A 121,896-nucleotide genomic window follows, 5' to 3' on the forward strand; every position below is an offset into this window, starting at 1 on the left:
CAGAATATCTCACACACTCATTGAGGCAAGTCTGCAGAGCTCATATCTGGGTAGGCAATGAGCTATTTTGACAACGTGTTCCAAAAAGGATGTACTCAGAATAATGGATTTTGCCACAGCATTTAGCCCTTAGACACTAACATTGGCATATAAAAGATATGAAGAGCATTTAAATACTTCAGAAAGGAGTTTCCTTTCACCCATCACTGACACCTACTGGAACACTATTGTGGACTTCCAGAATGAGCCCGAAGAAAAGGAAACCCAGTGTAGCGTTCAGCTGGCATAAGTCATTTGCCATCCTTGCCCCATGGAGGAAAGGTAAGCCTCTGAATACCTACTTTGCCAGTCTGTTTACCTGGGATCATATGATCTCCCATTGTCAGCTGTGTACAACACCTGGATTTGTGAGTGTAGGTACTAATTTGTCTGGCTGAGGCATTTGAGTGTGTTTTAGAGGCACACTGCACCTTGGCACCTCATTAAAACACTAATCTTTTCTGAAACCATGACTTTGTAACACTTTAAATAAGGACCATGTTTTATGGTAAAGTTAATAAGGTCACAAGACATTTTAAAGACATTTTTAAAAACTTGCAGAGGCTTCTATGTTATAATTCAAATTATGAATACATTGATTGCTACATATAGCTATAACTGTCATTCTTTGTTTGTAATATAGATTAAAAATCTCATTACATTTTGTATGATTGTGTTTATAGTGATTCATTAAATACGGAAATGGGATTCTTTGGATAAAACATGCAGTTTGCTTTAAATTAGCAAGAAATGTAATTTTCTATGCCATCCATTTCAAATCCAAAGGACAACGTGTTTAGACTTTGTGGCATGTAGAAGCATCACCATCATAATTTGTGACAAAGTAATGAATGTATATGGCTTGTGGTTATGTGTTAATTGAAGTTCATCAAATGTATTCATTTGTCCTCTTCATTTTTTCCTGGCACAGAAATATGCTGGCAATCTTGGCAATCATATTATTCGAAAAAGTGTGGCTTTAAAATATCTACTTTTTCCACTGATGTGAGAGACTCACTGGTTGATCTAGCCCAATTTATACAAAGAATGACTTTTTTGCAGTTGTGAGTTGTTTGCATATTTCTTCTTAAGAGAGCTCTTGTCAAAGAGCCAGGAGGTCTTATGTACAATTCCACTTAAGCCACAGTGAGTTCTTAAGTTTGCTTACTTTTGTAAGAGGATGCCATTCATTGTTTCAGGAATCACATTGTTCTTGGATGAGGCCAAATTTGAGAAAGATCATTATACAAAGTATTGTGTACTACACAATGTAAATATGTCTTGATAACCATTGTGTATCTTCTTTGTGTTATATAATCATGTTTCTGCAATAGGCTTTATCATCAATGAATTAAGACAAAGTGTTTTCATAGTTTTATTGGTTGAATACATTGTATGAGGGATATTCATTACTGAGGTATGACCAGCAGTTTCAGCTCTAGGCAAAACCAAAAATAGAAAATTAAATGACATCAGATGTGAATATTTGGGAGATGACAGCACCAACACCATGAACACTATTCTGTTCCAGTAAATATCTGACTCATAACTAGCACCAGGCAAAGCAGCACTCAGTAGAATTCGTAATATAAGGGTACAGGTTGACTCGTGTAACAGGTGCTCATGAATTTAAACACAGAGTCCAGCATTAAGGAGCATAAAGAGTGCAGTTGTCACCATTTTGTGCTGACATTAACACTCAAAGTCTAGCACTATCAACTAATTTTCCCAGTTTGTGAACATCTTCAGGATCATTGATCACCCACCAGGTTAGTCTAATTTTCAGCAATGTTGTTGAAGCTTTTCAAGACAAGTCAATGCATAGAATGAGAATGAAAGAAAGATTTCTTTTTTCACCAACAGCTCAGATAGATAGATAGATAGATAGATAGATAGATAGATAGATAGATAGAGAGAGAGAGAGAGAGAGAGAGAGAGAGAGAGAGAGAGAGAGAGAGAGAGAGAGAGAGAGAGAGAGAGAGAGAGAGAGAGAGAGAGAAGTGTTTGTCAGGATAGAGCTGTTGGTGAAAATGCCCCAAAAGAAATCTGTACTAGAGTTACTGCTCCTGCACATTCTTCTCTTATCCTAACTGCGTCAGATAATGTGTCTCTGGAAAGGCTCCATATAATTCTCCTCCCAGTCTTGGAGCAGGCAGCGAGAGTGGAGGGGAAAGGCAGTGTTATCGCAATGAGAGACAGACAGGCAAGAGGTGCTGATCATCTGGTGGGTTTGGAAGCTGGTGGGGAAAGCAGGAAGGTGTGCAGCTGTATTTCACACCTCATCAGATGTGACATCTGGTCTTTGTCACCTAAAGTGAGCAAAGCTCTGCCCTACAATCAAAACCATTTATCATCCACCACCAAAACTGGATCATCATTCTCATTTGATGTGATGAATCACTTTGACATTTTCACTCTGACAGTGTTAATTTGGAAGTGCAGTGTTATTTTTAATGTAGATAAGATTAATTTTGTTGCCGAGCTTAATAATGGAAACAGCAATGTTTTTGCCATTTACTTTATGAAAAAGATAAAAACATTTTATTCTTATTTAACACTATTCAGCTATTTGCACAATCAATGATGAAATGATGAATCAATAAATGAAAACTATAATGCTGAAATAAAACACAACTAGCATACACAACAGCACATGAATCTATGGTCCTTCACTCTGACCACTCATACTGTTAGCAGACCTCTGACATTCTCCTTAACCAAAAAAAGGCAGGCTTGTCTTGGCCTGCATCTGACCTCTCCATCTAAAATGTAAGCATCTGAGCCAGGGGACAGCCCAGCCTGAGGCTTACAAACATCTTCAGTTATGGGTCTGAAACCATGAGGTCTTACTAAAAGATACATTACCTCAAACATCTCATACCTGAGTCAAAATGTCACTCATAATTATTGTCAGTGCAGCTTGGAAAGGTTTTGATTGGATCTTGAACAGTGTTTTCTATTATAAAAGCAGAAGTACTCTTTCCAGTTTACATGATCCATCTCTGTGCAGCATCATGGGCTGCCCATCAGTGTGCAACCTCAGAGATTGACCTACACTATGACTCCCTCTAATCTCTTCCTTTATCATTTGCACTACTGGGCCACTCAACCATAAGAGTCTAAGATCTGCAGCCCATGAGTTCTTTTACTGCCCAAGAGAATACATTTACAGCATTTAGCTGATACTTTTATCCAAAGCAACTTACAATTATGATAAGTACAACTCAAACAATTGCAGATTAAGGGCCTTGCTAAGGGGCCCCAACAGTGGCAGGGCTTGAACCAGCAACACTCCAATTACAAATCCAGTACCTTACCACTGAGCTACCAATCCCCTAATGGGATAAACTTTATTTTCATTGACTTTTCAGTGGGGACTTTCTGATGGCTGCAAGTCTACTTCCCTAACGTTAGAAAGAAAACTGCTGAAACCTTATGTTAAATGTCTGAAACATGACGTTATTAAATCCAGTTACAGACTTTCGACATAATGGTGTGTAATGACATATATAGTACTTTCCACAGAGGAGTTGACTCAGGTATATTGTTGGAAAACAAAGTTTTATATTTACTGTTTCTTGTGGCAACACCTGTTTCAGTACAAAAGGAAAACAGATGAAAATATTGTAGTCAGACAGCTCAAGTACATCATCAGGTCTGTCATCTTTACTTAAGTGCCATCCCACCCAAACACCAGTAATTACAGGAGTACTCAGAAGAACTAAATATAAGTAGGTGAAAACTGATATGATAAATATGTCAACATCTTAACCAGAGAGTTCTTCTCATTTTTAATGTTTTTAAAATGTTTTTAACCTGCATTTATAGTCAAAACCATGGGCAAAACAGATAATTGACCAAGCTAATTCTGGATCTTAACATATCATGGAATGTTCTCAGATCGCATAAGGAAGCGAGAGATTGCATTCAAATATGAGTAATAATATTTTTCTTGTGCATATCAGTGTCCTCACATTCCTAATCAATGCTGAGGATGAAAACCCAAATTAGAAGTCTCCATAGCTTCATAACTCTTTGCTGAGGACTGACTGTTTTATCACCTTAAAAATGTAAGACATTTTCCAGCAGTACACAGTGAAAAATCAGGGCCCCTGAAGCAATACTACTGCTCCAGGTGGGGCATAACTAAAAACACCACTTCACATCTGGATGAAAAAAAGATGGACAGAAAAAGCTGCATATGAGGTGGATATGTATTTATTGTGGCTGATAGAGGATGTAAACACACTTATCTCAAAATGTTTGCATGGGTTTTATGGAGGTTGGTGCTTTTGAAGTAATTCACTTGCAGACATTAAAACTCCAGGGTGATAAGAACTGGAAAAAAAATGTGGGTCTCATTCCTAGCCAACAATGGTATTACCCTGGTTTTTGCTTGTTTGTATTTTAATGCATTCATACTCCACTGCCCATGTGAACTCAGCATTGCTCACATTCTTGCCTGCCAGGGGCTGGGCCGGGGCCTGTTTGATCTCTCTGTATCGGCAGCCAGGTCTCAGGGACGTTAATTGAAAACCCAGGGGGATTGAGATGCAGATTGCTTTCTCCTAGAGAGTGGCACCAAAAATGCTCTACCATCAGCATTTCTGTATTTTGTGCTGGCAGGCACTGCCACATAAGGACCTGGCTAAGCAGACCTTTCAAATTGACCATTTAAAGTGAATTAGCTACCTAGACTCTGAGGCTTCCAAGAATCTCAAAGAAACCAATTACAGCATGTTTGACCATATCTATTCTGCACATATATAGTGATAACCAGCATTTCAAATAGCTGTGTAATACTGTTTTTGTAGGATCCCCCTTAGTGGGCTTTGTGCCTTTCAATTAGTTTATCTTGCTCCACAGTGAGAGATTCCACAGTAGCCATTATCCCAGGACTGATAACACCAAATTTAGCTGAGCCTGACATGATAAGGTCAACTATGGGATTATCAGAGCTGATCCAATACTAAATTTTCATAAGCAGTATTCTTTGCAGGTATTACTACCCGAGTCATGGGAATGTGTAATTTGGTCTATTTTTATTGTTGGCCAGTGTACATATCCTACACCATTCAGCAAGATACTGGGCTCTTGTTATTCTCTGCAGTTTAAATCTTATAAAATGAACTCATTCTACTACAACATCATGACTAAAAGCAGTGGTGAACAGAGTGATTAAGCAAAGGTGTTATAGTATTATATTCAGAGTTCAAGATGCATAAATGTAAGTAAAGGTTTGTTTATACTATGAAGCAGGACTAAAGGAAGAGCTGTTATACAGAGCTGTATACTGCAATATAAATTATTTTGTTGTGTTTTGAATCAATTACAAATCAGAAAATCTAGTATTCAGATGTAATACAATCTAATATATTCTTCCAATCTAGCATAGTCTTCATGACAAGAGAGAAACATTTTCCATATGTGACAGCAAAGTGGTAAGCATGCCAAAGAAATAGTGAAGTCATATTAATGTAATTATCAAAACATACTAGAATAGGTCCAGTTTCTTAAAGTGTCTTGTCACTGTCTTAAAGTTTTAGGAAAGGAGAAACTCTGTCACAGAATATTGACACAGAAATTACAGCTGTATTTTTAAATCACTGGATAAAAAAAGTACACATAAAAAGAGAAACAGAATTATAATTGTAATAATTTGAATATTAATTAATTAATTAATTAATTAATTAATTAATTAATTAATATTCATTATACTTTTAAAATCTATTTATAAATAGTTACATCCAGTAATAGGCTGTGATCCATGAAGCATTACTAAAGATGATCAGCACTTTTTTTCTCATGAAAGAAATTACTTTGGTAGTCAGGAACACATGCTATTCAGGTTTTTGCTTGTATTTATAGCCTGGGGGTTTCTGTCAGAGTCCATGAGAAAAAGCTAGGAAAACAGTCATTGTTTTGGATGGAAAAAAACCTGGGCCAGAAGCAAAGTTTTTATAACCTCACATGATTGAACTGCTATCATTGTTTTCACAGAGCCACTATCCAATCTGAAAACAACTTTATCACAACAGATTCCTTTCTCAGGGAAAATATGGGTGGACTTCAATTGATTTTTTTTTTTTTTAAAGTAAAGCAATAGACTCTGATTTATTGAAAGCTGGTGAATTGAAATAGTTATGATTATTTTCAAAAACTCAAAGTATGATATTTTGTTTTTCACAATCACAATGTATTAAATGAACTCCTAGTTATATGTTTATTGTAAGACAGGGTGCAGAAGAACATACTCTGACAATCACATACTAGTGCAGGAATTTGGCTATGAATCAGCACTACTTGTGCAGGCATTTAGCTGTGAATCAACACTACTAGTGTAGGCATTTAACTGTGAATCAGCACTACTAGTGTAGGTATATAGGCCTACCTGTGAATCATCACTACTAGTGCAGGGATGTAGGTGTGAATCAGCATTAAGAGCCTTCCCATGATCCTACAACTTCTCTCTGACTAATAAATGCAGCATTTGCAAATATAGAGCTTACATATAACCACAATTTAAAAAATAAAGGAACACAAGGAGATCTTATGCACAGTAAAATCATCTGAAAATTTGTTTTACATACTGAATAGTGAAGTCTGTATCAAATGCTCAAATGATCCTAAAATTCTAACAAAAATAAATGTTTGATTGACATCTAAAAAGTATGAGATTGCTGATGGTAGAAAAGATGAGCTGTCACATATGGTTGGACCTTATAATAGCATTAACCAGCTGAAAGGATCAAAGCACAACAGACCATTGCAGAGCACAGGTATGGTTCTTGTGGAACACTGATGCTAAAGAATGCTTTATAGTAAGAGATAAGCTTTCAGCACCATGACAGCATTTCTGAGTACATGTCTTCCTATAATTTGAATGCTGAAAGCTGTGAGATTCTGTGAGATTCTCATTGAGACATAGAGTATATCTGGGAGTCTTCCAAAAAAAAAAATAAAATAAAATAAAAAATTAAAAAAAACCTGTACTGCCATCTTCTTGACAAGAGGGCATTTTTCAATTGCCTGTGCTACTCCTGTCATTATTACATATTACACAAATATACTCTTTACATGTTCAGATGAATCCTATTTCAGTGAGCTGGATGTTATTTATAGACCTTTTGTTTAATAATTTACTCAGGTTTTAAATGGTCACAAATTCCTAATTTTTCGTCCATCCTCATCTATGTAAAACTGGAAAATAGCCATCTCATCATATGATTTTTGATCAAATCCTTCTAAGTTTTTATAATGGTATTCCCTTTTAGTTTAACTTTACATTTTAATTTGGAAACACGTTTTTCTTCTTTTTTGCAGGCAAAGGAGACATGGTCGTAGAAAGTGAAGTTGTGCTAACCAAGATGAAAGTCTTCAACACTTTCCATGAAAAATGGTTAAATGCTGAGGATTCTGTGTCAACTGTGTCTATATCAGTGTCTGAGCAGAATATATCTCCAACACTGCTGGAGGAAGTGATCTCTGTCCACAGTGATGCACCTGAACCAACCATGGCAGAATCAAAGCAAGACTATTTATCTGCCATTTTCTCTGACTCCCAACTACCGAGATTGTACAAATTTGAATCAGAGGACTCTGGGGTAGAGATGCCCAGTGGAGCAAACTCCCCATCCACTCCAACTGGTTCAGAGCAGAGCTTTGTTGTTCATAGCAGAGGGTCGTCATGTGACTTAGGCACTCTGAACTCTTCCATACCAGCCAACAGTCCTCTTCTCCTACTAGAACAGAGTACAGGCTCCTTAGAGACTGAGCAAACATCATGTATATACACTCAAGATGATGATCTCACACTATTACAAGACAGCCTGGAGGATGAAATGGATAATATTCTACTTGGGATTGCAGGAGATTCAGAAATACCTCAGGATGGAACCTTGGGGAATGTCTCAGAGAGCTCTAAGGTGAGCTTGGTTTGTGCAGACACAGCAGAGGCAAGGGCAGAGGAGTTGGCTGGAGAAGACATGGGGTCAAGAAGCCATGACATTGAAGCTTATGATGGCAACACAGGGGCGGAACTGCAGCAGCAACCACTGCGGAAGAGTACAACAAGTGACAGTCTGGATGAGTACATGGAGGAGTGTTGCAGGCTTAGTGAGGTAATTCTAACAGTTTACACATTTTTAACAATATTTACTTGAAGACCTGGCATGATATACAGTTTTTATAAGTAGACCTTGTTATAGCTTCACACTGGTTGTTAAAATGGGATGTACAAGAACATGGCTTTCAAAGGCTAAATACATTTATTTGTGCAGTAAAAAGAACATACTATTTTTTGTAAGCAGTTGTAGTTGTTGCAGTTTTTATACTTTCAAGCAATATTTGGATATTTTCAGGAAAATTTGAGCAAAATATAATATTTTACAAGATAATCTTAAGTGTAAACTATGCTACTACCATTATGGTGAGGCAAGATAGTTTGCTTACATGAAGGAAATATTAACTTCACCAACCAGCCAGTAATAAGTATCTGTGCAAGTACATGTCATTTGTTGATTACAGAGTTAACTTGGCAAGTAAATAGGAAATTCACACCCGCCTTGGGAAAATATCAGGTGACAGAAGCAGTCAGTAATCATAACATCATCCCCCAAAAGGCTGAAATTATTATGAATAAATTTTTTAAAGCTATCAAATCAATGAAAGAATTGAGCACTCAAAATATTTATTAAGACCTGTCAAGAATAGTGTGATTTAAAAAGTCACATTGCCCATTAATAAAGACCTGTAGAAGTGTATTCATGATACTCTGAACAGTGTTCTCATTCATGGACTTAAAAAAAAACAAACTGATTTTTTTTCTGGTAATGAACCCCACCTATGCTGCACCTGACAGCTGTGCTACAACCTGTTTGAAGTGCTGAGCATCGCTTCCTTTCATGTTGAAGTAATTATTTATATGAAGGCATGGTCTTAAGACAGTTGCTTTATTTAATGATGATTAGCTTTATATTTCAGTTTCAAAAAGCATTTATAAGGTATAAAGGATTGACAGGTAGTATGTTTATTTTAAAAATCAATTTAGTGGTTGTTATGTTGATGTCAATAATTAAATGCCTGAAAATATCAGCAGCAGGCCTATCACAACTCAGCTCAATTCAAACTTAACTCCCCTCCCTAGAGCAAACCACAGAACTTGTAATAGTATTTGCTTTTTTCTGTTTTTTTTTTTTAACCTCATGCTTTCAGAGATTAGGAAGAGTCCAGTGTTTCATCCCATCAGGCATTGATGTGGGACATGTATGTTGTTTGTATGTTCCCCTCTATGCTTCATTATAGTGCTGCAGGTCTGAACTGGGTACACTGTTTTCTTTTTTTCATGGAACCGCATATCACCCAGCACCTGTTCATCTGTGCTGAGCAGCAGTGCAGATGGCTGTGGCGATTATAGCCAATCCAGCCAAATCCCTCTCTCATCTGGGCCATCTCCGTCTTGGCTACTCATAGCCCAGCCTACCTGCATGAACATGCAGGTGTCAAAAATATCAAATTACTCACATATTTACCCACATAAAGCCCCTTTGATAGCTTATGGATCATTTAGGGACAGATGAGTGGGCGATCCCTCCACAGATGCCCACGTCCCCTGGATGGCCCAGTTCAGGGGAGCTGTGCCGACAGGCAGACTGGGAGGTAAACTCCATCTTCATCATCACCTGTCAGCACACCTAATAAGGTAATTCCTTTGCCCACTAAATGAAGCTCTATGGACTGAGGAAAGGGATTTTGGAAAAGGGACTGTGAGGTTCCCCCCCCCCCCCCTCCATTTTATACATGGCAACTTCAAAGGGCCTCTCTCTTCCCTGCTCCTAATCTGATATGTTTCCTGATTATAAGAGAGGAAAACAGAGCTACAGTGAAGCTTCTGCATCAGAAGCAGGCAGCCTAAATTAAGGGAAGAGAAACACAGTTCTTGCTTCACTCAAACATTGCAGCACTGGGAAACTAGTTCCTTGAAGCAATCAGGATCTACAGAATGGGATAATGTGAAAATTACAAATGGAATTAGTTATCACAAAAAATACAGCATGGATGCCCTATATCTTAGAGATGGTGGGTTAATTATGGAGGGTGCATGCAGTAAAAAAAATGGAGGTTGCATACAGTATGTTCCAGTAGGGTTCATGCATGTGATGCTCCACATATAAGTAACCATGGCACTTTCAAAACCTTTTTGCTCTTGCAATGAGGTATGACCAGAGTGAAATATGGCATTAAAGAGAAATGAAGATAAAGTTATTACCATGCATCTTTCTCCATCTGAGATCACGGCATGGTAGAATTCCACAGCTGGAGCACATAAACCTAGAGGCAGAGGCGATACTTCCCAAAGTAGCAGGAAGAGACTTCCATCTCATGATTGATGAGGTATGGAGATTTGTGAATGTCACATCCAGTTTCTAATCTCTGACTGATACCCCACCCCAAATTTGAACATTCCATAACAACATTAAAATATAAGCTACACTGTGTAATTTGTTTAAAAATCTGAAATAAAGTTTGGACTGAAAAACAAATATACAGATTTAATTCAAAGAGTAATAAGAGTTCAACCGAGTGGCCTAAGAGTCAGTGGATTGAAATACTGCATTAATAGTGAGTCTGCATACCTCACAATCACAGTGAGTTTTGTTGATCACACATATAATTTAATTGCTTCAGTGCTTCACAGGTTCAGTGATAGAGAGCATAGAGGCTTATGGTTTACAATAAATTAGCTTGGAAAAAGAATGCAGACCACAGACTCAGACACATTTTTGTGTGTGGTTTATGGCTACATTGCACATATGAAGTCTGTTTTAAAGTTTTACAGTGTAGTTTAACAATGTAGTTAGGTTTTTATAACAAGTATGTAAGCCCTTTGCAATAGGCACATATATTGAAAGTTTTAGAAAATAATCACACTTGAGTGATTCTCTCCATCTTAAGTTAAGGCTCTGTCTACCTCATCTTATGGTCTCTCAGAAATATGCAATCAGTAATAGGCAGTCAACAAGCTGTAAATAATATTTACATAGACAAAACCTTGTTTAACTGTCAAAACATTACATAACTTTCAAAGCATGATAAAATGTGCAACCAATTGTTTTCAGTGTAGTGTTCTATAAAAAACTATAAACTATACCATATTTCTGCACATTCCCTACATCTGACATATTTATTTGTGTTATATTTAGAAACGTATTTCTGTGCAAGAGATGTACTAGAAATTCACAGATTTTTTTTTCTCTTAAGTGAATAGATTATTACCATCTTTACTCGAATTTGTGCAAACCAAGATATGGTCTTGATGTTACAAAAATATGACATTCAAAACACATAAGATTTGTATGTGTATCTCTCAAACACAGCTAAAAAGGTCTAATTCTGACAACTGAAAGAAAATATGTTAGAAACCAAGCATTAACGAAAGAGTTACATTTTGTTCAGTTTTGGGTCATGTGAAACACTTCCCATTCTAATTTGAGGTGGGAAGGAAGGAGGAAGTGAAGAGGGAAGGAGTGGGGTTTTCCTGACCCCTCTCCCCCTTCCCCTCTCCCTGATCACTGAGGGTCATGAGCACAGAAAGAGTGATAAGATCTGGTAAGCCTTCACAACCATCAGGATGCAGGAAGCAGTAGTGTCAGGCTGCTAATGTCTGACTTTCTCATGTCCTTTTTACTCCATGTATGTGTATGACTGTACGTATTTCAGGTGCATTTACACATTGTAAATTCCCCTTCTTTGGTTTAATGATCTTAATACAGGACGACTTCAGAAAGGAACATCTGATAATGTTTCACCTCTTTGGCAGGGAACCAGAGTCAAGAAAGCCTGAGACATTATCATAACCTGTGTAAATGTATGAGCTGAAAAGAATGCATAAATGAATGAATGGATGAATGAATGAGTGGATGGAAGATAGATGAATGAATGGATAGATGAATGAACTCTTTCCTACTTTTTTAGAACATAAAATTTAAACAACAAATATTACATCCATGTTCATGAAACTGGTATGAGCTACATGGGTTTAGAGCTGTATTTTAGAAATGTTGGTATCTTTGTTTGAGAGGCAAAAATCATGGTATACATAACTAAAGTTCATCGACTTAAGAATGAAAGCATGACCTCCTAAGGATCTCACACACCGTCAAAGGAAATGGGTGATGTCAACATCCAGCATTACTGCTCCGTGTTATGACTTTGTCTTCTATTGTTCAGCCACTGTGTGAGTACGCGACTGAACTGACATAAGTGGCACGGAAAAGCTTTCTGGGGGAGAAAGAACCCTCAGCCTGAGCTCACATCCTTCTTTTGTTGGGAATCTTTTTGGAATGTGGATGATTGTATAAATATTTGTTCAAAATTTCCTTTTCATATTTAAAAAAAACCTAAAACAAATCATGAACATCTGCAGCTTTCAAGCCAAAGGTGGTAAAATGATTCAACAAACAATTGCACTCTTTGTGCTTCAGCTAGGGTGGCCGTGATCATTCTAGCCCCTCCCACTCTCACACAGAAACAAATGCAGCTGTTTAAAGGCTAGAAAGGTACACATCCCTCCTTTTAAATACAGCAGGTGAAACAAGTATTGAACACGTCAGCAATTTTCACCAAGTAAATATATTTCTAAATGTGCTATTGACATGAAATTCTCACCAGATGTCGGTAACAACCCATCCAATCCACACATGCAAAGAAATCAAACCATAGATGTCCATAAATTAAGTTATGTGTAATAATGAGAAATGACACAGGGAAAAGGTATTGAACACATGAAGAAAGAGAGATGCAAAAAGCCATGCAAAGCCATGACACCAGCTGAAATCTATCAGTAATTAGAAAGCAGTCCTGCCACTCAGTGTAAATTAATATCAGCTGGTTCAACTGATGGCCTATAAAAAGGTGTCTCATTAGCAAGGTGCCACACAAGAAACATCTCATAATGGGTAAAACCTGTGCTCTCTCAAGACCTTCGCAACCTTATTGTTGCAAAACATACTGATGGCATTGGTTACTGAAGAATTTCTAAAATACTGGAGGTTCCAGTGAGCACTGTTGGGGCCATAATCCAGAAGTGGAAAGAACATCGTTTCACCATAAACCAGCCATGACCAGGTGCTCCCTGCAAGATTTCAGACAGAGGAGTGAAATTAATTATCAGAAGAGTTGTCCAAGAGCCAAGGACCACCTGTGGAGAGCTACAGAAAGACCTGGAATCAGCAGGTACAATTGTTTCAAAGAAAACAATAAGTAATGTACTCAACCTCCATGACCTGTATGCACGCTCACCACACAAGACTCCATTGCTGAAGAAAAGCATGTTGAAGAGTGTTTAAAGTTTGCTCAACAACATTTAGACAAGCCTGTGAAATACTGGGAGAATATAGTCTGGTCAGATGAGACCAAAATTGAACTGTTTGGATGCCATATTACACACCATGTTTGGAGGTCAAAAGGCACTGCATATCACCCCAAAAACACCATACCAACAGTGAAGTTTGGAGGTGGGAACATCATGGTGTGGGGATGTTTTTCAGCATACTGCACTGGCATGCTTCATATAATTGAAGGATGAATGAATGGACAAATATACAAAGACATTCTTGATAAAAATCTGCTGCCATCTTCCAGGATGATGAAGATGAAATGAGGGTGGACATTTCAGCAAGACAATGATCCCAAACACACAGCCAAGGTAACTCTCAATTGGTTTCAGAGATAGAAAATAAAGCTGCTAGAATGGCCCCAACAATCACCTGACCTGAATCCAATTGAAAATCTAGGAATGAACTAAAACTCAGAGTTCATAGAAGTCCATGGAACCTTCGGGATTTGAAGAGTTTTTTTGTGTGGAAGAATGGACCAAAATCACACCTGAACAATGCATGTGACTAATTTCTCCATACAGGAGGCATTTTGAAGCTGCCATCCCCAACAAAGGCTTTTGTATAAAGTATTAAATAAATTTCAGTAAGCGTGTTCATTACTTTTTCCCTGTGTCATTTCTCATTATTACACATAATTTATGGACATCTATGGTTTGACTTCTTTGCACGTGTGGACTGGATGGGTTGTTACCAACATCTGGTGAGAATTTGATGTCAATAGCACCCTTAGAAATATATATTTTCACCTGCTGTATGCGCTTCTATTTTCTTGTACTTTACAAACATGCAGTACACACCATCACCACCATCAGAAGTCAAATATCTGGTGCTCCTGTAGGGTGTGATGGAGGGATAGGCAGGTTTGTTCAGAATGTTCTCTAGTTTTGTCCCCATCCTCCTCTATATCACTGTCTCTAGTGAGTTCACCATCAGAATTCCCCAGCACTCACACTGCTTCCCCAATAGACCACTGCACAGAAGAAACACAAGTCACTATCGACAAAAAAAAAATGTTAAAAAGGTTCCAACATCTTACTGCACTCTTTGAAAGACCTTAGTCTTTTTAGGAAGATGACTCTGGCTTTTCCTATACAGTACCACAGTATTGTCCGTCCTGTCTAGTTTGTCATTCATGTGGAAGTCCAGGTATCAATAGGAATGCACCACCTCAACTTCCTCCCTTTGAATGGTCTCTGGCCTACCACGTCTGAAATTCACCACCATCTCCTTTGTATTACAAATGTTCAGCTCTAGATGATTCTCTGTGCACCACAAAAGAAAGTTCTCCACCAGCATCCTGTACTCCAACTCATCTCCTGTGTGGATCCATCCCACAGTAGAGGAGTCATCAGATAACTTTTGCAGGTGGCATGAGCTTCTACTGTATTGGAAATTCACTGTGTAGAGGGTGAAGAGGAAAGGGGACAGTACAGTCCCTTGTGTGCCCCAGTGCTGTTCACCACAATCTCTGAAATACAGTTATGGAACTACACAAATTATGGCCTATTACTTATGTTGTCCATGATCCAGAAGACTGGATGATAACTTTGGACAACCAGTTATCATTCTCAACTCATATTTCACATCTGACTGAGTCTTGCAGATTTCTCCTTTGAAACATATGAAGGATTTGACCCTTTCTGCAGGAAGATGCCTAGGTACTTGTGCAGTCTCTTGTAATCTCAAAGCTAGACTATTGCAATTTGTTACTTGCTGGTCTTCCTCTAAGAGCCATCAGGCCTCTACAACTTGTCCAGAATGCAGCAGCATGACTGGTCTTTAATCACACGTCACTCCGCTGCTGCACTCCCTTCACTGGCTTCCAGTAGCAGCCCACATCAGATTTGAAACCTTAATGCTTGCCTACAAAGCCAAAAATGGACCAGCCCATCCATACTTGATGTCAGTGGTCAAAGCCCGAACTGTACCTCGAGTACTTCGAACCTGAAGTATGGCTCAGCTTGAAATACCATGCTTCAAGTCTCATGGAAGAAAAGCACTGAGACTATTCTCTGCTGTGGCTCCCAGATAGTGGAACAAATTTCCACTGGCTGTCCAGACAACAGAGTTCCTTGCAGTCTTTAAACATAAACTGAAGACCCCTCTATTTATGGAATATTTAAATGATCACTGAACCTGCTCCTTTGTTGACTGACTGAAACTCTAGTACTTATTGTAGGGTATTGTGTATTGCACTGATTGTTGTCCGAAATAGAGCTTATATGTGTTTTGCACTTCTAGGTATCAGCATTTATCCCTGTATTTCAGCAGCATTCTAGTTCAATGGTATCTTGGACTCTAACCTGTAACCATGAGGAGGCAGAGCAGGATGCAGGGATGAGTTGAGTAAAACAGAGACATACGTTTATTAGTGCATACACACACGCACACACACAACAAAGAAGACGTAGCTCGCATGCTATCGAGGTTAAACATCAACAACATCCTTGACTAGACAAGAGACGTATATACGCACACGATAATGACACAGAACAAGGATCAGGTGAGAAACACGAGAGGACATGGCCATGCAAACACACACACACGAAGACTTTGAGCAGGAGGAGCCATATCGTGACATAACATACTGTACTGGATGCATTCTATGAGCAAATGACAAAGCACTTTTACAAGTTGCTCTGGATAAGAGAGTCTGCCAAATTCCATAAATGTAAATGTAAATGGATGAGACAATATGCATTGCCCTCAGATTGATTGCCAGTCATAAAGGATAAAAGGTGTTGAAAGCACTTGAACAATCAAAAACAGAGCACGAATCTGGTTTGTCCCAATAAAAGTATATTAAAATTTATCCAAGGGATACTATTTTATCAAACCTCATTATAATGTTCTCATTAGACCCATGAACATGTTTTTCTTCCTTTAAGTGAAAAGTGTAAATATTGAAAAATCAGAAAACATGCAAACATAATGCCCTTTGCCGAATGATTATATATTATTACAGCCACTGCTTAAGCTGCAGGTCCACTGTCATGGCATGTGATGCAACATGTTGCCCATTTATTTTTTCCAGGTGAACCAGGCACAGTCCAATCCATTGGGCTCTGGACTGGGCTACTTAGAGCACATCTGCCAGCTGATTGAGAAGATTGGCCAGCTACAGGAGCACAATCTAAAATTGCAGAAAGAGATTTATAGCCTGCAGAAAGACAGCAAGATGACAAAAACTAAGGAGGTAGGTCCAAAGTCATGAGCGTTGATTTTCTTTCTCCAGATATTAATAAATACTTAATTTAGCTGTCACTATTGGCCTTCATACATTTCTTTGTTTTGGGTCTCAACTCCAGCTGGTATATCTCTAAATCTTGAGGGTTGTTTAACCATACTGACTCCAGCTGTTTTGAATGGCCTTCAGGAGCATGTTATGCCAGATGAAAGTGTTTTTAAGAAATAGAGCAACTGGATTCAAATCCTCCTAATAACACAAACACACACACACACACACACACACACACACACACACACACACACATGAATACATGGGCAAATTGGGCAAAAGAATAAAAACATGCTTCTATTGCATGAATTACAGCGGTTTCTGTTTTCAAAGTTGTTTTCATTGCTGTGTTTTGCTTGATTTTAATTTCACCCATTGTTCATTCCTATGAGTCAGGCAGCAATAGCACACTGGCTAGGCCACTAAACAAACTTCACCAGTTACCGACTATCTTGATACTAAAGTGATTTCTTCATATTAAAATGCTAATGTTTTTACCACATAGTCATGGAATGCACTATTCCTCCTTGCTCATGTTTCACCCACCTTTGTCCTACTTTAACTTGTTGCCATATTACTAAAGGCCCATGCCAGCATATTGTGGGGATGTCTCCTTGACCTTTAAAGACTGTGGCCACTTGTGAGGGCAGTTTTGTTCCTGGTTTTTCAGAAAGCCTGTATTTAACTGAGTCTGTCAGGTCAGGCCCCGGGTCCGGAAAAGCTTTCCACAACACAGTGAGCAAGCTCAGCAGGAACCCACACTTCAAAGTCATCAAAGAAAGAGAGAGAGAGAGTAAGCCAGAGGGAAGGACCACACTTCTAAAACAAAGAATTCAAAGTCCTAAAACTATGTTCATTTTGCTGCAGGTCATATTTTAATATTTGTACCTTGCTGCTGTGTTATACTCTTTTTATGAGGGTGTTCTACTGGTTTGAGATCTGATCAGTCTTATGTTATTTTATGAGCATTGTTTTTGATACTTGGGAGCCCACCAATATTATCATATTCTTAATTAAACAGAACAGTGCTTTCAAAGGTGGGCACAAGTTGTGGACCACACTGCTTGGTCTCTCTGGGACACCAGTTCCCCCTGCTGTGTGTGTGTGTTGGATGAAAAGCCAGCAGGATGCAACATGCCATCACACACATCAAAAGGCAGGGGAGCTCTGCTGAAACATGTCCCAGTCTATGCAATAATGGGCTCTGCTAACTCCTCCCTGTCACTCCTGGCCACCCTCCCCTGCATCCTCACAACAGGCTTTCATTTGTACTCATCAGAGTCTTTCACGACTCAGACAATAAGCAGTTACCACCTGCATGCCTTCATCTTTCTTGGTTTGCCTATTCCACTACCTTTCCCACTCCTGCTGTCACACATGATCCATATCATGAGTAGAGAAAAGCCATCCCATTAAAGGTGGGCTGGGAACTTTTTATGTTATAATAGGCTGCAGAAGTTTTGGCACTCTCCATTTATGGGGATGCAAAGATATAATTAATGGTTTTAATAGATTTACATCTACACCAACATTAAGCGCATGTAAATTTAATTCAGAGTTTGTTTGTTTTTTCTCACAAATCATGAGTGCCATTTCTGCTTATTGTCAAATTTCTAGTCACTGGATACTGTTTGATTTTGATCTTTTTACATTTTTCACACTATAACCCTGACAAAGTGTCAAAAAACCTAAATCAATTCAGGTAATTTAAAATAAAATCACATAGCAATACATAAACAAATCCCTATTTTTGGCCTCTTTTGTTATCGGATTATGTAAGTGCATGATGGCTTATACCATTTTTCCTCACATATGAAGCCGATGAGTCTTTTTGGAGCCAAATAAATGCTTTTCTTGATCCATGGGAGTGACCAACAACAAATCTACATATGATAGGATGAAGGATACTATCTACACTTTTTTCATATATCAGAATCAAGGAATCCATGCTGAAGACTGCCTAAACTGTATTTGAATGATCTGAACTCTGTTCAGTTGCTCTACTTAACAGTGTTCTGTTTCTGAATGTTTCAGGACTTCTTCATACAGCACTGTTATTGTGGAGCTGCAAATTTAGCCTTTCAGGAGCTGAAGAGACATTCCCGCAGTGATTACCCCAGCCTAACAGCTTCCAGCAGCACACTGTCTGACCTCACCACCATCCCAGAGGGCACACGTATCCCCCTCCACCCAGCTGTCAGAGGTCAGCATACCATTAAAGTGATAGAAGGAATCCCATTGAACTGGAATCCTCTTTACAGAAAGAAGATATATTTGGATCTGCAAATAAAGGAACAAATAATAAAATTGCAAAGCCTATCCATATCATTTTGGGATACTTGTTTTGACCTAAATGCATTTACTTAGGGGCATTAGAAAATTGGGAAATTCTGACCTGCAATTCGAAGAATGCCAGGATTGCTAACAGTCTTTGTTTTTAGTTCTGAAGTCAAATGGACCCTAAATGATGGAGAAATAAGTCTGGATGTGAGTGGATGTCTAATCCCAAGTGTCTACTTCAATTTGAATTCTCAATGATCATGGTGCTATGTGTACAATTTCAGATATCTGGTGTTAAAGTGAACAAGTACAAATCGTTCAAAAATGAGCTCAAAATGGCTGGTCTGCAAAGGGGTTAAACGTTCATATAAGCACTCATGCCAGCTTACAATATAGACCTCATTAAAACAGCTAACTACATAAAACCAATTTAATTGAATGTGTATAAAATGATGCGATAATTGAGTAATATTATTCTTGTGTTACAAACAACTTCACTGGATTCCAGGTGTAGTCAGAGTGCCTAAAAGTAATACTACCTAAACCACTCTGAAGTAATTTCCCCAATGTTTTTGCCTGCTGTTGTTTCAAGCCCTTTATATTCCCTCAGGTGGATAGGTGATAGAACAGTGTTTCTAGAGGAGAACAGGAAATTATTAATTCACTGATAAAATAATTAGCTGCATTTAGCTCATATAGAGATGGAACTCTGTATAACTATATAAAATTCCATGGATTTTGGAATTCTGTGCTCCTTCTCTGAGCAGGAAGCGATAATATGCGCACGTGTGTTTGTCTGGGTGTGCCCCACTCTCTTAAGTGAACCCCAGAGTCCCTTAGGACTGCTGATTCACTTTACCATCTGTCATAATAGTGCTTTTCTTTTACAATAACTAACTGTTTATTTCTGTGTAAGTGTATCCCGTAATAAAGATGCATATCTTGTGTGATTTCTGAGTAGATGTTGCCGGAGGCCACCAGCTGACTGCGCCCCTGCGGAGAAGGGGCTTGAACAGGAGGAGTTACACAGAGGGCGAGGCCAGATACCTGAGTGACAGTGCAGAGGGTCTTTCTGCCACCCACAGACGAGTGCGTCATACCGACCAACTGGTGACCAAAGTAGATTCTTTGACTTACCCTAATGGTCCAACACTTATGTGTAATGGAAATAGTGCTATTTCCTCACATAAAGTAAACTAAGCAAGCTGGTGTTTAGGGAAGTTGTTGGGTTCACCAAATACATTGTGAAATCACCAAGTTAACAAAATCACTATCCAAAAGGCCTAATTATTTTCTCTAATATGTTGTGGTGATCAACAACTTCTGTCAGTAGGTTACTTTTTATTGATGTGTGGAATTATTCCTTTGTTGCTCTTTATGGAGTCTCTGTGGAAAGGTTCTAGTTTTTAAGATAACATTGGCAGATTCCTGTGAGTACAGCTACATCAACATGTTTTAATGGGACTTCAGGCTTTATGTAAGGTTTGTTGTTCCCTTTGTACATGTGTAGTTAGAGAACTACACATGGGGCAGAATGAAAGAGCTGGTGAAGAAGACTAGATTGAGGAACCAAAGCAGGCTGGGACTGTCCTCTGGCTCCCTAAAGAGATCGTGTCCACAGCTATACCGGTAGGCCACTCCAACAACACCAGCTTCAACTTTTCTAAAAAAATAATAATAATAATAATTAAAGTAACAGTTTTAGTAGTTTTACATAATCAGATAACAGACTAAACTGTGCTTCTGAGACTAATATGATGGAAAAAATAAAACACAATATCTTTCAGCACAAAACAACAAGATGTTTAATAGATGTAAGTCATGTCTAAATAACATTTTATTACAGTGTAGAAGTTTTAGTCCATTAGCAATGTCTTTAATAACCTTATCTTACTACAAGAAGGTTATTAAAGATATTGCTAATGGGCTAAAATAGCTTATTTGTTCAAAAATTGTAAAATTGGGTAATTACTGTATCATTTTTAACACAATGAATAGAACATGGTGATTAGTGCTATATCTTAAAAGCCAAAGATAACACAGCAAAGTGAGGGAGTCAGTGCAGATTTAAAGTAACTCTTACAAATGAGCTAAGGCCTCATCTAAATTGAAAAATAGTTAATGTCATTTAACATTAACATTATTAAAGTTGTGTGTAATTATATTTTGTTTCCTATGCCAATGACATAAGCAGAATGACCGGAACATCTAACGCTTCACAAACGGTTTGGGGTGCACATCAAATTGTTGTGACAATATGATTTCTAAAGACAATGGCACTCTTGTTAAAGTCTGACAATCTCTGTAAACTTCCTTTTACCCTGCTTCCCCACTCATTCAGCTCATACAACAAGCAGTAGGGTGTAAACACAACAACTACCATGGTGTCTAATGTGTCGGCTCTTTGATGATGTGAATTGAAGTTGATGTTAGGGTCTTGCATGATAACAGTTTAATCTCTGTGAGCTCAGGCTTCCGGTTCCTTCTAATCTCTACTATAAACTGATATTTTTAAAATACTTTGGTGGTGTGCTCATGCGGTAGTTGGTGACTAGTACTGGGTTCTGTGAGTAGATTAGTGGGCATGACACTTAATGACTCTTCTAAGAGATATGAACCATAAATACTGATATATATTTTACTCAGTATGTTCCTTGAGTCTTCGTCTTAGGTTAAAAATATTACTTTTTTCTTCATATTATTCTTAGCTGAGTTAGTTTCTATGGCAGCAGTTGACATTGAGTTGAAAACTGGTCTGCTTTTGTTTAACGGGCTGTAGAAGAAGGAATTTAGTGGGAGTAACACAGCTCATGGAAAGAACAACTATTTCTCTACCCCCTCAAGCCAGTCCACAAGTGAGCTGCAATCCTCCTCACACATGGTTTGGCACAGTCTCAGACGAATAGTTAGGAGGTTGCAATGTCAGGTTCAAGCTATGCTCCGAGGAGTAAGAGATTTCTGCATATATTTCACACAAACGAAATATGGGTGTGCCAGACACATGTCCATCCCAAGAAAGGACTTTTTATCCTGTAGAATATAATTAGAAATGCCACACCCTTACATCTTAATAATTTACATACATGTATTCATTTATAAACAGAAGGAGCAATATGCAAAGCATTAAAAATGTTATTAAGAGGTTAATAATGAATGTCTCATTTTTCCCACAGGCCTGAACTGGGACCGTTAGAACTGTGTAGAAGAGACAGGAACTCTATGATCGTCCTTGGCCATCAGAAACTGGACTACCATTGGTCTCACTAGTATTAATCAGGTAGATCATTCTGGAAAATATTGGTTCATATCCTTTACTCTAATTTGATGAATGTTTCTGAATTGTTTTGAAAGCAGTGGCCAGTAGCTGTTTCTAAACATTGAAGCTCTATCTCTTATGATGTTACAGTAGAGGTGATATGGTTCAGTCAGGGAGTTCACAGCTCTCTTCTATTGTTTTACAGTTGGACACGGAACAGATAGCATACGATGGGGTAACATTTCCCTGAAGGGGAGGACATGCTGAAGTTGTACAGACCCGGGTAAAGAAACCCAGAATGGAGAGGGAGGACAAGAAGATGCGTATGAGAATGTGATCTCTGATTAATGAGTGGAAAGTGCAGAAATAAGTGGAAAGTTGAAAAAAGGCATGACTCTCATACTTGACACACACAAAGCTCAACAGAAATGTTCATATGCTTTATGGGTGTTTACAAAAGTATGGGTGTGCAATGAACTTAGCAATGTGGTTGCTTTCTTTGTCATTACATATTAAATGCCATATACAATACTAACTCTAGTCAGTAAAGTTTTGGATAAAGCAGTGTCATGCAAATGAGATGTTACCAGAAGGTCACAAAATGAAATATAAGATACAAAAATGTAATATAGTTTTTGACTTTAAAAATAAAATGTATTGGTTGAAGTATATTTTCATATGTACAAATAAAATCACTTTATTCAACAAACTATGTAAAAATAACTGCATGTGTATTACACACTGCTTCACTATATATATATATATATATATATATATATATATATATATATATATATATATATATATATATATATATATATAAAATATGAGGGCCTTGAAATTGCTTTTCTTCTGCAAGCATCCTTATGCATGTGCACCGGAATCATTTGTACAACCAAGTGTGTATGATGAGGGGCGGGGCATTGACGTATCTTTATAATAATGGAAGCTTATGATAACACTACAAATGACCTATGGTAGTTCTCTGGTCTGGCTGACTGTCAGTTATTATGTACTGTTTGTGACATTTTCTTTTTCTAAAGGTGTAGCAATGTCCAGTGCCTGAACATATAATCCTTTACTACAACTCTTAAAGTGTTTCTTCTGTGTCTCCCAGGAATATGTCTAAGGACACAACTCATTTTATGTTAATGTATCTTATGTACTCTTGTTGCAAAACAGGACTGTGTGTAGTAATTTGACCAAGGCAGGCTGGCTGAAGAGCTTTGCTTGACTGGCTAAAATCCACTGCTTAATGCAAGGACAGTTCAGTGCAGAGCAGTAACATTCTGGTAGCTTTCTCAAAGACCTCAAATTGTGGCATAGCTGACCTACAGTAACATCAAACTGGCCCCTGGATAACATGTTCATGCCAAAGAAAAATGCACTGCTGCACCACTAGCAGGCTGGATACATCAAGAAGCTATGAAAGGATATAGTAGTAATACATAATCATAATCTACTCTGTCAAATGTTGGTTTAACAAAGGCAACACATATTTAAATTTGTGCATAAAGTTTAGCTCTATGTACTTTTAATGAAAGTGCCTTAAAACATGGTTTGCTGTATGTTGAATACTACTGGTATCACTTCATACTTAGTTACATGTTTATATACTGATTTGGTCAGATGGATTCTATGGAAATATTGTGTTGATGTATTAAACGTATTTTATGTGTTAGGGTATGGACAAAAGATGAGGGAGCTGTCCTTATATTGTGTATAGTATTATGTCAAAATGGACAGAATATTTTAATATGCATATTGCATTCGAATTCAGTTATTTTTAATAAATAAAGATGTGATATTTCTATACAGTTCAAACACCTCAAAATGGATTCCTCTTTATATACTGGAGCAGTAATGTCCAGTAACTTGAAGACATTCAGAAGTGCATGGCACAAGGAACCAGAGGCAAAGGGCAGCTTTATCAGTCATCAGTCAGAATTGTTTCTTGATTAATGTTTTTTTCCATGTAGCACTGTAAATGCCATGCAGTCTGTGCCATGAACACTGCGAGCTATCCAGGGGAGTCATAACAGCTTCTCTGCAGACCAAGGATAGCCAATAGCTGATTCTAGGGGAAAATTAGTGTTAATATCAAACATCTGGATTCATGACTTTTCATAATGAGACAACAGGCACCTGGAACTTGAAAAAAATGTTTACGTTAAAATTCTAACTTAATTTGACAGCCAGCAAAGATTCTGTTTTTTTTTTTACTGCTTTATAATGATTCAGCACAAATGGTTTTCACAATAGTGAGGCTAACATTAGCATCTCTAGTTACATTGAATAGGGGTAATCTAAGATGAACATCACAGTCAATGACTGTTGAACATTCAGCTTTGTGAAGCAGACATAATTACTGGAAAGTGCAATAAAAAAGCATAATCAGATTACATCCATGAAATTACATTATTACATTACATAGTGCTTCTATTAGGTCCACAGACAGCTAGGACCTCGCTCTCTAATTACTTGATGAACCTCACTGGTCTCCCAGTCACATCTTCAACAATTAAAGATGTTGGAGTGATTATGGATTCCAGTCTCTCGTTCAAAGTTCATGTAAATAATATTTCTAGGACCATCTTTCTCCACCTCAGGAACATTGCAAAGATTAGGAACATACTCTCTTCACATGATGCAGAAAAGCTAGTCCATGCATTTATCACTTCAAGAATGGACTACTGTAATGCCTTATTATCTGTTTGCACCACTAAGTGCCTAAGCTCCAGCTTGCTCAAAATGCAGCAGCCAGAGTTCTTACTAGAACTAGAAAGTTTGATCACATTATTCCTATCTTGGAAAAATTACATTGGCTCCCAGTAAAATTTTGTATTGATTATAAAATACTTCTAATAACCTACAAAGCAATGAATGGTCTTGCCCCACAGTACCTTAGTGAACTCCTAGTGCATTCCAACTCACCATGCCTGCTTAGATCAAAAGGTGCAGGCTCTTTACTCGTACTAACAATAAGAAAATCTACCGCGGGGGGCAGAGCTTTTTCCTATAAACCTCCTATAATGTTGAATAAACTCCCTGTAAATGTTTTAGACACAGAAAGAGTCTCAATATTTTAGGCTAGGTTGAAAACTGTATAGTCAGGCAGTTTATTAACTACTTCCCATCTTGGGTAAAGGTGTATATCTGGGGGTCCATGGGCATTGAGAGTTATGGTAAACTGGGATGTTATGATGTCACTTTACCCTTCTTTTGTCACAAGTTTGATGTCTGATGTTATGTTGTTACTGAGCATCAACCCATCTCAGCTGACTCCTGTATGTTCTCCTGTAAGATGGTTTTCGGACACGCACGACATTGGAACCAGGCTAGGACTTCTAGAAAACTGGAATAAACATGCATTGCTTATTTCTTGATTTCTATTTTTTTTTCTCTCTCACTAATTATTCTGCTCTTTATTCTTTACATTGTTATTATTGTAGTGTCGGACAGAGGAGGATGGGCCCCCTTTTTAGTCTTGGGAGTTTTTCCTTGCCACTGTTGCCCTTGGCTCTGGGGGCGTGGACTCGGACATGTGTAAATCTGCTTTGTGACAATGGCTGTTGTAAAAATAATTAAAAAAAAAAAAATTGACCTTGACATCCCTTTTTTGACTTGGAAAATGGATACTGTGTGTGCATGAGGGCAGTGATGAACGCCACTTTGGGAAACAATGAGAGGGATTAGGTCCAGGATTGCACTTGAGCATATTAAATCTTGAGCATATTAAACAACAAAGAAGAAGTTATAGTATGTTTACATTTAGCTGGTTTAAATATTACTTTATATTTATTTAAAGTAATCCACATTTTTGATAATAAGAACTCCAGGCCATCATGTGACTGAAAGTCAACAGAATCACAAAAGGACAAGAGCATTATCCTGAAGAGGAAGTAGTACACTTGGGTCTCCCTCTGAAGCCCAAAAACAGCCCACATGAGCTAAGGATGGATATAATCAGCACCTCATACACATGGATATAGTACAGCCAAAGATCTCTCTAGCAGCAGGAGAAGGTTGCTAATTACAAAATACTTATGCCTTTTTTGGTGTCTATGGTTTCAGTGAAAACCACTTTAATTTAAAAAAGGCTGTTTTCCCACACTCATATTAAGTGTAATCCTACACTAAAAAATCTTGTAATAATTCAGCATAACTCAGTTGACACCAATCTAGGCACAGCACTCCTGAATATCTTTCACCTTTTCCTGGATAGGCTACAACTATATATAAGTATAGACTAAATCCATTATTTGAATCCATATAGCTCAACATTACTAAAAAGTTTGGTGACACTGCAGAAGAAGACATCTTACAGTTGAAATAATCTTGAAATTGTGCTCTTGCTTGGCAAAGAGTGGTAATTCATCTGTTTTACAATATGCGTAAATTATATTTTAGGTGTCAATCAGTAACTAGTATATTTTTATCTATTTGGTGGGCATTATCAGGAGATCAGTACCACACAGGTACAGTCACTATCCAAACATGGGAAGGATAGATAATCTCACAGTTTTCTTCATGGCCAGTGAAAGTGTGCAGAGGGGGCTGCAGAACAGCTGGAACACGCTCCCCACATTCCAGCAGCTTCAACACAATAGACTCATAAAATATGTCATAAAACCATGGCCTCTGCATCTGGAGATACCAAAAGCACAAAGCAGAGGAACAGGTCAGTAAAATATAGTGGAATGTTCTAGAGTTTAATGATTTATAGCTAGGCATTCTTGTGCTTCAGTGAGATATAAGTATATGCTTTTTTATGCCCCCCCCCTCGAGACTTCTGTGAACCTGTTAATACAGGTCAGGCATCCAAGAAAACACACAGAATCTACAGGAATGACAGATGTATTTGGATGACGATACCATTATCATCATCTCAGACATAAATATACAAATATACCCTGAATGACTAATAGGAAGCAATTTTTTCTAAACACAGTTTGCTTGAGAATCCTTTTTCAGAAAGAGCAATCTCTGATCATTAATATCGATTGGTTCATTGAACAGAAGTACGATGGCAGAGAAGCGATATATTTAATGGATGACAACAGAAGCAGCTCACCCCTGCTTCTTGGCACTCCTCTGTAATGGCTGTCCTGTTGGATGGGTTTTCCAGAAATGTGATAAGATTATCCCACATCAGTCTAAAACACACACTACGTACGCGCACACACATGCACATACACACACACACACACAAACACACACACACACACACACACACACACATACACATCCTAGCTGATGTCCAGCTATAGACTGCCTTTGGTATTTCAAAGAGGGAGAAAACAAGGTCCTATCACCTCCTCCACAAGAATTCTGAGAATATGCCTGCTGATTAATATCTAGCCACAACATGGGCATGCTGCCCCAAAGGACACACTCATTCTGTTCATTTACAGCTCCATAGCAACAGCAGTGGGCACTCAGAACAAAAAGGAAACCCAAAGGAATGTGCACACTTACCTTTAATAACCCTATTATTCATATTCTACTGCAGGTAATGAGGTACCATGGTCACCTTCCCAGAAGTCCACCAAGCAGACAGAAGTCCACCAAGCAGATTAAAGCAAGTCTCCTTCAAAAACTGCCTAGACCCTGGATCTGCAATGATGATTTGGAAGAGGTAAAACCTAGTGTTTGAATAGTGGATTGAGCTGAGCCAAATCAAACCAAATATGTGCTATGTCCAAACTAAGAGTCAAGCTCTGTCTTATAGTTAAACAAGCCTTACCTCAAATATCTGACATACGGCATTGAGATTGAGGCTAATGAATTCTTACTCTCAGGCAAACAGGTTGTATATAACACACACAGAATAAAGTGTAACACTGATCTGTGTAACCGTAAAATCACTTCCTAATTCAGTCTTCCAGGGCCCCACTCTGTGCACCTCTGTCCTGGTCATGCTTCAAACATACTTGAGATATTAACTAAATAGCTTTAGAAAACCCTTACTCACCAAGTGAATTAAGTGGTATTTTTTTTAAAGCTGAAATAGTGTAAATATGTGGACGGCATGTGGACTAGGTCAAAATTCTGGTGGCGACAACAAGGTCACATATACAACATTTACTTCAACCAATATGAACGTCTGTATATACAAATCTTACCTTACAAACCTTGTAAATAGACAGCATTTTTTTTTAGATCTTTGTCTCCCTCTAGTGACTGCTTCTCCCAGCCAAGCTCTATTACTTTCTGAAAGACAAGGTAAGCAAGTTATCATGTCAAATACATATGCACATGCTGTTAAATTGTCTCGATGGACAGCCACTGCATGTTTCTCTACACATGTAGTTTGTACATTCTTGTGCTGGCTTAATCTAAGATGACATTGTTTCTCAATGCATATGAGCTTGGGACATCCCTACCATTTGAAACCTGGGCAGTTTGACCTTCTCATCACTCATCACCCAGATCAGGGGCTAAAGGGTTTTAGCTAGACATTGCTTACCCCCAAGCAAGTGAAATATGACTCCTCCACTCCTGTTGAACCTTCCAGATTTCTGGCTATTTCACTCCCATGTCTTCCCATATCTAAATTCAGTTTAAAGTGGAAGACGGTATATAAAAAACAATATATCTAGTACAAATATTACCAATATATAGGAAATAACAGTTATATCAGAATGTCAGTTTCAGTGAATTGTAGGTTTAGGTAGATAATACATTGCATGTTAAGGCCCAACAGAGCTCTATAGATGCACTCTGCTCCACAAAAAACCATATTCCACAGCACCAAACATAAAATTACACATGAATGAAATCACGTTCTCAAAACAATTTAGAGGTACACCACGAGTCATGCAAACTTTAGTTTTTTTCTTTTCGCACTATTTCAACAGTCTGGCACTAAAACATACTGGTATCCATGGATCAGCTCTTTGGCTTAGGCTTTGCACTGATTGTGACTCCTGCATTTGATCAGTAGAGGGCATTGTTGGTTCATTAAAGTATGAAATGTTAAGCAACTTGCAGTGTCAAGACTGTCCCTCAGATTCAAATAGAACATATTCAAGTAAAGAGAGGGCAATGGCAGAAACAAGAGTACAAAAGCCAAAATAGATACAGGGGAGAAGTTACATATTAATGCATATCATTGCACAGCCACATATTGAACCTTGTTTAGATGATCAGAATAATTACTGAGTAAAATTAAATTAGAGAGATACAACATACAATGTGACACAAAGCAGGCATTGGAATGTTTATTATTTTTATTATTAATAAACAATTCTGTTGCTATGGCTATGCATTTTAGCACAGCAAAACATATAAACAGTGATCAATATATTTTTGATTCAGTATAAAGCACTATTCATAAGTTATGAGACACTACATTTTTAAAGAACATATCCTTTATATTAATCTTGTAATAAACTACTCATTTCCTGTATAGCCTATTTTACAAATAAAATACATTTATCATCTTAATAATTATTTTTCTTAAAGACCCATATACCTTCAGGAGTTTGTTTTTAACCATTACAAGATACACACAAATTCTAGGAAGATAAAATCAATAGTCAGTTGAAGATGGTTACATAATGAAAATAACACTATAACTGACAGACTATCCAGACACACTGATTTGGCTTCCAAGTTTAAAAAATCATTATAAAAATGACTACTGAAAAAATAAGACCCATCTCATAACTAAACTGAGGCAATGGTTTAGTACTTGTAATTCTCTTTTACAACCCCAAACAATAATCGGACATGATTTTCACCTTATTCAAATAAAGTACAATTCAATAAAGTACTTTATGCACTTGTTAAAGCAGTAGTCCATTTTTATCATTTTTTACCAAGATTTGGTTCATCTGAGCCTTTATTTTGTCAGCAATATGTGTCTGCCATTGGAGCTATTCCTGACACTTTCTGGCACTGTTGGATGTGTGTATACCACACCACAAGCATTTCTGCTTCATCTATCATAGCATTTTTTCATCATCCATGCAGTGACAATATGAAAACTCTTTAAGGTAGCAAAGTCATCTCTGATGCACATGCCCCTTTTATTTTCAGTTTTATTTTACTCTTCACCATGGTCTCTCCTTTGTTTTTTTGTTCAATATCATTTGCCAGCTGCACAAATTCATTAAACCAGGTTGAAGAGGGGTTTGTGGTTATGTGTGAAGAACAGCAGACATTTAGAAGTCTTTATCCCAACCAGAAAGTTCATCTGGAGGTTCCTCAATCTCAGGGGGAAACATGTCAAAATGACTGTGATCCAGAGGCCCCTTCAGCTAAGCGGAATAAAGCAACAGATTCATATTCAGCGAAGGCAAGATTGCACAGACCCTTTCCACTTTTGAGAACACTTAAAACAGGGAATTCTGAAGATCAAGCCAGGACGGAAAATCCAGTAGATTTGGACATTAATGGACTGAAATGCTTCACCTCTCTCTTCAGTGGAGACAACAGTTTCCACTGTCTCAGTCCCTCCCAGTTGAAACCCTGAAACCACCTGACAATGAAGGAGATATAAAATATTCACACTGTAGTGCACACACCACTCAAGTTATTAACAGGCCAATGACTGAAAAATTATTGTTTGTATTAAAACACATGAGTGCCATAAAGTTCATTCAAAGAAATTTATAGAAATCGTATAGAACATTCTGATGATAAATGGCATCCATACAGCATGGAATAAGTGATTATGCATAGATCCTAACCCACACATGCACATGATAGGTACAACACTAAAATATGGCCCTCAGGCAGTGTACAACACTTAACATCACTCATCAAAGTATACATTCTCCACTGAGCTGAACATACATATTCATGAGAGGTAATCAGCAGTCCACATCAAGAGAATGTGTTCTAATCACCGTAATATTCAATGCATAATTTTGTTTGATACCAAGGATACTGGGCCAGTGTACCTTTTTTTTCACCATTATCATTTAACATTACTACATGAACCACTAACACTCATAGCACCATTTTAACACAAATGTGCAGCACATAACCAAATGACATGGATTTGCCCATAGAGCATAAACACAGTGTATGTATTTCAGGCTCCTTCACTCGGATGGTCACCTGAAGACCAGCCAAGTGCATCACATGTCATCGTGCTGTGTGTAGCTCTGCTGCTCTGCTGAAGATGGCAACAGCTGCAAGTCTCATTCTGCCCACTAATTGTTCCCCTTGTGAATGTGCTCTTGGTCTGATTTTGCAAATTCTGCCTCAGAGAGGCTAATTTAGAGAATGGTTCTGTCTGTGGCCCATTGTGTTAGGACAAACAGCAGGAAGGAGAGCTGGAGCTGAGTCAGAATAGGCTGAACAGCACACTATCTGGGAATCAGGACACACTCTTTAATTGGGTTCTGACTGAGTGCTATAATATGCTTTGGTTACATCAAAAAGACACTTAAAGCAAAGTGTTCCAATGAAAATATGTGAGCTGGAAAATAAAGTTTTAGGGCCCAATAATCACACCAAATACTATGACATCTTCTTAATAATCTCGTCAATAAGTCATGGTTTTGCTAGGTAGGAAATGACCTACTTGTGTTTTTTGATGTCAGTGATGCCATTCTTCTTATTGCCAAGTCTTTCTGCTGGACTGAGCCTAGAGACAAAAAGGGACAGAGTGGAAGCTTGATTATGGTGAAGCAGAGCAAAGGGATAACACAATAATAACAATGACAAACACAATACCTTAGTTTGGCTAGAGTGAGTTTAAACTATTATTTAAATTTAAATAATTTCTTTGATAACTATGCTATTCAAGTGCAGCACATAATATTATTGTTCATTTTAATTAATATTTAAGCCACACTGTAAGGCTGACCAGTGCAGCGAGTGTCTAGCATTTCTGTCTATCTCTCCCCAGCTGATATTCAGCCACCAATCACACAGCACCAATCATTTGTTGGCATCTAAAGCACTCATCGTGAATGATATTATTAAAGACAATAACTATAATGCATTGTGCCTAACCAAAAAGTGAGTCAAACTGAAGGGTTTTATAGCCCTTAATGAATCTGTTACTATCATAATCCATGGCTGTGGCAGAGATGTGGTTATACTATACAATCGTAACTTAAACATTACTAAAAGGCCATAAACATGATCCTTTTAAATACTTAATCTAAGAGTGGTATACGCACCTACCTCCAAAAAAGTAAATACTTTCTTTTTTATTACAATATTTGGTCCCTGGTCCCTATTTATTTTCGTTAAAGAATTTGCAGATTTTCTTTCCAGACTAGTATTTGCTAGTTTGTTGACTGAGAGTGGCGGAGTGTTGATGTTCCAGGGTGCCCTCATGCCTGTGTTTCCTTCTGGCTCTATCCTTTTAGCTGTGCTGCCATATCTAGATCTGCTGGAGTTCCTTAATTATAGTTCCCTAATTTACACACCCTCATAGCTGGACATGCCTAATAATCTAGTCTCTCTTTCTGCCGAGGTACACCTACCCCTGCTCTCATGATGTTACTGACCCTCAACCCGTCCCAGCTTCCATGGCTACTCCTACCACCCCCCCATGTCTGCTCCTGTAGCCTACCACCCTAGCCAACTACTTCTCCGTTGCCCTTAATAGACGTTCTCTTATGGGATGGGTTTCAGACACATGCACACCTTTGGGACATGACTAGGACCTCCAGAAAGTTGGACTAGACATTAATTGCTTGTTTTTTTCCATTTTTTATTTATTTGTCTCTTAAAATTGTTATTATTTTGGTGATTGTTTTCAGCCAAAGACGGATGGGCACTCTCTTTGAGTCTTGGTTCCTATCAAGGTTTCTTCCTCATGCTACTGTCACCCTTGGCTTGTTCACTGCCTCTGAAAAGATTAGCCCCTCAGCATCTTAAAGAACTTACTGAACCAAATAACCCTGCACATACCCCTTACTCACAGGGTCCTGGCTTGCTGACTGTTCCTTGAATAAAAAAAGTCATAGCAGGTAGCTGAGTTTTCTCATATAAGACAACCCAATTATGGAATACGCTTCCTATCTCAGTACAGGATTTAGACACACTCAATATTTAAGACTCGCTTGAACACTTACCTGTTGGCACAAGCCTTTGGCTAGCATACGGTGCTCATGCAATGATATTGTCAAGTCATTCTGACCTGTACACCTCTTTTTAAGTATTATGCTGCCACATTCTTTGCCATAGTGACTATTTACTCTGTATTGTTTACCCTCTTCTCTCCATTTTCCCATCTTATTCTCTGGTTCTATCCTTTCTCAAAGCTGTTCCTTCCTCCACACCCCAATTTCGGATTAAGTACCCTTCCTCAGAATTGGACTCTGATATGCCTCCATTCCTTAAAGTGAATTTGATCATAACTATATTGCTTAATCTTCTAGCCAATGATCAATGATATGTACTGTCTACATATGCATTGCTTTGTATATCTACTAATATACATCCATATACTACCCACCTCTCTTTTCTTTCTGAGATATCACTGCTGTTTAAGGTGGAATTCAACCGAAATTGAGCCTCCCTACCCTGTCCCTGGACCAATCCCTATAACCACGAGGTTGTTCACTACTGCGTGCCTAACGAAAAAAAGCCTTGACCTTTCCGAGCTGACCTTCCTCTAGACCTAGCCCTGGACATTGACACACTATTGCCATGTCACACTTCAGAATTGGAGACTATAATGTCAGTATAATCCCCCCTCTTGCTGTGACCATTATTCCTAGTTGTTGTCATTTTTGTTCACTTCATCCATGTCATCATGCTGCAGGTTTCAACCAGAGTAGGATTGGATTCCCCCTTTGGAGAGTTTTTTTCCTCTCAGCTTTTGGCTTGCTCTATAGGGGCTAAGACCCAGGCATATATAAAGCTGCTTTGTGACAACAGATGTTGTAAAAAGCACTATATAAACTTTTTCTTTGCTACTCACATGTCAATAACAAAACTCAACCACTCTGCCAATATCAATCACTTGTTTATTAGATCATCTCTTGCACCTATTGCTTGTTTATTTCACTTCCTATTTAATTCCCACAGGTGCCCAAGTTCAATGCTTTGCACTGAATGTCCCTAGAAGCTTAGAGCCTAGAGAAAGCTAATTGTCATGCCTTTATTAAAAAGTACTTTTTTTCTCTTGTATATTTTGAATAAACATTTTTGTGTTCCCACATCCACATCTCAATCTTGCTTTAAAAAATGTCACACTGTCATTTTCAAGTGCCACTGTACGTATGTTATGTTATTCAACTCAAACATATACTGACATCTTTATACATTTTATATATAAAGGGATACACAGGATTGCCAATTGGTGTAGCCCAGTTCTACTGCATTCTAATAAGTTGGGGTTTTTTATATTTATAATAGCTTTGATGGGTACATAATTAATTAGTCCAAAATATTATCATAAGCACCTGTTCTGATGTCACAAAGCAATTTCTAGATAGATGAACTGAATGCTCCAAGTGTGCTCTGCCTAGTGTGATTCTTCCATAAGGTCCAAATTTTCTTAGTAAAGGCTACAATGCTGGACAAGCCTGTATCAGTTATCCTTAGTTATGTGCTATATGGCTCAGCTATTTCAGCATTAAAATAAGCCTGAAATATCCTTGTATGGGTCAGATGATGAAGAGGTTGATCTGTATAGCTTTTATCTGAACCCTCCTGCAAAAGGACCAACAGATTTTCCAAGCATAAAATAATCTGTGTCTTTACTAGTGTTGAAGTGATGTGGTATGATGATGTATTTTGTGGTACACCAGATGGCACACTAAATCCACACTGAGGTGTTAGATAGAGACATACTTGCAGAGCCTCCTGATAAGGTCCTCTGGGCGCTTGCTGATCCTCTTAGGCATGTCCACCTTCTCTATGCCATGAAGCACCATAGTGTAGATCTTGATAGGATCGGACCCTGAGAAAGGAGGGCTGGGAGGAAAGGTGGATTTACATGACATTAAGACAACTTTATGTTTTCTATCATGGATAAAGATGCCCTATGCTGCCTTAGCATATATGCCACAGGGGACATATATCATGGTTATTAAAGCTGACACATTCAGTATAAGAGTGCTTCAAATTAATAATAGGTGCAAAAGCACCAATGGCAGCACATATGTGGATTACAACAGGAAAAGAAGAAACCATTGAGCTTGATTGCTACATTTTAAATTCTCTATACCCAACACACTCACTTTTATGTAAATACAGGCATAAGGCATTATATCACAAAACCTTTGTCCAGGTAATCACTCACAATCCCATCAGCCTGATTACATGACTCTTTGAGAGGTCATGGCTCAGAACATGCTCTAAAAGACAGTTTAATGTTTGGCGTGGCACCAAAAGACCATAATTGTTCAGCCAAATATGCTCATTGAGCTGGAGCAGAGAGTGTAGTAAGCACAGTATATAAGTGTGCACTATACTCCATAGGACAGGAATATACATACTCAGCTATCAGTTTAGATATCTCAATGGAAGACTGGCTGCATAGTCTTGAAGGATGTTCTGGGACAATTCCCAGTACCATACTTACCTGCCAGTGAGCAGCTCAAAAATCAGGATGCCTAGGGACCAGCAGTCAGCGCCAAAGTCATGGCCCTTATTCATAATGACCTCAGGTGCCACATACTCTGGAGTTCCACAGAATGTCCAGGTTTTCTTCCCCAAGCCAATTCTCTTAGCAAAACCAAAATCAGTCTGTAATGCCACAAAGGAAGACAAGTGGAATGTGTTTGGCACATATGACTACATTCCAATGCAAGATCACCTTAACAATTAGTTTATGATATTTGGTGGAAGATATGGTGAAAGAGCATAAGGTATTTATTAAATGGAGTAATAATATTAAAAGGACCATTTTGACATAGCCCTCTGCATCCAAGAGTAGATTTTCTGGTTTTAGGTCTCGATAAACAATTCCCATTCCATGTAGGTAATCAAAGGCCTCCAATACACAACCAGTACAAAATCGTGCAGTGGCCTCCTCAAAGAAGCTCCTAAATCACATTAGATATGAAAACATTAGAATTAATTAAATTTCATTAGTATCCCACAAAATATTTCAGACATCAATTAATTAGAAATATTAAATAACTGAACAGTTACTCCAAGTAACTGTTATTATAACCAGTTCTGCTATTTCTGCCATAAAATGTTGGCTATAATGAGGCAAAAATGACCTACACTCACATGTCCCTAAGTATGCTCCATAACTCTCCACCAAGACACACCTCAAGCAGCATATACACATATCTGTGATTTCGAAATGTCCGGAATAATCTGGAAAATCGAAACTAGTTTCAGTCAAAACACATTCTTGTGTTTGAAAATGAGCAAAGTTAATTATTGTTTTGAAGCAGAATATAGAAGTGCACAGAAAAGTCCAATTCAGTTGCAGACAGTAATTTGTCTATTTCGTGCCTTTTGTCTTGAAATGTCAGCAAGCTGGTACCAAATATCCAGCTAAAGTACACTCTAGTACAAGAGTAAATGGAGCATGGGATTTTTCAGAGTGTTTCTTAGCAACTCTGCAAAGCCTCTTCCACCCCCGTCTGCCACCCTTTACACTTAAATGTACACTGGGGCTATTTTAGCCTTTTAAAATAACAATACATAGTGTGTTGTAAGGTTAATGGTGTCTTATACTATTTTGTGACCTTCAAAAAAAGTCCCCTATATTTGTATCAGCTAAGGGAAATCAACATTCAGTATTAATGGTGTAATTCATGTATACTATAACTGACTTAATCATGACTAAAGAAAAGGGCTATCATTATTAGCATCTTTTAAAATAATTTAGGAATGATTAATAGCCTTATAATTGAATTGCTTATAAACAAAAGCTTATTAACAAAATGAGAGTTTAGCTAAAAGCTACTTGATCATGAATATTAGTTCAGTGTTCTTTTTCTGCTAATACATTAACAACTGAGAGCAGTAGCAGGCATAAGCAATTTGACTGACCTCACAATGAAGTTGCAGTTGGCCTGTAACAGAATGTTCTTCTCTGAGTAGATATGCTCTTGCTGCCTAGTGTCCACAATGTGCTTCTTCTTAATACACTTTAAAGCAAAAGTGGTATCTTCATTTTTAAGTTTCACCTGAGATGTAATACAAACACAGACTCAACTGTAACACATTTTACAAAACCAACCAACCTGTCCTGAAGCACAATAACCCATAGAAGTGAATTAACACTTACATCCCTTGTTTACATCAGAGTTTGGGACTTTCAGAGGTGGATGAGCACAAAAAAAGTTGCAACCTGTCTTTGCCACTGGTGCTAGTCCAGTGTGAGGTGCTACTGGAGGACTCACCAGCTCCACTCGGCCGAAACCCCCCATGCCCAGTGTGACCACGACTTGCAGCTCCTTTAGGAAGGAGGTGCTGCACAACTGTGCTGCCTTCTCATGCAGGCAGTGCAGCTCAGCTGCTTTGGGGCCTTGCACGCAGAGAGGAGACTGGGTCCTGCAGGGCCACAACCCCTAGTGAGCCTCAGGCATAATTAGGACCAGCTGAGGAGAATACTATACTGACCTGTGTTTAAGCACATGTTCGTTTTGGGCCTTGGTGAAAAATTTAAAGTTAAAACAATGTTCCCTAGCAACAGTACTTTTATTACTTGAAGGGCATTGTATGACAATGACAATGTAAAATGCTTTAAGGTTACACAAAGGCTATTTAAATGCAGCTAGCATGTTCAATGTTTGATGAAAATAAGTATGTAAAAGCACTATTTTGGGCCAGAGGATGATTCTAGTGCCTAGCGAACACACTAAAAGCAGGCATGCGTTCACAGCTTCTGCTAAACCTGGCATTACTGTCATCTTTGTTTGAATATAATCTGGTGCATGTTCGAATGTGTGTAAATATTGTGCTTACACTGCATTCCTCCTCTCATCACTTATTGATAGCTGCTCCACATACTCTTGCAGATACGCCTGCAGCTCCTCATATGTCCCCACCATCTGGTTGAAATTACTGTGAGAGGACAGAGGACACTGATAAGGGACTGTGCTCAATAAAAAGTGGATGTATAGGAATGAAGTGTGATCATTTTGATCACTTACTCTCGGTCCACTACCAAACATTGTGTGTCATTCTCCATTGCAACTATGTTAGCTGAACGAACATCCTCACTGGAAGATGAATTAAAAAGAAAAGCACTGAAGTCAAAACTTCTCATACAATATATATCCCTTTCAAGTTGGCAAAGAACTGCAGAAATCTGAAAACTTTGTTTGGAATTTCCCTAGTTTTCCTCAGCTCAGATGGTATAACTGTGGTCCTAGACAATGGCTCAGTATGAGAAAATGAATTCTCAGATGACCAGCGTTCCACCACACACCCACAGCTGTGCTCCAAAAACAACTCTCCACAATGGAACATGCAAATAAATGGAAAACTAAGCAGGTCTCAGAAGAGTGTATTAAACCAATCTTAAAAACAAGGAAATAAAGAATGGTCCAAACCTTATAAGAGCTTTTTCTCCAAAGTAATCTCCCACTCCCAAAATCTTAATCTCCTGAGGCTCAGAATAGCCCTCTGTGCTCTGTGTTACTAAAACCTGTCCCAACAATAAACAGACTTCATAAATAAAACTGTACATCAAATTTGCTCAATGTACAATGTGTGTGTGTACCATATGTACTGCACATGTAAATAAGCTATGTATCATTACGGTCAATGTTCAGATGGTTTTTGAGGCTATGAAGACAGGCACTTCAACAGAATATGCCAGGAGCATTTTATATACAAAAATAGATGTCTAGAATTTTTTTGAAATATTCTTTATTTTTATAAATAAAGTGCTCTTTTTTTAATAAATAAAGTATTCTTTATTTTTTATTCTTTATAGAAACTTTTACCTCTCCTTTAGCAATAATGAAGAAAGTGTTTCCTTCCTCACCCTCACGAATAATGTATTCCCCTTTATTAAAGTAATCCTATAATTGAGATGAAACAGCCAAGTTAAAGCTTACAAGCCCATATGGAGAGCACATTATACCATTGACACACAGAAAAGGCCAAAATATAAGGCTCTCAAACACTTACAATTTCTAGACAGTCAACAATTTTAGCAAGTTTCTCCTCTGGCAGGTCCTTCAATAAAGACACACTAAAGAAAAAGGTCATTACTACTCTGAAAAGCAAAATACTGTACACTCTGCACTTTCTATGACTAAGAAATGCTGAAATAATTTTTGTTGATCATACTATTCTCTACATCAGAGTCCACATAAGCAGGTGCTTGTGTGTGTGCATGGGAGTGTTCACTCTTGGCAGTAGTTGCCAACATACACAAGTCTGTATGTATGTATGTCACGTAAGTGCACCTGCGCAGGAAGCTGAAATACTCCTCATGTCTGGCCTGAGTGGATCTCATCATGATACTCTGAAATGTCTGCCGGTCCAAAGCCCAGATGTAGGACTGAGTCACAGCTAAAATAACAGAACAAACAAGAAGTCATCTCCCAGTAAATACTTCTTTTTAAGTGCACTGCATAGTGAACACTGTGCTGAGCCTAATTTCACATGACCCAGACTTGCATTTCTCTGAAATGATGCAATCATTACAATGCTACTCTTTTGGCACAAGCATATTAACAATTTTAGCTTTTTAAACAAACAAAAACAAAATACTGTAACAAATTAAGAACATTAGTCTTATTACAAAGCTCAAGTAATTTGTATCACTAAAAACACTCCACTAAATTATCATGAGAATTTTATGATCTCTGGATTTGGTAGCGCAAAAAAAGTCACGGAATGCACTGTTCACGTGGTATGGCCCACCGCGTGCAGTGGAAATTCACTGTCTTATTTGTAACCACGTCCTCCTTGTTAGCACACACCTGTACGTGGTTTATTGTTATGTTTGTCTGTATTTAAGCCAATGTGAGAGTGTGTCTCTTTGTCGGTCTTTGCTCGATCATGTTGCACATTATGTTTGTAAGTTGTGTTTGACCATGTGCCACTGTGTTTGTTATTCGTGTTCATGTAATAAACGTCTATCTCCGTGGAGGGAGTCTGTGTGTCCTGCTCCTCACCCTGCAGCACTCGGGCTGTTACAGAAAGTCTGACCGCCACAGGACGCTTACTCTCTTGGCGTCAAACAGACTTCTCACAGGGATGTGCACAAGAGGCTTCTATTGCTGACATCACAAGCCGTTGCCTGGATCACTGGATGTTTGAAGGAGGACCATGACCAGAGCTCGTGGCCAGACTAGAGGAGACTGGAGGCTCCAGCCAAGGAGGGGAATGCTCCCTGGAATTTCTTGGGGGGGCCTAGGGCTACCAAGCTGGGACCACAGAGGCCAAGGGCTCCACTGGAACCGTTATGTATATGGTCCGGTGGAGCTGGCTAGGTCCCTGGCTAGCGATGTAGTAGCCTGTGTTCTCCCGCTCCTGAGAACAGGCCATGATCACTGGAAGGCTCAGCCCAAAGCCCTGGAGGAGGACTGCCTCAGGGGCTCTCCCTGGGCACCTGGCGACAGGTGGGCTGTAGTCCGTGGTAGCACGTCCAGATCAAACTCCAGATCTCAGTCTAATCAAGAATCTGGTACTATTTGAAAATTGTCATCCATTAATATCGTTCAAGCAACCTGAACAACCAGGAGCAATTCTGTCAATAAGAATGTGCATAACTCACTCCAAAACAATATGCAAAGGTGGTAGAATAGTGCCACAACAGCTGTTAATGCAGCAAAAGGTGTTCCTACCAAATACTATTCTGAAGGTATTGAATATTAGCAAAAGGCATTTTTCAGTTTTAACTGATTTTGTAAAAAATATCTGCTGACAAATAGTGAATTTAACTATAAATAAAGATGCATCAAATATAGAAACATTGGATCTATATTATTTATATATATTAATTTTGACCATTTTTATCTTAAACTCTGTCCTATAGGTAACATTCTCAACTGATTATAAATTTAGTCTGCCAATATCTTGTCTGATGCAAAATCCCTCAACTCTTCACCAAATAAAGAGCCGTAACACAAGAACAAATGATACAAGCCAATAATGAGTTCATTGGAGATGCATTCCCTGAGCCAGGCATTCACCTTTAACAGTGGCAGTCCTCTTGCAGTTGTAGAGAATAGCCAACTCTCCAAAGGCTGTTCCAGGTCGCATTTGACCGAGGAGTTTCCCATTCTGCATCACCTCCAACAAGCCCTCTGTACATACATACACCCAAAAGTCCAGGATTATAATGGTTAGGGGCATTTTGAAAGTAATGTATAATGAAAGGTGCCTGGTGTAGAAAAAACAGGGAAGACCTGCAAGCACATAGAGGTAGTTTCCAGGTTCTCCTTCTTGGATGACCAGTTGATTGGCGATGTAGATCTTTTCATACATGCAATCCACCATCTCTCGCATGTGTTGAGGCTCGAGCTTCATCAGAAAGTCATTGTTCATGATGGCTTCATTGATCAGTTTCTTGGTGCTGGAAGACAGAACATGTGCAATGGAAAACATATTAGTATTGGTTAGCATAAATAGACAGTACATCTGCCCATTTTAGAGTTCCTAAAAACCAGGGACAACAAAATATGTAATAATGTATGTTCTCTGGCAGGATACTCAATCAATCCTTTATCTATTAATAAGACATCCTGGTTGTTAAGGTCATAATGTTGTGTTTATAAAAATGTTATATTTTAGCAGCAGTTTTTCAGTACAACTATAGTGTCACCAAAGTATATGTCATGTTTCATGGAAGGTTGGAAACATTTGGTTGTGATGTGCTTACACTATCAGCACCAACTACTGATATATTAATAGTTATATCAATTATTTTTAATAGGGAAAACATTGGTGCTCATTCTTGTCTTCATATCCAGAACAGGTTATTTTTCAAGATTAGGATCAAGTTAATCATGTTTCAAATACTAAACACTGTGACATGCACAGTGCCTAAATTAAAAAAAATATAAAAAGAACTTGTGCTTTAAAAAGGCATCCACAATTTTACAGATGAGGCCCCAGAGTATCACACATGGGTGCTTACACTGGACTGATTTCTCTTTTCTGCACTAGTGTGGTCTCTCATTACCACATCTGAAAGAACAAGGTCTCTCCATTAGCCTAAAATGGAACTTATGAATGAATTAGAGGGATTTGTACAGCCTGTTTAATTAAAACAGTAATGATCCAACCCATGCATACAGATGCCCCATGCTTTGTATTCTCCAGTGTCTCTCCATCCCCTTCACAGTGTGTTATGGTAATCTGTCCTTTGAAAGCCTGCTCTTGGAGGAAGACACTACAAAGTCTTGAGAGAAGCATTCTACTCTTTCCCCTCTCCAAGAGAGTCACTGTATTGTACAGTGACTTGAATAAAGAAACAAAGCCACATAGCTCAAACATGATAGAACAACTGCTTGTGCAGTGTCTGTCTTGCGCGCACTCACCCCGAGTCTTTGCGGATGTGTGCTCTCTCTACAGACATGGGATGGGCCTTGCGACTGTCACAGAAATGCCCTGATGTGGGCTCAGCTGACACGCCCTCCTTGGCCTTGAGGCGGCGGTGCACTTCCACAGCCACCCGGTGGAAGCGCGTAGAGCCCTGGTTGATAACGCTGAGCAGCCGGCGACTGTGCCTGGCCAGGGTAGGTGGTGAGCGGCCCAGGCTGTTGTAGCCAATTGCGTCCTGGAGCTTGTCGATCTGGGACACCTTTTTGGCCACTTCCCTCTGAAGTCTCTGCAACTGCTGCTCCTGGGCACGGATCTCCTGGTCTCGACGGGTAAGCTCCTCCTCCAGGTGCATGATCCTCAGTTTGAGGTGCTCTGCTGACTCCCACGATGATACCTCTTTGATACTGGAGGGCAAGCATGTTTCCTCCAATCGAGGGGTTTTGATTGAACCATTCCCCATGACCATAAAGTGACTTGACACCATAGAGAGGCCTTTTGTCTGTCAAATTACCTAAGAGTATGGCCACGGACTTGGATCCAGCCAGATGGCAGATACAGTATCTTCCACAGCAACAGCTTTAACAGGCCTATATATATATATATATATATATATATATATATATATATATATATATATATATATATATTCCTAAAAAATAAATAAATAATTTTTAAAAAAGGTTATGTGGAATTTTTGTCACGAAACACTTCTTCTTCTATGCACATTTTTGGTGAACAACATAAAGCTGTTCACATTTAAAAGCTTGTGCAAATTAGGGTTTCATTATTTTGAAACAAAACTGATAAAGAATGGATGAGTACTGTATGAATAATATGAGACCGTTTATTTAAATATTCACTAACTACGGGTGATGGAAATTTGACATTTTTGATATGAAATATTTTGAATATTTTTGAATCGCATTTGTGAGCACAAGACATGACTCTAGTAAACAAACTGGCAGTAAGGCAGTCAGCTTAAGCAGTCAATAATGTTGGTACCGAAGTACCGAAAAAGGCTTATTTAAATGTTCAAGTGCTTGCCGAACAATAGACATAGACAAATTACTTACCGTGTTTTGGCGTGCCCTGTTAACTCCCACTTTCTCTTGAAATATTTAAGTGATTTCGTTCATTCTTCTACAGCTATGGAAGAACACAGTCGGTTCATCCACGGGTAAGATGTAACAGGAACTACTACACTGCTCTCAGAATGTCTGGCAACCAGTTGAAGCTTCACACTTGAAATAACGTGGAATAATTGCAGACGATCGCTGCACAGAGCCCTCTATTGTCATTAAATTGATATTGCAAGTTCATATAGAGAAGACAAGATGACGCATAATCCTTATCTGAACGAGACTCCAGTGTTGGACTCGGTACACGGTATGAGGTCGTTTCGAGACGTAGTAATAACTCAATAAAACGAGAAGAAACATGTACAGCCACGATGAATTTTAATAAGAAAAAGCCATATTTAATGCTCAGAAAAAAATACACCCATTCCAAATTTTTCCTTAACTATTTATTGAATGACATTGTCATCATTGTATTATAGAACAGGGTAAATTACTGAATAACTTAATGGGGAAAATTAGCTACATGTCAAAAATATATAAATGTTGAAAATACATTAGAGTTTACATTTTGAGCATAAAATCAGACAAGTTAACTTTTGGGTTTGGGTGAGTTTTGGTAACCCACAATGGAAAAAAAAAAAGAAAAAAAAAAGAATATGCACTAATACAGCTTAACATCTCAATTTTTGAACTACAAAAGAAAATGAAATTAAAACCAGGAAGCTTTCCATGTCCAACAAAATACAGATTAGTGAGATTTTTAGGTGAGCTGGTTAGTGCATTAAAAACATATCAACATGCAAGTGATTGTTCCTGACATTATATAATATTAAAATATATTGTAATATATAAATGCCCTTGTATCCATTTTCAGCTAGTTTCAGTTAGTCAGTTTGATATTAAAGTAAATGTATGATAAACTGTAGTTTAATGCCTCCCTCTGTGCATCTTGCATGCTTTCCATAAACCCCTTATGATGTCTTGAATAATGATGAATAATGATGTGTTGTGAAATATGGATACAAATAAATCAGAATGAATCGAACAATGACTGGCATCCAAGTCTACAACTGTCAAGTCTAGTTCATGTTGCCCACAAAAGACTTGGCAGCGGTTGCAACGGAAAACCTCTTTAAGAGTGTACCCCTCATACAATTTCAGCCACAGAGGGTGAATTCAGATAAAAAGTGGCACTTTTTTCACAAAAGAAATACAATACAATACACTGTACAAAAAGGAAAACAAATATACACAAATAAATCGGCCCCTTTAAACAGTGTGTGAGCCAAAGCTCTCTTTATACATAAATTAGGACAGCTTGCTTTGTGAAGGAAGACACATGCAATTTAATTGGGCATTTTCTATATAAATAAAAAATGCAACTGCATGTTATAATGCAATGTTTTTTTTCCCCTATATCATATGCTACAAAGCATTTTGGAAACTCTTAGACATAGTGATCTATACTCTCCCACAAAAGACCTCAAATTCTCATCCAATGTTTTCTGTTACCTGGATTCACCCTATCATATGTTCAACACAGCTGTGATTAAAACACTACAAAGAACCTACAAAATATTTAAAAATATCACTGACCAGACCTTTCTAGTTTTTAATATATGCTTAGTGTTAAACTACACTGATAGGTAGCCTACTGTACACATTTTCTAAAGAGTACACTGTACAAAGGACAAGATCAAGACACTGTACAGGTTGAGTCATTAGGGAAATGTTCTGTTTTAAAAATGACATACAGTACAAACATTGCAATCAGATCTGAGACATAGCAAAATATCACACCCCATTCAATGTGCAAAATCAACAGTCAAAAAATATTGAAATACACTGGCGTGCATAAAATAATATGATCACTTCATAACGTGCTTAAGTGGATTATGACCATCTTAAATGGTAAAAATTGGAGGGGGGGGTGGACAGGAAAATTGTGCATTGTATTTTACAGGAAGATACTTCTTTTATATTTTACAGGAAGAGTTGTTGCATCAAATGAGAAAACCAGTACATTAAACATTTGCACATAAAACTGAATAATCTTGCATGAAGATTAGTTTTAGGGCAGAAATATATAGCAGCAACAACCAGTAAAACTGTTTTAAGCATGTAGTGCAGGTAACAAAATTAATTGTAATTAACTGTAATACTGACTGCACTGATTGGAGTGTTGACCGCACTGTTTATAATACAGTGCTCCAAAATATTATATTTGATATTACTGATGATGTCACTAATTGGTTTCCTACAATATCTGACCATGAAGTTAAATTACAAGAAAAAACAACAACTTTGCTTTGCTGGTGTTATTATAGTAGGTTATGAACTGAGTTGTTTTAAATGAAAAAAAACACTGTACTCTGTGTTACAAATAACATGCAATTAAATTAGCAAAGTATTTAGAAGATGCAAGTCTAAAATGATCACTTATTTTATAACAAATGCTAAATGTGTACACTGGTTGTAGTCTTGAACAGGCTGAAGACAGCCATCAAAATACAGTATGACATCAGGAATGCTTCTGTGCATTAATCTATCAACACAAACAGGAGTGCTGTAACACCTCATCAGCTTTCACACTTTCAATCAGGTCACAGTGATGTTTTGAAAAGTGAAGAATATTTCCAATTTCAAACTTTGATTGAAGTGATAATGCCATAAGTTATACTGTATCTACATGTGCACCTTACATGAATCTGTGGTTTTGACTTTTACTGGACAACTAAAAATAGGATGTTGTGCTTGCTGCACCCACAGCTGTTCAGTCTCTCAATTTGACCTGTGGCTCCACTTTGGCCTTCCACATAAAAAAGTAAACTGTCAAAAACGTCTTTCAAAAACAGTTTCAGAGGATCACTAACAATGAAAATAACAAGCACCTACTTCATGCAGCCAGTAGACTGAACTAGTATTTTTGAACTGAATTAATAGTAAAACTTATATTTCATAGACAGTGGAGATATTGTTCAAAAAGCAATCAACAAAGTTTAGCTGCACAGAAAAAAATCGTATGTTTAGAACATTATCTCATGCCGTGATAGGTCACATGAACAGCAAAATTTACAAAACAGTAATATGTATTCTACAAATGTAAATACCAATAACAATTTATGAAGTCTATATACTGTTAATGTTAAAGCTTTGTTAAAAAAAGTGTCTATCATATTTGATATTAAATATGTAGATAATTTAAGTTTATTAATATATTATGAAAGAGTTTACTATGAAAGAGTTTGCATTTCTTATATACATTAACAAACAGTTGAGTGTGATATGAGTCTATCTGTAAGTGACATCATACACAGTGAATCTGCATTCTCCCTGCCACTCTCAGATTAACAAAAGGCAGTGACAATAGGCAGTGAAATCAGGAATCATCAAAAGATTTGTGTTTTTTTCTTAGTCTGGAAACACATGAACACTGAGATGACGTTCAGGGAGCTGCACTGAATTCTTGGATCACAGTTACTGGTGTCAAAAATAAAAGAAGGAAAAATAGGAAAAATAATAAAATGCTATAAAAACGTTCATGTTTTTTTCACATAGTGAAATAAAAAGAAATTAATGTGTATAAAATCTAGAGAAATAACAGATTGTTTGTGTTACAGCCATTTTTCCCATGAAGTCCTCACCAGAAAAATGGCATACTATCTGTACTATCTGTAGTCCTGCTTGCCTACTTGTAGACCTACCATAGTCAACACCTGCCAAAGTCAAGTCTGTTCACCTGTGCCACCATGTGGAGCCTCCCAGTTAGACAGGGCTTGCTTTAGCCTTCTGGAACATTCATGAAACAGCTACCACAGAGCTGAACTCAAAGATCTTCTAAAACCTCTTCAAGTTTCCTTGTATAGCATAGAACCAAGACTCACCAGGACCAGGTGAGCCTCTTGATATTACTTCTTAGCCAGCTGGAAAGGATTCTGACCCTTTCAATAAAATAAAGACAAGTCATTCCAGTGATATTCATGTTTTACTATACTTAATAGATTTAGAAACCTTCAGAAATTATGCTTGAAATTTAACTTAATATTTCAGAACATCGAAATACAATTCTATGTTCACACAATACACTCATCCTGTGAATTTATTCCACTCATTCCACTCACGAGGTGTAAGTTAGAATGATACAAACACAAGTTAGTTATAGAACACAATATACACAAAAGAGGCCAAAAGAGGTAATATCTTGAGGTATTGCAAGATATTAAAAGTGGTTGAAGTGTTAATTCATTTGTACATTGTGGTTATTTTGACTGACTGAATAAACTTTGAACAAACAACTTTAAAACAGTAAAAGCTTAACAACTATTTATTTTCGTTTGATGTTCATGTAGATTTTCTGACATCCTTGCAATTTTTTCGTGACTACTGTGGCAGGGTAGGTGCATTAGTGTAAGTATGAGGTATTACAGCCTGATGATGAGTTTACTGAAGCAGATTATTAACACACACCGTAGTCAATCTCAATGACAGGCAAAATGCAACCCAGACAGATATTTTCATGGTAAGCAGCAGCAATCAATCAAATCACTTCAACACAAGGCAAACAATAACAAAACACAACATAAAACAAACATTAGCTAGGGGCCCTCCTTATAACCCTGACACACTATAGGATGAGAATGGCATGTATAAGGTTTTCAGTATGTAAAGTCCGAATGTTTCTTGGCTTTTCCTTTCTTCATTCCTCATGAGCAGCAATATACACATGATATAAATTAGAGGAAGACTTCATAAGCATCAGTCAGATATGTAATGTGGCTTTGGCAGTATTCTAATGTGGCAAGGGCATCCAAAATAAAGACGTAATAGTTGTCCAGTGACATAATAGTTGCAAGGACTTGTATTTGCTAAGTTATGCATCTACATATCAAGATCTATGAAGGCAAAATAATGCATGAAACCTTTTGCATAGAAAAAGAGATCGAGAGTGAGAGAGATTGACAGAGAAAGAAAGAGAGAGAGAGAATCCTCTTAAACATGCCCAACAATTGCTGTGTTAATTCTTTTAACTCCTTTGAACTTTGGACTTTAACGATTCTTAAAGAGAACCCTCTGAAAAAGGCTAAAATGTTTACTGAACGTGCTTATAAAAATACAAATAATTTATGCATTGAGAATCATATAAATTGTTATAGCAATCTAGCAATCTCAAGATTTTGATGAGGCATCTGGTATGCACATTTTTTAAAAACAAGTCCTTGTAGTTTCGAGTAAACATTCGGGATTACAGTGTTTCTTTGATGGGTGGTATATAAAATAAATTGTCCATTTCTATCTCAGAAATGAGGATTATCCCCATGGAAGGCCTCTTCATAATTACAGCTCCACTGCTCAGTGCAGCATGGTCTGTTACAACTCACCAAACACAATTTATACAATAAGTTAATAGGCATGTATCAGTTAACATGATGCACAAATATCATGCATATGCTGCCACAGTATATTACCTCCTTAATCAAAACATATTGACATAATGCACGGACACAGTATAAAATCCATTACATAAAAAATATTACTGGTAATAAAAATAAACAATCTGTACAAATGTCCTGCCAGTATTTTTATGGTTTTCTGCATTTTCTCATCATATAAAAGAGCAAAGTACAAAAATAAATATTCTATGTACAATAAAACAAGGCATTCCAGAATTAACGTCACTGCAAAACAAGAAGCAGAGGGAACACACATTATTTTAAGCATGAGACAAATGGAGGTAAGAAGATTTTTATAGGGTAGAATTACTTTTTTTTCAAAATACAATGACATTAAAATACAAAAATAAAACTTCAATATAGTGTCATTAGTTCAATCATTTCATGTTAAAAAGGAAATATCACAAAATTCAGTGATCAAATTTGCTAATTTGTACAATTTATCATTAAATGATATCTTCCAAAATTAAAATATATTTTAATAACAGACAAGTAAACCAAATCTTTTACCCCAAATTGCTTTTATCAAAAAGTATTTTTGGCATACAATAAAATTATAATGCTTGTAACACAACAGTTTTTAAAGTACACCTCCATTTCTCATGTATATTTTAATTCAGTAATGGATGGATTAGTAGTCAGATCCTGCACCACTCCAAAGCCGCTGCATTGACTTAGATCATCCCAAACTACTTACTTTATTCCAACACCCTGGTACAGGCAGACCATCGTCACCCTGGAAAAGAAATAAACCCACCCAAATTCAATAACTTTACATCTGGAGACATGTACATGCTAAATGTACCAGCAACCACATAAGCAGTAGCATTTATAATTAATGCTATAATTATCATGACATCTTGAATGATATGAAATAACCTCCAGTTTTACCTTTGTTATTGGTGAGAAAGCCATTTTCCTAGCTCAGACTGCTCTGAGTATTCACTTTACATCACAGGGTAACATGTCTTTTTGGCTAATAACTGTTTCAATTATATAGATGGACACAGAGGCACAGAGCTACAAAAATGCTTAAAATTAGGCCTAAACATGTTAAAAATGTGATCTAAAACATTTTTGATGAGAGAGTGAGGAACTATACTTTAATATAGGGTTAACTATACTTAAATATTTCCAATAATGCATGCTTCTGCTAAGCCCATGTCCTATGACGTGCCAGGCCAAAATGACTTGTTTATGCCTCAGATGGATGAACGGTCAGTGGCTAATTAGGGTTAGATGTAGGAAATAGTGTAAGTACATATGAGAGGGTGCAATAAAACTGTATATGGATGTTGCTGTTACTAAAATATGGCATCCATGCAGTCATGTGTTAAAGTTAGAATATATTATTGTGAGATATTGTGTAATATTGTGAGATCATTCATTTTCTAAGAAGTCTTTTACAAGCCATTTTTATTAACTTTTCACCTCACCATATTATAAAGATCAGGTTCACTAACTGTTATAACAGCACAAGTAGCAAAGGTGTCTTTTACCTGTAGAGAACTGTGGTGAATGTTTTTTTTTCTTAATCAAATCGTGAAATTTGCATAAGGTTTTATTGGCTATAGTGTCAAAATTACTACACAATAAGACATGCAACAATTTCTTGATTACAGCCATGCCTAACTTTTTTCAGAATTGACCAAACCAGCATATTTCCCTACAACATTACTACTTTTGAGTCTTTCTTTCATTATGTTACATTGGGGTGCAACAGAAGTGAGCTAGCATGCAAAGGAAAGCATGTAGAGAGAGAGGAGCACCATACCACAGGGCACGGGGCATCCAGCCCATCCAGGCCTGGCAAGCCTGGTTCACCCTTCTCCCCTTTAAAGCCTCGGAAACCCTGTTCATGAAATCAATTGCATCAACATCCTCCTGCGCTGTTGCACAGCCGCTCTGAACGGTACAGCCAGGAACCTGCAGGACAGCCCAGTCTGGAGCATGCACACTGGGGCTGCTACTGACAGGAAGAGGCTCACTGAGACCACAGGGCTGTAAGCTAGTTCCCATCCTTCGAGATGATGGGCCCAAGGGAGACAAACATACCTACTTCCTGTCAGCATTGAAACCTGAAAATGGAAAAGGCCCATGGAAGGTTCTGGTCTCTGCTCAAGGTATTCCCTTACTGATCCAATTAATTTCTGTGCTGAGTTCATTTGTAACGGTGTTTATGCACATGAGGCCAATCAAATTGCACCCAACTTAAAATAGTACATTTTTAAAAATGTAATTCAAAGACCAGAAGCACTTTGGGCATTTGTTAGGTTTAAAATACCACCAAGGTGTAAGGTGGTGTCTGTGGCTACTACCACTTCCACCTTTAGCCTTGATGTAGCACAGTGAACGTAGGACATACCAATGGACAGGGGGCATCTAATCCTGGGGCTCCTTGGTCTCCCTTATCCCCTTTGGCCCCCCTGTTGCCTCTCTTGCCCCTCTCCCCCTGTAAACAACAGTGCATTCAAAAAGACAGACTTTAGTCCTCCCACTGTACTAAAGCAATGGAAAAAATACTATGAATAATTCAATATATGTTTAGATATTTTAGGAGAGTAAATGTGTCTTTTTACTAAACTACAATAAGGCATAATAATAAAATTAGGAATTTAGGTGTGAGTGGATGGGTTAAGGAGGAGAGTTGTCAGCCAAAGCTACTAGTGTGCAAAATCTTGCTACTCATGTGCAGACAGAAAGTCTTTTAGCTCTTTTTTTCATATTTGTTTGTACTTAATTACTGATCTACAATGAATTTATAGTTTTAGTATATGCATAGAATTATTATTAGTACATTATAAAATCTGTAGAGTTTGATGGAAACATCATCATATAGGCTTATATCTCTCCTGATGACTGAAAATATAACAGACACTTTTGACACATTCACATTAGACACATTCTGGGGTCAGATAGGAAAATTTAGTACTACAGTAACTGAGATCATTATGTAATGTAATCTGTTGATCTGATTTTTTAAATCGGTTTCACTAAAAAAGAAACAATGGCTGACACTGTCCATAAACTGTGTAGGTTATAAACCCTGGCATAGACTCAAAGATCCGCTGACTGCCAAGCAATAAGTGTATCATTCAGTTGACTATGCATCAACGATGCATACATATTTGTACAAGATAAAAATTTAAGTTTTGACCACTAGAGGGCGAAATATTATTGAGACAAAATCTGAACAAGCTGACCAAATCCGCTGTGAGTCATCTTTAAAGGTATGTAAGTACAACATTTAGAAAAATTGCTTTACTGAAAGTGCTGTATTACTGTGTGCAATGTTTATGACGTGTCTTGACTTTGTCCTGTCTTGACTGACAAATTAGGTTAAATAACATGAATAGGTATAGAGTGCTACCCTAATGCAAAGTGATTGGTCAGAGCAGAAAATGACTTTCTCTCAAATTTTCAAATTTAAAGGCAACGTAAATGTTCCTATTTAAAATGTTCCTACTTTAATCTGATTTTCTGGACTTAGATAAGAACAATCAAAATGTAATATCAATGTTGGGCAAAGAAACTGAGATGAGAGCCTTCTTTCCAAAGAGGATTGGCTGAATTTGAACAATGCATTTTAGGGGAATTTTTACAAAATTTTAATTTATATATTTGCACACCAAGATCAAAGGCCTTTGACAGATTTGGGGAATTTGGAATTTTAGGACTTAAAAATGACAGGAATAGTCTCTGACTAGAGTGCACAGTTCTCATGCTGAAAACAGCCATTTTAATTTTCTAGTTACAAAAAACTTCATGATACATTTAGCTGTAAGCCTAACCACTCTAAAATGAAAAAAAAAAAAGATCTCAGTTGCTTACAGCTTTAAGACTTACCTCAAAACATTTTAAATAGGGTAATTTTTTTAAGGTGTAAATGCCTAATATTTCAAATATACCTACTATTTTTTGAGGGACAGTGGGAATGTGGTTTAAAACACACTGATTCAAAACAAACAAACAAATTAGCTACTTGGAGCTTTGGATCTTTGTGTACCGTCCTGTTCATTCACCCACCTGGGAACTTATATTCATTTTAAAAATCCAGTTTTCAGAAAACACAGAACCTAGGCTTGGTTGTTCTATAGTTCCTTATTGTGGCTTTAAAGCCTCTGTCTATCCATTATGACGATTTACTTCTATTACCAATATCTTTTGTGAGTAATATTGTATAATTATTACTACAGCAGACAAAGAATCAAGAGATTTTTTCAATTAATTTTTCTGCCATTTTCTGTATTTGAGTTGGGCTGTACTAACTTTTCCTACTCACTGCGTTCAGGCAACTTGTGTATTTTACAGGCTCTGCTCGCTCTGTCACTGGAAGCCTTTACCAATAGGTAGCTAAATGAACCTGATGGTTGATGTCGCACAGAACTGTAAAATATGAAAATTTTCCTAACATTTATGATTTAAATAATACTTTGCTCAGAGATCCATATTAAATCACAGACTTCCTCTACTTTGCTTTAATAAGATTTGATAAAAGACCTTGTGAAAACTCTCTCCCATCTGAAAGCAGCCTCTCACATAAAGTGACCACATTCCTGCACAGAATTCAGCCTCTTTACGACTGAGTGAACCTTAGCTAAAGCTGCTACCATTCTGGATACACTTTTTTGTCATTTTCAAGTTTTAAAGAAGTCTATTGTCCTGGAAGAGTGGCTCTTGTTCATAGTCAGATGGTTCAAATGTATGGTTATGACAGTGATATACCATAACAACTTTTTTAGCTTTTTGTAGAGGTTTGTAGCTTTTACATTCAACTAAGTTTAGCATTACCAAAAAAAGTTAAAAATAAATATATATGTATATATATAAACCAAGCTGCCAGGGGCTTTAAAGCCTGATGGTGCATCCTTCAGATACAGACACTGAGGAGGTCATGAGAGAACAGGGAGATCTGTGCACGCTAGCAGAGGTCGAGGAAATTACAGACTAGTTTGCAGGATGGTAAGTGGAAGGGAAGAGGAGGAAGAGGAGGAGTATTAACCCAGGCTACAACATTAGAGCAGGAACGGGTGGAGGCCAGGCAGGGAGAGAGGGACAGAGAGGACAACCCGACTCATCAAAAAAGAGCCAGGCATCACAGGCCAAGGTGCAGGGGAGGAAAAGGGGAGAGGAAGACCTGTGGAAAAAAAGAGGAAGACAAAAGGAGGAAAACAGTAGAAACAGCACTGGGGTCCTCCTCAGCACCTTCCACTGAGCTGTCCATCAGTGCACTGGCATAGCTCAACTGACTCTAACACATGTTGGTGAGCTTCTTTGGATTTGCTTAGTTTTGTTTCATTTATCCTACTCTTATTTGTAGGATCTATGGTATTTAAGCACATTTTCTGATATTGCCAGTAGAAGGTGGTGGGAGGAACATTGACATGTCCTGACTTTCAAAGTGAAAGTTATTCAAGCAATAACTGAAGTAAAAAAAAGATGGGTTAATAGGAAGGAAACACACAACTACTCTGGGAGGATGGAGGTGTGTCAGACATATAGAGCTGAATAACAAATGGACTATTTTAACCACAAAAAAAATAAATTAAAAAAAATAATTCACAATGTGCACATAATTAAGTCATGATTAAGTGGCAGTGTACATAATACAAAAGGCTTGCATATTTAGTGGTATTTTAAGACTGAAATCTTGTATTTCTAATATGTATATTAACATATTCTTGTGCATATGTAAGAAAAGAATCTGCACAATAACAAAAGGAATGAACATATTTACAGTACCACAATTTTTATACATGCCCTTATAATAGGTTATCAATCAAGTATACAGTATGATTTATGATAATTACTATCACAATCACAGATCACTGGGCCCAGCATGCACCTGCTCATTTCACTAATAATTAATTTATCAGGAGAGAATAGTTCAAAATATATTAATATATCTGCAATTTCTCTCAGTACACGCTACACATATATTAGATAGATTTGACCAGAGCAAAATCATGCTGGGTGTTGATCTCTCTCTCCCCCCCCACCCCCCACCCCCACCCCCACCCGCCACCAGAGAGTACTGTGTTATTGTCTTCTTATGAAAACAATAACGCTCTACGTCAAATACTGTTCAAACATGGTCTTACCCGATTTCCTTTTAATCCTGGTGGTCCTACTAAACCCTAAAAAATTAGGGAGAAAATGATTAAATGAAAAGTGAAGTATTTATTTCTTCTCTTCAGTCTTCTTTGTTAGAAATAGTCATGGGTTAACTTCTAACTTTCTGTTACAAACAAACAAACAAACAAACAAAAATGATTCAGAACAAGCCCTGACAAAGGAGATCACTTACAGGGATGCCTTGTGGACCTGTAGGTCCTGGTACTCCCATATCTCCCTTCTCCCCCTACAAGTGTGAAATGAGGTGAACAACTTAAAATTGTTTAAATGAGAAAATAATATCAGTTTAGTTGTACTTATATTTGACAGAGAATTTTCTTTTGTTTGTGTTTTGTCATAATACACAAAAAATGAGGTTGAGAAAGACATTTCTACTATAATTATCATAAAAGAGGAGAAACATTTTTCACCCGTTCTCCTTTTGGTCCTGCAGGTCCAGGTATTCCAGCCGGTCCTATTAGCCCCTTTTAAGATAAAGACAAACAAGTAAATATGTCACAGCCTTTACCAGAACTTAGGGAGGGTTCTGGATTCCAGGGTCAACAACATGAAAAAGTAGATCACCAGTAGATCAACAAGCTTTTCAGAGTGAGTTTTTCTCTCCTCGCATCCTTAAAATTAATGAACAAAAAATTCCTCTTGATGCTGATTATATTGATGTAGTAGTTTGTTAATTCTGGAATAACTAAGACTCTGGGCTTATTGATCTACTGGTTAATAAACAGACACACAAGAAAATAACAAATCCTTCTTCAACTCTGATTCCTGGATTTGGACAGGATTCAACAGGGGGCAGTTAGACATTTTGCCTTCCTCCAGTCTTCTCAGCCATGTGCTGGATTTGCCATACTGTAAACATAGTACATGCAGCCACATCCCAGCATGCTCTCCTGGTTTGACATCACAAGGTCAAAGCTTTTCTGTTCAAAAGAATACAGCTCATTTGGTTATCAGAGGTCAGGTATGTTTAAAGACCTAATATGGTGGGCTGAAAGGTCATGGATGTTCAGGATGGGGAAGGTTCATCTTGCTCCAAAACCAACTGTGTGTTTTGTCAGCCTTTATCCATGCACCCAATAAGTCAGCTGCATGCTGACACCTTGGGAAATAATCTAAATGGCCATTTGTGGAAACAGGAGGTCACGGTTCAACAGGCATAGGGAAAACTTCATGTCAAAGCCATTCTCATGCCAGTACAGCCTCACCGAAGGTCTAAACAAAGGCCTTGACCAGCAGACGACACAAGACAGACACAGACAAGCAGGCAAGCAAACAGACAACTATGTGCACAGCGTGTTAGTTAGCGGCAGGCAGTGGAGGCCGAAAGAGAAGAGGTGGAGATGAGAGGAGAGGGGGTGAGGGGAACGGGTCTTGCGCCACTCACCACTGGACCAGGCTTGCCGTCTAAACCATGAGCCCCCTGGACAGTGTGTAAACAGTTAGAGAGCAGAGAGGAGAGATGGAGATGATGGGGAAGGTAGGGGAGGAGTGTGAGGAGAGGAAGGGGGTGAGTGAAGCAGTGACTTGTGTGACATAAAAACAAAACTAGTTTTGATGGAAGACTGATAGTGTGGATGATGTGAGAGACAGACAGTAACTCCTTTCAACCTTCCATTTCTGTATTGGTCCTATTCTAAGTTGTTGTCTGATCATGTGTTCTGCTGCATTGGTTTGGAATACTACTTAACTAGTTGTAATAAAGGACTGCATGCTATTTTCCTGTAAGCACAGCAGCTAGTGAAAAAAAACAGAAGCGCAAAATCGAACATCATCCTGTCCACAACTCCAAAAACTTGAAGCCAGCAGAAATTTTCTCTTATTCATTATGTTTTCTTTCAGGATGTTTGCCTGTTTGGTCATTTTTGGTGGCACACAATGTAGTTTAAGTGACAAAGGCGTTACTGTGCCATTGATGATGTGACTGGAACAGGTTTATCAATGACTTTAACACCAAAAGTTAGAAAAAGACCCCTGAGAGGAATATTATGAATGTAATCTATTGTATGCCATTTCACAATACAATTTTAAAAAAATCATATTTATGCAACAGATAATATACAATAATGAGCTATGTAACTGACTAGGGCCTCCGTCATACAAATATTTTGCATTAAGATGCACAAGTAAATACAGTGTGTTTGGGCAAACAGTTGTCCATTTTGCTGATGAACATATAATTATCTAATCTAATCAATCTAATCTAATATAATCAAAATCAAAATCATTCAAGTAAGGTTTATTTCACCTATTTATATTTCATGTACTAATAGTCAACCAGTGTGATCAAGAATTAGAGTTACAAGGAGCTTTATAAACATATCTTTGAAACAATTATTCATTTTTCAAAATTTTCATTTATGTATTTAATTTATTCTGTCATAAAATATAAACATTGCCTATAAAAAGTAAGTCTGCAACATCCAGAAGCAGTAGTGTTAGTAAACCAAACATAAACCAAGAGTCACTATGTATAATCTGACATTTCACCTGCAACAAGATGTAGGAATTAGTTTTCCATAGCTAGTTTTTATAGCTTGAACAGCACATAAAATTGTAAAAGCCTACCTACTTTTTAGAATATATATTCATGTATATCTATAGATCTGTATCTGAAGTTATTGCTTGGTAAACACAGATGTTGTTCCATGCAACTTGACACCACTGCAACCAATAAGCCATTAGCCAATGAAGCCCAGTTTCAACACAGAAAGCAGTAGCATATTAGTCATATCAAAATGGTTTTAAAGACAGTCCTAGATTTCCTCTGTTCTTCAATAATAAAACCTTTAGCTGAGGAAAAAAGGTTAAATATATGATACTACATTAATATAACTTTAACTTTCAAGATGCTGAACCAACTACGTCTTTAAACAATGCGTGTGCGTGAAAAGATTTTCAGTGTAGATAACTGGATTTGTATATCATACCATACATATGTAGATACAAAATTATTCTATACTGGCCTTGTAGACGTATAGTATTGTAGTCCAGGAGTGTACTCACAGGAAGTCCCAGATGGCCCCTGTCTCCTTTCTCTCCTTTCTGTCCAGATGTTCCCTTCTCCCCTCTCAGACTCACCCCTGGCTCTCCCTGAAACAGACAAGCAGGAGATAAATTACTTTGGCTATGAGGTGAATGACTGAATCACTGAATGACTGAAAGACATTGTACTCAAGAGACAGCTTCACCTTTGGCCCTGGCAATCCTGGAGATCCCTGAAAAATAAATGACATTTGCATGTTTGAAGCCTGTCCTTAATTGCAACAGAATTGTCTGAAGTAAAAATAACAAGAACATAAATGCAAAACCATTACTTTAAAGGTACAATGTAAATCATTTGAACTGTAAATAACAAAAATGAAAATGCCAAATATCAGTCCTAAGGTTTGTAAATCTTTTCCTATGCAGAGGTTTTTTAGGGGTATGAACAAAACTCACTAACAGTCACAATTATAAAATACTCTGTTGGTTCCAGAAAGGAGGCAGGCAAGGGGAGATCCAATAACCTAACACTACAGGTTTTTAAGATCTTTTCCATGTCTGTGATTTTTCTTCCTTGGCATGTGACTGGGTTAAATGCTTTTATTGCTGGATGGTTTTGGATCTTATTTACATTGCTGAACTGATAGGTGTGATGAGTCTGGAAATGTGATGCCTAAATGACAGCAATATTAATGGCTGTGGCATTATTTATAAGCTGTAATTCTTTATTTTTGAATAATATTTGTATTTCACTTCTCCTCAGTTTGCAAGAGTGTCAGACATTGTCATCAGTGACACTGATTAAAATAAACATAGTACTTTAAACATATACCTTAAATGTTGTACTTTACTTTAAACATATACTTTAAACATCATCTGTAGTATGAATTGGTCTGGTGTCACCAGGTGTGAAATCCTTCTGTCGTATACAGTACTCACCATTGGCCCAACGGGCCCTGCAGGCCCTGGAGGTCCTGGCGGACCATAGTTCTAAGACAAATTGAGAGGGAAAAACATTATTAAGATAATCTGCAGCTTTAAAATAGCATTTACACCCTGATAAGAAAACACACAAGGGAACATTTACCAGTTCTGCCTTTTCACCCTTCTCCCCAAGTTCACCTTTCTGACCCTGAAGAAATAATATAATGATATAATGGAACAGCTTCACAATGCCTTGCACCCTGCTGTAATCTGATGCCTGTGCATCAATGACACCCTTCTTTCTGGGCACCACTGCGTACCATTGAGCCTGGTAATCCAATGGGGCCTGGAAGCCCTGCAACCCCCTTTTCACCAGTAGGGCCATCTAAACCCTACAGAATGGAAAAGGAATGAGGAGGAAGATGTTATGTGGGGCCAGGATGACCTCATTTGTGAGGGAATTGTTTGACACTGCTGGTAAAACTGAAATGATGTGCAATCTTAAATGAATTCTTATTAGTGTAACTAGTTTTGGAAGTCTCAAACTGTTACCGATGGAGGCAATGTTGCCCATATACCATAAAAATGTAAAAATATTAATGGTCTAAGTACTAAGAACCTTTTGTGACCATGTAATGTTAGAGATTCTTTATAAACTCACAGGTGATCCTGAGGGACCCATGTCTCCTTTATCTCCTTTAGGACCAGGAAAGCCAATGACTCCTCCCTCTCCTCGTGGCCCCTCAGGCCCAGGAGGGCCGATGGGTCCTGGCTCTCCTGTCTTCCCACGGGGACCCTGAGATATATACTGCCAATGTCACTAATCTGATTCAAGAAAACACCATCACCAAGAGACAAGACCAAGAATGACTATCAGAAAAATTGAATGCAGTAACAGGTATATATTCTTACCTTTTCCCCATCAAGACCAGGAGGACCAGGAAGTCCAACTTCACCCTGAACAAGAAAATGGTTCCAAGAAAATGTAAATGAGATGTTAAGAAATACAGGGAAGAATGTCACCACACTGAATCACCAGTAATTGAGATACAGGAATACTTCCAATATTGAGGGTTACTAAGTTTCATTACCTTGGTACCAGGCAACCCAGGTAGCCCAGGAGGGCCAGGTAAACCAGGTGGGCCCTGCAGTCACACATGAATTATTGTTACAATATTATTTAATTTCTTCACCACCATCATAATATGTGTACCCCCACTGTTTTATTGCAGTGAATACTTACCATTAGATGCACATTACGAATATCCTAAAAAATGTTTAAAAACATTTATTAAAAATACTTAAATCCAATCAAAGAGCAGAATCTAAATCTTTTAATGACTATAGATATTAATTAGTAGGATTACATACATTCTCATTGTTGTTCATTAATGTTTTTCCAGGTTCTCCTGTTGGGCCTGGAGGACCCTGATAAAAAAAAGGAAAACAAATCAAGAATTTAATTATAGTGCATGACAAACTCAAATTACTTAATACTTTAAAGGGTTAGAGTTTTAACTCACTCTTGGTCCTGATGGGCCCTCGGGTCCAGGCTCACCCTGTTGACATACGTAGGGAAACAGTGTTATCATACAATTACCAAATAAACAGAGCCACATATTTTTCTATCTTGCACAGCAATAAAGTGGTCCTAGTGGTAGCAATAAGAAGCTGCTAACCTTAATGCCTTGATTGCCTTTTTCACCCTGTGAAAAAAAAAAAAAAACGCAAATCAAATCAAATACATTTTATTGTTACATTGCACTTGCACAGGACTAAGGTGAGTAAAAAGCTTAAGTGCTTACTGCTTACAGTCTGGCAGTATTTTTACTAAATATATATTTGAATATACATATTCTACGGAGGAAAAGAAGGAAGATTTATACAGATAAAGTACAAAAGAGTAGAAGGGTACAGAAATTTACATACACACTGTTCATTCCCATGTCTTGTATCCCATGTATATAATGCATTAATCATACATACTATGCACCAATGCACAGCACCTAAGTAGAGGCTGGATGTGGGACAGTGCAGAATAAGTAGAGTAGCAGTAGCAGGAGTGTCTAAACTATTTTGTCTAAGCTATTTTACATGACATTGCAGAGTAATGGGGGTTGTATGGTGGAGGGGGTGGGATTGCCCACATGTCTGTGAGAGTACAGGCCACACTGGAGTACTACTGACAGCAGTGTGATAGCGTGTGCTAAGAAACCTACATGCTTAACATGGCTCCAAAGTGAACTGATTGCTGGGAACTAATAAAGAGGCCATACACAGGGCTACAAGCCTACTCACAACCCATCCTTCACTCATACTGGTGCAGTACCTTGGGTCCAGAAGGTCCAGGAAGTCCAGGTGTTCCTGGTTCCCCTTTGATGGAGACTCCTGAAGAACTAAACTCCCCCTTTTCACCCTGTCAGAAGGTAAGAGATCATAATTTTAATATCAGACAATCTTCAATCAGTTCAATCAATATTGCTTCTAGCATGTTGTAGTCATCAACATTAGGGGCATTATATAGCATATGCTTTTTATTACGAATGCTAATTAGTAAAAACACTACTCTCAGACCATCACACTGTCCCTAATTAGAAATAAAATGTAAGAACAAAGCATGTACACAAAACATTGATTAAATCTTAAATTCAAAATAAACTTAAAATGTGATAGTTATAAAAAATATATTAAGATAACATAAGAATGTAATAGACATTTATGTGAAAACTCCTTTTTCATAACTGTTTACTTTGTCTTCCACAAAAGTATGAAAGATACTTCAAAAAATGAATAAGCAAGATTTGAAATAAGTTCTCTTTGCAATGTTAAGGTAATTCATGGTATCCAAACTGTCAAAACAATGGACAAGCAAAGTTCAGTAAAAAATTTAATACAGAATTGCACAAATTTTCAAATCCTCATGCTAGCTTCATGCCTATTCTATGCCTACCTTGTAGCCCCGTTTCCCGGGAATACCAGGAATACCAGCCTGACCCTTTACAGGGACAGAAGAAGAAATATTATTTGTCTTAGAAAGTTATTCAGTTGTGGCTACCATCTATTTTGCCTTTGCTTATTTACTAGCCCTTTACCTTTCGTCCAGGAGCCCCTGGGAAACCAAGCTCTCCCTGAATTAAGTGATCAACAAGGTCAAAAACAGAAAAGAGGAAGAGAGAGACAGTGAGAAAAAAGAAGCGAAAACACAAGCCAACATGACTCATTCCTGGCCTCTAAAGCTCAACAAACACTTCACGTAACAGTACAGATTTTTCCCAAATGCAGACCAAGCCTCACTTCATCAACAGATCTTGGTTTAAAGTCAACATCATTTTTTGCAATCATGGCCACTTTTTCATGCACACAGGGTCAGCATTGCTGACATTAACTGTAAACCCGTGACCATCATACGCCATTATTTCTATCACAGTAATTAGACAACATGCTTTGTTGTCAATATTTAGATCAGCTTGTCAGGCTGTTCATGCTCCAGGCACGCACAAGCTGATCTCTGGCAGCGCCATGAGTCGTCAAGTGTCACAGTATTGCTTTGTTATTCATAGTAAAGGACACATGATAGTTATTTATTTCATGTCTGGGTTGGCTAATGAGGAGAACACCAGGCAGTTATCTAAGGACACAGCTGAGACTGCACATGTCTAAAGGACTCGCAGTTAGACAATGCCACCCTTCCACAGGCACTCACACTCCCCCAGATGACCAAGCTACAAATACAGAGAGAGGACTGGACACAAGAACTATGCACTCATGAGTGGCTGCTAAACAGTTTAAGCAGTTTTCCCATCTGCAGTTAGATTACTGCTTGTTGTATGTGCATTCAGACCCTGCTGTACATTTCAACAGAGTTATAAGGTGGGAAATGTAATCATTTGTGGCAAAACAGAGACACAAATCGTTTGATGGCACATGATTTTAGCTAAAGTACTGGATGAATATGGGCAAGATTCAAGGCAATCTACCTTCACTCCTTGCTTCCCAGGCATTCCGGGCATCCCCCGCTCACCCTGGAAAACCAGCATAAAATTTTCCATTCTTTTCAAAGATTGCTGCTCATAGCCCAGCCAAAACACCATGCTACTCTAACAGATCTTTAGATGACATGATAAACACACTATACGGAAGAAAAAGCAAACCAAAATGCAGACTGTTAGTAGATCATTCACAGTCACAAAAAGGACCTTCAGAAATGCCCTAGGAATCCAAAAGCCTTCATCCAAAGCACCCGCTTCATTCAGAGTGGGGCAGACTGCAGGCGCCTTGCAGCAGTTAAGAGGACAGCAATGGCATGAAGACTCCAGTGGGTCTGGGCAGGAGGCAGGTGGCAGAGCCCAGCTTGGCACACTCCTCTCCTCTCTGCTCACATGCACTGCCCTCTCCGTGTACATTCCAATTCTGTGAGACTCTGACAGGTGCTGTGGTCAGAACCTTGGATGCTTCCAACATGGAGAGGGAGCATCTGGGCATGTGACATGCTCCAATTCTTCCAGGCACTCCAGAAGGGCTGCAGGATGGAGACATGCTCAGATGACACAGGGACCACCAACCTGCCATGGGCCAGAGCAGGCCAGCTGGGATGGGGCAGGGATATAGCAGAGATGGATTTTTGTGCCCGTGGCTGCCATCAGATGAAAGAGTGTGATGAAATATGGAGGGAGTGATACAGTGACAAAGCGACTTCACATTCCCAGAGCACTTGCCAATGAGTGGAAATCTTTTTGATCCTATTTATGCCAATGTACTTTCACCATTCTCATAGCATTCTCTGTCTTCATCTTCTCCTCATCCCTCTGGACTTCTATTTTAAATCACCAGAGACTCTGATGAGTTCTTTCTGAGGCTGCAGCATGCACACAAATTCTGCAGGTTATTCATCAGATTTGCAGTTTCATACATTAATCTGGAGTGACACAACTATGGGCAACATCTTTGGACCACAGGGGAACTTTGGAGGGTCAAGACAATGGATGTTTACAATACCACAAGAAACAGCTTTATTCTTTGCTATTCTTATCTGTCAAGGAACATATTACAGTGAGCCAGTTGTTTTGAAAATTGTATAATTTTTTACAAGGATCAGAACAGAAAAATGTGAATACAGAGAAATAAAAATGTGATCCATATTCAGAATGTTTAGCAAAAGGACTTCAGGAGGACAGAATATATATGTCAGCTCTGTTTTTCAGAGAGTTCTGGAAAAGGCTGGTCCAAAAACAGAGTGATACAAGGAGATGTCAGAGTAGTAGATCCATTTTTTTTAAGGGCCTGCCCTTGGCAACTCAGTGTGTATGTGTGTGTGAGTGTGTGTGTGTGTGTGTGTGTGTGTGTGTGTGTGTGTATTTGTGTGAAACAGAGATATTATACAAGTATGCCTCCCCCTTTTGTTGAGGTCAGGAGGGAGGTGTAAGCAGAGACAATAAATGAAAAAATCTAGACTGAGTAAGACTCAGGATGTGCCAATGTTAGCATCCTCTCCTTGTCTTCCTCAGAGTCTAGCCAGTCTAATGACTGCAGTTTTGACACTGTGTCTTTATTGCAGGGTTTAGTTTGAGTGCATTTCCTTTTCCACACACTGGTGAGCTTAATGAAGCAAACAGAGCCACAAACACACGTTACTGTCACGTGCAGGCCTGCAGCACGTCCTGGTAACAGTCCTACCAAGATGGAGCACAAAGCACTACACTGAGGTGGCAGCAGGTGAGAAAATAACTGAGCATGGGTCTTTGAAGTGCCAGCAAAACAAACTTCAGAAGATCAGCATCAGGAGGGTAGAGGGCAGCTCTGTGCTCAGCAGAAGCAGTCCCTCTCAGCCTCTGCTGCTGGCAATGAGCAGAGCAGTTTCTCCTCCCATGAAAAGGATTTTGCTCTGCCAAGGCTTCCCTATGACTGATTGTTTACATGCAGTCGCCTGTGTTGGGTTATATTGTACGGTCAAGCTCTACGCACAGTTTGGCAGTTCTCACACAACTGGCAATATATGTGTTTTCTGTCCATTCAAGAAACATTCTTATTTTTCCTAAATCAATCCTAATTATAATAATGAACATAATTATTTTTATCTTCAAGGTACTGTATTCATGCTAGTCAGACTTCACATCATGCCACATTGAATACACAAGCTTCTCTCAAGACAGATACCTTCACACCCCTCTCTCCTGCTAACCCCATCCTTCCATCCCCTCCCTACACAACAGGAGATAGCTTCAGTGAGCAAAGGGCACACATACACACACGCTTAAATATGTGCACACACACAAACATACACACAGTAACAGCAAGTGCAGGAGAGAATGAGATATGTAATCTGATAGAGCCCAGCAAAGAGGCATGAGTGAGCATTGCTTCATGGCACATTCCAAAGCCATATACCCTATACTATAAATCAGAGAAGACACCTCAAAGAAGAGCGGGCCTCTTGATCTAACCATCAGGTCCTTACAGGTGGTCCTGAGAGCCTGAGACAGAGCAGGAGGGATGTGTGTGTGTGTGTGTGTGTGTGTGTGTGTGTGTGTGTGTGTGTGTGTGTGTGTGTGTGTGTGTGTGAGTTAGTATGCGCGCATGTGTGTGTGGGAGAGGGCAGGTCTGATGCAGAGCTGAGGAGAAATGAAAATTCCATCAAACCCCTTGAATTGGGAATAAAAGAGCTTCAGGGGCCACATATTCCCCTGCTGAATGGTGTCAATTGTATTGTTGATACTTGGTGTTTGGTCTCAGGCTGATAGGGTGGGTCCCTGCATCCCTCCACACAGTGATTAGGAGCCCAGGTCACATCACACCCTGGGCCTCCCTGCTTCTGGCTGCCCCAGGCATACATTCTGATGGAGATGCTCTAGTACTACTAGCTCCAAAAGACAACACTCAGCACTCACTGGGCAAACAGACAGAATAATTTCTGGCCTCTGGTGTCTATTTGTGTGTCCGCAAGTGTAAATGCAATGTGCCACCAACTTGTGTTTACTGACTAAAAATATTCCCAATGAGAAACAGCCAAATGACAGCTAACTGTGTAATCACTCCTCCAGATGCATTGGCCTAGCTGCTTTACTGCTCTTTATGTACAGAAACCAGTAGAGGGCCTAACCAGTAGAGATGAATGGCATACTGCGGATAAAATGAATGGTCCAAACAGGCCAAACCACCTGCTCCTATTTATATCCATCCCTCTGGGAGGTTTGTAATAAATAGTGACCCAATTGCCATGCAGGCAGCTGGCAAGTCCAGAAGCAAACATGTGTCCTTACCTTCAGCCCTGGATCCCCTTTGGCACCCTAAAGAAACAGAGGAACGCAGAGGCTGCAGTCATTATGACATGAAGTGCTTTTCAAGTCCATTAATAGACCTAACAGCTTTGATGAGCAGATGCCAGAATCACTATCTAATTTGAAACTGATTTACATCAGTAAAAATGTCTACACAAAAAGGAAAGGCAACAAAACATTAAAGTCTTTGCTCAACTTGGGAGTGTTTGGTAGATATAAAAACATTCAGGAAAAGAGAGATAACATATTATTTGATGTCAGAGTAAATGCTCATGGGAGGAATGATGAATCCTGTACTGTTGACTAACAGTACTCATAAAGTGCTGGATCTCATATGTTCTTAAATTTTAGGCTTTGAATCATGAAGCCTTTGGTGCAGCTCTTGCCTTTACTAAAACAGCTATGTCTGAGTGAGAACATGGGATCTACTAGGACACAATCCCAATCCTCAAGGGAACACGCATCACACACACATTCAGTCTATCTTCAAAAGGATATATTGCTCCTTTAGAGGTACGTGCCAGCCTAAACAGAAACCAACTCGTGTTAAAAACAAGGTTTTATTGCAACCACCAGGTGGCGCAGTTTATGTTTAAACTGAAAATTTAAGATCAGAACATCCAGGGAATGCTTATGCTATACCTGGATTGAGTTTTAGATATAAACACTTAAATATAAACTTAATTCACTATTCAGTGTTTTAGCCTTTTCCCAAAATCTTCTGTGCCCCATATGAGTAGTTACTCATAATCTGGAGTGAAATGTTATCTGGAAACATGCATGGGAAAGTACCTGCACTTTCTGTGGAGGAAAAGTGAACTTTACATTGCCAGAGAGTGAAGGAATTGAGCAGTAGGTTGTTCCAGAGTTCAACCATGTAAAAATCCAATATAAAAGTCATGCAGTACAAAGCATATGAACTATTTCACAGTAAAGTAAATTTAAATTCAAATAGAAAAACATATGCGGTCAGTGAGTGGTGTTCAAAAGTGTTAATTACATAATGTGCTGTTCTGACCAGATATGGTTTTGGAGAACTGAGATGAGGCATGTATGTTAGTGTGTAGAGTTGCTTTTCTTCACATGGGTATGAAACCATGAAATTGAGTAGGAACAACAAAAGGTATGAAGGAAACTTTAAGACAGTTTTTGTGAAAAAGTCATGCAATCTCACATGCATAAAAGCATTAGCAGTCTGCCAACTATTTTCAGGAGAGCATGGGTGTGGGAGTGTGGGAGAATCTCATAAGTCTTGGAAAGAGGGTGAGTGAAATGATCATCATGACATTTCAAGAAAAAAGGTGTACAAGGTGTCTTACTGAATCACAATCTCTCTTTATCACTCCCTATCACTGACTCTGTATTTCTTTGTATCTCTGTGTGTGATGTGTGCTTTCTTAGACAGAAAGCATTGCCAACAGAGCCCAGTGATGCCAGTGTGGGGCTGGAAATTAGCTGAGGGATTGAACCTTGTTCAACTGAGAAAGGATCAATGATTATTACCTTGGGACCTTCAGATCCACTTGGGCCTGGCTCACCACGATCACCCTAAGAGGAAAAAATAATATAAATATATAAATATACAAGCAGTGAGAGAGACAGGGAGAAAGAGACATAGTTGAAGGTGAGTGGATGAAGAGAAAGAAAGCAGGTGGCAGAACATCTATCAATTGAATTGCATACTTTCTAATCCTTTAATATTTCTGCTGTACAACTTAAATGCAGTGAGGAGCCAAATTTCTATCTCCAGGTTGTAACTCCTCAGCTGAAATCGACAACTGACCAGCCACACTTTCATTACAATGCTTCTGTACCACATGTCTGGGCAATATAACTCTTCCACATGTTTCAGCTTCAAGCTTAGAGGTTTCACAAAGGCAGATATATTCATTCCATACAGTTTTGCAGTGAGAACTCTACTGAATATCAAAGCACAAATTCTGTTAACTGACAAACCTACCTTTTGTCCTTGTGCACCTGGTTCACCCTGTAATAATAATAACAATAATAACAACAACAACAACAACAATATTAACATAAATTGATATTTTTTAAATGTAGTAATAAAAAATGTGAAAATGTAACATCTGCAACATTCAGATTACACTGCTTTTTGACTACATAACAAAATGCTTTTATTGAGTGCTTTTGTTCAGTTTGGATGGTCTGGGGTCATTTTCTAGTGATATCCACTTTTATATTTCTATGACCAATTTGCTGGGAGGTATTCCTTTCTTGTGGAATGGATATACACAGAAGTGTTGAGCAGGCTTCCAACTCCTGCTGTGGTGGGAGCTGCCACACCTAATTTACAGAGAGCCAGGATGGGCTGCTTCACAGACTCCACCTATCTCAGTGCACTGCAATTAAAATACCACACTCTAAATAATCCATGGCATTTAATGCATCAGGAGAGATGGAGAGTTATCCACTGGGACCATGCAGCAGTGCAATACGGCGTGTCTGCCCCTTCGGTGCTGGCGGTGGGAGACTGACCACACCCTGCCACTGGTGAACCCCGCCTGAACCCTGTGCATGGTTACAGCATATCTGTTGCCATTAACACAGCTGTAGGGAATCTCATAAGAGCTAAAGCTAGGACTGTACAGCAGTGGTATTGCAACACATAGTGGTATTGCAATAACTGAATGCTCTGGCAAATCACAGAATTGTTTACTGTGTGCGGTGACCAATCCTGACCAACCTAAGATCTTCCTAAAGGAGTGTTTTACAAGTGTATAGAGAAACCCATGCATTGACTATAATTAAACATGCATGGTCTTAAAATGCCCAGCCCTATCATTAACCACACTAAAAATTCATCAAGGCATTTTATCATAACAGAAGTAACATTATAACTTCAGAATCGAGCAAAATAATATGCTTACCTTCATTCCTGAGAGCATCTGCAAAACCAAGAAAATCATCTTAATGCCATTTTAAATCATTAAAGTGTAATATTCAACAATGATATATTGATAAAACTTTTTTTGCCAACAACAATTTTGTAAAGGTTGAACAAATTGAGCGTATTCATGTAATGTAATGTGGGAGAGAGTGATAGTGATGCTATCACTCACCCACTCACCCTCAGGTCTTTTCCAGGCTTCCCAGGCTCTCCAGGTTTTCCCTTTATCACAGATAGATGTGTACTGTATATTAATGATTCACAACAACCTATAAATGCATTTCTGAGTGCCAGAGATTAATTTCTTTACTAAAATGAATGGGTGAACATTAGATCTACAGTAGAATAGTAGAAAAAAGGAATGATAATTGTTATCCCATTTCACTTACAGGTGGACCACTAGCACCAGTAAGTCCAGGGCTGCCAGGGGGCCCTGGGGGGCCAGGAGGGCCTGGTGGTCCCTGTGCTCCAGGCTCGCCCTGCTGAAAGACAGTACATTACCACCTGAGACATTGGTTCCATTATAGATGTACAACGCAACACACTCAACATCAGCTGTAGGGTTCCCTTAGTTTCAATACCAATCAGTCACTATAATAGAGCTGCAAACTGGAAATTATGTTCAGTAGATGCATTACAGAGACTGATCAAGAAAGTAAGCAAACCCTTACAGCTGAGTTGCAGATAATGCTAGTGCACAGCAATTAGATTTTAACTAGGAGAATGGCAAAGGTATTGTAGAAGGTTATTCTACCAACAGTTATTCTTCATTGAGTGAGTACCATGTTTGGAAAACAGGCTCAGTCACTGAATGTTGTCTGTACAAGTACCATAACTGTGGGTCCCCTTAAAAAGTTTCATTCTAAAAAGTTTTGGTGTCCTGAAACTAACCATTAGGCCTTCTGCAAGGCCTACATTATTCAAATTTGGCTTCTCTGGGCTTGTTTCAAGGTCAACCCAATCCAAGTCATGTGGTCTCTGTTAAAATGTCCATTGGTACTTTTACTCCGCTGGCCTGAACAGCAAAAAAAACCAAACAAACAAACAAACAAACCAAAAAAAAACAAAACAAAGGAGACTAAACAAAATAAAACTACAGGAAAGCTTCCAGTTATTCCAGAGAGAGAGAGAGCAGTATGGATGTAGGAAAGAATGAAAGAAAGGTGGACTAAACCATATCCTCAAATGTTTGGGAGCAAATGTAATCATTCAGAATGCAAGCTATGATGCTGCATTAATTAAAAAGTGGATATGTTATTAAGGAGGAGACTTGACTACAATGAAACACTAAACATTAAACACGAACTATAATTTGTTGTTCCTTATAGTAAGTAATTGGAATAAATGTGATTTTTTTTAAAGTAAATGTGATTTTTTAAAAATGTGATTAAAAATAGACTGTTTGGCACTGTCTCTGTACAGTAGCTCAGTCATTAAATTAATTTAATCTGGAACACATCCATCAGCCTGAGAATTTGACTTTATCCAGTTGTTTCTTCACAGGACTTGTCTAGACTTGATTTATTAACCCAGATGCTGATCCATTAAACTAATATTCCATCTGAGTGGAGACAGAAACCAACTCAGAAACCCCAGCCTGTTAGTGGTGGAGCAACATTCTTAGTTCCTTTAGTAAGTGACTCCCCACAGTGTGGAACACTGTCTCCAAACATGGTGTCCTAATCTAACACACACACACACACACACACACACACACACACACACAGCACACCTGTAGAAACAAGATTGAGGGTGGATGCCAGCAGGTCAGCCTGTGCCTGTGTGTACATGAGCAGGCCAGTGGAGGCCGACTGCACTGAGAGGCTTTGGGAGAGTGCAATGTGTGTTTAGTATGCCCCTCTGGAGAGTCCACGATCTGCTGCCAAATAAGCTTTCTGCCTCATTCTTTTGTTATCTTCAGGCTGACATTATGCAGATTACAGAATATGATTTTTACTAATGTTTGCTAATTCTAGAACAGTGTTCACTGTATTTGGGTTTATAAAAATGTCATTGAGATAAAATCTTTTCCAGGAAGGAGGTGAGGGGTGGGATGTAGGGATGAAATGAATTAAATAGAATCATTTATCTTGTATAACAGCTCTAAACCCTCTGTGGCCATTGTGTTTTCAGACCTTTCATCACAGAAAGCACAGGAAGAAAAATAACACTCCATATTTAGTTTCTCCAGAAAACTTCCTCTCAGTGTGTGCTAATAATTGCACACTTTCTTGTCCGCTGTTACCATGAGGATCTGTAATTTCTAAGAAAGCTTTCTTTGGCATAATGTCAACGAATCACACAGTGGTTGTTTGAAAGCAAGAAAAAGACAAAAGGTTCCATCCCCTGCTTGCAGCTGTAAATGCCCAATTGCTAAATCATGACAGTGAACCTGTGAACCTATTCTAAAATATCATAAAAATCAGATTTATTTGACTGCATCCGGAAGAGCCCAGTATAGGTGTGGGACAATTCCACTCCTTTTCTCACATTTCCAGTGCTAAGTGAGAAGGTTAGCAAACACAGTTGTGCCAGGGAGGGTTGCTAATGTGCTGGGCTTGGCTGACGGCTGGTCGACGGCAGTTGGCATCCTCAAGAAGGGGAGAAGAGTGGCAGAGAGAGATGTACCTTGAGGCGCTTTAGAATTAGAGGGCTTATTGAGGGCATGTTGCGCACGGTGATGGGCAACATCTGCTGAGGTCACAAAGCACAGGTGGGCCACCGTGCAAAAAAGGTCACAAGGGCGAGAAAGTTCACCAGCGGGCCATAGGAGGGAAATGGTGCGGCATGAGGAGAAGGGAGGAGGGAAAGAAACAGAAACACAGGTGAAAAAAGAGTGTACTACAGGAAAATAGCAAGGCAGGGGGAGAGATGGAGAGACAGAGAGAGGTGGTGGTAAGGAGAGAAAGAGCAAGAGAGGAACAGCGACTGATACACAGGGCCCAGCAGTCTGAGTCAGAGTGCAGAGATTAATGTTTTAAACAGGAAACCGAATGGTATGTAGAATTCAGCTATGAGAATAATGATGGTAACTAGCTATTAAAATTGAACTGGTTTTGGGCAACTCCATCCATTATCTCCACAGTGCCTCGACCACAGAGCCCTGTGGCAGTGCTGTTTAGATTGGGCTAGCTTCAGTCTTGCCACAAAGAGAGTTCAGCAACAGACTTACTGTGGCCTGCCCTCCAGCACAGGGTTGGACAATGCGGCGTTTCTGTTGAGATCACCAGCATGTTGAAGTACAGATTCAGACTGAAAAGTCATTGGACCATTCCAATTGTATATTAGTCTGTTTAGGACTGAATACAGCATGCCTTGTTTCTTTTGTGTTTGTATTTCATCTCTTAATAGGCAATAGTAAAATTCAGCAAAATTCTGGATAACTGCAGTGGAAATAGGTTATTTAAAAATAAATGTTGTTATTCAAATCATGGCTAATTTCAGGTAATTTAGTGGAAAGTAGGAAATGCAAACTAAGAAAGTCGGCAACTGTTCTCAGGTTGACCTTTTCAATAATGGTTTTTCTCAATAATTATCAAAATGCTTCAAGGTGTGCCATAATAAAATTGCACAAACTTCAAACAAAAATGGATTGAACAAAAATTTAAATACAAAAGCCAAGTGATAGGAATTGTATACTTTATACTATAAATTACGTCTTTTCAATACATTTGATAAGTTAATGATTGTTTTCTCTTAAATAGTCCACCTTTAAGCATTTCAATATTTAATTATAAAAGTCCCATAGAAAAACCCAAAGGAAAGGAAGAGAAAACACTGATTATACAGAATTCTGTCTAATTGTTGCATGTAATTTAGCAGCAGGCTTTCATCAGTTTCCCCCAGTGACTCTGTCATAGGACAAGCCTGGCCTGGTGCTCTCTTTGCAGCAGGGCTGGAACACACATTGTTATGGGGCTGATGGACAGAGAGGACCCCACAAACCTTTACCATCAGGGCCTGATTGGAGCGTAATGCTGCCAGAGTTTTCAGTGGAGGTCCCTGCTTAAAGTCGCTCAACACACACGCACACACACACACACACACCCATAGACATACACCACACACACACACACATACATATATATATATATATATATATATATATATATATATATATATATACACACACACACACACACACACATACATACATATATATATATATATATATATATATACAAACACACACACAGACACGCACTTGTACATACACACACACACACACGTACATATGCACAGACAAACACAGAGACAGATATACACACACATGCACACACACAAGCACACATAGTGATTCCCATCTCTATTTCAAGAATTGGTCCTGGCAGTCTTGCAAACAGTGACCTCTTGCCTCCCTCAGCATAACTGTAAGGACCACTATGTAACTACCCACTAGCACAAACCTCCCATAAAGAGACTCTCTGTCAGACTGCTGCTGTGCAAGCGGCTTAACAGAGACTGTTGAACTTTTCCCTGGAGCTCTTACTTCCTTACATTTCACCTTAATGTTACACCTTAATATTGAGCATTTGGATTTTATAAAATTACTTGCTACAAAATTTTTACTTTATAATTACATTATACATTTTTTTTGTCAAACTAATAGTTGCTCCTATATTTTAACATTGTATAGAAAAATACTTTTTAATGTATTTAAAAATACTTTTTAACTGGAGTTCACAAAATGAAAAACCTTTTAATTAGCCTTAATAAATAGAATAATAGAATAGAATAATTTACTTTTAAATTGGCCATAGCCATTATGCCAAAGACAGATTATGCACCACCACATGAAAGCCTTTTGCTTGGCACCCATTAACAGAAAGCGTTATCAAATCAGTAGGCTGCTGCATAATGATCTTATTTTCTGTCGAATGGTACTGTCCTAGAGAAAGCGCAGGTTTGTGCTGATGTTTACTAGCCCTTGTGCTAGGCATGCTCTCCTTCACCAACTACAGACATTTGCCACAGTTTTTTTGTCTCTTTTCATTTCACTTTGCAGACAGACAATAATTCCATTTACATCTTCTTTAGGGGTACACAGGACAAATTTCTGAGGTGCATAGAAGATAATGTATGCTATAAACACTATAGCAGATGCTTATTAATTCTCAAAGGTCCAAAACGCTAAGTTCTCATGCACAACAAATACTGTTGCGCACACAGCACTGTGCAAAGGCACTGCAGTAAGGGACACACTCACTTACCCGATGTGTATAATCACCACACACTCCCTGAACAAAACACATAAACAGCATCTGTAAGGTACTCTGCATACACAGCATTCATTCACTGTAAGAAGAGTTTACATGGTTAACTGCATTTTTACCTTTTCCCCTTTTGGGCCTGGTTCACCCTATAATGATAAAATGTGTGAACATTGCGCTCAAACAAATTTAAAATAATGTTTATGTACATAAGATGCAATGGAATTGATTTATTTGGAGAAAAATACTTACAGGAAGTCCTTTGGAACCACGGGGGCCCTGGAAAAATGAATGTAACAAGCAAAAATTACTTGTTGCAGAAATGTATTTTGGGACTATATGTTATATAGTTATTTTGTCAAATAAGTACATGATGATCACAAACCAAGACATATAATTAGAATAATGCTCATTCTTATGGAAACCCTCAGTGGCTTTCAAAACATTCCTTCACTTTGTTGGAGAGGGAAAGTGGAAAGTGGAAAGGGGCTCATAAAATAAATAAATAAATAAATCTTTCAGTATTAGTACTTGGACTCATCCTGACCTGAAGTGGACAGCCATGTAATATGTTCTGGCTAGTGGGGAACAGCCCCCAACAGTCAGTGAGTGGCCATGTGCTTACAGACAGGAGCAGCACACAGTGTTAGCAATGCCCTTCAATAAAACTAATCCCCACACAGTAACCCACATACTCTAAAATATATATAACGATCTGAAACTGAGACACAATGGGCCTCTGAATGCGGCAGCTGGAATTATGAAACACAAGTCTCAGGCCAAAAACCAGAATGGTTGTAGCTTCCAAGGTGCCATGACATTCAACCAAAAAGACCCATGAACAGCATTCTTTATTGCACCCAAAAAGAAAGAGGAAGCAGAGGTAGGCTGAAACAGAGAAGGATCTTGTCAATAAAGGAGTCAATCAAAATCTCAGATAAAGTCTGTTCCTTCGTCTCCAAGTTGTGTGTACATTTTTAAAGAGCTGTTGAGTTTCGCTTAAAGGCTGTGTAGGGGGCTGTTCTGCAATGATGCTGACTTCATAAAGTGCCACTTTTACGTTTATGCATGGCACCTCTGTGAAGAAATGCCTCATTTATTGACTGTGTGATGGACCAGCCTTTATCTGTGATTTTGATTCACCTTTATCTGTACTTTTCTGTCCTACCTTTTACTTGCCAATTTACTTATTTATTTTACTTTACCATTCTACAACTGCATCTCCCAACCACTGCACTCAGCACTCTTAACAATTAATGCACATGTACGATTCACAAGTATGACTGTGTGTGTATTTGTATACATGTATTGAGTGTGGCAGAAATGTCTCTTGTTGTTCTGTGTACAAGCAACTGTATGGGGTGAGCTACTGTAACCAAGAACAAATTCCTTGTATGCGTGAGCATATTTTGCCAATAAAGCCTGATTCTGATCCTAATTCTGATTTTGTGCATGCTCTTGGTTTCCTGTTTCTGGAGTAACTTCAAAGTAAAATGTATATTTGATGTATTTTATGACCAGTAGTTTGGAATCTGGGAGTTGGAAGCATACAGGACCTTAACAGTGCTTTGGAAAACATTCTTATAATTAAGATTCAAAAGACAGGATTGAATATCCATGTTTTAATATAGCTGAGCCAAAGTTTTAAAGAAAACTGAAGGGCCTGTTAAAAGTCACTTTTGACAAATCATGTTCAGTTCAACATAGAGTAACAGTTTTCCTTGTTGAAAACACTGGCATTGAACAGCTATTGAGTTACGTAGCCAATAAATCACATTGCACCATTTTTCCCCCAGAGTACTCACATGGTCGCACTCACTGAACTAAATAAACATTGGTGTTACAAGCCACCTCAATATCAAAATGGCTCCAAATGGCTCTACTACTGAGTTTAATGGACTCTGACACATTTCTCTTTATGACCTTCTTTTTGCAATGTGATTGAAAGTCTGTCTTCATGGATTTAAAAAAGTAGTATTTCACGATGCATGAAGAACACACTGGGATTTATAATATGCAGCCTCATAAACGCTTGTGTTTACAGTATTTTCATTTCTATCTGAGAACAACAAAATATAAACTGCAGCAAAAATTATTTCTTCTTTTTTCTCTTTTTAATATGCACAGAGGAATGCTTACCGTGTCACCCTTCAAACCATTTTGCCCCTGTAAAAATAAAACAAAACCATAATTTGCCTGAGAAATTACTTTTGCCTGAGAAATTACTTTTTAACACTCTTATTTTCTTAGTGCAGATGGTAGATCATTTCATACTACCAATATCAGTACCAATGTAATTCTCTGTCATTATTACGGTAATAACAGCTAATTTATTAACAGAAATTGCCATAATCACTATTAGGACAATTATCCTTGTCATTACTGTAATGACTAGTGTTATCAATTAGCCTCAACAATTGCAAACAAATGTTTCAGGTCTTGAACCCTTAAACAAATCAATGAATCACGTTTTGCAAAAAATGGAGGTGAAACTCACGGGCTTGCCATCCAAGCCGATAGGTCCCTAAGAGAGAAAGACAGAGAGCAGAACCACAGGGGGGGTTAGGTTTAATGAGAGGGCACAGAGGCAGCAGAATTCACACAGCTGTCTAGACTGCTACTCTGATATGAGGATGCTTATGAGGAAAAAAAATGGCATTTCCTCAAGGAGTCAGACCAAGTCACAAGTCAAGTATAAAAGAGGGGCACACTGGAACAGTGAGGCTACTGTATTCTGGTGGGGCCCGGTGTGTATGTATAACAGATCACTCTTTATGGGGGGTAAAAAACAACTAAAAGGAGTCTTTGAGCCTTAGGAATTCTCTCATATTGTAGAGAAAGTACCAGGAAATGCAGGCACTTCATATTACTTTACAGTCTTATATAGAGTCATTACTTTACAGTCTTATATAGAGTCATTACAGTCATTATCAGTTCTGTAAAGCTTCACAATTAAGCATTTGCTGTCCATCTAGAAAAGCTGATCAGTGAAGGATAAAATGTCACTACAGAAGATGGTTTACTGTTATTATTTTTTTTACTTCGAAATAAGTTAATTTTGGTTATGATCATACCGGAAAGCCAGGAAATCCTCTTGTGCCAGGCTGTCCCTGAATGGACCGAAAAAAGAAGCTGGATTACTTTGTATAAAACACGTTCACACAGAGAGATAAAAAAGAGCACACATGTGCACACTCCTATGCACACAAATGCTTGCTCACACACATACACACACACACACACAAGTACTGAGTGATATGAACTTGATGTCAAGAGGTCAGTGTTTAAAAGCACAATCTGCCACTACTTGAACAGTTATGTGGTGTGATAACTGAGTTTGAAAGAAGAACTCCTTACTGCTGTTGGGAGAACTTTGTACAGGACCAGGAGAGAAAAGTAGATGTGGGTATAAAACAACATGGTACATTCTGAAACCCTACACTAGAGCATACTAGAGCATGTAGAACCACAAACAAAACACAACTGCACTGATCCAATAAGTGAAAGCCAGAGTGGAAGTCAACAAATAAAATAAGTAAATGTCATTAATGATTAGTGTTATATTCCCCTAGACACAATACCAAGTTTGCTTTGCTAGAAAATCTTTTACTGCTCTTGAGACAGGAGGAAGCTATTCAATATCCCAGGAAAAGAGAGGCAGTAGGTACCAAAAGAAAACAGAGAAATTACAGGGAAGAGGTGAATGCAGCTAATGATGGAGATTATATGTCTGGTTCTCAGGTAGTTAATGGGAACAGAGATGATTTTACCTCCCAAAGGAAACAAATTCTGGGGTCTGGAATAGTGAAAATAACTGTGGGATTTCTGAAAATCACTTTAAAAAGACTGACAGGATGTTGCTTTGCTGTGCTAATCTGCCCCATTTAAAATGTATATATAGTATAATATATGTGTACTATGCAGGGGTCATATGTATTATGCATTATATTATGTATATGTATGTATGTTCAAAACAATGTGGAAAGACCATACTATTAAGAAAAGAAAAAAAGCAGGTAAATAAAAGAAACAAGGTAAGTAATGACAGTCTGACCTTTATGGGGTTTTATGTCTTTATGGCTTCAATTGGGCGCTTGGTCTTTTTTCTGATCACTTTATTTCTGTTGAAAGGCAAGTGTGTGTGCCCAGTGAGGTCCACCTGTCTGACTTAAGATATAATTACCACTGCCTTCTCCACACCTCCCCTTCAGATTAACGCCTCTGACCCCACTTGAGGTCAGCATAAAGCCCATGCTGTCTGGCCACCTGCTGGGAGGGACCCCACCTGCTTGAACACTTTCCTCTGCTGTGACCCTTCCTCTCCCAGAACAGTGTCTCCTGCCTTATTACTAGCGCGGGACCCAGGGTACAGAGAGACGTGCAACCAGCAATCTGAAAACCAGATGTCTGCTCCTCCTTAAGCAGTCTGCTGGCCCCGCAACAAGGTATCCCCGACCCCATCAGCCAGCAGTGCAGGGGGAAATTATACTTCTGAGGGAGAAACATTACAATTTTGTCTCACTTCTTATTGGAATGTGGGAACACAGCAGGGAAGGGAGTAAGTGCCAAGGCTGGGACAAGCCCCATTTCATCTGCCGTGCGACCATTCTGGACCACAGAGTAGTATCGTTTGGCAATATAAGGGTCTAGGGTCTAGATCATTACCTCACAAATAGATATGTATTCATTTCTCTCCCTAAAAAAATATGGACACCAAAAGTGACCATCATTATAGGCAAATCAAAGGCCCTCCATGCTCAAATGAGGCCTAACTATTTCCATACAACCTGCTATCGGTTTTCTGTTTAATTCATCTTCATTAGAAGAGTTACATTGTACAACTGAAATGTCCATTTGTGTTCTTGATTGGACAAGGAATGTTAAAGATCTCTTGATACAGTGCTGTGTAGAGGGTGTGGTGCAGCCATATTGATTTATCAACACATTGGTGCCAATGTATAGAGAAAGATAGTGATAAATGTGAAGTGTAGTATAAAAAAGACATGGAAGACAGTACCTCAACTAGCAAAAAGCTATCAGAGGTTTGGATTATCCCATATGGGACAACACCAAAAATAGCTTTGCAGGGGAAAAAGCTCAATCCTTCCTTTTACTGAAAAAGCCCAGAGACAAAGTGATGTAGGATTTTACTGATGGCGGTGAAGACACTTACAGGAGGTCCTCGTGGGCCAATGATAGACAGACCTGGCTCCCCAGGTGCTCCCTGGGGACAGACAAAGAGATAGAGAAATGAGGATGAGAAGAACTGACAGAAAAGAGAAGGAAAATGCTATTCTCTCTAATCTACCTTTTGCATGAAAGGCCAAAAATAGTAGTTGGTGAAGATATATTGTACACTTATCTAAAACACCTTCTGACATCTGCTGAACATAAGCCTTGCTGCTAAACCTCCACACTCAGACAGCAGTCTAAAAAGACTTGCTAAAGCAACATGCATGTACCGATGTGGTGAAAGTGTTTTTTGTGATCTAAAAGTACTTCAGCAGAGTCTGGGTTTCATTCTTGTTTCAAGGTCATACTTTAAGTCCTGAGAGTGATGGGGAGTGCTGCAGAGTAAACAGTGCAAGACCCAGTGAACTGATTCTCTGGCACAAACTGGGTGATTTGCTCAGTGTCAGTGAGGCCACAGTGCTGAAGCCAACCTCCCAGCACAATCCCACGAAAGTCTCTGTCCACACAGGAAGGCGATCATGTTCCCAGCACTTTCCCTAATTAGCTCTCTACAGCAAAACCTTATCACAGACACATCTTTAATGACTCAGGCATCTGTTAAATTATAGGTGATTTTAATTTTTCTGAGCAAATACCTGTTCTATATAGGGGGCATATCTGTTTTCACACAAATGCAGGTAGTCCTTCCTGGCTACTGGAGACTGAAAGGCTGATGGTGCCCAAGCCTGGCAGTGGCCAAATCAGGCCAGAGAGAAAGGAAAAGAATTCCAAGCTTGGCCCTTGGGGTTTATGGTTACCCACAGAATCTTACAGAGATCTGTGCAATGGGACAATTGAAGATTTAGAGATATTGTCCATAGAGGATTCAGTTACAAGTCCTTGGCAGCTGGATATAGCCCAGTAACAGAGTCCAAATATAATTAACCAAAGCAAGAGCAAATTCTACCCAGAAAACAGCAAATAAAATTCACTGTAACAGTGCTTAGCAGATTTCATCTATAAAAATTAATTCTGACAAAAAAAAATTGTTATGTCAGTAAGTGTTGAAAAATTCAATTACTGATTAATCTGATTTTCACATTCTCATATGCTCCTACTCAAATTCTTACAAATATTGATCTTTCTAAGAAGAAGTTGTCAAGACTGCCAGTTTCATCACTTTTACAGTTCCTTTTAAGCTTATACATCTTAAGAGGTTATTTTAATATCTACAGCTAAGATCTGCTGTTCAATCAAGACTTTTCCCAGCAAGAAGCTAAGGCTTAACCGCATGTAAAAGCATGGATAAAAATGAATTCCTGGAAAAATCGGTGTGGAGTAACATAAGCAAAGCACAAAGATTGTTTTGGACGAGAATTTGTTGAAGACTTCCAAAACCATATGTTGTCTGCTTCTTCACTTTCAACCTCGGTGGTTACATTACTTCTTTTTCTCCTTAATTCCAGACAGGTTGGCTTGACCATGCTTTGCTGGCACAGTATCTTAAATAGCACACTGCATCTCTCTGATGGTGAGGGATATGTTACATGTTTCTCCTATAGATGCATGTTCAGCTTCAGACTTTGGAAGTGATTCTAGACTGATGAAAGAGAACCCACTGAACCACTTCTGGCCTGTACCATTCAGAAAGATCTGTTATCTACATGGAAATTCAAATTCCTTAACAGAAAAATGTAGCAATTCCAAGTCATTGAAAGTAATAATAATATCTAGAAATCCAGTTTGTATTTCAAAGTCTCAGCAAAAATTGACAAAAATTATGTAATAAAAAATAAAGCAGTATACAGAATTTGTTCAGTTAATTTTTTGATTACCACCTGGGATTGGTGGATAGAAGATTTCGATGGATAGCCTCCTTTCCAAACATCTCTCTCTTTATTAGTTTTAAAGGGGTCTGAAACTCCAGCTGAGATTTTACAGTACTACTTCAGAGAGAATAAGTGCAGGTAATCCAACCATTGTGGGAAATCTGTTTAGAAAGTGACCCCCAAAGACATTCAGAATAAAGCCCAAGCTTCTCTGATATAAATCATGATACCTGCCATCAGTGTACTTTAGGCTAAGCCTCCCCCTTTCAAATGAACAGAACCACCCACAGCAAGAGAATGCTCAGCTCTGTACCGGGCAGGCTCCTGTCCTGCACTTACCTTCTCCCCTGTGTTCCCCTTTAAGCCCTGGTCAGTCACAGCAGATACAGTCACATGCACAGTATGAAGGAGAGAGACAGAGAGAGGAACTGGGGTTAGAGAGGCATGAAGAGGACACAGACATGCAGCAGCCTGAGTGGGGGTGTCAGGAGGTTGGGGATTGGGAGCGTTGGGATCTGGCGGAACTAGAGCATTTGGGGTCATTGCGCAGGGATACTCTGATGGGAGTATTTAACACAATTGAGGTCATGGGGACAAGGAATCACTGCAGCAAACAGTTGCACTACTAGGCTGTGTGGAGGAATGGAGAGCAGAGGAGAGGGCCACTAACTTTTCTCACACACAGTTTGTTGGTCAGTGAAGGTGGTCTGTGGGAGGGATAAGCCATGAAGAAAAAAAATACTCTTCCTGTGAGAATCTGTGGGACCACATAGAAGTTAAGCACTGGATGAAATATGGGGTGCTTGGTTTAGGGCACACACCAGGAGTTCAGTGTTGCTAAAGATTTTTTTAAGTGGCTGCACAACGGGTCATAATTCTAGAATATTCCCAAAGGACATCATTAGGCACTATCAATTATTTAGTCTGGAAACTGCTACTGAAGCTTTATCATCGACACTGTAAAGAGCACAAGCAGTATACAAGCAGCTTGATATAAGTAGCAATTACCTTTTTGCTTGTACTCATGAATAATGGCCAAATGTCTACTCTGTGGAACAGAGAGTGGTTTATAACCCTGCAAAAACATGGGACCTGACTGTCTAAATGCTATAGCTGTTATGGTTATGTCACAATTTTTGTTACAACTCACAGAATGTTGTACTTGGCTGAAAATATGGTTAAGTTTAGAACACACAATATGTCTTAGTAAACAAGGAACTGAAACTATGACTTCCACAAGGGATCATGAGTTAACTTTGGTGAAACCTGTTTTTCCCATCTTGAAAATAAAATATGTGCTCATGTATTGTCTCTCCATGGCTTTTTGGCAAATATCCAAAGGCTCCCTTCCAAATCGCCCCTTGAGATGGCCACTGATTTCAGGATCTCACAAGATAATGTGTGGATCACTGTATCCTGCTTTTATAAATGTAAGTGGACAGATTAAACCAATTTACAAAGCAAAGGAAGTGATAGAAAAAAATGGAAAAAATGAGCATGTGCCTATTATTAAACAAAGCAAAAGAACACTGTTTTTTCCTACTGTTATGCAAATGTTATAAATCACATATGGTGATATTTGTCTTAGCAAAGTGGGTAATTTGATGTTCATTTTAAGGAAGATGTGGTCATCAGAAATAACATTGACAGTAGTAGTAGTATAGGCTAAATTCCAAATCCATTCCAAATGGCCATATGAATATATTATTGTGGTGAAAGCTCTAACAAATGAACATAATGTGATATATTGTAAAACTGTACTTCTAATCTCAGAATCTATAGAAAAACATTGCTTTACAGTATATTTGACTTCTAAATGCATATTTATCAAAATATATAGTTTACTCTATACATGTAATCTACACGATCCATATGACATTATATCTTAATGTTATGGTATCAAAGCAATTGTATGCTTGTGACCTTATGAAGTAAAGTAAGGCCATATTAGAGCCTTGCTTTATACTGATATCAATGGCAGGCCACTAAGCTTTTGCAAGTAGTTATTTAAGAGACCATAGGCAGTTTGCATATGAACTGAGTTGGCTTAGTGCACATTCTTAAATCACTCACCATTCTTCCAGGAATGCCCATTGATCCTTTGTCTCCCTAATGGTCAATGCAAATTCAAGAGGAAAGTGAGGAACAGTGATTGTGGCATAACTGATCTCTACAACTACAATCACTACTACCACCAGCTTCACTTTACAAACAAATCAAACTTCTAGAGTCTCAAGGATCTCCCAATATGAATATCATTTATTACATATGCATATAATTTGTAATGAAGGACATTTTAATGAATGAAAACTGTTGGTAAAGTCAAGCTGTTCAGTATAACACAGAATGTTCTGGATTCCCAAGCATTATCCTATTGGTTGGTTGAATATAGATGAGTCAAACATGCTATAGACTTTCCATAAGGGCCAATGCCCAGCTACACAAGACCAGATTAAGTGCATAAAGAGAATGATGGTCAGAAAACAGGCTTCATAATTTATTATTTAAACTCGTGTTGGAGAAAAATTAGGTTAATTCAATCCATTCCCTCACAATTATATCCATTATAGCCTAACCCTAGAGACATGATACTTGCTTGTTGACCACACTGTAGAAATTCAGATGAGGTGACTATGAAGCATGACAGCATGAGTGCATATCATATTTAAAGTATCTGATGCTCAGAGTATAGTAGAGGCAATATAGTCTGCACCATTTGAAATGCAGTCTACTGTAAGAAAGGCAACTAAATTAAATGATTACTTTCCAAAGTAGCTGATAAAAATGCCACATGACATGCAGAGGTATGTCCTACACACTTACATGTGGCTGGGAGTCAATACCACAAAAATAGCACATTACACTGAGTAGCATTAGACAGAGGAGAGCCTAGAGAGAGCAGTGTCGTAGTCGAGTCACTATAAACTGAGACTGAGTATAGTCCAAGTGCTCAGTGTTGTACTACAAATCCAAGTTCCCATAACTAGCCTTGCCTTTGGGTTGAGCCTGAGCCAAGCTCTCATTCTCTTTATCTAAGTCTAAGTCTATGGCCAAGATAGGTTAGCAAGCTGAGCTCTAGTGCTCCAGTTTCATACAAAGAGCTGACATAGCAGGACTTATAGTAACTATAACTATATTATAGTAACTAAATGATGTCATGTCAGAACACACCAAACTAAATAATGTTAATGTATTAGAATAAGTATTAATATAAATTATAAATATCTTCTGCCAAATTATGAAGACCTATCCCTAAATAAATTAAGTAAATAAATAAATATTTGAACAGTGAATATGTCTGTATCTATGGAGAAACCATATTAAGTCCCAGTGAATACTAAATTCAGAGCAGAATCACACATCATTAGAATGAAGACTCAAGTCTGAGTCCTGTACTTGAGTACTATAACACTTGCAGTGTCACACAGCAATTACCTTTAAAAGAAACTCAACTTTAATGTAAGTTTTTTAGTAAGTTTTTATAAACTTAAACATAATCGTCTTTAGATTATTTTCTTTGAACTGCAAGACTTCAAGGATACATTTTCATTACATTATTTGATTTAGTGTTAATGGCCTTTAATAGCCTTAATTTTGTGTTATAAACCATGCAAAATTATTTTTGCTAAGAATATAGCCAACACTTTTTTGCTATTAAAGTAGTCATGCTGTAATGGGTTACTGTGCTAAAGTGATCCTTCTTAAACTGGTATAATATTCATTCCTGATATGAGTGAGGATAAGACAGCAGAAATGAGCTCAGCTTAAGGCAAGAGCTTAGCAGCTACACTGTGCTGTATCTCTCTCTGTCTATTTGGTCAGTAGGCTTCTCACCAATAAAGTCTGTCAGGTTTCCAGTATGAATTTACAGTTTCCAATATAAAAATATGAGTACTCAGTTTTAGCCTACATTTGACCAAGTTCATCTGCTGAAAAATGATAAATGTCCCCAAAGGAATGTTGACTGATTCCACCTGGATCTGTCCAGGGTGCTGATTCAAAAAAATATTATTTCACTTTTATGACACTGTGTAGTTACATTGCTAAACTACTGCTCTGTGGCTCTAAAATACACAATACCAAGTTATACAAACTTGTAATGATAATGGCAACTCAGTGCTATCAGTGTTTTGTTTCTTAAAAAGATTAAGAAGTGTATATTGATAAACAATGAGCACCTTTTGATTGAGTTATGGAGATTTAGCCTAAGAATTATACCAAATTAAACAGGAAAATGGCATGTAACACAATATAGTGTATATGAAAAATAACTAAATAAAATAAAATCAAAAGGACAAAAAAATCTAATTTATCTAAATAATTCTAGAATCTCAAAAATACCAACCCTTGTATTGTACTCTGTCATCTTCCTTAAACTAAGTACTAATCACTGGAATGGCTTTATCTGGAACTCAGTGTGCACTCCCTCACCTCCATGATGAAATATCATGCAACTACATCTGTTCTTTAGATTCATGAAGAAGCTAATGGAACAAGATAACTAATCCTTTTCACTGCATTCCTTAGCATGTGCTCCTCAAATGACTTGGATCAGAATAAAATAAAAATGTTAATGTCTATCATTCTATAAATGTTTTATGTGGAGTCATTATTTGCCCAATTCCTTATTTTCCTGTGACAAATTTATTTCCTTAACCACATTGGAGTGGGCTCATAAAGATGTCTTGATTTTGACAATGACTGACCAAAGGTCAGTAAAGAGGTTTTAAATATGTCTCTAAAAACATGTACTGGAGACATCGTGAAGGTATATTAACAGGGATGATGAGAAACAGTTCACTGTCTCAACCACATCACAGTAAACAAACCCAAAAGCACCTTCCCCACCCCTGCTTCTTTAAAAACACAAAAGAAGCACCAAGCACCTTGTTAGTAGTATACTGCATATGCAGTACACATAGCCAAGAGCAACTTCTCCACTGTAAATTCTAACATTAGAGTGGAGCCTACATTCATTTTCTTAATAAAACCAAGTGACTATCAGCATCCACAGGATTGTGAATAAAACTATAAAGGTTATCTGAGTCTAATCGGAAACTAAGGAAAACATGCAATCTAGAGCACAAAGCAGGACCCATCCCTAACAGTCTTTATAACGTGCAACTAAGATGCACTTGGCAGTCAAGATGTGTTTTACATGACCAAATCATATAGCATTTCATAACCAAAGGTAATATACAATATTCATGCCAATAGCAACATGCTTCAATGAATGAATACTCACTTTGTTCAGCAACTTAAACTATGTTCATACATATATTTCATGTAACATATGAAAAATGATATTTTGTGAAAAAGCAACCAATCTTGGCAGGAGTCAAATCTAAACCTTGATCAAATTTTTCAGCACATTAAGCAAAATGTCTGAAAGAATGAGCCACTTCTTCCATTTCACCGTCTTCTGGGGAGATTTTATGAGTGGTTTTCACAAGAAGAGCTGTCACAAGTGAGGGGCTTTGCCAGTTATAATTGGCAGGTGAGAGCAGAGTTCAGACCTAGTATAGCCTCTATAGAACATGCTATGATGAGGACCAGATGTTAGTAATATTAGCATTTCCCCAGGAACTCTAAAAGGAGGGTGGTCTAGACAAACAACAGAGGGGATGAGATGATACCAACACATGTATAACTAACCGATTAAATAATGATAAAGTTAGAGCCTAAACTAAGTTTAGTTTGATGCTTAGGTCAAACTAAAAACCTCATCCTTAAGACAATAATTACATTTTCCTTACATTGGTAGTATGCACTCAGTCACTCTGTTGAAAAAAGGTCTCAGTATGTCCCTTTTGAGAAGCTGAATAGAGATTTTTGCATTTAAACACTGGAGAATATTTACATGATAAAAATCTATAAAAACATAATGTAACATATTGTGTCCCATTTGGATTTTTAACACACAGCTTCTCAATAAAAAGACACCAGAGACTGGGAACATGCCAGACATGAGCACAGACACACAACAGGACAGTCCTGAGACAGTTACCGGAAAGCCTGCTCGTCCAGGAGGACCCTGAGAAAGGGCGAGAGAAATTGGTACAAAATAGAGAATTACTAAATAAACATTACTAGTAAAACATCCAAATATTCAGCCAAGCCATAATAAAATTCAAACCTCAATAGTCAGTGTCATTGTAGGGAGAGTTTAGTGATGTGATATACTGTATGAGTCTGATTCAAATGTAAGAGCTTTTGATCAAGCAGCATAGAAATTTCATTGTGGCAAGGCCAGGAAGCGCTAACAGGAAAACATACACTGAGAGCATTCCACAAACAGTGAACACACTGACTCATTGAGCCAAAAAGCTTTGATAATATTTGACATCTGAAATCTTTTTCAATAAGATGGCATGTTTCTTTAAGTTGATGCACCTCTTTTATCTACAAAACGTAAAAAACAATACAAATTTGAAGACTAAGTATTGCAAACTGAAATTAGAGCTTCAACCATTTTACCTTATATTATCAACACAAAAGAATACATGCCTTAGTGAAAAAAAGAAATAAAAATTTCAGATGTAAACACATGCAAAGAATGTGTCATGGATTTTTTGGTAGTGCAGGAAGATAAACCTTTTATTAACCTTCAAGAACCTCAGAACAACATCTGTGCTGTCACTAAGATAATTAGTCAAGGTCACTTTATCTGCAGAATCAAAGAAACAGAGGTCAAGACTTCCACTGTTTCACTCTTCATACAAAAATAAGCTACTCTATAGTATTTGAAAGATCACACATACAAGACCAAAACCTGACAGCTGTTTGATCACTCAAAGGGAAATATTCTTTCTGTAAACTATGGCCATTTTGACACTCTACATCACAAGAAGAGGTAGCCATAGATTATTTCACCCTGAGTATGTATGTGTGTGCATGTCTTATTCTTGGCAAACAGGAGAAAAAAGGAAGTCATTTATCAGGACTCAGTCTGAGAGGAAACTGTAATAGAGAGACAAAAATATCCTTGCTACTATCTTCTGGCTAGGTCCTTTGAAATGCAGTAGGTCGCGTTCATCCATAAACAGCCATAAAAGTGCCTCAGTAATAACTAAACACCAAACTCTGGCAATGTCATGCTAGGAGAGAAATGAACCATTTATTGATACATTTCTGTAATAGCTTGAAAAAGGCAATAAACAACTCTCAAATTGTATTAAACTGGGAATAAAGCTGGTTTTGTGCCCTTCTGATAAATCTGGTAGGAAAGCTCTTGGCTCACCCTAGGCAAGGCTCCAATAGTGGAGTTAGTGGCCTACCTAACAGAGCTCATGAAAGAGAATGAACAGACATGAGATGTCTCAGGGGAAAAGTCATGAAGAGTGTATAGAAGATCTGAAACCAGTAGTTTTTGTAGAGCACATGTGAGCTGGAAATGGCCACGAGATGCCTTTATTATTTCACATAATGTAACATTATGTGTAAAAAAGGAAAGACCTTTGTTGGGTGCCATGATATGTAATGATGTGCAAGTAAGTGTATGCAGGAGCCCTAGGACGGGACAGGTATGAGAAAGTGAGAGTGGGAGAGAGCTATCTGCAATATGCAGAGCTAGCTGAGCTCAGATCTGCATGAGAAAGGTGTGTGGTGTTTGTGGTGAGAAAGGTGTGTGTGGTGAGGAAGAGATGCTTGCTGGCATGAAGTACAAGCCCAGGTGCTGGGTGGGAACTGAACACTGATGGCTTCTGGGTGCTGCACATACTGGCCGTGAGGAGCGTCTGGCACGGTCAAAGGTCATTCACCGGAAAGAAGCCCTTATTTAAGCTCCATGGTAGCAGGGCACATGTGGCTCTCATTAAGCCTGTGGTGCTGCTGGCAGAATGAAGAGGTTGCCGACAGGGGCTCAGGGGTGACTACACCCCAGAGTACTGTTGCATGATATGGGTGAGAGAGTGTGTGAATGTCAGGCTGCACAGGCTTGACGTGTCCAGATAGGTAGTGTCTAGTGAAATATGTAAGGTCAAAATAGCTTTACTTATATTGCACATGAACACAAAGTACAGGAGACTGGAAGCAATACTAACTCTATTTTTACAATTATATATAGCTGTTACAAGTGTGATGAAATATTTCTTGGTTGTTCCTTTAAAAAGGATTGGATAAGCACTGCCTAACTGTGTAATGTTAAAAAGTGGGGATTTTAAATAACCAGCATTTATAATACTGCATATTCATAATCACAATAAAATTGTAATCAGTATAGGGCCTTGTTTTCACTAATCCTAACTGGTTATCAGCTTTACGTCACTGCTGACTGTTAAATGTTGAACTAGTCCTACCTAAGACACAACTAAAGGCCAGGCCCTTGGGAGCTGACCTGTGAAGAATGAGAGCTTATTATGTATTTAAACTCTTCAAAGTGTCCACTTACTGAGAACAGGAAAGGACCAATTTCTTGAAGCTGTACAGTTGAAGTCACACCTGTAAGTGTGTTATATTAACATGCTTGTGTAAATGTTGGCCTAGGCTAATCTCAACATCTTAGCTCTCTGCTCCTTCCCCAAGTGCATGCCACAGGCAATTGTAATAGATCAGCATGAAGCAGACAAGATGAAAGCTGAGGACTTCAGTCAGTATGAAAGACAGTTTCCAACTACTGCTGAAAACACACCAGTGCACTTAATTTACATTGCCTGATTGCCATTAATTAATCTGACCTGACAATCAAAGCACGAGCAAAGAACCACAACAAAATTTCTGCTTTAAATTACAGGCAATACAATAGAGTACATAAAGAACCAAGATACATGGAACTGCAGCAAAAAATGAGCCAGACCTTTTTTTTTGCGACTCATAGCCACATAGGGTTTGACCAAAAAGTGACAAACAGGGACTCAAACACAATACATTTCATAAGTGGCTTATTTCAGGGACTATGTAGAATGTATGATTAGGCAGCACTTCCTTAGCCAGCCAATGGCAGCCATCACCACAATGTGTGCAATGCCACTGCTATACACACTTCTAGAGTCTTCAGAACTACTTAGTATATATTCAGCTACCTAGTACACATACATATTCATAAGTTCTTAGCTCATGTTTCCACTTAGTAATTGATGTGAGGCCTAGGAAAAACAGAAGCATTATTTCTTCTACAAGTGACAAGTCAAATATTCTCTGATTTCAAAAGCTAATTTATGATGTGATTTGAGCAGTAGCCGTGGTTCTTCATAAGCACGTTTGAACATTGCAAACAGGTTCTGGAGCGTGTGCTGGCATGTGCATGTGATCCCATCCCCCTGAGGCTGGCTGTGTGTCTGTGTGCCGCTGTCACTTCATTAATCACTGCCAAAGCTCTGAGCAGCAGCTCGACCTTCATGCTCTCAGTGCAGGGACACAGCTGTCCTAACCACACCTAATTTTAGTGCCCTCCTCTCCTCTTCCTTTCCTCTTCTCATCAAGGTGTCTCACATACCCTCACCGAGACTTCAACAATGACTGTAACACTGAATTTTGTGCCTTATTAGCCCAAATTAATAACTTTTTGTAATTCCTGTTCTGTTACATTTACACATAAGAAATCCACATACAAGTATGGAGTGTAGGACAAGTCCACTATTAGCCTTTTGCCCTGACATCCAGACATTGTACTGCAGAGAGGAGACTAAGCAGAAATGGAAGAGAGTTGTTGTTTTACGCTGGTTAAAAAACTATGAACAGGAGGATTTCTACAGCTATATACTCATAATATTTTTCTCTGTGACATTTCTTGTGTTTCTTTTTTTCCTAAAAATCTATAGCCCCGTATGTTTATTATGTAGTAGAGAGATCGAAACTAATGGTAGACTCTAATGACAATTGAATGAAAGCTTCCATTAAATGAAAGTTCCCATAAAATGTAATTTAGATGATATTCCCATAGAGAATGTTATCAGCAGTCAAAATAAATGTGAAGGTAACTTGTAATACATGCATGTACTATGCAGCTCATATTCCCACTCAGTATACAGTCATAAAAAAACCCCACAGAGTTTGGGTCACTTTACCACAATCCAGTCAAGATAGCCAACAGCTCTACTGTACTTACAGGAGGTCCTGCAACATAGAAGAGAGAGGAGAAATTGATTAGTCACACAGAATAAAATATTCATTCAGATTTGCCAAAAGAACATTCCTCTTTAGTTCCACCTGACTCATGGGTTATTTTTGTGTTAAACTGGTGGAGCTGGAGCACAGAGGCAGGTAAAGTTCTCCTCTAGTGACTAATGTTCAGTGCATAAATAAAGCAGATTCATTTCCAAACTGTTTCTAATGTGCCAGATTATCCAGACAGCCGGCTGCTCTCTTTGGCAGGGTGTTAGTGAGATGGCCCAACTGCTCTCACATGGCTGAGGGCAGTGGTGGAGGCAGACTTGCACACACCAGAGTCACTACTGGCATTAGGTAGGTCAGTAGTTAGGTGGGTGGGTAGGAGGGTTGGTAGGTAGGTGAATAGTTAGATAGGTAGGTAGGTAAGTTACATGAGAGTGATTTTACTGACTTCAACTTACCTGCCGTAATTCAGTGAATTTACCTAGTTTTAAATAGTAACCTAAGTTCTATGTGGTGGATCTGTCTATGGCTGCCAGAGGTAATTTCTTTCAAATACACTTTTTCAACAAGCCAAGCCCAGCGTCAGCTCAGCAATCCCACAGCATTTGGCATTCTTAGCTAAAGATTGCTTTGTTTCAAAAGAAATCCTGAAAAACATCTTAAATCGTGTCACAAATAGAATAAATCACTGATGACAAATGTTTTCTTCATGTCACAAACTGCCCAGCAGCACAAGAATCAACAAGATGTGAACCAACTCTGACAATGGCGCTAATCCACTGCAATAAGCACAAACTAAACTATTAAAACAATTTGTGACATGCAGCAAAACATTTCTGAATGTCAAAAATCAATCATGCTATTGAAGCACCATGAGAAACATAAGGATAGAAGAGAATCCTTCCTGTTAAGATGATCATATATTATAAGGGCATACAAATGTGATACAAATGGCCTAGGGAAAAAGGCTCAGGGTTCTGTTATAGAGAGAAATCGAGAAAAGAAAGTATGGGAATTATTAAATTACTTCTAATAGACAGTTTCTGCCATGCATTTTGTGAAACAACTCAGACAAGTGTAAAGTCCTTCAGCTCTTGATCAAGCAAAAAATCAACACTGAAAATCAGAAGGTTCATGACCATTCCTTCAGGCTGCCACTAATTCAGACATGTGCAATAACTAAAACAGGCATAAGTAATGGTGTGGTCACACCAGTGACAAACCTTTCCTAGGGGCCCTGCATTATTCTTTCCTTTCCTGTTTTGAGAGCTCTGTATTTTTTTAGTAATTAAAGGAGACATTTGTCAAAACTATTGCTGAGATGGCAAGTGCTATTTCAGAAGTTAAAATAGTCAGACCAGAGTGAACAAAACACAACATGTGGTCATACAAGGATGTGTGTGCCATTAGAATCACTTTCACTTCATCAGAAATGACACTGGTACAGAAAGGACATGGGTCCACTCCCATGTTTGCCACATAGGAGTCACTGCACAGTCACTAAAACCAGGGCCAAAATGAAAGGATTCTGATATTGTGACAGCTCAAATTTCTTAAATTAAAATTCATGGACTGAAGGGCTGGTACTGTTATCTGGCCAATAGGGTTCATGGTGCGTAATGTGACTCCTTGCTTCTAATGGCAGTTTCTGGTGTGAAAATTAAACCCCAGAATGAAGAGGTCCAGGCCACAGGGAACCACAGACTGTGTGTACTTGGGACTTGCGCAGATCCCCAGCATGCCCTCTCTTTCTCAAACCAGGCCAAGCTGGTTCAGTTAGTTCAGGCATTAGGGTTATGCACTCATTGACTGAAGCCGTATTTTCAGTCCCCAGGACAAAACGTCATGAGTGTATTGTATGCGTCATTGCCTGAGCAGTAAAAAGAACTGTCAAGGCACATATGTATTCAAAGACTGTTAAAGCACAAGTCCAACACAGGCTAAAAACACAGCCTAAAAGCCAAGCCAGCAGCCGGCAAAGAGCAGAGAACCTAAAAAAAAGCTTGGCTGGGGTGTGGGCCAAGGCGCTGTCATGAGCGGTCATTTCGGTGCCGAGCTGGTGTGCTGAGGTCGGAGAAGCGGTGGCGTGAAAGGTGAAACCCTACACACAGGCATGTGGAAGCGTGTACTCAGATTCCTGATGCATTCTGGGCCCGCTACCACTTCCTGTTCTGCTTGTCTACTCTCGTACATCTATAGACATCCTTCATCCAAAGGCATATGCAGCCCAAGCAAAGTTATATATATATATGTGTGTGTGTGTGTGTGTGTGTGTGTGTGTGTGTGTGTTTGTGATGGTGCCCAGAGGAATCTAGTTGTAAAGGCTAGGGTGCAGGTGTGTACATGTGTGTACTACACATGGATTATGTAAACTATGCCTATATAAAGAACCTTTATGGTCTTTGATAATAAATATGTTTAATTCAAGTTTAGGATTAGTTAACATATGAATATGGTGGAATGTGAAGATGGTCCTCTGTCCAGGTTAGGGTTGGACTCATAACCACCTGTTGCCTACTCCTTAGGCAAGGGAAAGAAGTTGGAACTGGAAACCCCTTTTCTAGATACTCGCACACAAGCAGAAGAACCACCCAGCCTGCCTTACTTCACAGCACTGAAGCAAAAAACATCCAATCTATTTGCATAAGCTACATCATTTTGTCCACAAATGGCAATGCAATTTCTAGTACCATTCTCAAAAAAGGAATTGGATTATAAATGTAGATATTCCTAAAATTAATTTGTAGAATCAAATGATGAATAAGGTGATGCTTACAAGAGCACAACCTTTTATATTTTTCATTGTAAAGTGGGGCAAGTGGCATGTGCAAAGTGGCCCAAAATCTCAAGTGTGTCTGAGTTCTACTCTAGAGATCCAGGAATAACTCCCAGAATTCCATTACCCAAAATACTCTAGCCCTGTTCTCAGGGCCACTCCCCTTACCCATGGGCGGTCTCTTTGGTTGTCCTATCCCCTGATATCCCTTATAAACATACTGCGCTGACTAAGAACAAATGGTTCATCTTTCAGCCACCTGCACTGTAAGCATAGTATAGGAATGTCATGGCAGCACAGGAGAGAAGCATCTGAACACAATGGCAAATGTTTGCCTTGGCTAGTATGGCCAGAGTTGAAGGCATGAAGAAACTGTGCTGCTTCAGTAAGTTCAAATAAGTTTAGCAAAAAATTGTTTTAATACTCTGTTGCACAGATGTGTAAACCATGTATTTGCTGACAAGAATTTCTGTCTCAGTGACTTGGGATTCACACTGTATCCGTTTGGCCACATGGCTGTGCAAGCAGCAAACTGGATCTTTAAGAGAGTGTGTACCAAATGAAAATAAATTCACTTTTGCACTTTTTCTCTATCTCCATTCAAATCTGGAAAAATCATTAAACACATTTCATTCCTTTTCACAACTCTTATATATACCCTTGTTAAATATAAGTTTGCCCAGTCTCCAAATAAAAATATGGTTATTTGACCATTCCAGACAGCTGAGTAGAATAGCTGATTTGCCTGGAAGAAAGGATACACTTCTTCATCCACCTCCACTGTCCTCAGGGAGCCAATAAATGTTAAACAAAGGCCCTATCAGGTTTAGATATCTCCACAAAAGCTTCAAGGCTAGAAAAGCCCACAGTCTGTCATGCATACTCAGCATGTATTGAGGCATTTCCCCTAAAAACACATTTCTAGAGCCTGGACACAGGTGTCAGAGAGCAGCACCTCCACGCCTGAGTGGGAGCCCAGTGGTGGTAATCGATCTGCTCATGAGCAGCCCTTGCTGATTTGCTGCCTTGCAAAACACCAACCATCAGGTACGACATTTTTTTTCACTTTCACTCCTGACATTTGCTGCATTAACATCATAGAATGATTTGAATGTGACAAATAGGGATGCAGAGTGACACAAAGCAGCAGGAAGGTCACTTAGGAACTGCAGAAGCATTGTGCAATTCTTCTTGAGTTTATTAAGATATTTTGACTTGCAATCAACTGACTGAAATATGCAAAGTATATGATTAGAAAAATGAAATAAAATAGATATACATTTAAATATAAAATAATAAAATGTAAAACTTATCTGATCATAAAAGTAGATATATTACCAGCTACACCTAGATAATACCTAAGTTTGTGGAAAATATTATATTGTGCCCACTCAAATCTTAATTTTTCATACATTAAGATGGGATATTAAAAAGGAACATAAAGACAAGATTATTGGTAAGTACAGCTTGCTTACACAAGTTATTGTGTTCTTTTCTTTACCTCCAGGCAACTGCAGCCCTTCCCAGTAGGCCTCAAGAAGGTTGAATTAGCATGTACCTATTACGTTTTTTTATGCCAAGTTGTGGCTAGGTGGAGACTGAAATATTTTCCCAAATAGTCCTTGGAGCTGAAAATGTGAACTACTAAGCCTCAGATTAAATAATTACACCAAGCCTCTTACTGGAGATCACCACAAAGACGCCATTGTACTGGTGCCAAAAAGCCACTATTGACCTGACTTTACCATTATTCTCGCAAATTGCTTTCATGAGGACAAAGTATACATTAAAATGTGAACAGCTCCTCCAGTCTGGGTAGAAGAAAGGCTTACTACTGCAACCCAATGAGCTGAGCCGTGAGCTGGAGCAGCACATAAATCTTATTCTCTGGCTTTTTATTCTCCATCTAAATCAAGAGCTTCGGATATAATAAAGATACTGTGGTCTCAAAGACCTTTATTCATAATTGCAGGTCTAAGAAATGTCCAGGACCAGGGACTAGAGCCTTCATACAAACACCTTCTTTTACTCTGTAATCCACTTTTGACATGGCTGCACATGGAAACACCACATCACAGTCTCCTGGTAGATAGATGTACCAGAGATTCACAGAAACAAGGAAACAATCTGGTGCTGCTGCAAAATCTAAATTACATTTCTCTGATTTATGATTTACTATAAAATTGTGGTCAGGACTTCACTATGCACCTCTGGGTTTAATTAGGGCTTGCCCTGTCTCCTCTTTACTCGATGACAGGACTGAATTGAAATGCTTTGCGATGGTTAACATGGTTAACTTTTGTTTGCTCTGTACTTTTGTTGGGTCCTGCTCAATGAATCAGTGGAACAAAAGGGAAAGCCAGGAAGCAAAAGAAGCATTTCACTTCATTAGCAGAAAGGGAAGGTCTTTGAAGTGACAGGAATTTCAATGGGGCCACAGAGAGAAGTAGCTTCCCATTTTTTTATTCAGCACTTTTAGAAAGATTCTTGGGTTACTGGCCCACAGGTCATCTTATCTATCCCAAGTAAAATGCAGATTAAAAAGAGCCATATTGCATTAACACCTGCCCAATCCTACAGATGTATAAGACATTATATTTCACCAGCAAACTGCCAGGGTCACGGAATGGAAAGACTACGTGCACAGAGGATAAGAAAGAGGGACACTTGGTGTTAAAGGCTTCTAATGGATAAAAACCCCAGATACCTCTGTTAAAGAATTGTGGGCAGGGTAAATTAAAATTAATGAACTAAAAAGAGCTTCCTGCAGTGTCCCACTTGCTGGGGTTTGCAATGCTTGATCTAATATTTGTGAGGCAGCATCAAATCAAGCAGTATGATTTGAAAATATTTCAAACATTATGGATTGAAACTATCCTATATTAAGTAATATATCAGCCTAAGGAGCAGATCTAAGAGATTTTAGAAAGGTACAAGGGGATTTTAGAAATGTATAATGTCAGTTCAGTCCAAAAATATTGCTTATTATCTAAACAGATCAAAAATGAGAATCTGAACTTTTCCAATGACAGAGTGCTTAAGTTAGCTCAAAGACTATTATTCACAATGAATACCTGGCAAAGTGGTGGTTTGAGGCAAAAAGGAGCCATGCTTTTCCATTTTAAACACACACACACACACACACACAGAGGAACGAGGGAAACCCCATCACTTCTTGAGTAACAAACACTTATTGAAGACAAATGGTTACTGGGATAAGGTTAAAACAACATCTCATCTATTGCTGGACAAAAAGTCTTACACTTACAAGAGAGAACTGGGTGTGTTTTATGTTTTTGTTATGCCAGTACTATTTACAGTGTGCATATTTGTAAGGCCCTTTTTGACCTTTGAACGTTAGCTATGACAGCAGTGTTGGGAGAGTGATAAAAAACAAGATTAGTGCTTGTGTTTTGAAACTGTTCTCTCTTTGGGTTCCAGAAAAAAAGCATACCTAATTTAAAACAAAGAAAGCACTAATACAATCCATTACAAGAAAAAAACAACAACACAAAACTGAAATGCAAATTAGTGTACTTTATGATCCAGCCTTGGTATTGCCCAGAGGCTTTCAAAGCAAGTCTGAGTAGGTCTCAAATAGACCTAAAAACAGGTTCAGTCCTCGCTCAGGGACATGTCAGACAAATCTGTTATAGACTTTTGTCACATCAGGTAAATGAAAGACTACAGATGTCCCAGACAACCACCATGCTGAGGGCTTAAGCGCCTTCCATTTACATTCAAACACTGCCAAGAGCAAAAAAGGAGGTGAGAGGTGGGCTTAGGGAGTCTGTGCCTACTGCTATTGGGTTACTGGGAGGAAAGAAAGTGGCATTCTGCCATGCTGAGAGTTATTAAAACAGAAGCTCGATGAGCAGACCTTAGTGGCACTGCTGAAAGCAACGGGGAGCACCTTGATGCTTTTACCATGTGTGTTTCTGCACTGGCATTTGGCCAAGAGTGCTCTACACACCCTGGCTGGTGTTAAAAGTGCATATCAAATGAGTGTTGCCTGCTGGTTGATGGCAAAAACAGAGCTGTCGGTAGTAAACATTACACAGGCACAAGAGTGTTAAAAGAGGCGCACAGTCATCCTGCTGGATGAAATGAGGGAGCAGCCAGACAGAACTGACTGGTAAATGTATTTATAATACGACCGTGGACTTTATTTAAAGAATAACTCAAAAGAGAGTTCTGTTGTGAGGTCTACCTATACTAAGAAACATTGCACAGACTAAGCATGGTTTGCATTTTCTGGGATGGCTTACAGGAACCCTCTTTACTCTGAGAGAGGATGAACTCCTTGACTCGACAGCTGGCACTTGGATGAGAACCTGGGCCAAGGTGTTCCTTCAGCTCCAAGAGGAGAAAGAGGAGCCAGGCGCTGGCTCGTGGACCATGTATGCCCTCACATTTGAAATACTGTGACATTCAGATGTCAGTGTGGCTGAGATGCTTCACTCTGCTTGGAATCTGCTTCTTCCTCTTCCTCTTCCTCTTCTTTTCTTTCTGTCTTTTACCACATTTTACAACCAGAGGCAATAATGGAGGTCAGACGGAGGTTGTATTTGCAGTAACAGCCTCAGAGAAGCAAGCATTAAATAACATGTGAGGTCTTTCACCAAATTGCTTATGGTTAAACAGTTGATTTTCAACCACAGTATCAATGAACAACCTGCAAACAGACATTCTCTAATCAGCCGAGAACTAGTCTAATCACTGCTGATTGGTAGCATAGCAGAGCTTTGTTTAGTCTGGGGAGAATGGTAATATATATCTGCTCAGTGAAAGAGTTTGGGTTTTCTTTTATCTAAAGAGAACCTACTGTTTCAGAGAAATTTGTTCTGATATGTCTAGTTACACTATTGAGACCTTTTCCTGGATTTAGTTCCTTACACAAAGAAAATTAGTGGAGTTTTCTACTAAAACTAAAGAGTAAATGAATCTAGTTCAAAATAAAATCTTTTAAGTATTTAAATATCCGGGTTGGGCCATAGGCCACCAGTTAGTCCTGCATGACAAGAACACGCCTGCACTCATTCAGGTCTTTATATAAGCTCCTCTAACAGGATATCAAAATAAACACAGTCTTGATGAAGGATGAAATGTCAAAGCAAAAGACAAACAGGACTAAAAAGGAAAAATCGCACGAAAGTATCAAATTTCCTTAAGATGAGAAAAACAGACTTGGACTTAAACGCCGAGCTGCATCCTGAGAAGGTAAGGAATGACTGACGTGCTAGCATTCCCCTATTCCCTGAACACAGCCGTCAGGTTTGCCTCCATAAGCAGCACCCCACACAGCTGCAACCATGGCGTCTGTCTGAGAAAGCTCGGGCAACAACAAAAATAATCAAATGCGAACAGACTGTAAGCGGCTTATAAATTGTTGCTGCTACATGCACTGGCCCTCGCTGCTTAGTTAGAGACTGTTGCTACGGTATGCTGAGAACATTTTCAACACCCTTCTCTGTTACAGCTCAAAATACTCCCCTGTGACACGAGCGCTAGCGTCTTAGGCTCGGAGCGTCAGGCTGGGGTTGCATTACAAACACAGTGTAAAAATCAGTCATTTCCTCCTCGCCGTACAGTAAACGATATGAGACGGATCAGATATTAGCCACTGGGATACAGTGTGAACAATATTAGAATCACTGTGCTTAACTGAGCAATCTTTCACTTATTTAGTGAATTGGACAGACATGTAATAGTTTGAAGAGTTGCAGATGACAATTTGGAGGCTGAATTAGAACAATTCAGTATGTTTTTCATTTTTATAACTTTTTTGAAAATTAAAATTCAAAAGCTACAAACTTTGGATGCCCTCAGACTGATTGAAAGGTATGTATACAAATACGTTTATGTTGTATTAAATTGCTGTATATAATGCAAATGTCCAACAGGCAAAGTTGTTTACCAGTTCCATGCATGGGGAGGGATTTTGGTCACAGAATGAAAAAATCAGAAAGAAATAACCAAAAAGAAATAATAGTCAAATAGCAGAATTAACCATAAAGAAAAAGCTTCAGAACACAGTCTCAATGCTGGAACCTTAAGAGTTTTCACACCATTCTGTTTGATTCAGTATGAATTAAACCAGCAATCACATGGTTTTGTAAATGAACAGTCACCATGAGAGCCTCGTTCACATTTTTGAATACACATCTAATTCAGATATGGTTTGAATATAATACAGCATAATACAGATTTTTTTTTTTGTGCGTGTGTGTGTGTGTGTGTGTGATGTGTTTGATTCACTTTGCCACGAGGAGGTCACATAGAGGAAGCAGTTGACATGAAAGCTGTGATTCAGCTCAACATGTAAAGATGACATGTAAAGCTGTGTTTCAGATCAACTCCTTATATACCAACCACAGAACTTTCCAAGAACATGTTCCATAAACACACAAAAACACCTACATCTAGTCTGTATGCTGAGAGGTAGGGACAATTTACCTGGAAAATAACCAGGCTTCTTCCCTGAAGCATAAATCGAGCCAACCTGTGGAGAACCACGCAAGCTCCTTATTCCACTAAACCCAGAGGAGAGAAAGAGATTTCCCATGACAGCCAATGCCACACATATGTTTGAGAGCAGTCAATCGAGCTCAGGCTCCCAGCAGGAGTGTGAACCAGTAGTCAGAACCTGTTTTACATAGGAGCTTGTCAGTTCACAAATGCACAAGTGGTAATACAAAGACTAATATAAGTGGATTAACAATACAAAATAAGCATTAATCCCACCTTGCATGGCCATCTGATTTGAGAAATAATTAGTGAAGAGATTAAACTAATTTCCTTATTGTGCATACTGCACAACAGACCAGGATAAAGCTGCTTTATCTGTACACACAGTAATTACAGGCAGAGAAGTAACAGTGTTTGGCATAGTAACAGCTCCTTCATAAGTGCACTGTGTACAGACACACTCAAAAGCCATTACACAACATCAACAGACAAGGAGCAGGCCTTGTGTGGCTTGTGTCTTTCAGAGCAGAGCACATGGAATTTCTCACATTCGGCAGCAGAAACTGGAAAGTAGAACTCCTAAAAACACTTGCCCTCAAGGCATTTCCACATCAGAGGAAGTCAGCAAGCTATTTGCACAAAACAAATGACCCACTTCACCCTTCAACCACATGACTAAACAGCATCCGTGTTCGGCCTCTCAGAAGCTGGGAGAGCAGACTCATGGCTTGGTTACATTTCATGAAAGGGAATTATCTATTGCAAAGGAATAGCAGGTGCTGTCCTAGGTTCAGGATAAAAGATGTGCTCACGCAGCATTCAGGTTCACAATTCCAGCCTGTTAAAAAGAAGCGACTGTTTGAGGGATATCTTTTTCCAAACATCTCTGCAAAGATTTCATTCTCCTAACTGATCACATCCTAACTGATTTCATTCTCCTAACTGATCACCTAAACATAGCTACTTGACATAAGTCTTCTACATATGAGATCCAAGAATGGCCTGGTAACTCTTCAGTTCAGCAATGAACATGCATGCCTGTGTGTGTCCATGGACCACAATGCCTCAGCAGCCATCTCCTGCTACACTATTACACTCAGAACAATGTGGGCCTGCATGCAAAATTTTCCTCTTTTCTTCAGCTGTGACCTTCTGATCGATCAAGCAGAACTCCAAACCAAATAACTGCACTGCTGAGCGGCTTCCATGCGGCCCCTACTTCACATACATAATGCAGGGGGGTCATTGGATGCCACTCTAATCTGCTCATGCATACACCCCTCCAGCATCACTCAGTGGTGTCCATCCAAATCCATCCCCACCACTAATCATACAAAACTGGGCCAAGGTGGACGCGTCAGCCGTGAAGGCAACCTCTCCCTTCCCGAGTCAAACAGAGGCAGCAATGTTTAGACTACTGGACTAGGAGTTCATATGGATAGCAGAACCAACGTCTGCCATGCTATTTTAATAACAGCACTGAAACTAAAGTGACATAACACCATAAGATTAGCTTAATGAGATGGAATCGAAGTGTTTATGTTAGTATGTGCATGCACATGTCTTTCAGTCCACACATGTGTTTGTGGGACATGCGTGAATTTGTATAGCTCTGTTTCTGCGCATTTACGATAGGGAAGTAGGAAAGTGCATGTGTTTGTTTAGTTCATGTTTCTTGAGTTCCTTCCTTTGCAGTGGCATGTACACCCATGAATCACAGCTACACATTTTCAACAGACCACAAATTACCCGAGTGCTGAAGGAAGATGAAGGTAACGAGCCAGACCTGGTTTACCTCAAGTTCCAATTTACAAACCCCTAACATGAACAAATTATAAAATAACTAAGTATTAAAAAGCTGTATAGTGATCTATAGAAATGTATATAGTATGTATGGTAAACATGGAGATCTAACTAAAGACCAGATAAAAGAGGAGTGGATAAACACACACTTTCCAGCTCAGTAAGCCAGGGTCACCAAGGTGTCCTCTGACAAGCTAGTACCAAAAGTCTCCCACCACCCTAAGTTACCGCCTGAGGCAAATCTTACCTGCCGGAGATCGTCTGAGCACAAATCCGGCTCCTTAATCTGGCTCAGCTGGGTCTACAGTAAGTAATGACATCAGGTTTGGAGGCTGCACACCAGTCTGCTTTTATCAGACCACTCTCGGAGGTGCTCCAAGGGGCCCTGTCTGTGACAGGGGAGTGTGGACTGCACAATTACTGAACTAGAGAGGTAGGGACTATCAGCCATCCCACACACACAGCACAGATCAGAAGCAGACATGCTCATACTTGGGAGTGGAGTGTTACTAATGGAAACACGGTGAACTGCTACTATACATTGTCAAGACAGTCAAATCATTCTGCACAGACTCTTAATAACACTGGTTAACAAAGATATTTTGTTCCATACATAAATTCTTATATAACGTATGTTTCTTATGTATTTTTGCAATCAGAATACAAATATGTTTTTAGTATTTCTATATCATTCATAGTTTTGTTGTTTTTTTCCCGTTATGTATAATTTGGAAGAGCAGGAACAGATATTCCAGAGGCCAGATACAGGTCAAATATCTACACATTTTAGAGGTATGTACTTATTTTAAGTATAATAGAAGGCTTATTCATGAATAAGTATACTAATATATAATTATCATTTAAAACCCATGCATTATGGGAAAAAAATGTAAAAACAGATTCAAATTCATAATAAAAAAGTAATATAAGTTCTACCTATTTTAGTTAGAGTTACAAAAATAGTTGATTGGGGTACTATTATCTTTAAACCAGTCTATCACACTGGTAAAATCCAAGTTGCTACCAATGAATTTTATGGTAATCAAGTAGTCAGTACTGTATACTGTGTTTTTGTACTGTTTTGCACTGTGCTGTATCCTTGCAATTTGTGTGCTTATACTTGGATATAATGTTTGTTTACACTTTAAATGTTAAATGTTGCACCATAGGTCCTGGAGAAACTCTTACTGCATAATTTATAGAGTTTGGTCAACAATGCCTACTTCTCTTGACTAAACTACTTCCTGAAAAAGAATGTGAGAGCCTTCTTGGAGTGTCCAATATGCTCTATATCTATGTTGAAATGAGGATATGTATGCACATTGTTGGGTCAGTTCATTAGTCTATTTTTGCTCATCACTTGATCAGAGAGATACAGTGTGTTATTTTTAGTATTTGTGGGTGTTAGTGTTTAAGGTCACAATTAGGTCATCTACTGACTGATGGACCATGTGTATTTGACTGGTTAAACCAAGGTTTTGTTAAAACTTTTTGTTAAAGAATAAGATTTTATTGCTGCCTTACACCTGAGTACACACACACACACACACACACACACACACACACACACGCACACACACACACACCGTGAACTCATCTCTGCCTAACATCCCAGAAAGGGGCCGCTCAGTGAGGGGCAGAGTATCCCTTCAGCACTGTAAATAACTGTGTTTGTCCAGAGGACATCAAACGGTTGCTTCGTTGCAAGATGAGCAAACCAACTGGGGTTGGGTTTATGGTGGGTGAGAGAGGTGCGGGGGAAGACCATTTTTACATCCTTATGCCCAATTGGTTGTCTCTGTTTAGCAATTCCTGTAACCTCCCCCTACACCAGAACCCAAAAATCTGCAGATGCATTTCCACACACTCTCTCTCACACACATGCACACATGCACACCCACCTACACTGCTTTAACAAATGAGAAGGTCTTTTCCCAGAGCCTGCAGCACCAATCTCCTGCAGCTTCAAACAGCTCCAGTGTTTCCACATTACTGCAGCTGGCCTCTGACCTCAGGTACAAAACACACCACAAGATACAAAAAATGCACCGGTAAGATGAGTTCTCACCAATGCTTTAAATCTGAAAAGCTACCATCATAATCAGCAAGCCAGTGCCATCTATTCTCTGAGATCCTAAGGAATATAATAAACCCAACACAACCCAATAGGTTCTGCTGGGTTGCAACAGAACTTTGGCTGGAATAACACTTTTCTCTGTCTTTCTTAAATTGACATTTTGAAAGGTTTTTTTTTAATCTGAAGACATTGTTTTGAATATTTTCTGAACATTTCCTCACACTAAATATAAGCAATAACTAGTATAAGCAAATTCCATGCCTTTTTCAAAGGAGATTTTTAAATACCACTTGTAATCTTAGGTTTGTTGTCTGTTTTTGTATTTTATAAAAGTCCCATAGAGGGCTCCAGTCCTCATTCCTGCTTAGCTGACAGGATGGGATACTTCTTTGAAGTGAGCAAGCAGGCCGGGTAATGGGAGGCCTGTTGACAGCATGTAAGACCCCTCCATAGAATTTGCCTGATGACTAGTGACTAATCAGGCCCTCCACACTACACATGGCACATTACATAGTATTGTGCAATTTTGCACACATTCTTGTCCAGAGCAACCAATAAATAAAATAATAGCACATAAAAGAAAGGTATATGACACTGAAAAATCAAGAAAAGTTTAAATAAAGTTCAAACAAGAAACAGAGGTACCTGATTCCATTTACAATTGAAATTATAAAAGTGCAAAATGCCCTTTTCTGATAAACATCTGTGAAAATGATCAATTATGTCTTCTCTTAACTTATGGTATCTTACTTCAGTGATAATGTGACTGGCCTCTCTGGTTCTGGTGTGTTCATTATCAGACTAAGAGGCATTCACTCCTGCTTATACCAAATGACTGAAACAAGCCCTCTGGAAGAGAGAAGTGGTCACAGAGAGTCTTCAAAATCTTATGGTGTATAAATTCTGTGGAAACTGGCTGTGATCATAAAATTAAATCCTACTGAAATGAAAGCAACTCCTTCTCTCTCTCTCTCTTTCTCTGTCACAGTATTTTTTTCTTCCTGGTCCTCTCTGCCTTCATCTCCCTCTCTTCCTGATCAGGAAGTCAACCAGAGGTCTCCAGTCTTCTGGCATCTGTAGGGATGGAAGCTAGGGAAGACTCCAGAGCCCCTGTTAAACACATATACTTCTACTTCTAACGGCTTTGCAAGAGAAAGGCAGAAAAGAAGGCCCTTTGTGGGAGTTTTTGCATTCTTCCCTGAGTAAGGAATCTAAAGCACTTCAGAATCATACTCAAGTGAAAATGACAGCAAAACCTGCACTGAGAATAAGCTATACAACTGTTATTTTTAATGCAAGGAGAGAAGTGAAATAAAAGGATCCACAGAAGACTCAGTAGCACTACATATGCAGAGCAATAATTTAACTTAAATAGCATTTACATATAATGCAAGAATAGGAATAGGATAAAAAATAGGAGGATACTGATGCAATCAAAGACACAAATACTCAGCTGACAGAGAGTTTTTTTATTTAGTTTTGTTGTGAGTGTATATGTGTGCATGTGTGTGTGTGTGTGTGTGTGTGTGTGTGTGTGTGTGTGTGTGTGTGTGTGTGTGTGTGTGTATTTTTAGCTGAATCTGATAAAAGGGGTTACATAAGTCATTTCATCCAGGTAATATCATTGCCTACTGCCACCTACAAAGTGACAAAAATGTCCTTAGGGCATGCTGACAGAAACATCAAAGGCCTCTAATAAAAGCATCAGCTTTGTATCAAATTGCATGAACAGAAGCCATGCCAACCTTCATCAGTTTGTATTTTTTCCTTTTCTTTTGCTATAGAACATCATTCCTTCATCTAAAATAGGCCTTGGATTATAGAATACATGAGGCAGGGAAAGAGGGGAAGATCAGAAAAAAACAATAAGAAGGCCATTGAGGAAAATAAGATAAAAAGCCAAAGAATCAGAGGGTTCTATTAGAGTAACAGTAATGAAAGAACAAGGGAAGGCAGAAGACACAGGTCTCAGACAAGGCAAATCAAATGGGAGGAAATGTTGTGTATCCATTTAATGGGCCTAATTAGTTCCTAAGTGCTTCACCTAGAAAAAAAAAGAAAGGGGGGGGGGGGGGACTAACCAGTGTGAGTTTAAAAAAAAAATAAATTAAATAAATCTAAAAAAAAATAAAATATATAAGCCTCTAAAATAATCTTATCAACTAAACTTTACAGAATCTGTAAAGATGCCTTTCAGCAGCTCCAAAAGGTACCAATGTCCATTGAAAGAAGTAGGCTACCTGACCTTTGCTAAGTGCTTGTGGGCAATTCTAGAGATGAGGGGTGAAAGGTTGAGGGTCAGGGTAAGCCCCCAGGATCTTATTTGGCCTGTAATATGACACCACACCACTACCAGAACCACTTCAATCGCCACAGACTTTAGTGTTTAAGAACTCATGAAATCCCTTCTGTTAGTCCATAATGGCCTGCAGAAAGTCTACTAATGTTTCTTATTGTCTTTTTGGCATAAAGCAGGTCAGAAGACATTGTTACCGCTGCCTCCACAATGTGTCATGCTATAAATGTACCATTCAGGAATGGTGATCGTTCACCTAACACTTAGCGAATGCCAAAAAAGATATACATGTGCATGTTAAACACTTAATGTGAAAAAAAAAACAAATGAATTCAGTATGTGTGAATATATGCAGGAACTAATCATGTAACTGAATTAAAATGGAAATAATTTCATGTAATGCTAATAAAACCCAAATTAAACTAGTATAAACTTAAATGATGACAGAATTATATCAAGCCCCACATTAATAATGCATGTTACTTGAAAGTTATTGATCATGAGTGTTTTGGTTTCATAAAAAATGGAGACAGCTCAAAAGGAATTGGCACAAGCAAAGATCTAAGGCTGAATTGCAAAATCAATGCCTGATGTGGACATAAAATGCAAAAGTAAGGCATCGATGTAAGACATTCCCATGCTGAGACATCTGTTATAGCCCTTAATGATATAAAGAGAGGAGTGATGTCAGGGCTTTTGCTTAGAATGATTCCTTAGAGTGATTTGTTCAATACTTTGACCTTCTTTTAAAGTCCTATGATTCCATGTGGAAAGGTTCTCCTTTTATGTAATGACCTTTACCATTCCTTTTGCCCTTTACATATAGCTTGCATTTTCCAGAATCGCCCTGAGACAAATTTAGGCCCTGGAGAATAACTAAGAAAATGCAGATTCCATCTCCCCCTGTATATCATGACTGCTCAAATGCTATTATAAAGCAGGCTATTGTCACTTTGGTTTCAGGTCTGTACTCAAACACACTGCAAGATCACACTGTTAAAGAACTGCTGAGAAGCTCTGCCTAGCTACATTATAATCAGCAGTTAAATGGCATGATGGAAGATATGACTGTCATGGTAGAGAAAGTCTTGGATTTGTCTAATGGTTCCATGGTTGGAAGGCTTATTGCTTCCATCCCACATAAAACTTCAGCTGAAATTTCTACTCTTATTAAAAAATTTTTAGGGCTGATTCAAAGCAGATGGGCTGCTGCTCCAGTGCTGCTCACAGACAGACATACTAATTCTTGCCTCTAATGGTCCTTAATAACATACAGATTTTAACATATCTCATTTACAATGTATAAAAAGCCCCTGGAAATTTTCAGGCAACTTCTAGAAGATTTAATGGTTTTGGTTCACCTGTGGAGGAGGACCTGGGCCTTGGTGAGGGGCTGACGTTATCGTCAACCGCCTGAACTTTCAAGTCCATAATTTGCCTTGGACTGCAAAAGGTGATGCATGACTTTCTGAAATGAGCTACTACAATTCCAACTACTGTGGCTGCCGTGCCCAGTGAAAAAAGACTCCAAAGGGAGATATTTTCCTCCTTTCAAATTCAATAAAAGTGTTGTTTTTGGCCATGTGCCCAGAGCTGTTCACATAAGATCTGGCTCCCTCAGTGCACTGGAAAGCAGCATGCACCCTGATGCCCACAGGAAGTCTGCAGCAGGCAAAACCATGCCAACACATGCTGCACCTCAGGGGACCAGGGGCCTAGCACACACACAGACACACACACACACACACACACACACACACACACACAAACAGAGAAGGCTCTGGTGTAAATCCATTAGATTTACTTTAAATTTATAGTAACCTATATTTCTACAGATTGGCAAGTCCCCAATGGGACAGTGCAGGTTATGATTTAGCTGTATACAGGCCAACCATAAACAAGGATTAAACATCTTATCTTTTTTTCACAGTTGGTGAAATGTTGGTAATTGGATAGCCATGTTTTATGATATTCAGAAGAGCTCTATTTTCATTGTCAGGGCTGCAGTTGTGTGTGAGTCATAACAGTCAGATTATTGATATTAATTTCAATACATGGCCAAAAAGCACAGAGCAAATAAGAAACAGCCTGGATTGAATGCAGAAGTATCAACAAGTATCAACAGTTTATGCCTGTAACTCACCCGGCTCTGACCTGAACTCTGGGTCTCTTTGCTCTAGTGGTCTATAAAGCTAATTATGTAACACTTGAAGTGAGCATTTCAATAATGTGTTTAGGGAATATTCACAGGATCTAATGTAGAGATATGGGTGATCAGCTTTCTGCGCTTCTGTTTGATTCCCTGATGCCTGTTTGAGTCTATTCAATAAGCCATGAAAGCAAAATTTTCATTATTATGTCTATATGTTTGTACATGGAATACTTTATTTTACCCCTGAAAATATCACAAAATATTGTTATATGTGGAATTCAACCAGGGACTTTAACATGTGATTGGTTTGCAGGACGCATTATAATGTGATAATAAAAAAAATTTAAAAAAACATTATGAAGCTTAGGTTGTTTAGTTTCTCAGTACTTTTTGTATGTGAATGAAGCATTCACTTCAGGGTGAAAATTGCTTCACATTGGCTATCAGTACATCATTTAGATCAGAGGACCATTGTATTGTTTTGGCTTTTCGCTATTTTTTTAAACAACGTCTAGAGATACACTTACAACTAATACATTCCATGGCTTGTTATTAAATTATTTTTGGTTCCTTACCAATTAGCTGTTTTTTTGTTTTTTTTTTCAGTTTGTTTAATACTGTTTCAATATACAATAATACATTATGGAAGAGTATAGGCACATTTTACAATATATATTGTCTGGAATATGTTTTGGTGGTACTGTCTGAAGTTATTAGACAAATGGCAAAGATTACTGTATGAGTGTATAAAATTTAGACAGGATGAGAACATCATGACAGCAGGTCTAAAAATAATAGATTAAGGGATTAAGAGTATCTCAGGATGTGGTATTATTTTTGATTAATGCTTTTAAAATGTTAGCCTTGAAAACAACACAGAAGAATGCTATTATTTGCACATTAATCCTTCGTGCACTCATTAAATTATTTCCCAGAACAATGTACATAGTTTCATCCTCCAAATCCATCATCAAATTCTAGGAAACAATTTTCACATCTCCCATATAGAATTCTTATTGCACAGCATCATGTTTTATTTATCCATTTTATTTATACTATCATGTAGTATAGCATTGTGTTTGTATATCCACAATCATATAGCACAGCATTGTTTTTGGATATCCACAAACATATAGCACAGCACTGTGTTTGTTTAGCCACAATCACATAGTACAGCATTGTGTTTGTCTATCCTAAATTCCACCACACTATTATACAGCAGTTTCCTTTCTCCACTAAAGGCGAACCAACAGAGTTGCACAGCAGGTTCAGTGTCATTGGGATTATATTACACCTCATTTCACCTACAAAGATTCACTATCATGCACTTATTTGTAGAAGCATTAAACAGACACACGTTTGGCCACCCACAGAGGAATGGCCATGCATCTCCTCTAATTACTTATTCAAGCAACATGCTCAGAATGAAAGCAGGCATACATATTTAGGGCTTGATTTAATGCCTAATGTACATCACAATGTAATTTAGATTCTGAGCAGTATGACAGTGTTCTTTCAAATGAACATAAATTAAGTACTAATGCACAAAATAAACTAGAATAGCACTGAGCTATAAGCTTTGGTGTGCTGATATGCTGCATAACCACTTCTAAAATAGACATAGTAATTTGCATTCAGGTACATGTCTTTGAGCTGCCCTGAGGCAGGGTTTATCATGGTAATTTTATTTATCATGGTAATTTATCAGGAGCCAAACCTACAACAAACTGGTTGCTCCATAAAGGACATCAGGAATTAACTGTGAAATTTCTCCCAACAAAATACAAATCAGCTGAGGATTTAGAAAAGGCAATATGGGCATGGGCAGGTTCTTCAAGGATCGATGCAAAAAGCAGATGGCTAACCCCTTAGCTTTCTTCAGGGCCAGCTCCCTCCCTCCTCCTCTCTGTCTGCCTTGCACCTCCTCTCAAGCTGCCACTGCTCTGTCCAAACCCTTTTTTCTCTTACACATGCTCTCCTGTCTGCCCTCATTCCTCACGCTTTCTATGCCCATCTGCAGTGACTGCATGTCTGCTGATCATGGCTAGCAGACAACATCTATCCCCCGAGGAAGAGCGCTCCCTGGCAGCTGGGGTGTAAAGTAATCACTGGACAGGAAAGGAGATCTGCCAGCGCCTCTTCCTGTCACCAGACACGTCAAGGTGAACTTGGGACTCCTTAAATAAACCAGCGCCAATGACCTCTTCACCTGATCCAAGCATGAAGATTAAAGGATGTCTCTCGTTTACAAGGGCTGACTGACCTTTTTACTTGGATTTGCATCTGGGGAATATTTTAAATTTGGATTAAATAGCTTTCCTGAACCATCTTAATTTGAATATGCTTTGTGAATAACTGCTCTCTCTTCCTTCCTTTCTCTCTCTCTGTTATTCTCTCTCTCTCAGACTCAAACACACACACATACACACACACACACACACACACACACACACACACACACACACACACACACACACACACAGCACCAGGAACATTCTTTGATCCAGTCCGATCTACACTGGTCTGTCATCATGCTATGCACTGGGCATTCTCTGAGAGCCCATCATGCCAGGTGCTTGATGTCCACCACCAACCTGTGGAAGTCCTAACACTAGAGGGCACTGTTACAAGACAGTGTGGAATTTGCACAATAAAACACTCCAAATGTGTTCACGCAGCAGTGTTCATGCTTGCTTTTCCAGTTCTAATAATGTCAGATGCAACCAGTTAAACTGAGAGTAAAACAACTAAAGTGAGACTTAAACAAGAAATTAGCATCCTCCTGGCTGGCCTTTATATCCTGTGCTATGTTCTGTTTTGTACTTTATTGTTGCTGGGAGTGTAGAGGGGCTGTTATGGCAAAGATGTCATACTTAGATTCCCTGAAGCTTGGTTCTGGTTACACACACACTAGAAATGTCACCTCGGCCACTGGCCAAGTAAACTGTTAAAGCTCGCTTCCTGTGACCGGGGACAGGTTTGACTTTATCCTCTTTTCCCTGCTGGTTAATCTCCTCACAGGCCTAGAGACATGAGACTGCTCTGCTCTTTCCCCCAGCCAGACAGCACTCATATCCACCTGGGATCTCCGGAGGACTTTGGGTCAAACTAGTGAGGGTGACGCATGTTTACAAAAATATACCTTTTAGCCCAACTCTTATGGGCCCCTCTATTACCACCAATGACTTCCAATGTTAGCCTTTAGCCTGTATTCTGTCACAAAGTAGCTAAATCCCTCAGCGGGGTTGATTCTTTGGTGGGGGCGGAAATGAGAGTGATGGGGATGTGTGGTGCATAAAGTTGAAGGGTCTCTTTCTTCTTCTACTTTTCCTGATACAATGTCCAAGAAAATGCCATTGAGGCCCTCAGTAAACAATGCGTGGATTCAAGAAAACTCTAGGGGCTCAGGCCTGGACTCAATCTAATTGTCATGAAGCTTTCCTTTTCCCTAACAAAGCTGTTGGCCTCTGTCCTTCTGGGAAATGTCACAGAAATATCTACCATAGAATATACATTGCTGTGAAGTTATCATATCTAAAATTTTCCCACCTTAATAATACAGCCCAGTACTGTACTGTGAGAGATAAGCCCTCCCTCACACACATATATTCAAATCCATGTGTCAGTGTTTTTTATGTGTACTAGTATACTATACTTATATGTTTACATGTCTCCGTTTCACCCAATGGCTCAGGCAGTAATAATCATAAACCTTAGCAGCACTATGACACATAACCTGCTATCTAGGACACTATCACACTGATACCAAATGCTGAATGATAATGTTTATACATGCTCATCTACTGCTCGGAACACTACTGAGGTCACAGTACAGATTTGGACCAGGTATGTCAAGCATTTTCAACTCTACAAGAGTTACTATCCACTCCGATGTACACTTGATTAATATGAGTGAACTCACAGTGATGATACTATGCTAGGTATTAGACTATGATGCCAAGTTTTTCATTACATTGTCACTCAGAAGACTTCATTGCCAAAATCAATTGCATAATATCCTTTAAACATTTAAATGACAGACGAAAAATGTAATTAAAATGTTGCTGAACAGGCTAAAGGTGTGTATGTGTGTGTGTGTTTGTCACAAGGGGCTTCTAAGAGCCATAGATGGGGCCACTACTGCGTGTCCCTTAGCACTCAAAATAAACAAAGGAATGGAAGCTATCTGAACACTGCCTGCAGGAATGACTGACAGACAGCAGATGCTGTAAAGAAGCAAAGAGAGTGCTACATATGCATATATATTCATATAGTATCCATATTCATAAACTCAAACTTAACAAAGCATAAACAATACAAAATTTCCTAACTAATAAAATAATCAGCATTCAAACCTAATATTAACATTTGCATTTATTTTCTTTTTTGATAGTATCATTAAACCTAGGAGATAGATGGTGCTAAAGAACATTAGAACTAAGCAAACATCAGTTAATAGAATTATCATAATTTTAAAGGGACATTTGGCTGCTTCCTTTAGGTTTTTAATATATATGCTCCCAAACACCATTTACACCATTTAATTTTCATATTTTGTATGATTATTTTGTTTATTTTACCTATGCTATATAGAAGATTTTTCTTCAAAGAAAGAAAGAAAAAAAATAAAGTATGCATGGGTAAACACAACATTGTTAATGACTTTGGGAAGTGAAAATAAATGAATATAGTGTTGTACCTACAGGTGTGTGAAACTCTTACAAGTTACTTACAGTAAGCAAGCTATGGGTTCTGTTGTTAACAAAAAGGAAGATAATTGAAAACCACAGTTACCATGCTGAGATGAAAATGGTTTAGAAACCAAACTGTAACACCCCCCAAAATTCTTATTTTTATATTTACACACTCACCATTTTCTCAACACTTTCATATGTCTAGACCATACTTTGTGTTCAGTCATGTATTAGCCTGATTATTTTATTAAACATGACCCTGTAGAGCAAATTGGACTTGTTTTCTATGAGCAACAGATCTTTTTGACAGTTCCATCTGCCCGGGAATGCCAAGATGATGCCATAACATCACTCTGGTTTGCATTATAGTCCACCCGAACCCAAGTGAAAGCCAATGACTGCAAACAGCATCCGAAATACGACTACACCTGTCACCACAGTGAGGGCACAAGCGCAGTCCTGTGAGCTAACATTGGGATTAACTAGAAAGGACTTTTTTTTACACTGACTGTTAACTACCTTTTAAATTACAGAGGGAAATGGAATGTAACTGGCATTGTCTCTATTCCACAATTCTGCCTAACATTAGCAGCCATCACATATATGTCAGCACTGGAACAGAAGATGGTCCTTGACTTGTAATTGGAAGGTTGCTGGTTCAAGCCCAACCACTGCCAAGTTGCCACTGTTGGGCCCCTGAGCAAGGCCCTTAACCCTCAATTGTACTCATAATTGTAAGTCGCTTTGGATAAAATTGTCAGCTAAATGCTGTGAATGTAAATGTTTTTGTAAATGGACTTGGTGTTAAATGGTCTCTGCCAATGGCTTAAACAAATTTAAGAGAATATTAGATAAAGGAAGCATAGAGCTCTTGAGAACTTTAGCTTAGTGTGTTACAGACAGTATGAATGGGCTGGGTTAAGGGAGAAATGGGTGGTTCCGAATGTTACATCAGACCTACCTGGTGGACATAGACAGTTGTGGGTGGTATCCCGAATCTCACGAGTCTTCGACAGACGAGAGTCTAACTTCTGCAAAAGAACAAAGAAGATTTTGATATTCAGTTATACAAGGAAAGCACTAGAAGTCAGGCTTATCTGCACATTTGCAGCACAACAAAAATATCATAAAGACAAGCACAATTTGGTCTGTTTTTAACAATCTGAATAGATAAATATTATAGTTGGAAGTATGACCTTTCCCAGAAACACTCCATACATTCTCCTTGCATAGCAGATGGAGCCACTCATGCTATTAGCAGAGATGGGTGTGTGGTCTGTGTGCACTGACAGGTGCAGCTGTTTTGTTAGTTACTTTATTAACAATATCAGCATACAGGTCAATGCTGTAGCTACATTAACCTCCTTTTTTGCCATATTACTACATGGGTGCTCTTCTATTCTAGCCTTTCAAAGATCAACTTTATAGTGCAATAACCAGGTAATGGACAATTTAATGACTTAGGTTGTGATTTACAAAAGTAATTTATACAAGTAGAGACCAAATGTGGAATATGGAATGCAATGAACAGGTTTCCAAAGTAACAAAAGTATCACTACCTAATATGATTCAGATCTATGGACTAGCATTCCTAATGATAATAAAGGGTTTCTATGTGGAACAGAGAACTTAGTACATCATTAAAGTGAGACAGATGTGACAGAAATTGCCACTCTAAAGTCACATGACTCTGGTGATAACTTTCAATGACTGTCAATATTATTATTGCAAAGCTTGAAAACAGCTCATTAAATGTGTCCATGAAATGGCAAAGTTGTACAAGTCATGGCTCAGTCATCTAATATTAAATACCATGTGCTAAATCTTTTTCAGGGTGCTATCAGGCAAATTTTCTTGCCCCAGTTTATGTTAACCACAAATCGTTCCAGGGGTTTATTTGGATGACACTGGCAGGGCATCCTCCCAGCTGCAAATGTCTTTACGCAGTACAGCTTCAAACCAAATAAGTGATCAGATTTTTTCCACAACACTGCAGTCAGCTGGAGTACAGTTGAATGTCTCGTAAAACATAAATAGAGCCAGCAAAGATTAACAAGGATAGGACACACAGAAGAACAATGTCATGACAGTGTACTGTAATATATGGGATAAGCAACAGGCTGTTATTGAGCAAGTAGAATAAGACTTGGAAAATGGATTATGATTTGAAAGGTGTGCCAACCCTGCCCAATCCATTTTTTCCATGGGAATATTGTAATTATATTGTAAAGTCTTTATCATCGATAAATATGGAATATATTCACACGTTTCAATGTCTAAGATCTGGCTTGAGACCAAATGAAAGGGTTATGGGGGAATGAATACACAAAAGACATATCAGTCAAATATGTTTTTAATAGAAATAACCAGGAAAGACCTGCACCTTTTTCAAAGTCAAAGCCCTCACACTGTGTTAAAAAGCCTACCAATTTGAACAAACAGAGCACAAATACAGAGAAAAAAGATTGTAGTAATTACACTGATTATAATTATGAATATTATTAGTACGTATTACGTAAAACTGTGGAATTACAGGATGCAGAGCATGCAAAAGGCAGGTGGGGGCTGTGGTTGTTGTGATGGTGAAGAGGCAGCTGCTGTCAGGGTGCTTTAGGGCTGGGGTACAGAGGGAAGTGGCATTCTCCGCCTCTCTGCCTCCCAACTTCTCCAGTAACACAAACCCCAGTTTTGATCTGGTTTTAGCATTCTATTTTTAAAATATGACAAAACATTTTACAGTTCCAATGTCTGATTACTACTAAGACCCCCAGCCTTACCAGCCAGGGAAACTGCATTACTCTCTCTCTCTCTCTCTCTCTCTCTCTCTCTCTCTCTCTCTCTCTCTCTCTCTCTCTTTTTTCTGTCAATGTTTCTCTCTCTCTCCTCTCTCTCTGTCTCTCTCTGTATTTCTCATCTCCTCTCTCAGGTCTGTTTCAACACTACAACTGATCTAATATAAACCTCTTGATTTTAGAATTTTAAAGCCTATAAGTTATTTTTCTTCTAATTATATAAATTATATAAATTATTATAAATAATTATATAAATTATTTTTCAGTAACTTGTCTCACTTAAATATACAGTTTGTATTAAAGTAAATGTTTGTGTCTGTGTGCCCTAAATGAAGCCACTGAACATAAAAGTAGTGTAGTTTAGATGACGGTAACCTGGACAAACCAGAGAAAAAATTCAAACTATAGCCATATCTTTCCCCCTCCCAGTGACTAATGACTGGAAATTAATAAGAAGTCATTTTCAGCAGTAGGCTGGCCCCAGAGTGAGTCGCACCTCACTTTCCTCCAGCCTTCCTGCAGTACCATTGAGACAGTCTGGCTGCCTTTCCTGCAGTCTGCTTTGCTTCACCAATACACATTACAGGTTTCATGCACTGACCAGCCTCAGGAGTCCCCACATCTTTAATAACTAAGGCCATAGATGCAGAGAGCAAAATACTACCTGCCCAGAACACATACGTGCAGAACATACTTCACGCACTGCTGGGTGAGAGACTATCAGAGAACATTGTGTGGAAAGCATAGCTACAGGAGACTGTAGATCTCATTTTTCTCCACCTCACCATCTCAAGCTCGGATCTCCACAGGTCCCCACACAAACAGCTTGTGCTGAACCTACTGAGTGCATCTTGATCACAGAAATGAAACAGGCTTTTTTAAAGGTGAGATATTGACTTGTGCAACAAGATATTCAGTGTGTTCTCCAGATGGGACAGCTTTGCTTATAGTTTGGGATTTTCTATTGCAATACTGCTGAAGAGCCACAGCGAATGTTCAGCAACTGCTGCTGTAGATTCAAAAGGACTGGGCATCACAGGAATTAGAAATTAAAATGAAACTATTTGAATACGAAAACCACACACTGTGAAATAGAAAATACGTAAGCGTGTGAGGATGATTAATGGCATTTGCTATTGCATCACAGCGGTTACCTTGATTTATATAAACCAGACTAAACAAAGAGATGAGTCATTACTTTAACTTTCATATTTACCAAAGTAAGACAAAGTGTTCAACCAGAGTAGGGCTTAATTCGGGATCTATGGACTTGCAATGTAAATGTTTTATCGGTGGGAAGCCTGCTTACTTCCTCAAATTTTATTTTGTTTATTTAACGGTAAAATCAGTTAGACAGCTACGGATCTAAAAAAAAACAAACAAAAAAAACACCCGCCAGCCATGCACGCGTGCACGCTTTTTTTTAGATGCGCATGCACATATTTGTCCTAAAAGCAGGCATCTTTCGGGTGTTTGCCAAAGTGGGGTTTGCCGGTGAATGCTTTGCAGTGTCATATGCCCAACTGTGCCTAGTGAAAGTGAACAATGTATAAGCAAAGAGAAAAGGCAGTTAAACAGGGAGTAGAAACTGTATAGTTGTGGTAACTGTCATGTACCTTAAACGTTCACACTGAAAGCACCAGAATACCGCACTTATTCTTTCACCTAAATCGTTTACGCTGTTTTGTAATAGCATACAATGTTTTTCAAACAACCAAGTGGCATATTTGATACAATATTGATTACTTTATCGGATATTTCGAAGTTTAATTACCTAGTACTATAATATTACCGTTCAGTTGATTACAGATGAAGTGTCGTTTTCAAGCGACTCAAAATAAATACTAGTCTACTACTTATACTAAGTCTTACGGAGACATCATTTAAATATTCTAAACATTGAAAGATTGTCAACAAAATAAAATACATTGCCTGTAAAAGATTTGCACTACTCTACACCGAGCCGCATTTTACAAAGCGTGCTCTGAGTTATTCTGCTTGCTACCTCACCTGGTAATACAACACAACCATCAACTGTCATTCATTATGTAAACTTCAATTATCATCGTCAAAATCTGGGTTAAACTTCTCTTGAATCAATTTCAAATAAACAAATACATTTAACATCAGTTTACTCACCTCTTCCAACATCTGACCCAAACGGCTTAAGAGAATGGGCTCCACCTGCTCGAGGGACATCCAGTCCGAAAGCTGAGGAACTCTCTGCTTCTCCAAATTAAGCACCCTAGACTGCAGCTCCGAAGTTCTCAGGTATACCAAAATACAAATTCCAAACGATATCAAAGATAGTGCAGTACAGACTGATATGGCGGAGAGGTCTATCCTATTTGTCCAAAAGCGGTTTTTGCATGGATGCTCGGTGCAAGTCCTCTCCTCGATTGACTGAGGTGAAACTTTCCATTTCATGTCTTCTTCCATTTTTGTGAGAGGCATCTGAGCTAATTTTTTCCAGGTTTATTTAACTACAAAATTCCTGCAGACTATTTATCAGAAGGAATATAAACAAGGGTTTAAAACAACGTGATTAAAACTATAGTCCAAGAGTCGCTTTGAGCAAACAATGCCGTTAAATGACTCTCTTTCACATCAGGAAAACAAATTTTAAAACCAACTGAACAGATGCATCTTTCTTGTTCAGGTGCACTGACGATAGGTTCGAGTAGACAGAAAGTTCTACTTGTCTGGAGTGTGAACTAGTCTTGCCATCTGATTGGACTCTCTTGTGCAGAGTGGTAAGCAAGTTTCTCACTAACTGTCCTGCTGCTGTCCGATGTGCACAACACGCTATGAAACCCGAGACACTACCCACAGACGCTGAGTAGTTGGTTTATCTTGGTGCTGCGCTTCTGGACAAGCTCCTCCTTTTGATTTGTCTACGCTAAACGATGGGGCGGGACTGAAGCTTGCCCGCGCTTTGATCCGGCTCTCCTAGAAGATATTTTTAGGTGCTAAGCTAAGATGTAAGATGACCCTTTGATCTCGTACGAACAAAAATTGCTTTAGTACTTACTCTAATCGTTCCCACTCAATTGGTATTTGCCTAAATAGGCCATTGAATACTATATCATTTATATTTTAATTTAAGCTATTAATTCTTCTTTTATTATTAGGCTTTATTATCGATCACTTATAAACCAAATGTAAAATTGAGCTATACATATCAAAGTCAACACAATTATGGGACAGGTATCTTAAGATAACAAGAGTCTAAATAAGATGGATGTCTTTACTGCAAATTTTAGGTTGTGTTATTGAGTTATTTACGACAGTCAAGTATGATACAGATATTGTGACTTACAGGTGGCAATACTTGGTTTGTTTTTGCAAGAGAAAACTACAGTCCCCCCAAAAACTGTTTCTGCCACAATTGCTTTGAATTGTTCACTCTTCATTGCATTGTTTTCACGTAAACTGGTAGGTCATTCAATTTTGCCAAAAACTCTGTCAGTTCAATTCAAAGCAAGCAGATTAGTTTGAGTCACAGAGAAGGAAATCATTTTAATTAGTAATGGTTGTTGTAATTTCAAATAAGATTTGAAAGCCACACTTCATAACTGGACACAATAGAATAGTCATGTCCTGTACACGATGATCTGCCCCTGAATTAAGGCATGTGTGGGTGAATATATGTGCTATCTCTAAATTCCCAATGCCTTTCGAGTCATGTGTAAACATGTGGTAAGCAATAACAATGCTATTTCACAGTATGTTTCTTGTGTTGTTCTGTGTACTGCATTTACAATATTTTATTGAAATCTAATTCTGAAATCAAATTGAAATCTAATTTTCCCTTGACAAACAGAACTTGAGTCTTCTCCCAGGTGTCACATTAACTGATGACCTCCTCTCCACAGTCTGTTATATCTATAAAATGGATCCTCAATTTCTATCAATATTCTGGATATGTCAAAATTTGCATTAACCTTTTTTTATTAAAGGTCCTATGAGTATTGACTGTAATGTGTTTGCTGTTTTGCTGTCTGTAGCAACTAAAGCTGTGATCGGAGCATATGAACACTGACTCTCCAGAACCAGGATGGCAGACTTCAAGCCATGGCTACTCTAATTGCATTTACAAACCCACATAGGCAAAAATGATTATAGTCGTTTTTCCACAAAAGCTTTAAAAAGCTAATAGAGAATTTCCTGATTTGTGTCTCCAGCTGTGATTTACCAAACTACGTGCCCTATGCTGTTAACCACATCTGAGCCTTTGATGCCCCTGCAGACTTATTACACATGAGCTGGATGCTCTCCAAGACATTTAATGAACCTAGAACTGAATACGCCTGTAATTATGACATGACCAGCTGTCTCTGGCAAAAAAAAAAAAAAAAAAAAAAGACAAAAAAGAACAAGAAAAGGGGAAGAAGAAAAATGGAAGCAGCTGAGGACAAACAAGCCACAAATTCAAATCTGATAAGTCTTTAAGAAAAGACAAGTCCTCATAGGCTGCTGCTCAATAAAAAGATGTTTTTCAGTTTCAAACAGAAGTATAGTTGTTGATCGTGAGTAGCAACAACCTGAATGTAACACATGTAGCTTGCAAGTTAAAAATTGACCCACTGAAGAGATGTTTCTAAAATTTCCATAATGTAGTGTTACTCACAAACATCTTTTAAACAAATCTGATAAGGATATAAGTAAAATGGTAATTATGCCTCGTTATCAACTTTATAACAGTGGCTCTCCTTGTAGAGACATGTGCACCTGGACATAATCTGAACATGGCCATTCTCTGCTGAGCTATTCAGTAATCATGTACTGATTTCAATTGCTTTGCATGGCCTGTAACTGGGAAACACCCAATCTAGACCTTTAATTAAAATACATTTATATTTCCAGCATTTGGCAAACACATCAATCCAGATCAACTTGCATTAATTTATCTGTAACACAGTATGTGTGATCCTTGGGAATTGAACCCATGACCTTGGTGTTACTAGCATCATGCGCTACCAGGCCTTCTAGGTTGTCACACACCAGTCAATGCCCAGCCAGGAAGACACACTTCCACCAATCACACATCTCGACCACTTCCCTGGTCCAAATAATTCTCACCTGTTCCTTGTTTCATTTAGCTATTTATACCCACAGGTACCATCCACCAGCGCTTCACATTAACCCCAGTGTCTCTGTTGTCTCCAAAGCCATCAGTACTGTTCTGCATTGCTAAAGTGCTTTTTTTTGTTTAATAAAC

General features: G+C 38.6%; 3 protein-coding genes and 1 long non-coding RNA gene across 37 annotated transcripts in view; 2 read left to right on the plus strand and 2 right to left on the minus strand.

Annotated features, from left to right (window-relative positions):
• The window catches only part of si:ch211-250c4.3 (uncharacterized), a 22,937-nt gene extending 18 nt beyond the window's left edge, over positions 1-22,919 (plus strand). The window contains exons 1-8 of one of the 3 annotated variants that reach the window (XM_027008674.3): positions 1-321; positions 7,363-8,159; positions 16,471-16,632; positions 18,709-18,877; positions 19,916-20,073; positions 20,465-20,583; positions 22,128-22,231; positions 22,416-22,919. The exon at positions 1-321 is cut by the window's left edge and continues 18 nt beyond it. In XM_027008674.3, coding sequence (XP_026864475.2) covers positions 243-321; positions 7,363-8,159; positions 16,471-16,632; positions 18,709-18,877; positions 19,916-20,073; positions 20,465-20,583; positions 22,128-22,221 — 1,578 coding nt within the window. In that variant the 5' untranslated portion in view covers positions 1-242 and the 3' untranslated portion in view covers positions 22,222-22,231; positions 22,416-22,919. The remainder of the gene's footprint in view (positions 322-7,362; positions 8,160-16,470; positions 16,633-18,708; positions 18,878-19,915; positions 20,074-20,464; positions 20,584-22,127; positions 22,232-22,415) is intronic. The other 2 variants (XM_027008760.3, XM_027008845.3) reach the window with 2 other exon arrangements.
• Positions 22,920-29,424: 6,505 nt separating this feature from the next.
• On the minus strand, positions 29,425-43,946 carry prkg2l (protein kinase cGMP-dependent 2, like). Of its 2 annotated transcripts, XM_035531791.2 has the most exons (19): positions 43,678-43,943; positions 42,601-43,253; positions 41,467-41,633; positions 41,251-41,364; positions 39,517-39,622; positions 39,236-39,299; positions 39,049-39,126; positions 38,653-38,747; positions 38,251-38,319; positions 38,063-38,161; positions 37,498-37,648; positions 37,145-37,281; positions 36,371-36,460; positions 36,036-36,177; positions 35,715-35,878; positions 34,982-35,104; positions 31,749-31,811; positions 30,629-30,695; positions 29,425-30,474 (listed from the first exon to the last, which is right to left on the minus strand). In XM_035531791.2, exons 2-19 carry the CDS (start codon positions 43,086-43,088, stop codon positions 30,379-30,381), a joined length of 2,313 nt encoding a protein of 770 aa, XP_035387684.1. In that variant the 5' UTR covers positions 43,089-43,253; positions 43,678-43,943; the 3' UTR covers positions 29,425-30,378. The 2 variants fall into 2 exon arrangements, with proteins under 2 accessions (XP_035387684.1, XP_081581403.1); XM_081725277.1 differs by lacking the exon at positions 36,371-36,460 and having other exon boundaries at positions 43,678-43,946.
• A 161-nt stretch (positions 43,947-44,107) lies between these two features.
• col13a1 (collagen, type XIII, alpha 1) lies at positions 44,108-119,478 on the minus strand. 27 transcript variants are annotated; one of them, XM_081725279.1, is made up of 41 exons: positions 118,815-119,478; positions 114,845-114,914; positions 91,613-91,620; positions 87,575-87,601; positions 83,641-83,676; positions 81,907-81,933; positions 79,740-79,790; positions 77,641-77,676; positions 77,064-77,090; positions 76,706-76,732; positions 74,819-74,845; positions 74,689-74,715; positions 74,567-74,593; positions 71,985-72,047; positions 69,746-69,838; positions 69,537-69,578; positions 69,337-69,354; positions 68,409-68,435; positions 67,952-67,996; positions 66,431-66,457; positions 61,504-61,590; positions 60,854-60,880; positions 60,698-60,733; positions 60,546-60,602; positions 60,418-60,441; positions 60,266-60,319; positions 60,087-60,131; positions 59,836-59,970; positions 59,495-59,566; positions 59,338-59,382; positions 59,190-59,240; positions 58,457-58,483; positions 58,272-58,358; positions 56,653-56,688; positions 55,679-55,732; positions 55,441-55,494; positions 55,235-55,270; positions 51,499-51,585; positions 49,831-49,869; positions 47,568-47,624; positions 44,108-47,163 (listed from the first exon to the last, which is right to left on the minus strand). In XM_081725279.1, exons 1-40 carry the CDS (start codon positions 119,127-119,129, stop codon positions 47,592-47,594), a joined length of 2,106 nt encoding a protein of 701 aa, XP_081581405.1. In that variant the 5' UTR covers positions 119,130-119,478; the 3' UTR covers positions 44,108-47,163; positions 47,568-47,591. The 27 variants fall into 27 exon arrangements, 23 of the variants coding, with proteins under 23 accessions (XP_081581405.1, XP_081581423.1, XP_081581404.1 ...); XM_081725297.1 differs by lacking the exons at positions 91,613-91,620; positions 114,845-114,914; positions 118,815-119,478 and adding exons at positions 62,125-62,169; positions 62,267-62,302; positions 63,152-63,196; positions 65,328-65,372 and having other exon boundaries at positions 44,108-47,624; positions 71,985-72,050; positions 87,575-89,013; XM_081725278.1 differs by having other exon boundaries at positions 44,108-47,624.
• Positions 99,985-105,719, plus strand: LOC113582554 (uncharacterized). Of its 5 annotated transcripts, none has more exons than XR_014126277.1 (5): positions 99,985-102,633; positions 103,400-103,456; positions 104,591-104,679; positions 105,075-105,177; positions 105,542-105,719. It is a non-coding gene; the product is annotated as an uncharacterized LOC113582554 (long non-coding RNA). The 5 variants fall into 5 exon arrangements; XR_014126276.1 differs by having other exon boundaries at positions 104,603-104,679; XR_014126275.1 differs by having other exon boundaries at positions 99,985-100,234; positions 100,666-103,456.
• Positions 119,479-121,896: the final 2,418 nt, after the last annotated feature.

The sequence above is a fragment of the Electrophorus electricus genome, chromosome 12 (assembly GCF_041902795.1).
Source record: "Electrophorus electricus isolate QZ-2024a chromosome 12, ASM4190279v1, whole genome shotgun sequence".
Classification (NCBI taxonomy): Eukaryota; Metazoa; Chordata; class Actinopteri; order Gymnotiformes; family Gymnotidae; genus Electrophorus; species Electrophorus electricus.

Coding starts and splice junctions, on each gene's coding strand:
- prkg2l (XM_035531791.2), bottom strand. CDS start 43,088: ATGGTGTCAAGTCACTTTATGGTCATGGGGAATGGTTCAATCAAAACC. Junction 41,365..41,466: donor CTACCTCTATGTGCTTGCAG/GTCTTCCCTGTT, acceptor ATGTATGTACAG/AGGGCTTGTTGGAGGTGATG. Junction 38,162..38,250: donor TGTTTGGTAGTGGACCGAGA/GTAAGTGATCAA, acceptor GTCCTCTCACAG/TAATTTCAACCAGATGGTGG.
- col13a1 (XM_081725279.1), bottom strand. CDS start 119,129: ATGCCTCTCACAAAAATGGAAGAAGACATGAAATGGAAAGTTTCACCT. Junction 67,997..68,408: donor CAGGTGCACAAGGACAAAAG/GTAGGTTTGTCA, acceptor TTTTCCTCTTAG/GGTGATCGTGGTGAGCCAGG. Junction 59,971..60,086: donor CTGGTCTTGATGGGGAAAAG/GTAAGAATATAT, acceptor TATATATCTCAG/GGTCCCCGTGGGAAGACAGG.